A 138,677-nucleotide genomic window follows, 5' to 3' on the forward strand; every position below is an offset into this window, starting at 1 on the left:
ATTTTTTCTGTAAGTCAGAGTTGAGTTGGAGACGACTCGATTACATCCAAACATTTTTCCGCACTCTCAACTGTCATGCTCAAACTATGACCCTAAACCTTCATCGGTGATAGCACTACGCCTCAAAACTTGTTAACGGGTAGCTGGCTCTATTCAATCATGGATTAATTGACCTGGATCCCATCGTTGCCTCCCTGCGGAATATTTTGACACGGTAGGTCACCATTCACTTCTTTACACTTATATCTACAATTGCAGTTGAATAATCCTTCTGCTTACAGTAATTTTTTTTCCGCTTTTTCGTTCTTTTCGCGGCAATAAAATTGAAGTGCAGCACCCAACAGATGACAATGGACAGGTACTTTTTTGAGTCGAAAAGCAAAACAGAAGACCGATTTTTCTTCTTCTTCTAAATCAGCGAGTGCGATGCGATCACATATATCCGGAAAATCCTATCCCCGCGTCACGCCTTTATCCACCCAAAGACGACGATGATGATGATGGCATCAAATTTGTTAATGTCCTTGTTCACTTTATCAGATTATCGACCTTTTGGCTTCCTCATCGCATCTCAGAAAACCCACATGCAAGTCGTCGATTTTCTTCTTATCTTTTCCCGTTTAATTCTTGGAGTGACGTATTTGTTCTGCCAAGCAACTGGAATATTCCTGAAATGTTAATTACCTGGAAATTGCCTGTTCACGTGGAACTTGCACATCGAATTACGTGGAAGACAAAATAGCAACTTTCTTTAGCGAAAACTAGAGCTGCTATATAATTGGAAATTTACATGTTGCTATGGTGATCTCCTAAAAAAAACAAAAACAAAAAAATTGTCCTTTATCATCTTTATCAAATGGCTGTTTGTGGTAATTTTCGTTTCTAATCAGTCAAGCAGCATATTTGTACCTAGTGAAATCATACAAGATACAACTACAACGGGCAGAATCCTGTTTTAACTTTTTTTTTCATTTGTTGGTCTTTAATTCTCAACCCCTGGCCCTGGGCGGAAAAGTCAGGGGACGGAACCTGGAGTTATGCCAAGCTATCACTTCCGGCAACTCCCTTTCGGCTAGTGCTACGCTATCAGCTATCTTTATTGTTGACTCAATAATACGCAATACACAGTAATGTCAACGCGATTGCTTTATCCGCCTGAAAAAGTCCATACGTCTTTTTCACTTTACCAGCTCTTGTTATTATTGATTTATACAAGTGCGATGCCGATGAAAAGTGGCTGCAAAAGGCATACTGGTATAATTTTAGAATGCAGACCGGACTTGACTTTTAGCACATGGTTTTTAATTAGGACTTAATTATACCCCTAAAGCGTTATTAACAGTGGGCGGGAAATGAGCCAGAGTCTTGGGTGGAAACTGGAAAGCCAAGGCCGAGGAGCCTTCGATATAATAAGCAAATTGCAATTGGACGCCATATATATATATATGGAACGAATAATCAACGCTTTAAAGACACCTTTTTGCGACCAGAAAGTATTAGTATAATTATTCTTAGCGCACTTTCAAACAATGGACCAACTCAGGTGGTGTTGAATATTTTGACGACTGTGGATTTTGCAGTAGTGTTTTATACGTATAAACAGAGAAACTTTTTCGGAAGCTTGCAATATTTTATGTGTTTGATTTGATGATGCTTTTGCCTTTTCTTTTATGATTGAAGCACCATCTCGTTCTTATGCAGGGGTGATTTAATTTGCTATTTTTCACGTGCGCCCTTTTCTCAGAAACGTGCCTTTCTCTTCACCTGCGTTGCAGTTTACTGCACAGACTCTATGTCGCTTTTCTTGATTTTTAACCTTGAACATTGCAGATCCCAAATGTGAGCAACATCGGATTCCCCTAGCTGGCTGGCTGGACTCGTGAATCATGATGATGCGACCCAAGATTATTCCTATCAGTCCCCTGGGGAAATCAAAATGGGGACCTTGTCTACCAGAAGGACAGCATAATTCGGGGCAAAGCCAGCTGATTAGTTTAGCTTGCAAGTTGCTATCGCCATTATAGTCTAATCAGTAGTCTAATCAGGACCATCAACATCCTTCCCCACCGCCCCAAAAAAAAAAAAAAGGGCGTTATTAAAATTGATAAGAGAGGCTTTCCGTTGTCATATCAACCATGCATGATAGATTCCGTCAACTTCGTTCACCTTGAAGCAAAAAAAAAGGGAGGCTAGCTAGCTTGCTCCAAATGATCTTTTCAAGATCAGTAAAGTTGAGCATAAAATCATTTAGGATAGTTGTTTCAGATTTCAGTAGGTCGTCAAGCACACGAGGCTTCCTTGAATTGATGTACGGAAAATAAAAAATTCCTTGGGAGCTAGGAACAAAGATTTCTTAGAGCCCGATTGAATTGCTATTTGGAGTTTTTAGAAAAAAAAAAATATACCGTAGTGATTTGATGTGCGTAAAGTAAAAAGATGATTGAAAAATGTATTCATAAAAAATTCAACACTTAAACTTAATGAGTTCAGATTTTAATATATTTAGATGTGCTCGATAATAAAAAAATATATTATTTTAATTAATTAAGTGATACTTAACTTAATTTTCTAGGCAAAACTTTTTTTTTAAATAAATAATAACCTATTCACTTATTATCATTTAATGCAAAACATGCTCAAATATTAGAATTTTAGTACTTAACAATTCAATTATTTAATAGATTCGAGCTTCATATATCAATTTACTTCAAATTTTATGAAATCAATTTACTTCAAATTTTATGAAATGTACCCTTAGTTGGTGGTGTTGGTGTAAATTTGTGTTTGGGCATGGTCGAATACCCAAGATAAGAGATTTGTCATGGTGACGTTATGAAGCGACATGCAGCAACAAACCAAAAATACTTTACAGTTTGGAGTGAGGAGTACGCCTCTTCCATTTATTTAGTTACGACTTATAACCAAAGGGGAAGATTAGGAAGAAAGAAAGAAACAGCGAAGGGTGAAAGGGAAGAGAGACAGTTTGAATTTATTTGCAAACAAGTTCATCCGAGTAAAAGAATATACATTGCAGCGTCGGCCAGGACTTGGTCACTACTTACTACAGTACTGCTGGCAGATCAGGTTCCGATTTCCCGTAGCGTTAAATTATCGATTCTCCTCTTTCCCCCCTTCTCTTAAAAATTCTATAGTACGAGAAACAGAAGAGCAATCCGCAATCATCATGATAATTGCATGTAGTGAGCGTAGTTCAGAGTACTTGGTTGGACGTACGGGACCTTTGGCATCCATAGGAGCAGTTGGTGTATTGGATGATGATGTTTTTGCTATTTATGCATGGGTTTTGTGTCTGCATGAAACGTAACATGGACGCCTACAGCTGTAAAGGCCGAATTCTATGATAAGGCCCCCCCCCCCCCACCCCACCATCGTCAAATGATTCAAATCATCAAAACCAACCTCCTCCCGTCATCCTCGAAGCTGCAACGATTTGGAATATTATTATTAGTCTTAGTCTTAGACGATAACCGCGTAGATGGTCTATTTCGAAGTCCCAATAAATTGAATTACTAACAAATAATACTACTAATAATTGATAGGATTCTATCTCATTTTATTTGTCTCCTCTCATCTGTCGTATTCGATGGAACCAGAGATTCAGCAGCTGTACTGTGTTAGTGATAAACTAGTACGCATCTGAAATCTGAGTAACAGTAAAAGAGCGTCTGTACACGTTTGGAACTTGTCTTCCCATCCCATCGATTATTATTTATTACAACTTGTCCGGCCGGCAATAGGTTAACGCCAAAGCAATAATGCTCCTAGTCCTAAGGATAATTATATGCTCGTTCCGGCAGATTCTCATTTAGGTGGCGTAAGTTGCAAAGCCAAGCATATAGTACTACTGTAATGATGAAAGAGGAAGAAGCCAAGCCACCGGCGTCCGGCAATCTTCATCGCGCGAGTAACGTCTGAAAATAAGGTTGTGTTTGAATTGCATTTTTTATATTTTTTACAGAAAAATTATTGTAACGACTTGATTTGATATATATAAGATAAAAAAATAATTAAAAAATATATTGACAGAAAAATAGACTTTCATTCATTGCTTAACCAAACTAAAAATTTCTAACTAGTGTGCTTAGTAGTATTATATTCTTTAAAGTAATTATTCCGGAGCGAATTCGAACTGTAGATCTGCAGATGTCAAGTGGAGTATTATTATAAGTTGTCATGTACATCCAAGAGCAAAATTGTTTGTAGTTAGTTTTACAACCCGAAGAAGAAAGACACCTACCCTTCTTATTTTTTTCTTTTTTTTTTTGCTTGTTTTGAAATGAACGAAGACAACCTACTACTAAAAAGGCAAAATTCGATTCTAAGTTTCTAATTGCTAACCCCATATCGCCTCGCCTCAACCAAATAAGTATTTACAAAAAAAAAAAAATAATAATAATAAATTGAATATCCTACATTTTCCAAAATACCCCTCTACTCGGGTATCGCACTTAATATCGCCGTGTATTTCCTTCTCCTCCCACCACCGTCGCCTCCTTTCCTCCCTCTTCTCAACCCATCGTCCCCATAATCTCCCACCTTTCTCGACCGATAATCCTGGCAAGACACCTCCAAGGTCCTCTTCTTCCGACATCCGCATTTCTCGCCACCGCTATTGCCCAGCGCAGAGCTGGCCTTGACGGCCAATGCCGCCATCTCTTCCGGGAGAAGCCGGTGCTTCAGCCGGTTCAAAGGCAAGGCAAAATACAGCTGACCCGGTTGAAGCACCTCGTCATCGCTTATGGCGGAAACGACATCGCCAAATTCCATCTCGTCGGAGTTGCATATGAAACAGGCGGGATTCGTCTGTAGCACGTAAGAAACCTTAACCGGGTAGGAGAATTCTTGAAGCCTTCCGTCGTGCAGTATTAACTTGGCAGTAGCCACATTCGTGGACTCGCAAGAACTGCATATGCCCATCACGATTTGAGGAGCTTATTATCACTAAAATATAACGCTGGATTCAAAAATGGTGAATCGCCCTTTTTTCAGCAGAACGTGTTTTACGGGTATTTTGATGGGTGCATGAGAAAAAGTACTAGTATTTTTAGGCGGGCGGAGACAGATGGGGAGGAGAGTACTTTTTGGGGGCCGTATATATAGGTGGTGGGAATTGATGATTGTATCGTGAAATGGACCAGGAGGCCACGTCAGAATTGTCATCTAGCGAGTAGGAGCAAATTGAAAAAGGGTTTCTTTTGTCGGGTTGTGAGATCAGTGGGGTGGGATGCCAACCTGGAAACATAAGGATGACAGCGTTGTATTACTAATCTACTGTGTCCTTCAGCACTGACCCACGTTTTACGATGAAAGCAACCTTTTCAGGAACTCCTTTTGCTTTTAGTGGTTTTTTTTTTTTTTTGGGGGGTTTGGATTTACGGTAGTAGTAATAATTAGCAGTAAAGTAAGAGGCTGGATTTTAACCATATCCCATCCAGGGTTTGTTATTTTTGGAGAAAAGCTCAGTGTCATACTTGATTTAGCTCAGATTATACTTTGATGAGCTGGATTTCGGCTATAAGACCTGTTTAAAGTACGGGTAACATTAGAGAATCGGGCAAGTGCTGGTATTGTCTTGGCAAACTTTGATTACAGCCGTTATAAATGGCGTGTAAACAATTAGACGATACACAAATCCAGGCTAACTTGTGGAATCAAGGCGGCACCCTGTTTGAGCTCGACTCATTCGCAATATATGTCTATATACTTGAGGTCAAGCTCCATTAATCATAATAGTAGGTCAAATTCAAATCCAAATTGAGCTTTTTAACTAAATGTAGATTTTGGGTGGGCTTTTATTACTAATTGATGCAATCTCTTTTTTTTTTTTGAATTAAGTGTACGTGAGAGATATTGAACTCGAAACTTCTCGTTTACACATTCTCTCCCGTATCATCTAATTCATCCCTTCTTTCTGTTGATTGATCCAACGCATCATAGATTTGCAATGAATCCGATTAACAAGGAGTCATTGAATATCTGAACCATGCGATCCAAGCACACACAGGCGCAGAAATTTTCTTGTTTGTCATAGATTTATGGTGTACTATATGCTTGTTTAAGTGCATTATATTCATTCTTCAATCAACAAGACCTGAAGAGAACCGGAATAACTGCTGAATGCATTCGCACAGAAGTGAGGTCAAAATAGTGAAATTAAGACCAAAGCAAAACCAATTTTTGAAAAGGAGATCAACACGATCGAATTTTTTTTCACACTCTTCTAGTTCTACTAATTTGTCTCTGCATTTCTTTATAGGAATTTGATTGCCATTTTTGTATACTTTTTTTTGGTGTAATTTCTCAGTGTTTGATAATCACATTGAACCCTGAGTAATTTAATTCGAGTACTGTCAAACTCTTTTAGGGCAATTCTCCTTCTAGAGATTCGAATCCGAAATCTCTCGTTGAGTAGATATCAATCAACTCCTTGCGACAGTCACACCGTTGGTCAATTTTTTTTTTTTATACTAGTTGCACGGTAACTAGGATTAAAAATTGATTTGTACCCCAAAAATAAATAAATAAATAAATAAATAAATAAATAAATAAATAAATAAAGGGGGTTGAAAGTTGACATCACGTAGGCAGGTCAATGTTTGGGGGTCCGGTGAATAGTTCACGTGAAGTGGAGTGATGGGCGATGGGAGGGTTAATGGTGGGACTGCAACACCTAACAACCACCAGATTTTCTTGAACAGCGTATCCTGCTTTTTACGCACAAACAATCGACTGCCGCTGGTAGCACTAGTGGTTGTGTTTTTCTCGAGGGTTATGTTATTATTGACCGATTGCAAGGCGAACCTTAGGCTGACGGCGATGCTTGTAGCCGTAGGTACAAGGTTCCTTTTGGCGGATAATGGAACTACTACCGTCCGTCCGAGGTACCCAGGAAGAATAAAAAGAAAAAATTGTCGGTCCCCCTGTTTTTATGAACTTGGAATTCTCACAATAGATAGATATGTGGTGCTTGCTTTCTTTGTGCAATAGAGTTCAAGATACGGAAAAGGAAAAAAGAATAAAATACGGTAGGTGTGGAGTGGGGCCTCCTCTTCTGGAGCGCAGGGAGATTAGTCGGGCCCGTAAAGATTGATCCGGACACTCTCTGTGTCGACAAAAAATAAAAATAAAAATCCCGTACAGTATAAGGTATAACAAAAAGAATGAACCGACTGTCATTGAAGGTGCCCGAGTCTCTCAAGGTCAGTAAATGTCGGAGATGCGATTTGATCGAGCTAAACTTGGTGAGTGAATTAGCGGTGATAGAAGGGGAAATTTGATTGGCCATAGCATAGCATGTGACATAATTTTCAATTATCATTTTATCTCATATACATTAAATCATAATTTTCAATTATCATTTTATCTCATATACATTAAATCATTGAATTCTGAATAGTATATTTTTATATAAAAACTAAAAAAAGTAGCAATTCAAACCGAATCAACGGAGTGGTACCATAGGACACCAAATGGTGTTCATAAGGGCCTGTAGCTATCTTTGTTTTCTTTTTTTTTTTTATCGCGAATTTAGCATTTGTATATATTTTTTACTCTAGCATAATCGAAGAGGAGGTTAAAGCGGACGGGATAGTTACGGGCCAAGAGCCCAATAGACTGTTGGCTGTCCACGATGGTAAAACTCGATATTGAGGGGAGGGTTGAAAGAGACGTGGCAAGCTGGTTGAGTCCAAGCGGAGAAACACCTCACCACATGGATCGGATGTGGCGGGTCTGAGACCAGCAACCCGACATTTGCTGAGGTGTTGTGATCTGTTCCTGTTCCTTTCGCCTTTTATATTGTCTACTGATCTCATTCATATTTTATTTCTTTCATTTACAAGTCAAACACATGCCTCGGATTTTTTTAAATTTGCTAATAGAACCGATTATTCAAGTACCTAAATCTTATTTGTTTGTGTCAATTAATTAAAGCGCAAGCGTGCTGCTGGATATGTCTATAGAAGCAACGTTAATTACTTTTGACATACATGCACTCATCTCAGGTCAACCGTAACACAAAATAAACCAGTAAAAGCCGCCTCTCCCACTTGTTATCCGGCCACCTCAATAAACTTCGAATGCCAATGGATATATATACATATATATATATACATATATATATATATAGCTTATACGAGGAACTATTCTTCCTGGTCAGCGTTCGTGAGTAGTGCCAACATAGTAGTAGTATTTCGTTTTCTTTTTGATTCATTAACTGTTCTTTACTGATTGACTTTGTCGTGGATTTCATCATGATAGATACTTTGGTAGTTGTAAATATCGTAAACCACGATGTAATGTTATGCGATGAGACTAACAAAACAAGCGCAAGTAGTTGAAAGAAAACCAGTGGAATGTGTTCTTGTCGGACCAACTGCCATCAGCTTGCATCCATTAACCATGTTCTATTAATCTGCAATGTTATAGAAGAAACTGAAACTGAGACCAAACACAACTTAACGGGCGAAGAGTGAGAGCAATCGGGCTCAACAGCTGTTCATGATACGATACGGCAAAAACAGGCGAAAGCATTTTCTGTACATTTCTAATACGACAGACTGCTTTTCTTAAAAGAGTAGAGCTGTTGTGTGTGTGTGTGTGTATATATACATATATTTGTTATTGCAATCCCGCCACGTATGGCTTTCCTTTTTTTTTTTTTCTTCCTTAGAAATTGGAGCCTTTCGAGGTACCTGTACATTTGGAGAGGTCCATGTTGAATGTATATTTGGTGAAATGTCTAAGCAACAAAATGCCCCTTACTTAGTATAGGACTTCTAATTTCTACGAGATGGCTAAGCCCATCCGTACGTACCAGTATATCATATAGTAGTAATTAAAAGGAAGCCAAAAGCCAAAGATTGAAGAGAGACGAAGCTAACGACAAAAACCAAGACAAAAATGCCATAGCAGCAGATAACTGATACCGGCCACATATTTTTGCGCTGCAGAATGAGCCGCCAGAAACCATCAACAGGTCTGTTACACCAGCGGACGAACAGGATGCAGCTAACGATAAAAAACATAGTACCTGTGGGAAAGAATTCCGCATATCTTCTTCAGTAGCTCAATCAGTGAGTAAAAAAAAAAAAATGAGTAAAGAAATGGAAGAAAGCAACATACCCAATCTCCCATCACAACAATTGACATTATTCCTGGCTGACGAGAAGGCCGTTTAACGAATACAGAGAATGCATCCACCATTGCCAATGTTAGACTCCAAGGAATGACTAAACCCATGATTGTTACCAAGAAACTGAAAATTTAAAAACAACAATGAAACTGAAAGCCCACTCAGTCTTATACGACTTTGATGACTCTGCATTGCAACATTCACACTCAGATACTCTTCAACTTTAGACAATTTTATGCCGCAAACTACCCAAGGAGAGGACAAGTCTAAAACTGGAAATCATCTTTGCAGTCGACTACTAAAAAAGAGCTGCTTTATAGCAATTGCAAATCCAAATAGCAGGAACACAGTAATACTACTTGTTTGCATTTCTAGATCAAATTATGAGTGATTTGTTCAAACAATGCCCAGCAAACAAACTAGAAGCCTTTCTTTTACATTTTTATTTCTGTTCAGGTGCTATTTCTCTAGGAGGAAACTCTGCGTGCTTCAGAAAATTTGAAGTTCAATACTTTTCTGGCATTCAGCCAGACTGCAATCTAAAATTCATGGATTTCAGGGTCAAACTGACTTTGAGCAATGCACTAGCTGAAGGGGGAAAAAAAAAACAGCAGTAAGCAGCATTTTTTCCCATAAACAAGTCAAACCCTAAGAGAAACAATTAAAAAGACGAACAAAGGGAAAGCTGAAGATGACAGGAATGGCCCTCAGTAGTCCTCAATTTAGAATTGTGATAAACAACCAAATTGCACGCCCGTGCACCACTGGAATTCTCAACTTCTCCCTGAAGTAAACACTGGGCGCCTGACACTAACGTCCTAGTAAAATGTATCTTGTCGAGTAATTACTGATAGCCCTGTTCAGTTCAACCTACAGTTCACCTCACCATTGGAAAAGGGATAATGGTATATTAATTCACAATTAAATGACATAGATGCAATCGAACTTCTAAGAACACACTCACGAGATAACCCAGAAACTCCTTCAGATTTTCCACTTCAGATTTTCCAACTTCTACAAACACAATGTGATGAGAATTAATCATCTGGGCCAAAATCATGCAGTAAATATGTTAGAGCACTCAATGGCACCCAACTCTGCGCAGCCACTACTCCCTGATGCACTGATTAGAATAGTCAGATACCCGACTCATTAGACAAGTTAACATTTGTTTCGTCCCCCTAAGATCCCCTAACAAGTTAACAAAAATTTGATTCTATTGATATCATGTAAAGTTTTACCAGCCAATGACATATCTTGCAGCATCTTGAAACAGTGAATTGACTAAAAAATCTTTAATTATGTCGAGCGCAAACAACTGTTAGTCTCAATGTTTGAATAATCAAAGTTAAAGCCTCTGCCTTGAGACTCTTCAACCGGATGTCGAGCTGATGACTTTTGAGTCTAGAGACTATTGCAAATGAATTGCGTGAAAGCCACTAATAACTTCCACGAAAACTTCTTGAAACTAATGGCATTAATTTAATCTCATACAAAAGATGGATCGAAGGAACCAAAATTCTAGCTAACTACTTGTGCCTATTCCAACAGTTTCACCACCAAAGGGTCACCCATGCAATGCATCATTCCACGGTCCTCTCTAGTTCCCCCTCTATTCTTCTTCTTCTTTGGGGCGGTCTTTGAAAGATTAAACAGAGGGTTGGTTGGTGGGGTTGAGTGCTTTGTATTTGGCTAGAATTAGTAGTATTCTGACTTCTCAGGGGAGGGGTCCCCTGAGTTGTCAAACCTGAACTGTCAGACAAAATTCCCTAGTCTACCCAACATAAAACCGAAAAAACAAAAATGCTTAATCATCACCACCAGAATCCAGTCTTTTCCAAAGCTACAAATTGCAATTCACTCTGAATTATGATAATCAAAAGCATAGACATCGACGCAGAGACATCCAAAAAGATCTCCAATTATACATGATCACTGAGAATCCCGAACTTTAATTCATCAAACTACAATTGGCTGGGAAATAAAAGAGAAATGAGGAAAAAATGGTGAGAAAATAACTAAACACTCGATCAAGAGGAAAGGGGAGAAATGAAAAAAAAATTAAACAAGAAGAGAAGATGGGACATGGAAATCCAGTAAAAGAAAGAGTGAGAAATACCAGAAGGCAGTGTAGCTGTAGAACTCGACATCCAAACACATGAAAAGCAGAGAAGCAATAGAGAAGATGGCCTGTCCTAATCTCAAAGCCAAGCTGGCACTCGTCCCTAAAGCCCCCGGCAATTCATCCATATGATCCCCAGCAATATTTGATTTGTCAAAACCATGACTGAATTCTCCGCATGGACATGGGAGCCTTCCACCTTTATGTCGAATACGCAAACCGTAAAAGCACACTACTAGTACAATTTGGCTTCACAAATGAGTTCCGACAACAAACTACTGAAATATTTTCACATGCGGGAGGGAGGGTTTTCGTTTTCTTGAATTGGATATCTTGACGGGACGAATTAGTTGTTCTGTCGGAAAGAAAAGAAAGAAATGGTGGTGATCAGCGTTTACGGAGGAGAAAGGAGATGATGTGGACACAATTGGTGGAAGGACTCTTCTCACTCTCTTCTGAGTCTCTCTCTCTCTCTCTCTCTGGTTTTTCTTTTTCTTTTTAATATATATATATATATATATATATATGTATTGCTTTCCTTTTCATTTATTTTATTGCTGGGAGGCTCTTTTATTTGTATATTTTAAAGATAATTGCACAAATGATTCCTCATCCTCCAAAATTTGAAATGATTTGATTTTGTCCTCAACAAATCCAAAAGCTAACAATTAGGTCGGAAAATCCCATCTTTTTGCACCAAAATAAAATATTGTACTCACATCATTAATAAATTTGTTAATTATTTGATGCGACAAAGGAGGTCAGTACAATAAAGGCAATGTATGCATCATATGCTCTTTCAATTTCCTTCTTTCGACCCTACAAATGGATGCCGCTTTTTCATTCTTACCCCCGTAACTAATTTAGTACAATTGTAATAAAAGAATTTTAATATGCTAAGAACAATAATACTGTGTCAATTTAAATACTCCCAAGAGAGTAAGAAGAGAGAGCAGAATTAGTGAATGTGAGGGCGCCTGGTTGTTGGGGGGTCAAAAAAAAGCCAATTCTTAGGAAAAGGTCAAGAGACAAATTCCTGTAAGGGTAGTTATACTGGGTTTCGTGGGGGGTCGTCACTTCTTAGTAGCAGTGGACCTACTGGCTTGCCCTTGTGGGGTTGTCATCCCACATCGATTCTTGGGGGGGTTTGGGGTTGGATTTATAAGTTCCTGGGAGGACCTCAAAAGTTACCGGCTTTTGAGGTTTCTTTGGGATTAGATTTATTAATCTAACTTTCGTAAAAAAAAAAAAGAAGAGGGCGCCTGGTTGTAATATTTTAATTTTCATAAAGTTTCAAGGGCCGAGCCACGCGCGAAAATTGACATCCAGAGGCTCCGGAGCTTGACAAGTCATAAGTGGGCCCGACGACGTAGCTGGTTACCTTTGGCTTGTGTTGCCAATTCGACTCGACTTTTCTTTTCTTTTCTGTGTGGAAGAATTTGATGCTTTTATTGAGTAGTAGCTCGAAATTAAAACACCCCGGGACTGAGTGGGAGACGGATGGTGGATTATTTCCTTCAAATCAAATCAAATCAAATCAATTTGGCATGCCGATGCGCGTCGTCATGTTTTCTGGTCTAAAAAATTAATTAAAGCCTAAATTAGATTGTTGAAAAGTCCCCGCCCCCACCAACAAATAATCCTCTTTCCTTTTTTTTTTTTTTCTCTTTGTGTCTAATTCTTTATCTATGATGAGAGAGAGAGAGTTACGTGTAATTTGGGGGGTGAGTAGTATTAGTTTTGGCATTCACGACGTTATCTGAATTGTTTAGTATTTTGGAGAACCGAGAGAGAGAGAGACGGAATCCAGTGAGATCCGGCTATCTGCGGTTGCGATCTCGCGGGAGCATTCTTTACTCCTCAACCGAAGCTTTTCTTTTGGGATTAGGGTATTTGTTTGTAGGGTTAATTACAGTTTATCCCCTTTGAACTTGATCCGTTGTAACACTTTGCCTCCCTGAACTTTAAATAAATATACTTTGCCCTCTCTATTGACTAGTCAAATGCTAATGATTAATTATCCATCCAAAAATGTAATAAAATGACGTTAATGCTCTTACATAAAAGTTCTAGAATAATACTATACTTTTAATCGGAATATAAAACATTTTATTAGAAAAAACACAAAGTCATATGATTTAAAAATTTTAAAAAAAATAAAAGATGGTATTAAACCAAAGAATTGAAAAATTGTATTATGGAGAAAAAAAGAATTTAAACTTCCTAAAACATCTGCATAAGTTTTTCATCGCTTATCTCTCTTCCTTTAAATTATAAACGGATTAATTTTGATAATTTTCATTTACTTTGTAGCTATCACAAGATTTTCATGATTCAATAAATGCTATTTGGTAATTTTATATCACATTCATACCTTACTTTGTATTATATTTGCATTCTACATTAAAAAAATTGAAAATTCTCTAATACATTTTTCAATAAATTTTTATTTTTAATCATATTTTTATCTCATATAAAACACATAAAAAAGTGGTACAATAAAAAAATATAAGCAAATAATTTTCATTCCAAATGCACTAAATAACTTTATTTCATTTAAAATAAGTATTGCTATTGGCATTGAGATAAATACATTGAGTTGGTTAGACTTCTTTCTGTGAATTATCTAATTCATTTTAACACTAAAAGATCGAAATACATGGTGTAATTGTGTTTAGATGCATTTAGCAACTATTAAAGAAATATGTATTTATTATGTAATAATTATTATGTGCGTTTAAGGATTAGCCAGAGATATTTTGATCATGAAAAAATATAACTTCATCTTAACCTTGTCAAAAAGTTGACCATAAGGGATAAAGTGTATATATTTGAAGTTGAAGGGGCAAAGTGTTACAAGGGTCCAAGTTTAAGGGAGCAAAGTGTAAATAGTCCAAGGAGACGATACTTTTATCAGCTTCTATTACATTTGGTTTTCTCTATCATATCCAAATAAATACTGGCTCTGTTTCTATTATTCAGTATTTGAAACACAAAGCTTTTATTGCAATTCTTTCTATTCCATGTCCTTATCCTGCATTTGTACCTTAATTTTTACTGAGCTTTACCTGCCTAATTAACGAGTTAATCCCTAACTCTTTGATCATATATGTGACAAATAATTTAGTACTCCATTATATATATCCAAGACTTTTACAAATTGCGGAGGAGAGTTTTATTACAGAAGTTGTCATAGTTATAGAGGTCGTATCTTCAAAATCTCAAGAAATAATTCTTTTTTTCTTCACGAGAGCCGTAAAGTAAGAGTTATGTTTGTAACTTTCGAATTACCGCTAGAATCCGTTTCTAGTTTGAAAACTACACATTACACAACAATCCCCCAAAACTCATTTCGTACCCAAATGTTTACTCAGGTTTTCCTAATTAATGAGTTACTCCCCAGCAGCTTGATCAGTAGTATTATGCAAGACTTTTACAAATTACACGGAGGAGGAGTGTCGTTTGTACAATTGCACTGACAAGCTTGCTATCGCTATTGACATGCTTGTTCTGACGTTTGATTCAGTTTCATTACTGTTCAGTCGAAATTCCATACAAACTTGGTTAAATTTCCTTTACTGTTGTCATCTCCCTAGCATTCTGGAAGTCTATCAATTCTAACATGTAACATCTCGATGCAGAGTTGAATTTGAAACCACCCCCCCCCCCCCTTTTTTTTTTACCGGAAGAAACATCATCATAATATACAAGCAGGATAACTGTCTCCATGTTTCTATGGTGGGTTTTTTGGGGGAATGTTCAGTGGGATATGGATTACCTTAAAAGCGTTACAGCAAAACTCAATACGAAGAAATGAGTACATTAATTGATGCTCAAGACCCTCTCTATCATTCAAGTTGAGCATACCATATTCCTTGGATTTTTACTTCCTTGGGGGCCTTTGATCCCAAGTCAGTGTCAGATGGCTGAACGCTCTCAAATACTCCAATCACTTCTCCAGTTTCAGGCTTGCTCTTGGTTACGCTCAAGGTGATCTTCCCTGATGAAGATGAAACGTTCTTGATGTTTTCCTTCACAAGTTCCTCCTCGTCTCCTCTGCCTCCAGCAGGCAATGCAACTGCACTGTCATAACCGGTAGATCCACCCCTGCCCTTTGGGTCAAGGAAGGATGAACCTCTGTATGATGGCACGAGAAATTCACCGCTGAAGCTCTCTGGTTTGCCTGAAGCAACTAGCTGTTTGATGGTGAAGAGGAATGGCACGCGCTCACCCCCGGGAAGCTGAACTGTAACTGCAGCATAGTCGATTCCATCCTTTTCGACAAATTTTATTGTTCCATCAGTATTTACTTCAAAGGGTCCTTCAATCTCATCAAGGGTGTAGGTTAGGCGGGTCATGAGCTTGGTCTTTTGGAACTCTGGGGGTGCATTCTTGTTAGCACCCTCAGCCTTCACAGTGAAGGAAGTGGGCTCCAAGCACAGCTTTTTGGCATCGTATTTGCCGGGCTTGAAGGCAAATTTGTCAACACCGCCATCAATGGTTGGGCACTGATTTGCAGTTCCAGTCCCCTTTACTTCGAGGTATGTCTTGCTCTGGATTTCATCATAGGTAAGCCTTTTTGGCACTCCCTCAGCGTTTGCTCCCTAATGACCCATCAGTAAGTCACATTTTTCGAGTTAGTCATGCTACTAGAATAGATGGCTCCCAAAATGATTGTAAGAAGAAAAAAGGGATGTCCTCAATCACACACAGTATAGATGACAACATTCCGGAAATGAATTCTGCAAATTTAGAATTTTAAAGACCAATCTTAACGAGATTGCACTCTAAGTGTCAGTTCTTCACGACTTCCTTTTGTTTTATCTTTTGCAGTTTCATTTAAAGCTTTGGTCACTCCAATGCATTCAACAAAATTGTATAAATATATCAAGCTGCAAAAACATCTTGTCACTATCCACCCTATTCTTATAGCTGAGCGAGCCATGTAAGCTGTCCCCTGCAAAACCAGGGACAAGGATTTTCTCTTGCACATCACAAACATACATGCTACATGTCCTACGCTATTTCTTCTTGTTATTTGTGGTTATTAATAGTAGTATCTTCTCATCCAGAGTCAAACGTGGTCGTTGCTTTTCCAGGTAGTATCTGATATAACATCCATTCTTTTCTGAAACTAGTTGTACAAACAATTTCACAAACTTCAAATGCTTATTTCACAAACTAGTTGTACAAACAATTTGTGTGAAAGGCTGAAATTCAGATAGGGAAAAGTGCTTCTGATGTGGATGATATGAATGGTTACATTTGTCCAATTTACAAACTTCAAATGCTTATGAGTGTCTTGACAAAAATAAGGAGCTGGTGGCAGTGATCACTAGTATTAATTTTCAGAATCTTGTCACGCAACATTCTCCAAATCCTCCTTTAGCTAGCCTAATTTCAACTTCTTGTCAGTACATGCATGCTATACTAAGGACATCTGACTCTATTGAACAATTGTTAGCATCTCAATACACTCCTGCTATTGTTAATTCACGATCACAGTCGGTTATACTTACAAATCATGTTACAGATTAAAATGGAATCGTGGTAAATTTATCAAGGCTACCTACCGAGACAACGAGGGCAGAAGTGGCCAGAGCGAAGCCAGCAACCTTAGCTGCATCAGTGCACTTCTGAGCCAAATCCTTGAGATCAGCTTGAAGAGAGCAAGTTAGCCTCGCCGAAGATTGTTCGACTCCGAAAGCCTTGCTAAGGTTTGGAGAAGATCTCAGCTGGACGTTGTTTCGGGATGCAACACCAACCTTGGCAGGTTGCATGAGGGTAGCGGCTGCTTGTAGTGAGGCTGCCATTGTCTTCTTTCTCTGTTCTTGATGATTACGCTGCTCCTATCCTATGCCCCCCTGAATCGCCCTTACAATAGGAAATGATCTGTGTGGGAGAAGAAGTACAAAAATATTTTGGTGGCTTTGCTCTGAGTAAGATAAGAGATAGGATAAGGTCTTCTTTCATTGGTTACTCTGATCTAATGTTACTGGATTTATGACTTGCCACCTGGCAAACATGGTGTATTGGATAAAGATACCAACTCCTGCAATCAGGCTGGACGTTGAATGACAGCCACGTTTTTGTTTGATTTCTATAGCCAAAATCAAAAGGAGAAGAAATGCAACAACCAGAAAACAAAGCGAAAAAACCACTGAAAGCTTGTTTCAATGGCCACCAAAAGGGATTTGATTTAAGTTTTTTTTTGAGTTGTAGGTAGAGGTTCAAACTCCACTTGTAATAAAAAAAAAAATTTAAGAGTGCTGTCAAAATATTCGTTTGATCTAATCAGATTTATATATCTATTAATTTCTAATACATAAGTTTTTATAGCCTCCCCCTCTTTTGTACATTAGGATAGAAAAAGTTATACAATTATTATCCTTGCCGAAAAAAAGGAGAAAAAATTTGTTGGTTTCCCAAAATAAAATTAAGAAAAAAAAAATCTTGTTATTCACTTTTTCGTAGTGGAGGAATTTGGGCTTAGATGCGTGGGAGCCGGAAAGGTGAAGGTCAGATTGTACTCGGCTGGGGATAAAAATCTCATCTAGGTGTTTTCATCTATAAGTTGTGAAAACGGTTTTTATCTGTCATTATGTGAATTCCTATCAATGGGAGTGGTGAACTTATTAAAGAATTATAAATCTTATTGAAAGTCAGAAAATGGACAGGAGAGCAAGCAAGCTGCATAGGGTAAACAACTTATTAAAGAAATGATTACTTATTGAAAATCACAAAATAGTCTGGAGAGAAAGTAAGATATATAGGGCAAAAAAGAGAGGGAGAGAGAGAGGAGAAAAGTAAAATATATGATAGGGTAAACAAAACGGTGACAATGGCCCATGCAGGTCTCGAACCTGCGACCTTCGCGTTATTAGCATGACGCTCTAACCAACTGAGCTAATAGGCCATGCGATGTGGTTAATCAAATTTATTATTCTAGCTTCCGTTTGCCATTATCCATCGCCACACCTCAAAACCAAAACAGAAACATACTGAATAACAAAATTGCAGTTCAGTGTTTTAGTTACATCATAATGTTGAGTTAATTTATAATTTGAGAAACTTTTCTCCTTCTAAGCATCATGATACCAAAAAACACATAATTCCTATATTTTCGAATGTGTTAATGTCCAATATTACTATTACCTATACTTCAAATTTATTACTATAAACGATCAGCAAGCCTCTTTGCCTCATTTAGACAATTCTATAAACATAAGAACATGAAACAATGTTGGGAAGTTCTCTAGTAAATTCATGGCGAATCAAACTACTAAAAAGGAGATTGTAAAATATGAGCAACTTTCCATTTCTTGCTTCGCGTGAACTTCCAATTTATTTGAGTCGATTAATAGCAAGTACTGTGATTTCCCAATACACATAAAGCTTGGAACTTGCACTGCATACATTATATATATATATATGTCCTCTAAACCTAAAAATTTATTTACTGTACTGTATTTCATAGCAAAGTATTGTGATAATTCATGATGTCCAGTGGAATTGATCAACCGCAGTGGTTGACCCCCGTTCTCCAATCCGTAACGTTCTACAATGATTGTAGAATATCAGGCCATTCTCGGAAGGTAATCTACTGCATAACTTGTATGGATGGACCTATTTGCGACAAGTGCTCGTATCTTTCTCACAATGGCCACGAAACCATACGAGTAAGATTCTTCTTTACATTAATATTTTCTTCTTAATGTGATCTGTACCGAGTTACCTTAATGTTATTTACGTTGTTGTTATTATAGGTTTTTAAAGCATCGTATGGAGTGTCTATCCGAGCTAATCATATCAGGAGATATATGGATGTTTCTGGCATACAGCCCTTTTTAATTAACTCCCACCAAATTTTCTTCCTACATTCAAGAGGAAAAAGCATGCTCCAAAACTGCTCCAAGTGTGCGATATGCAAAGGACACGTTAAAGGGTCACAATATAAATTTTGTTCGATTGCCTGCAAAGTAAGGATTATTTTGGAAATATTGATATGCCGTTGTTTTAAATATGCTATACACAAAAATTATTTGTTTCTTTGCAGGTTGGATTTGGAGTTGAACCCATCGACCTTGATCCTGTTGATCAAGCTTCAGAAAAGCCTTCAATTGATCGGCCTTCAAATAGCACCATAAAGCCTTCAATCGGAGTTGAACCCCATTAATCCTGATCCTGTTGCTCAACCTTCAGAAAACATAATAAAGCCTTCAATTGATCAACCTTCAAATGCCACAATAATACCCTCAAATGGTACGAAAGAAGGCGAAGTCTCCACCAGTAGAAGGAAAAGGAGAAGAAAAGGGATACCTCATAGATCTCCCCTGAAGTAGTTGGTTGAATTGTGGTCACTACAGTTAATCCTTTATATTTAGGGAAATTTGCCAAATTGGTCCCTAACATTTACCAAAAACACTTTTTTAGTCCCTGACATATAAAATCAGCCAAAATGCTCCTTCACATTTAAATTGTGAGCCAATTTGGTCCTATTGCTCGTTTTTGCTCATTTCTCCGGCTAAAAATAGCACGTCCCTCTCACGTTGTCATATTTTTAGGGGCAAAACCGGAAACACATTTCATTACCGGTTGAAAGTAAAAGGATAGGGGACCACCACCAAAATACACATTTTACCTTTGGCTCTCAAATTACCCTTTACTCTCTATGGAGCCACCGGAAAACGACGCCGTGGCTATTGCATCAGCTGAGAAAATCATCCTCCGCTGGGACTCCACAGCCTCCGAGGACGCCAGGGACAGAATGATCTTCGATGGCGATCGATATGAGATCGACAAATACTTCCAAGCCGTGGATGAAATCCAACGGTCAATGGAATCCGCCAGCATCTCAGACGACTCTGCTAAGGCCAACAGCGCGATCCAGATCACCATGGCCCGCCTGGAAGACGAGTTTCGCAATATTATCATTGCTCAAACTTCCCCTCTCGAAGCCGACACTCTGACCGATCCCAGCTCTTGTTCCTTCCGCTCCATCGCTTCTATTGGCAGCAGCGACGGCCACTTGAGCTTGCTGCCGCCGCCGCCGCCGTCCCTGCACACCGAGGAAGACGACTTCACCGAGACCAACTTGGCAAGTTTGGTAAAGAAAATGTGATCCTTCCAGGAAACTTAGCCTTTCTTTTCGTGTGATTCCTTTGCCTAAAAGGGGCGGCTCAAGCATCATGTATGGAAGGTGCATAAAGTATTCAGGATGCCACAAAAAACTTCACTCATTCAGCGAAATCTTCTCGCCAGATCAGGGCATAAAGCTTGTGAATTCTCCATTTTCCAATCTAAGGGTGACCATTCACTCTTAAGTTGAATTGTCCAATTTTCAAGATTGATTATAACAAAATTGTCCATTCACTCTCAAATCACCTTTGGCTCCATATGCTTGTTAATTCGGGGATGCAAATAGGGTTTCTTGAAAGGGTAATTTGAGAGCCAAAGGGAAAGGGTAATTTGAGAGCCAAAGGTGAAATGTGTATTTTGGTGGTGGTCCCCTATCCTTTACTTTCAACAGGTAATGAAATGTGTTTCCGGTTTTGCCCCTAAAAATATGACCACATGAGAGGGGCGTGCTATTTTTAGCCGGAGAAATGAGCAAAAACGAGCAATAGGACCAAATTGGCTCACAATTTAAATGTGAAGGAGCATTTTGGCTGATTTTATATGTCAGGGACTAAAAAAGTGTTTTTGGTAAATGTTAGGGTCCAATTTGGCAAATTTCCCTTATATTTACTTGGTTTGTTAATCCTTTATATTTACTTGGTTTGTTAATCCTTTATATTTACTTGGTTTGTTAATCCTTTATATTTACTTGGTTTATCCTTTTATAGTTAACAATCATTTTGTTCTGGTTATTATCTGATGATTTATTTCTTCTAGTGAAGCACTAATTACAAGCTGCCATCTCCTATGTTAAATTGTCCAGCTCTAAATCCATCAGTTGTTTTAAGTGATCATCTCATGCAGCATGTATGTTTTAGCACTTAGAGTTGCCCAATTCTGCATGCACTGTTTAGAATGGGCAGAGAGATTCCCAACTCTTTAAACAAGTCGATAAAATATTTGTTCCCGGAGATACCCAAACAAGTTCAGAAAAATTGTGATACTAGTAAGATTATATTAGGGCCATTGAGTCATTACATGATCAAATTTATTAAGGTAACAAATAAACGTCCTTTTGAGTCCAACCATGCGAGCGAATCTTGTTATAAAATACTATGACTTATATTAACATGTATAAATATGTTCTTGAGAATGCAAAATATTTACAGCAAAGCAAATCGTGCCCACTAACAGTAGTGAAAGCACTCTGTCACACAGCTGCTGTCTTACAAATCACCGACGGAAGCATTGCAATTCATAATGGTAAAACAAAGATCCTCGTTATTTTCCATGCGAAGAATGATATTGATACACTGGTTTTACCCTTTTTCATTTTTCGAAGAGGGTAGCCGGATATTTACTCAGGATCTAATTCACAACCCAAAGTGAGTTGAGTCATTCTCTTTGATCATAAGACACTCTTGTACGCCTGAAATCATTCTTACTATATGATATGAGCTCCAGTAATCATTCATCTCAGCAATAACTGAATTATTTATTAAAAAATCCATAATAATAAGGATAATAATTGCCTGATCGGGCTCCAATTATCACCCACCTATTGGGACTTAAAAAAATATACTCAAAAATGTGGAGAGAATGTGGCTCAAAAGTGCTTGAAAATAATCATGGCTACCACGCTGCTATTCTGTTCGTATGAATGAATAACAGGAAGGGGTTCCTCATTGTTTAACAGAGTTTTTCTCATCATTGCCACATTATTTACCCCATCATTTATCAGAGTTTCCTGTTTCATATGTATTGGAAAAAACCAAAATAGTAGACTAAGACTAGATGGATTTAGAGCAGCGTATCAAATCCAGCAAATTTCCTTCATAGGGAAAAAACACAGCCAGGCACGCCGTGATCATGAGATTGTATGATTTTGAACCATTTACTCTGCCATGAGACATGAACAAGTTTTACCTTTGGGGTAAATTAAGCATAAACATCACAATTAGTTGATTAAACCTCAGCAAAGTTTGTGCAGAGTTGTTCATCGTTTCCAGCTAAGGTCCGAAAAGTGGACAAATTTTCCCAGCTGCAACCGAAGGTCATAAACAGCCTTGGGACAGCATTCCCGCCGTATCTCCATTTGCTAAAGTCAATATTTGAAAAAGGAAGAGAGAAGAAAATTTAACGAGAAAAAAAATTGAAAAAGAAGACTCAATGTGTAGCAGCAAATTAACGAGTGAAGCCAAGAATTGAGGATGAGCAGGAATTCATTCATTCGTTCAATCACTTGAATATTCAGAACAAAATATTGCAATTATCATTCCTGACTTCAAATAGTGCTGCTTAACTAAAGCAGAACAATACTTCGGTATTGGGGGGAAGATATTAAAAATGTTGAGGAGAAAATGAAGAAAAATAGAATAATAAACAAAAAAGGAGTTTCTCTCAGACAAATGCCTCGATTTGTCGTCACGATTGTAAACGAATGGATTTTCGATCAGACTCGTCATCTGAAAAATCTTCATCACTGAGAAACACCCGAAAAAGATCATCGAAAAACGAAAGAAGAAGCAAAATATATATATACACACACTCTTAAAGAATACCGGGCGATGATTGACTCAGTTATTAGTTCGAACTGGAAATGATTGGAAAGAGTACAGCACTTACGAGCTAGTGAGGAACGGCATTAGCAGAACAAAACCTAGGGAATTGGTTGGGGCAACGCAGTTGTATTTATTCACATTGGAGCGGAGACTCGGCAGTCTTCTGATTGCTAGGGTTAGGGTTGAGAAAAGCTCCGCGGATTTCATTGAGCCTTGAAGGATGTTCACTGTGCACAGCACTGGCCTGCTTTTGAGCGGTCACGTAAAATTTCAAAGTTTTGGGCTGTTTTTCTTGCATATGAAGGGCCAAGGCCCACACATCCTGTCTACAAAAACGTTCGTCTCAGCTTGTATGCTCGCCACGTTTTCCTTTTGAGTCTGAGATATTGTTTAAAATTAGAAAAAGCTCTCTAAAATATTTGTTCAAAAGTTTCATACTAGAATTCAGGGAGATGCTGACGTGTTCTCGATTGATTCTGATTTTGTTAAATTGATTCTTAAAAAGCAGATTTTTTTTTTTTTGTTATGTTAACTTATTGTTTTTGTCCTTGACTCAGCTGGGTATATCATATCATGTCAATTACTTGTAGCAAATGCAGCCTCCCTCTAGTGCTCGCTCGGTTGCTGGCATTTTCCGATGATAAGGAAATCTTCAGAAGAGTAATTCTTCTGAAGCTCTGAATCGAGATGGAAATAAAGACGAGGAGTTAATAGGTTTTTTTTCCGCGATTGCACAAGGATATGATAATAATGAATCTCCAGTAATAAATCAAAAAAGTTATGTGGGAGTATTTGCAGAGTCATCTTTCCCTTGCAAACCAAGCAGTACACAGGAAAGCAAAGAATTCCTATTCTACGGGTAACAATTAATACTCGGGTTTGATTGATTTGATTTTTACTTCAATAGCTAATCAATCACTGAACTTGTGGAGCAATGAAAGTTTAAAGAAGCGATGTCCAAAGCATCATCATCATCCACGAAAACGAAATCAGAGGAAGTGAAGTACCAAGGACCAGATTGGGTACACCAGCAAGAGGATGATGCCGACGGTGTTAGAAATACCATGTTTTTGCGTGAAAGAATTACGGAATCCTCCAGATGCCCGGATATGCTCTTGCAGGAGATAGCAACCGATAATGAGGCATATGAAAACGCCAACCAGGTTGTTCCTCAGGGCGTGAGCAAAGAAGCTTGGGGAAACCACCAGCAAAAGTATTAGTGCACCAGGCATCTCCAGCCAGTCTGTAATTCACAAAAACCACTGGTCAAATGTCAAAGCCAGTGGAAGGGAAACATGATCTTGCAGAGACGAAAAATGACACATGCCACTTCCAAAAAATTCTCCATACCTGGGAAATGTCGAGGGTAGAAAAGCCTCAGTACAACAGCAATGAAAGCAACCCACTTCCCGAACTCTCCCCTAAATCGCAAAGCGGATTACATGTTGTGAGGGGAATTTATTTAACTCTCAAATTCAGAGAGAAGGAGAACAAAAAGATGAGGAACTCAAAATGATCACCTCAAGAAGCTGAAAAGAGCTGCAGGCAAACTGAAAAAGATGTATGGTACTAAAAGTGAAGTCAGCATGTTAGTCCTCCAATTTGTCCGATCCAATATCAACAGATAACTACAGCAGAAGCAGAGTGTGGGTTAACATGCAGAGTCTGTTCACAAGGTAATTCTGATGGTCTGAAAAAAATTGACAGCAGATATTCACTACAACATTAACTTTTGTGCATCCAGAAAAATAACTACAAATTAAGAGAAAGAGGAGAAGTCAAAATCTGTCGAGAGAGAAATTAACATACAAGAAAACCATATACATAAATCAGAAAAATGTCGTGGCAATCCCTCCACAGATTGGACAAATGTGTTAGCATTGCTACATATGAGAGCCTCACGAATGTCAGTCCTATTGACATTTTTCTAACTGAAGGCACTGAGTCATTAGCACATAACCTGCCAGAAATTTGCTAAGTTAGTCAATCAAGAAGTTAACCTGCAGGCTTTTCCTGAGACGAGTAGATGACGGAATGCTTATTAGTGGCAACTTTTTTTCTTGGTAAGCTGACATTGCACCAAAATGGTTCTTTGTTTACAATATTGATAAAATTGAGCATATATTTGTCTCCATGTTTTAGGAATTTTGCATAGCAAAGTCATTCATCTGTAGTTACCATGATAATTACCTGGTGACTGTTATCCACCTTCTTTTTTTTTTTTTATAATGAGGGCATAGCTCAGACCACATCCACACACTCTAATCTGGTAGGATGAGAAGGTGCTAACATAGAGGCGGCCTGTAATAGTGACGACTAAAGAGACATTCCCGTCATCAGCCAATCTGCTCACTTTTTAATAGTAATCACTGCTCAACATTAGTTTTCTTGGCATTCCAGCAAGGCACTAAGCAGTAATATTGCACAAAGATGCATGAATGAAATGGTCAGTTTTCTCTAATATGCGATTTGATTGGTGAATTCGGTGGGAGAAAGAGTAGCCACACAACTTCTCTAAGAGGAAGTCTCCACTCAAACTCTATGCATTTGCCTATCAATGGGCAGCACCGGTGTAGATTTATCTATCTTTCCCACCCCATTGGCCCAACAAATGGAAATTCCAATCCGTCTATCATCTCAACAATGTGTGAAATAACCGGCCTTAGTCAACCAACAAACAAATTGGATTTGAGCCACTCATCTGGTAACAGAATTGACAAATTTGAACAAACATATCTGATGGATATACTATCTAGTCAAGATCAAGATTTTATGCATATCCTCTTTTATATGTATATATATATATATATAATCGGCTTTGAAAAAAAAAAAAGACCCTGTTTTGTTGATATAGTCCCTGATCGATAGTTTACCAATACCAATAATGGCACGAGTCAAAGCCGTTCTATAAAGTTGTTTTGACAGAATTCCACCCTTTCACAAACAAGAGTCAACAAAGGAGATAAAGTTGAGAAGAATTGAGAGTCACAACGTTTAACAATCATCATCAAGATCATTGCGTGAAAGGTCCAGAGTTTGTTTATTGATTCTTTAGGTGGAAAGACCCTCAACACTTTGACATCGAAAACAAATTACAGGGTTCTTCCATCATTATTTCATTTTTTGACAAAAAAGAACATCATCATTCAAGGATTAGAGCAAAGCCCACTTCACATGATAATTAAACACGATTATAAAACTCCACCGCCATGATCACACGCAAACTTCAACAAATTGAGTTAAGTTCCGATGATTACATTTGAACAAATTGACGAGAGCTGACGGCTAACTCGAAGAAATAGAGACTAATGAGAGGTGTGGCAGTGGGAAATTAGCTTACATGGCAGCGAAAGATGCGACCCATTTGAGAAAAGATGTTCCAACAGCAAGGCCGCTGAGTCTGGTCGCGTGGTTGAAGAGTTTCTTGGCTGCCATTTTCAATTCATTGATGTCAGAATCAATCAATTCAGCCGTGACTGGATTTTGGTCCGTTTTCATGGCCAAATAATCAACTGGGCTCCTCCCCATTGCTGATTTCTCCTACTCGATTTTTCTTTAGTTTTGTTTGAGAATTTAATATACGAAATGCTTTAAATCTGCAATAACAAATGGGATGGAAATTGAGGTTTTGATTGTTAAAGATAATGACATAAATGATACGTACTCCATCAGTTTTTGAAGCGGGTTTTTCCAGCCTAGAGACACTGGCAGTGCGGATCTAAACTGTTTTTCTTGACCGCGGGGGATACACAACGTGGATGGCGTTGAGAGGCCCAGGGCGGACTTCGATGCTATGTCTCCGAACCCGCGGGCCTCGCCTCGGGTCTCCCAATTGAAATTCACAATACCCAAATAAATGAGCAAGTGATAATTCCAGGGTCCATTAAACTTTGGTGATTCACATAATCCCATGAAAGTTTGGGTGACATTGAAAACAATCATAATTGTTTCACTAAATGTTTCACCAAAATGTTGATTAAACGTTACTTGTATGAGAAAAAATCCAACATTTAATGAAGGGTTAAATCGACATTTTTCTATAACATTAATGAAAACAATTATGATTAAATGTTGGATTTTCTTTCATCAAACAACTTTGGTGAAACATAGCCATATTAAGAATTATTTATCAAAACTAGATCTATAATTTACCCAAAAGCTCAAAATAAATTCAAAATATAATAAATCAAAAAGTTCGTATCTAGAGAGTCTTTTGTAACATGTAACAACAATTGATTTAATAAATTGAAAATATAAATATTCTGTTATCAGGTAAACAATCAATTTTCATTAAAAAAATTTTATATCTAAGTGATCTTATATTTGAGTTAATATAATCACGTGCAAATTATGTGAACTATTACTAGTAACAAGAAAAAAAAACATAAATTAATATGCTGTATTGATGTAAAATGCCTATTCATTTAGTAGATTTTATTAAAGCCTTAAATCAAACCACGGGACATTGATGCACGTTTTCTTGATTTTTCTAAGCAAATTTTGCATTTTTTTTTTGTCTCAAAATGAATGCCCATAATCAAAATTTTGTTTTCTTCCCCTATGGTACTTTCTACGAAACAAACAAGTGCAACCATATCAACTGAAAACCAAATCACTAGAAAGAGAACCATTTTACCAGCTCTGGTTGGTTGGAAGTGCGCGTTTTTTTTTTGGTTGGTGGGATGCTGTTTTCTGAGAGATGGGAAATTGGAAACGGACTGATTGGCAACAACATCGATAACGGGTGAAAAGGCATAATATTCCCATAATACTTTGATTTTGGACTAAATGGATAGGGCTTGCGTTAATGTCGCAACTTGAACTTTATTTTCACATAACTTTGAACGAAATGTCAAGCTCATCATTCTTAATTCTGATGCAATTTAGACTTCAAAGGGCTTATTTTGTTATTTTAGCACAAGCTGCTATAGAAATAAAACTTGAATGGTGATAATAAGTCATTTCAGAGATGTCAGAAAATCTTGTTTTGAATATACAAAAAAGGTCTACAGCACTGGAAGATATCATCATCATTATGCTCAAAGAAATGTTCCAATTATGTTGTTTCCCTTATTGTACAAAGCATGAAAGTCAAGCGGAAACATGATGATGTCGAACGGAAGCATAGATAGATTAAGCCATTATTACGGGTTACACAGTATATGGATTAAGCCATTCGACTTATCTAGGATGTGATTGTAAATAGGGGTTTTCCTTTATAGATTAATGGAAATGAACCGTTTGAGATATCTATATCTATATATAGGCACGCACAAAAAGGTCTACAGTTTAGTTTATGATTATGTGAAATTAGCTCTTAAACACAAACAAAAAGTAGGCCATTAGTAAATCCAATACTTTTCCATCAAGTGGTCAACAGCAAAGTCTTTACTATGTTCAAATCTTTCCATCCCTTCTCCACTTTTTAAATTCTATCCCTCTTCAAGTGGAAAGGTTCAAAAATAAATAATAATCCGATTCAACACGTAAAATTAATAGATTTAGGTTTTAACTGTTCAGATGCATTTGATAACCAAAAATTGAACATCTAAATTCATTAAGTGGCACTAAATTTTCTAACAAAACTTACTCATAAAAATAAGTGATGAGTTACTCACTTATCATTTAGTATGATATACATTCAAATGTATTAGATTTTTAGTACTTAATAATTCAATAACTTGATAAATTCAAATTTCATATTTCAGCTTTCAAATTTTAATTTTATCAAACGCACCCTAAGTTAATCCCGTCTTAGTTTAAAAGCTGGGAAAGTAATACACTCTTTTCTGTCTTAACTTGTTTTTTAGTTTTGAAACTGAAATATGAGAAACTTGATACAAAATGAGAATAAAAAATGTACCACGCCAGGAGGAGATTTGCTTCGCTTTCAAGCACCAAAGAACATTACTGAGTCATCATATCTCACTGTCACTTCGAAAGAAAGACAAAAAACAAAGCAGAAATTAGAACTTGCAATTTGCTTGTAATTTTTGGGGGGGGGCTTCAATCTTTAGATTCTTTACAGCCAGAATCCAGCAAGTGCTAAAGCATAAAATGGTACATTGTGGTGACCACTTCTCAAGTTTCCGGAACAACATGGCATACGCAGTGCAGACAGCTACAAGAAAAGAACTTGCCATCTAAACGACGTGGAGAACCCATCCATGCAGATTGTTCTGAAAGTGTATCAGCTAAGGAACAGACTTCCACTAATGCTTCTGCTTTGTCACTTTGCTGTAATCATTTCTCCCCCTCGTCATCATCATCATCTAAAAGGAATTCACCGTTTGTAAATAAACAAACACCCAAAACTCTTTTCTTTCCTGAGAAAATCGTACCCCGCTAAAGCCCGTAAAACCACACCTTTTATTCAGGCCCTTTTCAGATGCACCGAGGCCGCGTGTCAATAACTTATTCAATCTAAACCATTTTTAGACCGAAATATTCCCAAAACGAAAAAGGAAAAGAAATTTGTGTCTGTAATCTACAAGCAACTTCATCATACACAATGAGAAAATAAACAAATATTACCATTAATTACATTACTGATAGCGAATAAATAAAAACAGAAGAATAGAAATAGGTGAGCAAAAAAGGGGAAAAAAAAAAAAGTAGTCCACATGTTATTTTGGACTACTATGACGGTGGCTCCGCCCTTTTCTTGCCTCCACTACGGCGGCCGATTCGTGTGAATCACAGACCTGAGTCTTGAATTTGCACCCAAACTTGCTCCTCCAGCCACCACCACCTCTCTCGCGACGAGGACCAACCTCATCAATCGTCTCAATAGCCTTCTTCATGGTAGAGCATTCACGCTCCAATTCATGCACCCTAGTCCTCATACTATCCATGTCCAGCCGCAGCACCTGATTCTCCCTCACCGCCGCCCTCCACGTGCTGGTGTTCCCGTTCCCCTCTCCCTCCCCCCCCCGTGCCAACCCTGTCCCAACCACCTCCTCATCCTCCTCCCCAGGCTCCAACTGCCTCCCCGTCTCCAGTGCAGGAGGCACATCCGCCGCCAGCAGCGTCCCCGCAATCGCATGCCGGAGCTGCAGTTGCTCAAAAAATAGCACTTGAACCACCGCCCTCAGCGGCAGCCGCTCGTTCTGTGCCGCGTGGGTGCACGCTTCTAATGTCAACTTCTGGCAATCTAAAATACCACAAATTTTCTCTCTCTCTTGTTCAGACAACCACGGATGAGCCTGCAACCAAAAAAAAAAAAAGAAAAAAAGAGTCCAGAATTTACACTCACACTTTCTTAAATTACTCTTTTTATTTTTCCTGATTAAAAAAAAAAAAAGATGATGAAGCTTTTCACTCTATTAGTATACCAGTACATGATACCTTGAGATAAACATCAACGGCTCTATAAAGGCCGTCGTCGAACAGTCTGGCGTGGTCAGGCAAAGAAATGGCGAGCTGGTAAAACCTATCCGACTTTAAATTAGCATCGGATGCAATTTCCGATAAGTAACCGTCAATTAATTTTCCGACCAACATTAGTGCAGCTGATCTTACGCTGCTGTTCACCCCTTCGCCTTCGATTCTACTCGCGGATCTCTCCTCCAATCCTCGAAGGAAGTATCCTAAAATCCTTTCCACACAATCCACATCGTAGAGCGTTTCGATCAAATACGAATAACTCGGAATCAGTAGATCATCTAGCGTTGCTTGTTCCAGTTGCGATCCAATTTTCTTCTCCAATGTAGCACGACAAGCATCCGAGCAATTCAGTATATTAGCTGTTCGTAATAAGCCGAAGAGAAATCTCGTGGTAGTAGAGGAGCTCGAGCTCTTTTCCGTGGGAAGGTTAGATATTACAGTCTCCAGAAGCTCTCTCTGCTCATTTTCGGAAGGAACTGAAGAGGATGATGAGATTGAAGACGAAGGTTTCCGATTTGCTCGCGAAATTCCTGGAATGTACTTCTTGGCGTAATACATAAGACAGTTCTCAATAATTTCAGCACTTGCATCGCCTTCTCTCACCGCAGAAAGCAACCGCTTGAAAAATTCTAAACTTAATAATGTCAGTTCTTCAAACCAAACTTCCGCTCCGGCGACAGCTGCGCCACCGCCTCTGGCAGCAGCTGCACCTGTGAGTTTCCGACGAGCATTATTACCAGCTCTTTCGGCAATTCCTTCGCTCACCGGCCAACCGAAGAGGGATGGATCTGCGGAGGAAGCTTTACTGGCAATTGCTTCAAGGCATCGCTGAACGATGCCGAGATTCTCGGCCAGAGGCAGGAGCTTCTGGCAAGAGTGGAGCGTTTGAATGGAGTCTTTGATGTTTCTGAGGACAGTTTGGGAGAGGTACCTCTCAGTTTTGGAAATGAGGTTGTCCTCGGAGTACTCTTCAGTCATTTGGAGAAAATCTCCAGCACAGCGGAGAGCAGCCACGTTTGACGGCGACAGCTCGATCTTGACGCCATAACAGAATTTAGCGGCGGTCTCGAGAGCCTCCGAACCTCCCGGAAAATCAGGGAGTGTGATGTGACAGTACTCTGCCTCATCTTCGTCATCGACTAGTTCTTCCTCTGCGATAATCTCTCCTTGGTCATCTTTGTTCTTGGTACTAGTATTATTATCATCAGCATCGTCCTTCTCTGATTCAGAGGGTTTTTGGAATTTAGCGGAGGAGAAGCAGGAGGAGGTTGTTTTTGGAATTTTCTCTTGCTCTGTTATTAGCTTGTGAAGCTTTAGGCTTTTTGACATAAGAGGAAACTGAAAAACAGAAAAAGCACAGAAGAGTTGAAAAATGCAAAGCAATCAGCATAAGTTACTAAAATGAGTGAAAACTGAAAACGAAAACTGACCTTGTGAAGATGGAAAGTCATGTCGTCTACTTCGATTACAATATCGCTTGGCAAACCTGTTGTACAAAACCTACAAGGAAAATAATTCTTACTAAAGGCAAGAATCATCATGTTGATTGGAGAAGGGAAAATGTGTGAAGCAGGGGTTCATTTTACTTACCATGCTTGCCCTTTGGAACTGGGTTTCTCAGCGTCCATTTTTTGAGCTCGATAAAACGATACTGGTACCAAAAAAGAGAAAAAGGCCAAAACTAAACCAGATCCATGAAAACTGAGAGCTACGACTCAATCCAACAGGATAAAAGGGAAAAGGAGAGAGGAAAGAATGGATGTGATGGATGGGACTGAAAAAAGTGGAAAAATCAACCCTCTCTTTTTACGTACTACAATCAGAGGGGTTACTAGGAAGAAGAAGGAGAAACAGAGGGAAATGAATGAGTGCAGTGGAAATGATTGTGTTAGTGGAAAATCAAGCAGAGATAAAAATAAAAAAAGAAAAAAGAGTAGGATGGATGAGAAGTGAGAACAGAGAGGCTGGATCGTGGGGGAGTTGTTATATATATTGGAATCAGGGATCTTGAGAACGGACAAATGGGGTTTCAGCGAATAGGAGAAAAAGCAGAAAAGGGTTGAATCATGCACTAATAATGATGATAATGGATCGTATTCTTTTGGGAAATTTCTTCTTTTCCTGCCGCTTTTTTCCTTTCTTTCTCTTACTTTTAAAACAACAGCAGCAACAAAGAAATCGGAGAATTCATTCAGAATCTTCTCTTGTTGCTTCTTTTTCTCCTTTTCACTTCTGTTTTGGTTGGTCCATGGATGGACACGGACAATAGTCAAGGGCCAAAAGGCAGAGTTTCAAAAGCGCGAGTTCCTATTGCCTGCTTTCTTCTTGTAAGTGGTAAATAAAATACTACTAGTGGTAGAAGTAGGACATAGAATTGCTACTAATTATTGTGATAATTGCCGTCATAATTTGTCTGCGGGTACCTAAAACATGCATTGCTTTGCCAACCGTGTCTTGTGCCCTTTTTACCCTAAACTGAGTGATTTGATGTAATATATATATATATATATATATACTGACTAGTTCGACGTACATAAAATAAAAGGATGATAGAAAAAATATCAGAAAGAGTAGTGTCTAAGACGTTAAACAAAGCCAAGCACCAACTCTTTTCTAGTTTCCAAAGATGCATTCCGTAAAACTAATTGCGTTTGGTTGATTTCCTACCAAAATATATGACTTACCGTATGAAATGTCTCAGCCTACCTTACCTTACCGTGAACTGCAAAGTGATTGAAGATAAGAGTAAATTACCTAAAGTGCAGATCCTTAGTTCCGGTAGAATTAATGGTGGAAAAAAACAAAATGGTCCAAAATTTGTACTTTTGATAATTCAGTGGATAAAAAAAATACTATTATTAATAATTGAGTGACCAAATATTGACTATTAGAAAAATTTAATGTCTAATCGAATAATTTGCTCTTAAAGATAATTTATGCAGACCAAAAAATTTACTTGGTTGAATTGCATGGGCCTGACTTAATCTTTTCACCCCTCATCGTCAACAGTCATACCGCACTTTTGCTTTCGAGTTGAGGCTGTCCTCGCTTGCATTGTGCATCCTACTTCTTTTTTTTTGTGTGATTGAATCCGCTTGTCTTGAGTGTTCACTCTGGTGCTTTGACGCCAGCGGCAACTTTTCCCAGAAAATCTCCAAAACTCGTAATTCAGTTCCGTGTTTGCGTTTCGCTTCGCGTTTTCTTTTTGGTGGGTAATGCTCATTTGCATATTTTTTTGGGTATAATTCACAGGTAAGTATCCGCATCCGTTCTACTATCTACGACTAATCTGTTTTTCATTTACATCTTTTATGCTCGTTTACATTGATTGACTTCAAGATACACAAATTCACGAGCACCGCCATAATATTTTATTGTCTAATTATTCCCCTTCCCCCCTCTCTCTACTGATGTGTTGGATGTGTTAGTGTTGTTTATTTAAATCCCTTTCCACAATAATTTATTAACTAAATTGATAAACCATAAATGGGGTCAAAATGTATGATTATTTGGATCCAGTTTAGAAGATTTAAACGATCCCACAAGCAGATTGGATGTAACTTGATTGCGAGCGACACTAGAAGCCCACATTTCCAGCTATGTTCGACTCGAAGCTCTGAAATCGTGGGCTCCCAATTTCAAAGGTCTTCGGTAGCTTACGCGTTCACCGTGACCCACGAGATCAATGTTTGAATTTCAATATGAATGTGGAACGGAAATTTTAGAAGAGTATTAAATGTCCATAAAAGTACCAATAATAAATATTGAGTCCTGTTTGGATTGATTTTTTGTAGAAAAGTTTTTTAGGTTCTTGTCAGAATATTTCTATTCACATTTTTTGATCACTTTTTTTTTTGCCATACATAGATCACATCCTACCCAAAAAAAAAAAAAAAGTAATCTTTCCCCAAAAACATTTCAGAAAATGCAATCCAAACAGTTAATATACAACATAGGGTTTTTCTAATGGTTAACGCACTTAAATCGCGTCCTACGTACCAGATGCACTATACACACCGACAAGTAAGTATCGCTCTCATTTGCATTTATATATTTTTCTCAACAAGTACCCATTGGGCACAGACCCTACAACACAATCAAACCAACATTTGTAAAAGAATTTTTATTGGGTTTGATTCATCGTCCTTGACAAGGAGGTGACGATGGCCACCCCTTTGAGTCATGCCCGAAAAAGAAACCCAGAGATCAGATCCTATGGTTATCTTGCTATTAGTAACAGCGGACCCGGCAGGCCTAACCAACCCAATCTTGGTACCTTTTGTATGCCTTAATGTCATCTTAATGAATTGACAGGTAGGTGGTCGCAAAACCAGTAGTATTAATTTTGCGGCTCAGGCTTTTCAAATTTCGAAATTGAACGTACATACCCAGGCCTTGAAGGCCGGAAGACGAATCAAAAGAAGTTTAGGAAGGAATGCACCTTTGTGGCAGACAATCTATACTTTAAATGTGATAAAATTAGCTATTGTTACTACAATTCGCAAGGCCAAGATGCATTTTCCATTCCGTAGAGACAGTAGGATATAGCATATAGAAATAAGAAATGGACCATTTATTTGGATTGCTATTTTTATAACTTTTGTCAGGAAAATATACAGAAGTAATTTGATTTATGCGATGATTATAATACAGTGTTTGCAGACAGCTTTTCGTAATTTTTTTTTTTTTTACGGAAAATAACAATCCAAAAATGAGACAAAAAATCTTTTACACCTGCGTTCACGGGCACTAGTAAAGTGGGCATGATTAGACAAAGCTGCTGGTAATAACTAGTAAAAGAGAGAGTACGCAGTTTGAAACTAGTACTTAGCATCATCATTGTTTGTAAGTTTGAAGTCCCCTCGTCTGCAGTTACCAGTTAATACTAATGGACTTTGTCCTAAATTCCACTAGTAGTAGTGAGTTTGTTTGGATAAGAGTTTATTTGGATGATTTATTTGAGATAATTACTGTAGCACTTTTTGTGATGTGATGTATGTGAGATAAAAAGGTGATTGGGAAGATAAAAAAGTGATTGAAATTTGTGAGAATAAATTTTGCAAACCAAATTATCTTTGTCCAAACAAATCTAGTATTGAACAAGGACGGTAGAACGCCGAAGTTAGTGCCCGAAGGCGACAATTATTTTGTTCTCTCTTTTTTAGCTTTTTTAGTTTATTTTTGCTTTTGTCAATATCACTTTTATGTAATTTGCCATCCAAAAATTTGACACTTTCTTTCCCAGTTGATGATGATGATAAAAAAAAAAAAACTGTGGCACAATAATCACGGCCCCGATTGAGTGAACACGTGGGTCATTACTCATAAATGTGGTCAAATTGATTCATGTTTAACAGCTTAAAAGTGGAGTGGAAACTGGAAACCATTACAGTAAATAGAAATTTTTAAGGCACCCTGCACAAGGTTAAAAAAGAAAAGGGATTATTATATTTTTTAATACATTCAAGCTTAGAACTTGGAAACGCAAGCAGGTTTGGTCAATGCTAATTGACCTTGATCAAATTTGCAGAAAGCATCCGCCACAAAACAAAAACACGCTTAAAAAAGACAACACCAGGACCAGGACCACGTAGGGATGGAAAAAACAACAACAAAAGTCGCCGTTGTATCGATAGCCCATCGTTTATTCTTAAGCCCCGCCAGGATAAGTGATGTTGCTGTGTGCTGACCATAGCGTCCTTAAGAAGAATTCATTTTTGCTGCAGAAGAGGAAAACGGAAGAGAAGAACAAAAAAAATATAAAAATAAAATTTTATATATACTAGCAGTGCATAATATATTATCACAATTAGATGATTGTCACGTAAGTAAAATTTAGATTTAAAATTTAAATTCAGCACACATTATAACATTCATCTAAACGTGATAATACGTGCACGGTCACGTCACAGCAGAAGATTGATTAGTCCAATAAATAAATGGCCCTCGCCAATTATCAGGTCTCACTCTATTTTGGTTTTGTCTTAATATAGACAGACTTGGCTTTTTTTGGTCATGCGTCTTACCCTATTATTGTTACTTAATGTAGAACCTACAAAACCGTGAACTAATGCAGCTCTGTCAATCCATGGAATGGTTTCATTCATGTGACTTATCAGTCACGAGCGGAACTCGTTAATTGGACCAAAAAAAAAATTTTTTTTTATCCTTTTCTTTTGTTTTTCCTGTCCTGTCTCTTAAAAATAAAAAGAAAAGACTAAAATGTTTGATGCTCAGCACTCAATGCTAATGTAATCACCATCTCTATCCTAAACTTTGATTAATGCAAAATGGTACTTGTCATATCTCCAATTAACGTCAAAAGCCACCGCATATTATGCGCGAGAACAGAAATTATTGGGTCAACTGCTATTTCTATATGTATTGGGTGCATCGCTAGGTTCCCCATAAAATACTCTGTTCAAATTTACTTTCATATCTAATGCTCGTCAACCCAAGTAAACACAAACCCTGATGGTTATTTATGGACCCGGACCCTCTCCAGGAGTACAGCACATGTTTGATTACTGGTCCAGAACACACTTACTTATAAACCTTGGTTAAGAAGCCAACCCAACAAACTTCGGTTCCGACTCTAATATGTCATGTCCTTCCAAAAAATAAATAAATAAATAAAGACTCTAATATGTCATGCCAAAATTTGAGGGATCCTTATTAGTTTGGATCAGAGGGAGAGCTAATCAAAATTATCTTTTCGTAATTTGTTTAATTATTTATTCAAACCTCATTTATTCTTTCTGTTTTATTTCCTTACCCAAAGAAAAGACGCATTTAACATTTTTTCGACTAAATTAATTAAAGTACCACCCGTACAGATATTTTCTGATATACTATATAAAGGGACTTTCATATCTCATTCAAAGACAAGCCAAATGATGAACAAAATTATACATCTCATAAAAAATGTATTTTATCTATTATATAGAGTAAAAGAAAATTTCCTTTTGTGTAATTTTCTCCATCACCATATAAACCAATAATGGTTATACTCAACAAGTTTTCAAAGAATGAGTTCATCAACAAAAAATCATACAATGTATAAAGTTGTATCTAATTACTCTGTTTTTTTGTGTACTGATGATCGGTGTGGACTATATTATGGATTATATTAGTTAATAACGGTGACTTTTGATGGTACATTTTTTATAGGAAGGAAATTTGGTGTAGATTATTGTAATACGATTGATTGGTGAAAAAAACTTTTGCAATAGCAAAAGATTGATCAAATTACAACTTCTATAAAAGCAAAAATCATGCAAATTTTATATAACAAAAAAATCTCATTGTTGATTATATTAGATTGGTTTTGGTTAATCATGGAGTATAGATTTACTAAAAGAATGGGACAATGGGTTTAGATTATATTAGTCTTGGATTTAAATTAATCATGAGGTAAAGATCTACTAAAAGAATGGGACAATGGATTGTTGGATTATGATTGAAATTACAGGTATTAGGTGATGACTATCGATATTGAACTCTAAACTGACCAAATATATTTAGGTGGCAAATATTTTTTCAGACAGTTTAAGCAGGTCCTAAACTGCCGATTCTAGTTCCGATTCAAAATTTTAGTGAATATGAATCTAAACCTGAACATTTAGTTACAGTTATGATTCTAGTTCCGATTTCCAAAATCCAATTCTGGTTCTGGTTCTGGTTCAACAAACCGTCGAGCCAGTCTCGATTCAATTTGGATTCAAACCTGAACCATGGTTACCCCTAGATAAGATGGTAAGTTTCATTTAATAGATTGTCATTATTCAATGACGTCAAACTTTATCTTCTACCATGGTTAAGTAAATATATAGTTTAAAAAACTAATGTCGGCAATTGGATGATACTTGACACATGTGTCTTTGATCCAAAGATGTATTGAGGGAAATTGGAGAACAATGGTAATGGAGAGCAGCTTGCTCCGATGATTTTTATATACCTGTGGGTGCGGTTGTTGAAGCTGGTACCTTCTCCGGTTTGGAGCCGGATGGAATGGCTACACCTGGCCAAGGTCGACACATACAATGCTTCCCCTTTTCAATGCTGGAGTAGAGAGTCGTCAAATGTCTGCCACAGCCACCCCAGGAGAAGTTCCCGCATTCCTTGCAACTCACTCTGTAACACATGTTTTGGCAGGTGATTTATATTTTATACCCCCTTCAATGCAAGGTTGCTTTATTTTTGGATTCTACTGCTTTTTCACCCCTTATTCTTAGGATGGGGGCTTATATAGATAATCACACCTATCCACTGTGATGTATAATATTTGTCCTCTCTCCTTGAACGCCTCCGAGACACCTTGGTGTTGAAGGTATCGCTTTACATAGGAATTCCCCAAATACTCTTTAGCTGGAGCCTCCGCCCTTTTTTCAGCTGCAACAGTGAGGATGCCACATTGTATTCAGCGTTTGGCATCTTTCCAAAAATGCTTCGGAGAATTGATTTTTTCAAGTGTCCCACGGCTCTCTTCTACTTTGCAATTGTAGATTTCGGCAGAAAAATTGCATCTAATCAAACTGATTTGGGCAACCGAAATGCGTGGACAAAAACAGCTCTATACATCATCGGACAGACCAACCGTTACAAAACATTTATGGACCCATTGTGCCCAATCATATCTAAAGAGAATATCGCAAACATTCACAAAGGACAAATCAGTAGCTACCTGCTACCCATGTTCTGAGGCATCACATGAAAGTTTGTGATTGGCGATATATCCACTGTACCAAGCCAAAATACAAAAAGCTTATGGATTTATGCGTTCGGACCCGCTGGCTTCAACTTCTATGCTTGTTGCCATAAAATATTTGTTCATCGACACAAACAGATGAACTTAGCAAACAGCACCAAAACAAGTAGCTAAGCTTAGTACAAGATAAACACACAATCACGTAGAGACCTAACGAGTATTACATGCGACTATGATGCCATCAACGAGATTCAATCATCACCATGGGCCATACACATTGCCTGAACACTTGCTTTAAAATCGCTGGTAATTGCAGATAGCTGATGATAATTAAACTACATTTACTCAAATACCCGTAGTAATCATCACAAAACATTGAAAATGACAATGTAGTGCAATCATGGGCCGCAAGGATGATCTACAAGCTGCAGGAATAAAGCAGTCAGTTTTTCATTGTCTCACAGCTATTCTCAGACAAGGCCAAAACTACTTTCTTGCATCAAGGACCAAATAACAACATAGAGAACTAACGACATATGTTACCACCAATTTTAAATCTCTACACAGAATATTGTTCCAATACCAAGATTCAAATGTAAGGACCTTCAAGAAGCATTGCCATCAGTGTTATTTTGTGAAGGCTCTACAGAAGGTTTTTTCACAGGATTGGAGTTGGAGGTGCTTGGGTCCATTAGGACTCGCTTGACTCCTCTTCCCACCACTCCAAGATGTGTTACTCCAGCAGAACCATTAGTGTGAGCTGTGGAAACAGTTGAAGAATCAACACCCCCAGTGCTATTAGCAGTTCCCATCTGAGAAGAGCTCATTTGTACAGAAGCAGCAGCAGTAGCTGCAGTTTTTTCAATGTCCTTTGCAGCCATCATATACATGAGATCTGAAAGCAAAGATTTTTTGTTCAAAACAAGCTGGTGTAGATCTTCAAGCTGCATGTCAAAGAAATCACAATAATTAAGCTGAGTAGAAACAATTGCTTTAACAATCACCATAGGCAGATCTAAGTCAAACTCACTTTCTTTTCTAGTTCATCAGAGAGACCAGAGAGTGTTTCAATCTCTGATTCTTTGGCAGTGGCAGATATGACCGACTTGGATGTACTAGAACAGTGTTGAAGAGTTCGGTCTGATTCTGAATCAGCTGCTTTTGAGGTTGAGTCTGCCAACTCCTTTGCCTCTTTAGTAAGCCGCTCCAACCTAGAGATGCAAATGGAGATAGCCTTTTTGCAATAGGGAATTGCTTCCTCAGGTTTAGAACCAATTTCCAAACACAGACATAACCTAAAGTTTCTAAATTATCCAGTTAAGCAAAATGACGTGTCAGATATAAATGACAGGTGAAGCTGAAACACATTTGTTATTTGCTTAAATCAGGAATAATAAGTTGATTACTTGTATGCATGATCCCAGATTTTTTTTTTTTAAAAACTGAAAGTGAACGAGGATACAGTTCAGCTATATGTCGACTGTCTGGTTCAACAAGGCGTTCCAAGATCGAGAGGGCCTTCAGGTAATCACTAAGCGAAGTTTCAACATCCTCTACACAAATAAAATGAAGCTAATCATAGTAACTTATAAACTAAAATAGAGAAGCTGCAGAGTTCTGTATAGTTATAAAAAGGTACTCTTCACTAGTACAGAAAACAGACCTCTTTCCAAAGCAACTTCTGCCAATGCTGACAATATGTCTACCTTCTCCATTGTGTCCTCAGAGTGCTTTTCAACAATTGCCCTGGCAACATCCAACATTTTCCATGCCAAATCCAGGTCAGATTCATCCTCATCAGCTTCAGCTACGTCTTCACTGTCAGTTTCCTCTTCATCTTCTTCCACATCTTTCGCTTCAGTTCTTTCTGGAGAAGGGGAAAAGCCTGCGTAAAAGATCATATGCTTCGCCAAAATGGTGATAATCATTGACAATATTCAACCATTCTTTGAAAACATAAAGAGCTCAATTTGTTTGTATTTATTACCACCAACATACAGACTGTTGAGACTCCTACTCAAGTCTTACAATTTCAGTGCAACCACAGCTCTCACTGTAAGTATTGAGAAAGTGTCTGAACCAGCCATAACATATAAGAACTATTTTGCATTATCTATTACAACCTAGACAAATTTCTAACTGAACGACTAGTAAGACCTCTAATATATCTTTTGAGTGTTGTTTAACAGTAAGAATAAATTTCTTTATGATACAACCGTTTCTAAACCTTTTTTACATGGTTGTTTTCCTAGTACACAAACTTTTCACAATCTTGCGCAATATGGCAACAGAAAAGCAAGGATAAGTTGAAGCATACCAAATGAAAAGTCAATTGGTGACATGAAAAGGCCCAACTATTAACCCTAGCAAGATAGCCTAAAAAATATGCCAACTTACTGAAAAGTGCACCAGCGCATATTTATGTTCTTTCTGAAAGTGTTCATGCTGTGCAGCGTGTAATGATTCAGACGAAACCATGCAGAGTAATAGAATTGCATAAAACACCAAAAAAGGACCCAAATTGCAAAATTTTAATGGCAAACATAGAATTTTCCTTGTTTTCAGCAGCCCCGGGATCAGATGAGGTATGGAACAATTTCTCTGGAGTCTGCAAAGTTTGTGTTAGAAAATTAATACAAATAGAGTGACAGAATATAGAAGAAGTTTCATGCTCTGATATACGGACAGGAGCAAGGTAATCCCAACTAATGCTACTCAAAAAGGATAAATGGGCTACAGCAAAGATGCTTCAACTCAACACAACAATCAATGACTCAAAAAGACTGCCCGATTTATTATGTAAATATAGATTAGTCTAAAGCAGGTCAAAATGATTGACAAAGTACGAGCAAGACAACACTCTAAAGTCATTTTAAACACTGTAACTGTAATGGATGGGAATGGACTAGTAAATCATTGATTACTTATATTTTCTTAATGTGCATCTCTCATCAATAAATCACTTGAAAATAAGCGAAATATCATAGAACAATATAATGCACGGGATGACACACCGTCAGTCTCCAGTTCATTCTCTTTTTCCAGATGAGTGCTTGAAGTAGCAGCTTCTCCCGCCTTACTCGCAGCAGGAGTTGCAGAGGGTTCACCAGTTGCTCCACTCTCAACAGATCCATCCTTGTCGGAATCTGCCTTCACTTCGCTTTCTTTCTTCGGCACAGCGCCAAGAGGATCCGCCTCTTCTTGTGCTTTATAAAGCAACGCACATCCATACTTATAATAAGCATTCACACATTCCGGTGCCAATTCACCAAAATGCGCGACCCTAGAAAAAACATTTCCAAAATTAACTCAAGAAAGATGAAATTCTCGGTAAAGAAATTGGGGTTTCACATATACAACCTTATTTCTAAAGCACGACTGTAGTAATCAGTGGCCTCGGCGTAGTCCCGTTCTTTTGCGGCCTTTGAACCGAGCTCCATCAACTCTTCGGCGTACTCAAGAGACTTCTCCCGTTCGCAGCCGGACGAGATGGTCGAGCTCTCGGCATTGTTGCACGTAGACTCTGTGCCTCCTTGTAACTCCGATTCGATGGTTGCTTCAGCGGAATTCTGATTCTGGACGACGTTTGGACCTTCGATGTCGGAATTCGGGGCTTCCTCCGCCATGAATTTCAAAACCCTACTTTTCTAAATCCTCTTTCTATTTCTCAACTTTAAAAAGAGAATACCTTCGATTTCTGGCGCAAAAACGAAAATGTTCATTTCGGGAGACCAAATATTGCGGGTAATATACCAGACGACGCCGTCTAGTATTAATTGGTTTTGCTGTTGCTAATCTCTCATAGGCAGGCCAAAATTGTGAGATACATTGCGGTAATTACCAGACGACGCCGTCTAGGATTAATTGGTTTTGCTGTTGCTAATCTCTCATACTTAGGCAGCCAAAATTGTGAGAATTCGTAGTACTACCTTTACTGACAAATGTAGTAAATACTTGTACTTCTTTGAAAAAAAAGAAGTGAAAAGAAAAATAAAGCTGCTCGTTACTTGTTAGAAAACTACAGTCCCTTAATCGAGAAAAAATTTAAGGAAATCAAATACCACATTGGGAAATCAAATTCCTCTGTATAAGGAAATTATGCCAACAACCAACTTGATTTTTTTTTTCTTTAAAAAGGGTCTTGTGACTCTTGTCTAACAATGCACCAATGATGTAATTTAGGTGTTAATATTTTGGAAATATAAAATTAATTAGGAAGAGCTTATAAATGCAATATAGAATAATAATTGTTAGTACATGTATTGATATGGTAAGTTATGTGCAATTTAGAACTCTCAACAAATGTCCCTTGAGCATCTTTCAAAAAAATCTTTTTGTAAATGAAGAGTTTTAATGAGTATCCTATTAAAATGTAGTTTAGGTACTAATGTTTCTAAATACGAGACAAAATTTGGACTGTGGTTTTTTTGTCCATTTTTATGTTCTTGCATCATCAACAATTTTTCAATCATATTTTTATCTCACAAATATCACATTAAAATATTATCTCAAATAATCTACCATCCAAACACACTCGTTTATTGTTAGTATATGCATTCATATAGTAAAATATGTATTATTTAGAAGTATTAACGAGTGTCCATTTAAAAAAAAACCTTAAATGAAAGAGAGAATTTATACCACTATGTTAGAATTATGAGTAAGGCAAACCCTTTTGTCACTTATAGCCTAATTCAGAATTGAACTCAATGAAACTAATTTACTTTATCAGTCTCATGATTTTTTTAGAAATATGTATCACTTCATTCAAAAAAAAAAAAAAGTGTATAGAATTGTACCACTTTATTATTAGTTATAAAAATGAGTTACTTAATTAGAAAACGCGTACTATTTCATTTGAAAATCGTACCATAAAGAATTCCTATTGGAATTTGGAAACAAGTGCAACTGTGCAAGGGCTAATTAAGTGGGAACTAAAAAAAAAATTTTTTTGGAGGACGAAATAAACCAACCATTTTCTCAACCAACAATTTTGTGACCAAATTTGTATTTTAAAATGACTAAAAGCCCGAAAGATTTCTCCAGAAGCCTCTTTGAGACGGGTGGGGTTCTTTTGGTCCTTTCATCTGGATGATACCAGTTTTAAACTGGTGGAGGATTAGCTTCAGAGCTCGCCGGTTAGTGAGAGGAAAAGCAATGGCGTCCACAAGCTCAATAGTAGCACGCACACTCACCCTCCACTGTGTGCGCCACGACCACTCTGTTTCGCACAATTCTCGCGTCAATAGGGTTGCGCCGGTTGGCATTCCGGGAAGGAGGGAGTTGCTGTTGCTGATGACCGCGACCACAGCACTGAAGGCTGGGGAGATGCCGTCTAGAGCGCAGGACATAGGGTTGTTCGGGTTGAGGAAGAAGCTGAAGAAAGCGGAGGAAGCAGCTGAGGAGATAGTTAGGGAAGGGTTCGAGGCAGCTGACAAGGGAATTGAAGTGGCGGGAAAGGGAATTGAAGCGGCGGAGAAAGGCCTAAAGACGGCGGAGAAAGACATAGTGTCAGCGGAGAAACAGATCGAAGGGGCGGTGAGTTTCGGAGGATTTGCCCAGGCGGGCGTGGTGGCGGGAGCTGAATTTGTTGGTGTTCTGGTTGCCACGTCAGTTGTGGACGGGATTTTAGGGCCTGAAGCTCAGAAATCTTGAGCCCATTTGTTCGTTTTTCTGCAACGCAGAATGTAATTTGTAATTGGTTGTATCGTGTATGTATAATCCTCCGTCTCATTTGTAGCTTTGACGTTGAATTCCTAGTACTACATGCAATCTGTGAACTTTACTCCATCTCGTTTTTTTTTTTTTTTTAAGTTTTTTGCACCAAAGTTTGTTGGATAAAACTCGAATTTCAGTCATCTGACTCTTTTCGCTGCAGCTTGTTTTACTAGAAAATAAAATGTGGACGGCTGAGACAATCTGGTCCAATAATGTTCACGGGAAGAAGTGAGACTGATATGATAAGTAAACCAACTTCATCAGAATAATGGCTGCAAGAAGGCTTTAATCACCATTCATTGCCTAATAGTATATTTTATCCACAAGACGGCTTTAATGGGAAGTTATGTGCAGACGACACAGTAATTTCATTAGTGAACAATGTTGCTCAACAAACTGTTCGTTGATGGCGAGTCCTGCTCACTTAACCAGGGATCCTGGACTGAGACAGGGGAACTGTCCTTTGTCTCTTCCGTGGTAGATAGCGAATCACCTCCTCCTCGTGAAACGTTTGTTCTCCTACTTCCTACCCCCGTCTTCTTCTTTGTTGTTCTACTGTTAAAAGATTTCTCACTTCCATTAAATGGAGACGAACAAGAGGATGCCGCTGATGATGCCATGCAGATATTCTCGTCTAGCGGTGCCCAGCCACTAAGCCTGATTTGTTCAAGTTCATCTGCCACTTCCATCATGGACGGTCTCATGTCTCGATGAAAAGCAAGGCATCTAAAAGCCAGCTCTGCTACTTTGTGAATAGATGAGAGTGTCCAAGCATCCCTGTGAGGCTCAAGAAATGGATCAATTATCTCATCCAGACAACCTTTCCCTATCCTCTCAATAGCAAGCGCAGCCAAGTTAATCTCACTGTGAGCTCGCGAGAAATCCACCACTTTCAATGCTGTAATAATCTCAACCAGAACAACCCCAAAGCTGTATACATCACTTTTATCTGAAAGATGGAAGTTCTGATGATACTGAGGATCGAGGTAGCCTGGGGTTCCCTGTGGAGCAGTGGATACATGGGAATCATCCATCATGCCAAATCTCGAAAGGCCAAAGTCCGCCACCTTTGACTTGTAGTTATAGTCTAAGAGTATGTTACTAGATTTAATGTCTCTATGGTATATCGGTGGATTAATTGCCGAATGAAGATGAGCAATTGCACGAGCAGTTTCAGTGGCAATGTCAAGGCGAATTGTCCATGGAAGCCCTGAACCTCTTTCTCTTTGTAGATGCTGAGACAAAGTCCCATTCGGCATGAATTCGTAAACAAGGATTTGTTCACCGTCCTCTATACAGCAACCTAAGAGGCGTACCAGATTAGGATGGCTCACAGCAGACAGAAGCTTGATCTCGTTCATGACTTGTTCGATGCTTTCATGATCGCGATGCTTTATTTTTTTAATAGCAACCCACTCATCGTTATGGAGCTTTCCTGCATAAACTGTACCATAGGCCCCTGTTCCCAGCCTTTGTTTATCAGAAAAGGCCAATGTGGCCTTCTCAATATCTTTATAGGGATAAAAAGAAATGCCAGAGCTGCCAGCAGCTTCACCCAGAAGACGCTTTGCACTCATTCGGCTCTTCAACAATTTTGATCGCTTCCGGATGCAGTAGTAGAAAAGAGATAAAACAACCATGAGAGAAGCTCCAGCAATTATCCCTACAAAAAAAGGGCGGCCCACTGTCAAATTTTAGAAGTAATTAGCTTTCCGGTAATAGTAATTTCCTCTGGCAACTTTAGTTAGAACCCTATTACATTAGTTCACAGCCTTGAACCAAGGCGAGACAGTTATAAAAGAAACTACCATTTCCAGTTATAAAAGCCGCATTTTTGTGTGTGGTGGAGTGGTGAAGATTCATTAATGCAATACGTATTACACCAGCTTAGGCAGTTGCAACAAAATGCAGCCTGGATCTGGCAGAGTAAGAGCAGGAGAATAACTTTTTGAATTAAGCGCACAACCCTGGAATTTCTTTAATAGTTCCATTTGAATCTCGAGATTGCAATTCTACATGATAAGTTTACAAGAGGTGTAGATTAATGCAGTTTCCTTAGCAGATGTGATACCTTGACAAAAGAAGTTCCATGCAAGTATCAAACAAGACCGCTATAAATAGAAGCCACCAATAAATGAGATATCAAAGCATTTAATTTATCTGGCAATGGGAGCAAACATTTCTATCGCCATTTGAAGAGTTTAGAAGAGTTTTCCGAATCACAGAGCCAATAAAAATTTACCTCCAACAAGAATGCCAACTTTTGTAGTCCCACCACATCGACCTGGCATGTATCTTGAAGCATTGCAGGTAGAAGCTGTGGAGATTGTAAATGATGAAAGATTAGGGAATTAACGAGCATGAAAAATGAAAGGGAACAGTTAACTGAAGGGCTGTTCTTCTAAAGGTACGGTAGTCTAGCTTAGCAAGAGAAGCCACACTTTTCAGTTCAGAGAGTCTAATTTAATTATGCTTTCTTCTAATTAGCAAACACTTCAGATTCGTAACATTTTTATTGCCCTTTCAAGTCTTTAGGGAAATTTTTTTTTTCTTTATTTTTTTTAACCCTGTTTAAGGATGTAATAAGAGACAATGCATGAGCTGTTTTTGAGTGCTGATTCTAGAATCGTTGCCCTAATAAGAATGAGCATTGGAAAGGCAGGGGGGAAAAAGAATGAATGAGCATCGCAAGGAACAAATACCAGTAACACAAAAGTGGCTCGCTTGACTTCCTCAAGCGCGAGCTCTCGAGGAGAGATCGTTTGTCAAGTTTCTCAACAATTTAAATATCAGTTTACGAGTTGAACCACTAAGAATAAATGAAAAATAAATCAGTGATTGTTGCATCCTCAAGCTTAGGATCGTGTGAACTGCTAGTATAATATTCTACTTCACCAAGTCTCCCCTCTCGATTGACCATGGCGGCGCATTTAAGAATTTAACATCCCAATAATCATGGGGACTACTAGCTCCTCTAGGTCGCATAGTGGTTCAGTCTTTGGCCCCAAAGATTACACGTCGCGTGAATAGCTAGCATGCAGTTGCAGACAACACCAAATACTACATACTAGCTTCCTTCAGGACCTCGTAAGCCATTGCACATGCCACATAGCAATCGGTAACCATCAACGATGCTTAAAGTCAAACCAATAAAATTTCCACACCCTTCATTATTGGGGATGATGACACATGATCATGACTGGCCAATAGGCGTACGCCATAGCGTGGAAGATTCTTCTGAAGGCTCCCTTCGTGACTCAAATGATTTTTTTTTTCCTTTAATCTTTAATTAAATAGAAGGGAAGAAGTGAAATTTTAAAAATACAGAGTTAAATTAATTAAGAATATCTATATATAATCTTCGAAGTTTTCATTTTAGTTGTTAAATAAATCAACCAACAAAGTAAAACCAGAATGTCGTTAGATCTAACTGTTTAATTAAATGAACTATGTTGCCACAATTTGTCCGAGAGTTTGGACAGGTTAAAAACCTTGAAGGTCAAAAGTAATAAATCTATGCCGACGGACAAGGAATTCTTCTGGAGTCCAATGGTTTTCCTCTTTATCTATTTTTTGAACTCCTTCCGTCAAGAATGAGCAGCCTTATCCTGCGTAGACTGACTGACTCCTAATCAGCCCACAAAATATGAAAAATATGGCTCCTTCTCGTTGGTCAAATAAATACAAAAAGACCTTTCACATAGCGCCCGGAGTCAAAACTCAAAAACAATTGGATTAAGCCATCGGGGAGATAATAAAACTAGTGTTGTACGTAGTATAAAAGTACTCCAAACGAATTTCCATCCCAAGCTTGGGCTTGTTTGGTTTGTCGAGTCAAACCGCTTGAGAATTACTTGCTCCTTGATAAAGTTTAATTAGAACCTAAGGGTGATTAAACTATAATTGGATGTAGTGGATTTTCGCAACACGACAAAATGCCGTTCAAAGACGGGGGCTTCAAAATTTTGTTACAGCTACCATACTACTAGTATTTACCATTAAGGAAAATGAATACCACTACTACTACTACTAAGGAGGTAAAATCTACGATCACAAACACCAAGGAAACTAATAAAATGCAAAATCAAAAGGCGTAAGAAAAAGGGAAAAAAAAAAAAAAAAAAAAAAGCCGGCGAGCAACGCACCTCTTTTACAACCACCACCGTCCGCGAAGCCATCTCCGACGAACCCTTCCTTACACCGGCATCGGTACCCCTGGCGACGTCTGGGAGTCGATACGTTAGTACAGGACGCAGACTCGTGACAGTTGCAGGGGCCATCGAGCCACCACCCTAACTCCAAAGTCTGGAAATTCAGCAACAAAGCCGTGCTCACGCTCGACCTATTGTCGTCGTCATTTGTGTCATCCAGAGCAACCGCTATGGACGAATACACGACCGTACAATTGATCTGCTTGAGATGATCAGAGTCGAAAAATTTAGAACTATTTTTGCTTGCACCCGAATAACAACTGGTATTATTATCATGACCGCCGCTACAGCTCTCCTTGACATCCAACGTGGAGTTCAGCAGAGTCATTGGGACGGCACATCCATTCACCGGCACCCTACATCTATCGAACAGAAGCCCATTTCGCCGCGTCATCGCGAAGTTCGGCCCCTCGAGTTGATTCAGGTCGCTAATCTTCCGACTACAATTTGGCGGAAGATGGATCAACAAGCTGTTCCCCGTCACATTTTGGACTTGAAATTGCCCAATTGTGATCTCCCCGCTGTGCCCTGTACAATTCAACTGAATGTCGCAGCCCGGGGAGAATCCGAAAGGATACTGGACCTGGGACTTGTTCCCACAACCGCGATGGCATGTTCCTGGTGCTGATGAAGGTGATAGTGAGGAGGACGAGAAAGAAGCAGCAGATATTCTAGTACTCGAGATTGAGATTAAAAGAAGTGGTAGAAACAATAATATAATTAAGCGGGTAAAGACGAAAACAATAATCATGTTCTGGGTACTCAGAGAAAGGATCCGGAAAAGAAGGTGAAAAATGGTGAAAGAGCGGAGCAATCATCAGAAGTCAGGGGTAGGGTGAGGGATGGAGGAGAAGGGAAAGGAAATTGAACAGCAAGTACTGAGGTTGACTTGAGAGAAGCATGATACACCATTTAATGGTGAGCAGTTGATGTTGGGTGAGAAGTTATACTATCTTAATAAATGCTGTGTTTCATCCATGAACAACATCTAGTTAGTTCACAGGAAGGAAGGAAGAAAGAGTTATTGCTGTTGCATTTCTGGACCGTTTGCTTTCTAGATTTTGAGAAGAGGACCGCCCAACTAATCCAATAGTGCTATCAATCGCGGTTGTGACTTATGATCTGAGCTCTCGCAGCTCCCAACGGTCTGCAGAGTTAAGGAGGCGTTTGGGGGTGTTTTGAAGACTTGAGTTGGGAATTGGGATGGATGGATCAGATTATTAATTAAGGCAGACACAGACCAGACAACACACGGAAACCAGACAGAGACAGAGACAAAGAAAAGAAGGGAAAGGAAAATGGAAGTGAAATTCCCCGGAGCAGAAGAAATTGGAGGAAGGAGCAGAAGTTTTCCACGCTTGGGATTCGCAGAGAGAAAAAGGTGCTACTACCTAGTAGGCCACTGCTTGACGGACGAAAGGCCTGTTTCTTCTTCTTCTGCTTTTTTTTTTTTTTAAACTTCTTTTTATGTGTATGTAAGTTCATGGATATTTTGTCTGATTGACGGGTTATTGAAGCAATAAAATGGATTAATTAAATAAAGACTAAAAAGTGGGCAATGAAGAAATGTTTGACCAGGACAAATTCAACGTCTTAAGAGTTGGACAGCAACCCGTCATCGTGTCCTTGGGCCCACAGAGGCTTCTATGAATGTGGGGTAGGCGTAGAAGAGGGCCCACTTATTTGGGCATATGTGGGTCCACACAATATTCCGTGTCCACGATAGGTGTATTATTTTGACAAAAAAGGAAAAAAAAATATATAATTCGGAATCCAGTGTACAAAGTGTTTTTTTTTTTTTACTTTTCTTGGGTCTTTGCTGAGGAGTTTGTGCACCAGTACCACGTCTATTACTCTTACAAGTTCTGGCTTCATTTGGATTAACTGTTTTTAGAGGTATTTTTTAAAAACTTTACTATAATAATATATATAAAATAATTTTACTGTAAATATTTTTTAGATTATTTTTAGAAGTATTTTTAAAATATATTTTTGAGTATTTTTATAATTTACAATTTTTTGGAATTTTTTAAAAATATATACTGGCTTTGTTTCTATATATTAATATTTATTTATATATATAATTTTTTTATTTCAATTTTATTTTATAATATGTATATTAATATATATAAGATGAATATAATTTATAAATATAATATGTATATTAAATATATATTAATATACATATTATATTTATAAATTATATTCATCTTATATATATTAATATACATATTATAAAAAAATTGAAATAAAAAATAAAAAATATATAAATAAATAAATATTAATATATATATAATATAAAACGAAATTGAAATCGAAAAATCTGATTTCTATTTCCGATTTCAAAAACTCCATTACCGAATTCGAGCCAAATTCGCATAATTTGAAATGAAAATTCTGAATTTTTTTGTATATTTGGAGTTGTTTTTCATATATTGTTTGATATGGTATTTTTTGAGTTATTTTTATTTGTATATTACTGTAGCATTGTAGATGAAAAAATTTTTTTCAAAAAATGCTGAATCCAAACAGTGCCTCTGTTGTTTTCTATTGAATTTAAAAATAATAATAATAACTAGTTTGTTATTTTATTTTAAATTTGCTCCCACTTTTACTTCTAGCAATTTGGAACATCAATTATTTGAAAAAAAAAAAAAAAAAAAGGCACGCACGCACGCACACAAACATACATGGACCTCCCTCTGTATATGCACACGCTTAAGTCAACCAAACTCTCTAGACGGTTTGTTTGGATTGAAAATTATTTGCCAAAATTTATTTGCTTACATCATCATTACAATTTCCAATACACCTTTTTATTTTCCCAATTACTTTTTTATCTCACATACATCACATCATAAAAAGTACTACAGTAAAAATATCTCAAATAATTTACAATCCAAACAGAGTCTGAATATCATTATAGTAATATATATCAAATATGCAACGAAAACCAAATATGTTAATAGCCAAATTTCAAAATTACAAAGAAGTTGATCAGTACTTCCATTGATGAAAATTAAAATATGAGAACTAAATATTATGAGATACATGATAGTGCTGCTAACAACTTTCAATTTTTGTTACTTAAGCTAAATAAAATCTTTTTCCGGTGCGGCTGTCGAGTCCTTTTCAAAATTACACAACAAGTCATAAAGAATTACATTTAAGATGTTGTACAATTAGGTTTATACATATATTAGCAAATACGATTCCGATTTATATTTAGATGAAGGAAAATAGTTGTGACATAATTCTAATGCTGTATTTTCTTCGAAGCAATAAAGCTATCAATGATATTTAATTTTTTTTTCTAGTTGAAGAAAACAAAAGTCCAAACTTGAAAGGTTTAACTAAGAGATCGATGCAAAAACTAGAGATTATATAGAGCAACAGTAATTAGGATTGATTTACTACCAAACGGTAATAATCTCATAAGAGGAAATATTCTAGAAGTACCAAATGAAGTTTTAAGAACACATAGCAAAGCAATTCTTGAATCCCTAGGGTTAATTCAACGGTTAAAAGAAGAGTTCTTAAAACTCTGCTACCATTGTTCGATTCAGGGTTCGAATCATGCAACTGATACTTGGGAGTGAAAGAATGGTAGGAGGGATGGAAAGATTAAAAAAAAAAAACACCGGATCATTTGGGAGGGATCCCAAATATACTTGGGACAGCAACTGGTGCTTAAAGTCTAAAGATAAAATGATGACCAGGTTGAGAAGTGAGATAACATTAGAATGGTTCGATGACAGAGATGCAACAAATCCAATACTTATAAAATGACCCGTTCCTAATGAAGACAAGGATTTGGCGCAAGATACAGCAGTAGTTAGAAGATATATATATATAAAATTTATCCGACTCCTTACGGACTCTCAGGTGTCTGTCGTGATCAAGTTTGATTTTATAGGTCGGAAGAGGTACATTGATTAGCTAAAAGATGTAGTAAATGGTGCTATAAATTGAGTGTTAGATATAGAAATGGCTCGTGCATATGGAGTAAAAAAGCAATCAAGTATAGCAAATTAGAGATGACAAAGCCAGGTGCAACAAAATTAGATGCGTGTCGTGTCTATTTTTGTTTGCTTTACCTAACTTTAATTTGCATACGCAGACTGAATTGCTGAAAGTTTGTAAAAGGGCTTTAGAGGTTTGCAGCTCTTAAGAGTTCTGCTGTTAAACCATTATTTTTTTTTTCTATTTATACTCTATTAAAGTTTCTCTTTGCTTTAAATAAAAAATAAAAAAAAAAGCCACTTCTTTCAATTGCTGTCAAGTTCAGCTTAGTCAAAACAACAGAACGAGGTGATTCAAATTTGAAAAGAGTTCCGTGTATGAGATGGAGAAATCTTACAGAGTATTATCTGGGGTGCCATATTAGATAAACACGCAGATAGTAATGGGATGTTTGGATTGAGGATTATTTGTCAAAATTTATTTGCTTACATCATCATTACAATTTCTAACACACCTTTTTATCTTCCCAATTAACTTTTTATCTCACATACATCACATCACAAAAAGTGCTACAGTAAAAATATCTCAAATAATTTACAATCCAAACAGATTCAAACAGCAAGTTCTTTACAGATTCAAAAAAATAAATGGGATGACTGACCATCACATCCGGTGGAGAAAGAGTGGTTGATAGAGAATCTTGGCGTGTCCTCCACCCCCTTCAAAGTCCTCGCCTTTTCTTTCTCCCATTCGAACGCGTTAAGAGGGCCATGTTTAACCATCTACCTCCACCTTTATCAAAGAGCTTGCAGCTGCTTTCATATCACTACTTTTTTTACATGCATTCTAGCGTCTTCTTGAAGTACTTCAAACTTCAGCTTTTCCGTCTGGTAACTTTTGTAGGTTTGTTTGGATTGGGATTTTCAGTACAACATTTTTTAATTAATTTTTTTTATTTTACATACATCAAATCAAATAGTAATGATATATATTTTTTTAAAAAGATTTCTAAAAATAGCAATTCAAACCGATTCTAAATTCTTGCTTTGTTTTGACCCAATTACAAATGTGTTCAAATGATGTTGAATTTTAGCAAAGAAAAATACCCGAGAAACGACGAAGACAGAATAAGAAACAAAGGCGAGGCGAGGCAACTTCCCAAGAGAGCCTCTCAAGAAAATGTGACATACTTTGTGTTCGGATTGCAACTTTTTTGAAATTTTTGTAAAAAATGTATTATAATGGTAACTATTTGATATATATCTGAAGTAAAAATGTGATTATGAAATATAGTCGCAAGATCGTAGAGATTTTTTTTTTTTTTTATATATATATATAAGAGCGGATGGCGCTATTAAACTGTCAAAAAGCAAAATCAGATCTGACGCCAAATCTGGTGTCCTAATAACTCCCAAAATGTGTGGTGCAGCTGATTCGCGACAACCATAAAATTGCGGCAAATTTGCGTACTTGTTTAACATGTGTGCAACTGTTGGAGAGCACAAAAGTCAACCAATATAATGTATCTTGATCATTAGCTAGGCATATGTAAGCATTGCATGGAGCCTAACTCCAGATTCCTGCTGTATTTTGCAATTAAACAATCCAAAATGATGAGCGGTAAACATTGACGATTCCACACAGGATTAATCTAAAGGCTAAAGACGCAAAGGATGGAATCCAACATTTCAGCTGCTTCAACGACTTTTTAGGAGTTTATGAATTATCGAGCTTGTTTTGCTACGTGCAACTCTTGAAGCTTGGACTAGTCAAACGTCGAACACAACAATAAATTATTAATGAACTGCCACAAGTATTATTACAACAATCGTAATGGATAGACATTTCCAATTGACATTTTGTAGCATGCCAGTCTATATATATAGTTTCTTAAAGACAGGACTCTAATTATTATTATTTTTTCTAAATTTATATTTATGTATTTTTTTTTGAGGGAGAGTGGTTTAATTTAGAGAAACGTGCTATCCAGCAAAATTGAACGATCATAGCTGGCATTGGTCCATCCTCTACGTGTGACGAATAAAAATATTTCCCCCATCTCCAAAACGAGTGCACGAAAAATCAACCTACAAGAAATGCACTGCCACTGCAGTTGGACTCTCTATCTTGAACCTTGTCTGCTTAATTTTTTCTTTTTATCGCTCATGACCCAATTAAACAGTGATTAATGAAATATAGAAAGGGGCTTGCATCTATTAACTTTTTTTTTTTTTTGATAAAACAGTGAAATATATTGAAAGCAATCATGCATTCTTTAACTGCGAGGCTTTGGGTTTGAAACTTGTAAGAATGAAAAGGACAATAATATTAGAAGAAATTTTTTTTGTAAGAGTTTCCCTACAAGAGACTTGATCCAACTTGAACAGAATTAGTCATAAACAGTAAGAAAAAGATACGAATATCTGTGATTTATACTTTAAAAAAAAAGAAAAAGGAAGGGGACCATTTTACGAAAGTGATTCTATCAAGTCCACGTCTCCTCCAATCCCAAATTTACATCTTGCTAGAGCTAGAAGGTTGAAATGCTAGTGAAAATATTTACATCTCAACGTCCTTTGGGATCTAAAATGCGGTCATTGTAGGGTCAATGTCAGAAATTTCCCGCAAGAGAGAGTACGTGAACAGTACAAGAATTGGTCGCAGCATTTCCTTCGAGGGGTAGAGGTGACTTGGACACTTGCCTCTTATAACTGCAAGATTTGATTACCAAAAAGTTATCAAGAACTATTCGTGATTGTTCATACTCGATTATTTTTTCCAACGGTTGAGATTAGTTCACGTACGTAATTATTAACTATGAAAATGGAAAAGGATCGCACTTTTTTTTTATTTTCTTTTTAAAAAAGATGTACATCGAATTCTTACGCTAAGATACAGAGCGAGAATGTAGAAAAATTTGCAATCATTCTTGGATTGTCAGAATTATATTGACAGTGGGAGTAACTCTCTCAGTCGTGGAAAAGGCAGCTGCAATTTTTATTTTTTACCATGGGAGTAACTCCTACAGTTTTGCCAAGTGTCGTAGTATGTATTACATTACAGTGTTCGTTTGTTCCGGACATTTACCCCTCCTAGTTGTTGGGCTGTTGACACATGACCGTTGCAAGTGGGCAAAGGCGGTCATATTGCCCATTGCACAAGTTACTTAAATAACGGATAGAATACCAGCCCATCCATGAGCAATCACCATCGTTTTTGAGAATTGATGCAGAAATAAGAGACTTGGATCTTATTTGGATTGTGATTTTTTCTCAAAATTTTTTTTAAATATTTTCTGTGAATACATTTTTTAATCATCACTCTATCTCAAGTACATCGAATTACTGTAGTATTTTTTTAAATAAAAATTTCAAAAAAAAAAAAAACAATCAAAGCTGGCTCTTGATATTTGATAGAGTAATTTAAGATTGGGTTAATTACATTTACTCCCTTGAGGTATGTCTAAATTACAATATCGACCCTAAGATTTGACCATATTACCAGCACCCCCCTATCAGTAACAGCATCCGAATCCATCTAACAGAAACATTGAAATGACGGAAGCACTGTCTATCTAAGAGAGGAGCAAACAAAATAAAAATACTAATAGAGAGTGAGTATTTGTATTTCTTCTTCTTCTTCTCTCAAACAAAAATAGCATTTTTTTTGTGCAGAAACAAAAGAAATTGAAAAAGAAAAGACATCAATTTGTAGCATACGTTGAGAAATTGAAAAGGAAAGTTTATCATAATAGGAAATGAAGACCAAAAAATGACAAAAAAATAAAAGAAATAAAGAACTGGAAATGAGGAAAGGGTCTCTTGGTTAAAGATTTGATCATTTCAGGGAGTGTTTTATAATTTGTTCAAACGCTAAATACGGGGCTTTCTCTTCTTGAGACCGCTCCGAATCCTGCCTTGATTCCATGTGCTGTAGTGCTTATTCCAAATTTGCAATTTGAAGATAGTGATTGCTTCTCAAATTATTTAAGAAATGAACACTGCAAAAAAAAGAAAAAAGAAAAAAAAAAAAGAAATGAAGATCATTTCCAGCTTGTACACTTCGACTATTTTATTTGGGCTAGACCTTCTCACCCTTGCTCAAACTCGCCTCACTTTGCTTTTGGGCTAACCCGCCTCTCTGCCTTTGGGCTCAAACTCGCCTCATTTTCTCGCAAAAGCTCCCCACCACAAAATCCCGAAGAGACGCAGTAACTGTGGGTGCTGCGGGCTGGCTTTGCATTAAAAATGTGACCCTCAAAAACCCTAACCCTAACCTTAAAGCCTTAAACCCCAGAAGTTGAATTCTTAATGCCTGAAGAAGACCCTTCAAACTTTGATAGTATATAAAGAATTCGGAAGGATGTCGGGAAGGGGAGGAGATAGTGACTCCGACGATGCAGCCCCCGAGGAATTCACCTCTCAACAGGTCCGTATCTCTTCCTTCTTTTAGCTTTCAAATCAATTTTAGTTACTCGATCCATAGCCGTATGATTTTCCTGACTGTTTCTTTTATTTTTTTTCAGGGAATCGAACAAGATGAAGAAATAACTAGACTCCAAAAAGAAAATAAGGCCAGGTAGGAGAGATATTTTATGAGCTTAGTTAGGTAGGTAATAATAATAGTGGTGATTAATGTTGTGCATCATGACTCCCCTAAATTATTGGTCTTGTAATTCTTTTTGAGTAGAAAAAATTTGCCCTTTTGAAGCATTTGGCAATTGCACGATTGTTGGATTAATGTGATCACTATTCTCAGGTGCGAGTGCCTGGTGTAGTGGGTTTTTTTTTTTAATAAATAAATTTTAATTTTAATTTTGGCTGCGAACGTTGAACTTATTTTCGGGATCCGTCTGCTCAATAGACAGCCAGATATAATTTGGAATTTCTGTTTGGATTTATGAGACTTAGAGCTTTGCAACTATAATATCTACGTTGATAAATAAAGGCAAGGTTCTTCTGTCTCTGTTTCTTGGGACGCTAACCATAGTGATTTTTGGTGAATCTCTGTCTGTGGCTTTATCTGAATTTATATAGTACCTTCTCTGTAGAGTTGTTCGCGAGGGAAAAGACCGTCGGAGAAGATGGGCTCAAAAGGTAACTCCACGACCCTTGGGAGAGGAGGAAAGCATTGAAGATGCGAAGGAAATTGAACCAAAACAAGAGTCCCTTGATTACCAGGGAATGCTGCCAGATGAAATTGTGAAACTTCTTGCAGCTAGCGAGAAGTGGGTTATGCAAACTTGCTTTTTTCCTGATTGTGGATTTTGTACTCCTGATACGGTCTCTTGCTGACATTGTAAGCTTATCTGCAGGAAAGTTTTTTCATCGGATTCAGAAGAAGAAAAACCAAAGAAAAAGCCCAGCTCAGCGAAGAAGAAGAGAACGAAAAGACCAGGGTATGCAGCTTTTCCTATCTTTCCTGGTAGATGAATATCCTGTAATTTCATAGCCTGTCAATTGCATTTCTCGGACAGAGTAAGACATGTTCAATGAATGGAAGCCTAAGTGTTTTATGTCTGTTCAACTGACAGAATTCCCTTCTCCTTGTGGTTTATAGGCTAGAACCTATTATTCTAGAGGAGATACCACCGGCTCAATGTTTACAGAGTTCACTGGAGTTTCTGAAGAAACGGAAAATGCAGATTTCAAGATCATCTGCTGTTCTGAACAATTCAGATCAAGCATTGCGGCTCCTTTCTACTTCAGGGTTACTGTCTAAGAAATGATAAGTAACAGCTTCCTTGGTACACATGCTCAGGGGGATCCACATGCTGTTGTAAAAAAAGCGAGGATAGTTTATGTCTCTCATCATGGTACACCTTACATTCTCCATTGAGAAAGTAAAAAGTGGAATTGATAGTAAAGATTGCATTTATGTCAACAGCTGCAGGTATGCATCCTATCATGCGTCACTGTGGCCTCAGATAACATGTTGTACATCTTTTGCAAATCCATCCCTTTGTGCCAAAGCAGTTCCATTTTCATGTTGTGACATTTAGATGAACTAATAATTGCGACTTCAATGGATCTCAAACAATATTTAAGTTATGCTTCCACTTTTTGGTTGCCATCAACTGTAGTTGCTTATTTTTCTGAAAGATATCTTCAGATATGCTCTCCCACTTACGTGTTCAACCACTTTTTCTTGTTTTATACTAACAGAAGATCCATTAATCAAGAAAGTTGCTGATAATTATTCAGTGGAACTAATTGCCAAGTGTATGCGGCATTGGGATGCGGATGTTTTAGTCAGTAGACTGAATTTCCTCCATATCAAAATGACACCAAACACCACAAGGCAGTACTTCTTCAACGAATGATGAAACTAATGGGTGCATTTGTGCTGACTAAAGATTTTGTCATATTCCGTTTTGCTCGTTAAAATGAATATTAAGCTGTTGCAAGCCACTACAAGCTTTGCCTTCTCATGCGAGATTCCAAAGAGGAGCCACCTACCGTGGAAGATTTATGGATTTTTATTCTGCGCTAGAGATTTTAAAATACTTGACTATATTGCGGGTCTCGTTGCTTTTAATCATTATCCATTGTGCTTTCTTTTCCGGAAACTATAAGAAGAAAAAGATATTCGTTCAGAATGTTGCACTGGTTCATAAAAATGACAAGCATATTGCAGCAATGATGAAGCCATCCTTATCATGAGAGAACAAGTAACCCACCTACAGAACAGGGTTTCAACGCTTGCTAGAGAGATCAGACAGTTGAGATAAATTGAAGACATGCAGAGTATGCATGTTAGAACAATATTTACAATTTTACAGCCCACAAGAACTCAAAACAAAGATTGTCTTGGTCTCTCAGCCCGAGCCATAAAACAACTAGCACTGAGATTTAGCAAGACGGCAAAATTTTTACTACCAGGACTAGCCAAAACATTGCAAATAATGCTACCATCACACGGATTACCAAGCTGTTGACTCGATATGCTATTGATGAGCGCCACTTGAGATCATGGGGAGGAAAAAGCGTCACCAAGTTGCAGCCACTTCTGCTCATTATCGGGGAGAGAATGTGCATCTGCATGATCATCAGCAGCCAGGAGAGCCTGGAGAGCATTACGGACCTTGTACATTGACTTATGGTGACGAATGCGTTTGAGGACAACATCTCTATCAAGGGGTTGAGAGCCATCACGAGCTGCAGCTGATGATGATTTCAAGATTAGCTGGCTAGTGACCGAGTTGATGGTCGACTCGTTTCTGGCGCCGTGGGGAAGGCTCAATTCCTGTGGCTCAGAGAAAGATGGTGGTTTGCTCTTAGAGATCATAAATGCCATTTCTTGGCGTGAAACTCCAACTTTGTGATGGTTAGTAAGAGGGACTGAGAAGGTTGCAATTCCATTGTGCTTCTGTCGCTGTGTGTATATATATATATATAGTATCGCCGTCGTTTGTTTGGAAAGGTTTCTGTGGGCATGACTCTGATTGATTTGTTTATTTGGTTGATGAAACTAGGACGGATTACTCACTGACATAACGAGGCACCCCTAGTATTTTATTTACAGCTGGTGGTTTCCACCGAGTGCTGGCTTTGGCATGTAGTGCTGCGCACTGCTTCGCTACGAAACTCTATATAAAATAGGGCAGACAAAGAAATCAAAGAACGGCAGGTTCTAATACGCAAAGCTAAAAGTTAATTTGAAAACTATTGTCTACACTAACACCTCCAACGTAGCTTAAATTGTGAATTATATCCAAATAAAATTCCTGTAGGCGGACTCTCCCAGTCGCGACATTTTTTTTCCCGTAAATTTAGAAAAACCTGTTTGATAATAATTCAATTTAGTGCTTAAATTTAACAAATTCAAATTTTTAAATATGTTTATATGCATTATAACTAAAAATAAAATATTTAAATTAATTAAGTGACACTAAATTTTTTAAACAAAATTTACTTCAAAAATTAAGTGATAATAACTTATCACTTAATATGATATACATTTAAATGTATCAAATTTCAATGTTCCTGTTCACTTGGAATGTTTTCAGTCTTCAGATTTCTTCAATCCCACTAGTTCGACCGTTTTGAGTGACCACACAGCATACCTCCTCGAAAAACAAATACAATTGCCTAAAAAAATTGAATGCTTGAAATTCAGCCACGGTTTATAGCTTAAACATGTCCTGTCTGAGGAAACAATGGGCGAGTCCAGACCCTGACATGTTCTCTTTGTCAATCTCCTCTCACTTTAATCTTACAAAATATTTTTTTCGTCAATAGCCACCTTTGTATATATAGGGTCAAAAGTAGTTGCAAGGACGTACGCCACCTTACAAAAGAGCGGCAGTTGATAATTTTAGCATGCAGCTTCATTTAGCCACACAAAGCAGTCCTTACACTTGATTGATCTCATTCAAGAGGCTAATGGCCAACTTGGCCAAACCATGATGACCAAGTTTCCTTTCCCTATTAATAAAGGAAAATGAGCACTGCCAAAATGATTTACCAAGCAACCTAGTGTCAGTAATAACTACAGCTAAGGGGGTTATGCCAGAAAAACCCTGAATGATTTTTATCAACAACCAATTTACAGTCAGAAAGAAATAAGTAGAACTTAGAAGAATAAAAAGACACGTTTTATTCTTTTTCTTCTTTGTCAAGAAAACTCAATAAAAACCCACTAACCACCCTTCTTGCGATGGGATTTGGAATGGAACGGCATAGGCGTCCATCAATATAAGCCACAATACCTGACAGTACAAACTTCCCGATTCCCCATTGCCAAACAAGCTTCACCTTCTGCTCCACAACAGTCGAAATAGGGACAATGGCTTTCTCAGTATCAGATTCCAACTTCTCTTTCACATTTACCCTGGAAATGACTTTTCCAGCTTGCTTTCGCAGAAAACGAATTGCAAAGCTCACAAAAAGGTGTTCACACAGAGTGAGCACAGTTGGTCCAATTCTCCATTCCTGGTAAGAAACAAAATCAGCTGGTTAAACAAGTAATTCTCAGTAACCAATGAGACTGATTTGTATCTAAAAGTTCCTACCTCCATATCATTTTGCAACCAATAAACCATTGCAAGAATCCATCATATACCACACAACTCTTGCATAACTAGTTTCTGGAATATACCACTTCATAAAAATGAGGCTCTACTCAGGCTTATTCAGGGAGCCTTTTGTCTATCTTTTATAAACTTAAATTGAGTCAGCATATTACCTTCCACACTTGAGTTTCATTTTCATTTCAACTTTCAGCTAAATTCATTTTATCTCAGAGAATCCTGATCTCAACAGTTGAATAGGATTAAAAGTTACAAATTTACTCGCACGTGAAAGGTGGGATACGTGTTTTGCGAATGGGTGTGCATGTATGTATCATTGTTTTGAATCGTGCTCATTGTCTTGAACAATCCTGAGTCTAGCGTGAGTCGTGCTCTATGTGTTCAAGATATGCCCCCACTTTAGAGATAGATCATCTCAATTCTGCTACATTATTGAAAATTTGGCTATGCATATACACGTGAATATGTGCAAGTATGTGTGTCTCTCATTGTTTTGTTGGAAACCATTTCCAGATGAAATGAACAAACTTGGTAATTAAGTCGTGGAATTACAATTTTGGTATTGTAAAGTTATCTAACACAGAAAACTAGCAAGACATACAAAAAATGTGCTTTAGCAATGCACAAAATTCATCAGTCATGCTTAAACAATATTTTTGATCATCTTCCCCATCTGTTCTTCTTTACCTCCATAAAGGTAATCTAGCTCTCCCTGATCCCCACCAAAAAGAAAAGCAGACGCAATTAATTTATTTTTGCAAATACAATAAAGAGCTCTCCAGCATATGTGACTGCAATGAACAGTTAAAAACATGTAACAAAGGCCTACGCAAGCAGGTAAACACTAAGCACATACTCTATTATTAAATGCTTGACGCCCCCTGTAAAATTAGTAATTAGAGTAGGATTGACTTACACTCTCCCCTCGAATATGCCGCAAAGAATGAGAAGTTGTTGAAGAATCTCCCTTCAACAATCCTTTGCTCACAAGAAAGCCTTTCACACGTTCGACAATTTCATTTATAAGAGAACTATTAGGAGGCAGGTTCTTCAGAATGACCTGGAAGCAAAAGCACAAAGAAGGTAAATACTATACATGTCAAATGCACCAACATAAGTAAATTCCCAAATTCCCACTTTTATGTATATATTACCCATCATGCCTACCAAATTGTTCTTTTACAGGTTGATGGAAATGTACGTAGATGATGTATTGCCTGAAGTTACCACAAAATTAACTAAAGAGATAATATGCAATGTAGAAATACCTGATTGTCCGTAACTCTCACTCTGAGGTATTCTTGATTATATAAAGCATCCAACAGAGCTTGCAAGTAGCCTTCAATGTATAACTGTATAATACATCCCAGTTACAAAAGATTACCCACAGAAAATAACAATTGTAAATGAAGATATGAAGCAATCTAAAACCTTTTCTTAATTAAAAATTTTATTTTCCTCCATTAGTCAAAATTGATAATTTGGACTTGAGAGAGGTAGACATGGGACCCTATAGTGCTTCAGTTACCTCGTCAACCCCAGGAGCTCGATCAAGCTTAATTTTCCTATCTGGCCCACCTTCCATAAAAGCAGTCCCTAACAGAGATGGCTCCATTGCCAACTTTAAAATTCCTTGGCGAAACCCACGCATCTGTGGAAAGCCAAGGATATCACAGAGATCATGTTTAAAGCTAAAGAAAATAGTACTCTACTCATAATGAAATAGAGATGAATACTACCATTCCATTGAAACCACTTGTTTCAGCACCCTTCAAAACCGAGTCTGATACTTCTGTCACGGCGGCGAATAGTATATTTGATCCAGCTACTTTTAACTGTAACCAGACATGCTATAAGACTCTTTTTGCAACTAAAAGATGCATCTCAATTAGATAGTCAGAAAAGAAAAAATCTTACTGTTTTCCCTAGATCACCAAAGTAGCGCTTTGTTCCAGAGAACCCTTTTTTATCAATGCACTTACTGATGAGTTTGAATGTACCTATTTCAACAATTTCAAATTGGATGAAAATTATCATTAGGTAGCAATCAAGTTGGTTTCCCAAAAAAACTACTAGGATCGGCCCAATGGCCAGGGGAGGGCTCTTAGAGCCTTCCCCGCTGTTAAGTTCAGGGTTCGAATCTTGTGCCTTGCAGTTGGGGATGGGAAGGGTGTGGGGAGGGGTGTGAGAAGAAAAAAGTTGGTTTCCCAAACTAATACTCTATAGGAACAGGGCACACTCATGCATGACGATTTGCATATTAATGAGAATACTTATTACTAAAATATAATTTCAATATTACATTCTACAGAATCACCATGGATGCTTGCCACTGCCAGTGTGTAATAATCTTCTTGCAGAAATTTATGATTAAGATACATTAATACTCACTGGCTCTTACTTGGAATTCTATTAAGAAATTCACATCAATCATGCTATTCATCTTATTTCAAAGTAGCATTCCGATTGTTCAGAACTACCAAAAAGTTATTTACCCAGTGGCATGCAAGAAAATGTTGCATAAAAAGAACTGTGGGGGCTGCTTAAGATTAAACTATTTCTTTGACTTTGATATATTATAGGCTATCATGTCTACCGTGTAGAAAACTACTATGAATAAAAAGCTAGCGTTAGGGCGCAAAAAAAAAAAAAATTCGACCATCTAGCACAAACTTTAGGACACAAAATGATCCTCCTGAACTTCCCTCCAACAATGAAAATGGAGGAAAATAGAAAATTATCCTGCTGGAGCATAGCAATCACTCTCACTAATCCAGACGTGACTTCCACATTGAGGACAAAAAAAATCAGAATGCAAACATATGGGCTGATTTTTTACAGGATTTAAGAAGACAATAGCCACAAAATCTATACACAGGAAACAAAATTTAAGAAGATAACAGCCACAAGAGAGTAGAGTTCTTTTCCAACAGGTCCAGTTGCTCAAATTTTCTCTTACGAAAGGGCAAGTAAAAGAACTTCAATGTATCTCTTGCTCTTTGTAATAACTCCATCAAAGAGAGAAAGAGAGAGAGAGAGATACCCATGGTAAGACCAGGAAGATTGACCAGGCCATTTGAAGTATCGAAGAATACATCAAGAGAGGAGGATGCAAAGTCATCAAAGATAGATGTAAAAGCAGGTGGAAGCAGAGGGCTTCCCTTTGCAATATATATTGCCCTCAAGGCATACCTAGAAGAACAAAAAAAATTCTCGGTTAAATCAAATATCTCTCAAGACGAAAATATTATAAAAAACAAGACAGGCCTACCATGAGTAATGTTGGGCACATTTAATAGATAATCCACGCAAGGTTATCAAAGCATGTGTGACAAGGATACCATTGAGCTCCACAGTCGTATTCTTAATGGTGGGTATCTGCAGCAACACAGTGATCACTTAGAAAAGTAACAAGAGTGGCTTTTCTTTGTTTTGGAGGATATTCCATTTGGAAGAGAGGTTGAGTGCCATCAAATCATGCATAATAACAGAGTAAAAACCCCTCACTGAATGTCAAACCAAAAACATAGAAAATAAACAAAAGAATTATGAAGTTGGACCTTTATAACACTATGAAGCAGGGATCTCAGCATCTCCTGGGTAGAGGTGTAGCTGGAATACGAGTTATCTGGAAGAAAGCTTGCAACAATCTTTAACAAGAGATACAGAAGTAATATGAGATAATGCCATTGCAAGGAAAAATTTAAGTCGTGGACAAACCATGTGAATGATACACATTTATGCCTAAAGACCTGAAGTGGGCATAAAATCATCAACAAAGTTGAAGATAATTAAAATATCAAACCTTTACTGGGTGAATCTCAAAATGATCAAAATAATACTGCCGACTTGGAGCATTTGGGTCACTAAGCGACGTCCTCCAAAATGGAACAATTCTCATTAGCGTCTCCTCATCAAGGTTTAAATCAAGTGGCTGCAAAAGAAGCCAATTTCAAACAATCAAATCATCTAAGTTACTCATCTGGCTAATAATTATGAAACCTTACATTGTTGACGAGCTGTAGCATTCACAATTGGAAGAGAACATAGAGTGAAAGCAGCAGTCAAAGATAGCATGTGGATTTATTACCTGCAAGACTATGGATAAATATTTGATATATGTAACCCCAGAACTCGATGGAAGTACAAGAAGAACCACTTGGAGCATACTACTATTCATGTCATTGTACTGAGATTGATGCTTACGCAGGACTGCAGCAAAAGGAGCCCCTACCCGCATTTGATCCACAGTGATTGACTACATTACCGAAAATAGCAAGGCATCAGCTGCAAATACAGCTTGCACTAACATATACTGTTCTCCCAAAACAAGCCCATTCCAGATACAGGTGAACAACCATGAGCTATGTAGGGGTATCTAGTTCTCATCACCTGCACAGTCATGCAATTGATTTTATGCTGGTCAGTGAACATCGAATGTAAATCAATATTTTCAAGCCTTGTAACAATAATTGGTGAGTAGCTCAATGCTTCATCCAAGTCTTTGTCCTGCAATAGGCCAAAAATTAAGTTAGTTTCAAGGAAAATGGTTTACCCTCCTTAAAAAGCTGCAAGAAGACCGATAAACAGGAAGCAACAATTTGTGTAGTAGAAGCAGTACGACTGAATGTTTTTTAGTCTAAACCAGCTGGTACAGAGTTCTCAGTGTCACAATTCATTTTGTAAGAAGAGATGTTTTCTTGTGGTTATGATAAATTTCATCAGCATCATTAATAGCATGGCCTATTTACTTACTACCACTAATTAATAATCCTACAAGAGCTATGTTGACAAAAATAATTCTTTATGTTGCTAACAAATTACTTGTTAACCAAAATGATATTTATTCTGCAATCACATTACCTTTATAGTTAATTCTGCCACATGATGCACATCCAAATCGTTATATTCCTTTTCAGGCAAAAGAATTTATCATCCACCTCTGGCAGACAAAATACTGTGATTCACATTTATGAACTAACCGCTTGTTTCTTCATTCTTTAGAAAATAATTATTATCCAGCAAAATATTACTAAAAGAAAAGAAACTAGCACTATCTCTGATGCATCACTTGAATTCCTCTTTCTAGAATGCAGGTTTTCAGTTTCTTTCTCTAATTTTCACTCCCCAACCAACAGGATCTAAAGGACAACTCTTATATCATCCATAGTTATGAAGCCAATAATGTATTAGCCTCTTGAATGGATAATTTCCATGATATGCCAATGAAAAGATAGATAATGCAATAGCATCACCAGGTATTTTGTTCAGAAACATAAAATACAGTATATATCTCCATTCAAGAATGAACAAGTTAAAGATAATTCAACAGCGACAGATTGAATAGCACATGCTTAAAAAGCACTTCATAAAGCGGATTGACCTTATCGGTATACTCCAGCAACTGAAATGCAAAATGAGAGATTCTGAGTCGCATCTTTGAGCTGGAGTAGAACATATTATTGCCCTTGTGCCCATCAGAAAATTCACATATTCTCAGAACTCGGGTAAGGCCTTCTGCATATACTTCATAACCCAACTTCACTGTCCTTGTGTTGATCAATTGACCATCATTGTTCCTGTTCTTCTCTCCAGGCTTCATATCCAGCAGAAAATGAATCCCCATCCTCATTTGTTGTTTCGGTCTGTAAAAGGGTTTCCATGCACGCACTTTATCCATACTGATTTCCTTCAATAGATGCACATCTGCAAGAATTGAGACTAAATGAATACCGATGCAAGGGACGTCTAGGTTAGTATCCACAAGTAATTCACCAGACATTGGATGACTACTGGTTTAAAAACCACAGCAGTGAAGCTACTGAATTACATATTTGACAAACCAAAGCTTGGAAAGAATAAGCCCTAACTTTACCAAAAAGCTTAGGCATCTTGACATCTAGGGTCCAATACTTAATTGGAGAATTGGGATTCTCAAAATGTCTGTTGTTATTAGACTAACAAATGCACTAAGACAAAAGGTAGGCCACAGTAGCATGTTTCTCCGAAGTCATGAAGCAAGCTTAGTCAAAGAACCAGTACACCCCCACAAACCGACAGTCTGTTTATACCTCACAAAAATGAATTAAGTATCCCAAGACAAAGTTCAGATCAGCACTTATGGAGGAGCGTAAAGCAACCAACAACACTACATCTCATTAATCAAAATGATAGAGTCTCTTGTCATGGTACCTATCAAACGATAGATTTACTATTCCATGCTAAAGTTCTAATGAGCACACAAGGAGCATAAAGAAAAAACCACCTGTAATACACCCAAATCAAAAGTGCAATGCACTAATAGCAATCTCACATTTTTTACCAAGTTAGAGGACTTACAAACGATAGGATAAATTTGTACACTAAAGTCAAAATCCACATACAAACCAGATAAGGGGACACAGGTTATATTGTATTCCCTTGAGCAGCTATGAATAAAGTAAATCTTTGAAAAATAAGCATGTGATTGAAGAACAGCTATTGCAACACATATTCAACAAAGCAATGAAGAAAGATCTTCCCCTAATTCAAACATCCAGAAAGACTTAAACCTTCCATAACTCAAAAACTTTTTGCAGGCATAATGGCAAGCAGATTCATCAACCTGCATAGCTACATCAGCTAGTTTAACAAACCAAAAGTTCGATTAACACAGAAACAGCTACCGTCTATTTGGACAACCAGCTTATGAGGAAGAGATAGATCATCCCAGGCATAGTCTACACAGCATCCAGATCTTAAAGTTTCAGGCTCCAATGAACCCTGGAAAATAAACAAATGATTTAAAATGTGCCATACAACACTTGAATTATGCAAGATAAGTGGGAGGCCTCACACTCAACCTTTTGATAGTATGTTATAGAAGTATCATGCAAGCAGTTCTCAATCCTATAAGGAAGGTTTGCATTGGGTGGGCTGTGAAAGTGCAAGACAAGGGCAGAATCTTCTTCTACCACATGAACAGCTGCGAATTTAAATGAGCTGGGTTCGTGTGATGTCATGTAATCTGAATTGCTTGCAGGATATTCTGAGGAGCGCCTGAATTTCAGAAAAAATTGGCCAAGGGAAGCAACACACACTGGTCCCGACCAACCAAAGCTGGCATCATTTGGCCGGAACTGAATAAACAGCAGTGAATCATCAAGAGTTTTTGAATGCTTTCTGAGAAGATTCTCAAATATAGTAGTTTCACCCTTTCTTCTTGGCCTCTTCTGCAATGTTAAGGCTGCTCTGTGTTTACTGTTAATCGTAACTATCCCTTGCATGTCATCCTTGTCAACAAAAAGGGAAAAACTCAGAATATAAGTTCAATTTTTTTTGCACCTGCACAACATGAGAAGGTACACAACAATATAAACATGGCAAACCTCCAGATAACATTGACGAACATGGATGAATTCTTGTGATTCGTTCAACACAATGTGTCGGGGACTCATAGATACCAACTGTGACGGGACTATTTTATTCAAAGATGGGTTTAAAGAGATCCCCAATCTTGTAACATTTTTAATTCCAGAATTTTCTTCAACTTCCAGGTCTATCTCTGTAAGGCCTGACAAAGCATCCAAGTTCAGAAACGCTTCTGATGCTTGCTCGTTGTCCAATTTAATTCGCAGCTTGTGGTGTCTAGAATTAGAATCAAAGATACATCAGGCCAACTGTTGATGCAATTACCTAATGATACCAATTACATCTTCAATTACCTGCAGAATAATTTCATGCATCCCTGACACAAATTTTATTATAGTTTTGCTTGAGTTCAAACGAGCAAATAAATCAACCACCTCATCTTCAAAAACCAAAACTAAAGAAAGAAAGAGGAAAAAGGAGTGGTTACTTCATAAACCATGATCTTCTCGAGTTTGGGGGCAAATATGCTCCTAGCTCTGGAGGAAATCCTGAGCCAAGTTGTTTAACTTCATCTCTGCAGATGCACACACAATTAAGGACAAGCACAAACCCTTCACTGACTGAAAAGGCATAGTAAATACAGTAACAAGTCATATAACTACCTAGTCAGAGGCTTAAGGTTGCCTGCAAAGCAATACAGGGAAAATTGGGTATCATTTCCTAATGTATATGAAGTGTAGACAGCAGCCTGCAAAAAACCATAGGAGATCAAAATTCTAACTGAGTTTCCCAACAAAAACGTTATTGCTGCATAATTACCTCCAATATGCCTCTTTGCCCCCGAGACAATCTTAAGAATGCAAAATATTTTCCACCACCAAAATCCAACTCAACGTCCAATTGATGGGCATTAGTGTTAGACTTTCGTAACTTTTTAACCCACCTGTTACCATTGACTGGTTTGCAGCTTGAACCGAATGAAGTCAAAGTAACAGTAAAGAATATATTAGCAGGGTTGGCATATAAATTTACAGCTGATCCACATGGTATAGTAGCCTGAGAGCATATGTTGTCATAATTGACCTTCGCCCGTATGTCTGAAAAAGAGTCTGTTGAGAAAAAAGAAATTGTGGACTAACTAAGCTAGAAATTAGTTATGCTAGTACCTGCATCAGTCAGATGTACGTGTATCTCTGTCTCTAACAAATTAGAGACATGAACAGTAGGAAGGAGAAAGATTTCCTTCTGCTCTTGCAAAGCAATAGGCACATTCCTATTGCCTGGAGCATATCCTAAATTGTCAGGCTGGATAATGGGTACATCTCTTGCAACGCTTTGGATCAAAAAATAGATATTAGCAACACGTCCACCCTCTGATCTAAAAGCACAACGTGCGGTTCCTAAAGTACTTTTCACTGATTCGACAGCAAATGCTGTCCGGACTTGGTAACTTAATTTCTCAAATAGCCCAGACAAAGGCACAGGCTTCCCACCGCTAAGATCATTAGACCACTCCACTGAAGATAACTTGAAATTCAGCAAGTCATCTGTTACTTGAGGTCTAAAAGAGAATAAAAAATTTCCTGCAAATGGAGGTGCAATCATGTGAGTTTCTTCCAAGTCTCATTCTCAAAAATATAAGTTTCCTATCTTTATTTCTTAAAGTGTAACCTTTGCCCTTCATCCTTTTTTTTTTTAACTTGGTTTCTTAGCACGAAGACTACATGAGTAAATACACAAAAAAATTGGGAAAAGTACAAAGACCTAGTTTGCCCCTTATCAAGTATATGCAAAAGTACCAACATCTGAAGGCGATTTTAACTGGATAAACTGCCTAGTGGTTATTTTACCAAAGAACAACAATAAAAGCACAGCATATCCATATGCTGAAGTACATTCATGGAAAATAGCTTTTCACCTGACAGCAGAAAAAATGCAGATTACCACTGAAGAAGGAAAAGTGTGGCAACACACTCTAATATAGCTGATAGATGATAGCCATTTCATCATAAATTCAAAGAGGAAAGATGATGTTCCTTCTTTTAGATATCTTATGCATACAAGAATAATACGGCTACCGGAAGCATGTAGAATTCTATGAGATAATAATTCTCATATTTGGCAATTTTTCAACATCCCACAGCTATTCACTATGATTCACAGTTCACCCTATATGGTTGTCATTTCACAGGAAAATAGTTAAACTGAGCCTAAATGTAAAAAACACTCCCAAACTAATTATAGTATATTTATGTTTTGAATCTTCCCTAATCAGTTACCCAGTTATTTACTTGTAATCAGGAAATTTTCCTTAACTAAATATTTTGTTATTTTGACCAGAACAAAAAATCCAAGAGAAGGATGGGCAAAAGAGCATAATTCATACCAACAGTTAAGGACATCAATGCCTTCTTCGCACCACCTGACAAACTAACTCCACTGAAAGTAGCCATAGAATCATCAACAGAATCCCCAGCATCTAGAATTAAAGAAACAAACTCATTTTCCTCTTCTTTTGGTCGTCGAAAACGGAGCTCCATTGAGAAATCAGTTTCATTGTGTATCCTCAATAAAGGAGAAACGATGATTGACAAACCATCCTAAAACACCCGAGGAAACACTATGAACAAAATACGCACATGTTCTCAAACATGCAGTAGCTTCACCACTAGCACAATGGTCTAGAATAGTACCTCAGTCGTTTGTGAAACTTCAACAACGATAAATGGACCTGGAGAAGTCTTTGATTCTGATAGACAATGATGAAGAAAGAAAAGCAGTCAATTTGTTCTACTTTACCAAACTCAAAATTTCCGCAGCCAAGGAGAATGGAATCTTGAACCAAACACCCCCTCCAAAGAAAAAAATGGAAAAGAAAAGAAAAATAAAAATAAATCACCCAGCTATCACTGTTTGATTTATGGCAACCAGCGATACAATATTATCATCACTACATCTAAGCTAGCAAAATCAAGCTTCGCCACACCGCATATTCTTTACAGGCTGACTCCAAATTAAGGACAATAATAGCAATACAAAAGATCAAGCGACGAAACAGCAATATTAATAAACTCTGTTCAACTTTCTACAACCTGTGGTGATCTTATTGCATAAAAATGTAATCAAAAGCTTAAACAAGTACAAACTTATCAAAAAATCCTGGTTTTAGTTGCTGCTTATTTTTTAATTTTCCACAGAAGTTTAGAGCACACAATTGTCCCAATGCAATGCAAATAAACTTTAAAAGCATCTTTCCCTCATTCTGAACCTATCTTCAACAAAGAAATGAAAAATGGGAATGGAGCCATTGACCATATGCTTCCAACAAATTATACTTCATATACCAGCCTCTACTGAACATTGCGTGCAATGAAATACATATAATTTAAAAACCTCAATCTGTCAAGGACAGAGCTGATGCTAAGTTTAGACCAACTTTGCATAACATCACATTAAGATTGTGTCTCAATTCCAGAGAGGCCAACTTTGGTTTGAACCTATTCCTTGTCCTACCTCCAAAATCTTCCGTGATAACAGTTACTGGCTGGTCTAGATACATTCCATCAAACATCAATTCAACAGATATATTGACATGTACAGAACCAGAATCATCACAAAATTCACGTAATGTTTTACCCGAACAAGTCCTTTCAATAAAATTAACAGCAATATTCTTCTCCTTCTGATTTCTATGGTGCATGTGTTGCACTACAAGACATTTGCATCAAAAATCTTTTTATACCTGATTTACCAGGGCAGCACTGGCAAACAAAGTGAACATCAACACAGCCATAGGCCCATAGCATCTTTCATAAAATCTCTGTGGTACCAAATGTTCCCTTTTTTGGCATAGAAAAATTCTAATCTTAATGCAGACATCCACAAGGGCTTCAAATTCAGAAATCTAGAGCTTTTCCTCAAAAAGCAATTAATGCAGCTACTCGGAAAAAAGTCCTACATAATGCAGTAGTTTTAACAATTTACTCCAGTATGCAGCAGAAAAAGGGTCACTTTTACTCCAACAATTTCACGTTCCATTTCAGCAGAAATATGTGCCCATACTCCAACAGTTTACTCTAGTATGCAGCAGAAAAAGGGTTACTTTTACCATGAGATGACACTATGCGTGTTCTCCAAGCAAAAGCCCTAGCTTCTGAAAGTGAAAGATGCATCAAAGAAGTAGCAAAGGTTCCTTTGTCTGCAAGCTGGATTGAGAAGAAAGATGCCTCAGGAGGTCGATTTGCTAAAGCTAAGTGCCTGCAAAGCATATTTTTATGGGTTCATATTTATTGAATCTAATAGAGAAGCATTTGACTGGATAAGACCACTCGAAGAATTCAGATAAACAAGACATCTGCCAAAAGCTAGTAGAAATACTTAATATGTGTAGTCATCATAACATAAATCCGGCTAAGTGGATAGGCTGACAGATAATTAGCAATAAAAGCACTCAAAAGAGACAGAATTGATCTCAGAATAATGCATCTCCATACTAATCAAAGTCAATAACGCATGTCATCATTTACAAACTACAAGCATCTCATTCCATCAATCATCTCAACTAATTTTAAAGTATACAACTAATTGCACTCAGATATGTGCGATTCTCTTAGTCCAACAAAGCCAATTAAATCCTCTAGATTAAGTTTTTATGGTTGAAATGTTCACACTACTCATTGTGAAAGTATACTTAGAAACCACTGACCAAATGTCTCCATGACAATTTAGGGTTGGTAATTATAGTATATACTCTCTAACTTAAATAGATTCACCCACTGCTGAGCTAAGGCTTCACATGGGAAAGTGATTCATGAGAATGACTGTCATATCAGATGCACAAACTGTCTAGAATTTTCAATTACAGGAAGAGAAGTTCCGGTGGAAGTACCTAAGAAAAACGGTGCTGGATTGTCTTCCAGCTACTAAAACATTCTGGTTATCAAAGAACTGACATAGAAGGGTCAAGCCCGACTTGTTCTCAACCTGCATACGGACAACACCAAACTCACATATTTGACAGAACCAGCCTTGGAAAAGGATGTCGAGAACTCCTTGCATTGTGATACAGTTTGAATGACAGTCTCATAATCCGGCAACGAAATGGACCACAAACAGATTTATTCAAAATGCAGAATGACATGATAATTACAGTGATAACATCAAACCAATAGTATGCATTCATACGTCAAGCACTTGCTGCATCATTTGTGGTACCTTTTTTGTATGTTATCTGTGACTTTGGAGTTATAAATGGACCATTAGAAAAATATACACCAATGAGATGCAAATTGCACTCAAATGAATTTAGACCATTATTTATCAAGAATGTGATATTTGCCTCATAAAAACTAAGCAACAAATTCACACTGTTCTAATATTCTAGAACGATGAGCACTAATAACCTAAAGAAACAACACTACTATAGAAAGGTGGGGCAGCGAATCTTGATAACAAAAGATTTGACTATAGACAATCGAACCCACAACCAAATTATGCTAGGAGTGGAGAATATGAGAAAACTTCATAGCCTATATCTTGTTTAGCTTGCAATAAAGAACTTCTGGTCCCTTACTTGGTTCATGCCAAAATCTAATGTATAGAAGCCAAGCTAGCAGCAATATTTCAGGTTTGATTCCAAAGGTGCTAACAAACCATGAACAGTCAAGGTCTGGGTAGTGTTCTATTCAATGAGATAACAACTTTTTAACATTATGCCCAAATAACTTCACACTGCATCCAGTTCTAGAAAAGCTCATTATCAGCTTAATTACCAAGAGAAATGAATCTGACCCTTTTTTCTTTCCCCTAATGAAAAGTCCTCTTTATCATATCTTAAAAGCTGCGTGATCAGTTGTTAAGATTTCTTTTGCTTTGCTGCTCTGCCTAGGATAATTGTGGCCATTATCTTTTTTTTTTTTATCAACTAACTTACTTTTGGAAGGAATGAATTAAAACCAGACTGTTACAGAATTTACTCCAGAGTAACCAAACTATTATACAAAGTGCCAACCCCCTTCCCCACCCCCACCCCCCTTCTTTCTCTTTCCAGCAAAAGGAAAAAAAGGCATGCATTAGGCAAAGACATGCTAGTCCAGAAAAAATGTTAACATTGTTAAAAGATGATAGGCGCAATAATGAAAACCAAAAGCAATAACTTCAAAAAGAAGAAGTTCAGCAATACAAGTGAGATGCCTTTTTGTTCTTTTTCGAATTTTTTAAGTAGATATCTATATCTATACCATATATAAAGGGAGAGGGGGCTTTTGGTGTAAACAAAATTCTGTCACTATATTTTTTTCCCAAACTACCCTTGATAACTACCCACTATCAATATGTCTTTCTACCAAGCAACATGTATTTCTAATTATTCTATTTTTCAACTTATTTAGTAAACCTTAATTTTTATTGCAACTAGCAATTATGGTTTATGGATTACTACCAAATGCCTATCTATTTATACATTTTATTTTAGTGAATTTTCTACATATCTATTGTCAAAATATAAAACCAATTCTACTGAAAATGATTTCAACAAATATACTCTAAAAATTTTACAGATATTTTTTCTATTAGTTGCAGCCACATTGTTGTGTTCAAGGCACACTAGTGTCATATAAAGTACGGGTAGGGAAAGGATCCAGACCTTGCAGCAATTGGCTAAAATCATGGAACTTCTTACAGCAAAAGGACCAGCCAGCTTTAGATTTCCAATGACAAACAGAAGGACGTCCAGTGAAAGCTCACTTATTGATATATTTAACTACCAAAGCCACAATTAAATCATTAAAACAAGATAAGAAAAATAGGAGGACACCAAATGAACAATCAAAAAACTCACTTCTTTAATTCTGATATACAAATGACCAGGCACCCCAGACAAAACATTTTCTGAACCCTGAATTAGAAACCGATAACGGAAGAAGAGGCAAATTTCAAGTGGATTCACTAGTTCTCTCCTGCAACAAAAGTCGGTGTCATAAGAAGATTTTTGCAAGTACTGGGAAAGCTAAATGATCATGTTGCCTTGCAACAGAATCCTCACCATATGTTTCTCTGGGCATCAAAGTGATGCAGCATAATCTCTAGGCTGCTCATAAACCTAACTTTGGTGTTTGACATCTGTACAATGATTTCAGTGGGACTTAAAGATCCTTGGAGGAGTGGAAACTTTTCCATTGTATCTGAGAGTTCATGAACTACTGTCAATGTAGCCTTGTCTATTACAATTGTAATCTCCTGCAACTTTCCAGCACTCTTCAACTCTCTGTCATCATTTATTTTTGAACCATATTCAAGAACAGTACCAGGCACACCCACTGAACAGTTTTCCTGGAACAGATTATTACCAAATGGAAGCAAGTCCGAAAACACTTTGCACTTAAAGGGATTCCCAGGCTTGCTGACAAATTCAAGAACTCCATCAATGAAAGCTACTGATCGATTATTCTTATTGTTCACAAGGTAAAATGTGTTTTTAGCAGGAATGCTGTAATGTTCCCACTCAAAATTGCCATCATCAGACTGAGATCCATAAGGAAGCATAGTCCAAAGGGCCCATGAACTATCAGTAGTCCCCGAAACATCAACAAAATCAGATCTTGGCCGACCGTTCAATCTCAATGGCTCCCCAGAGGCATTTTTAGCATACAATGAAATCAAGGAAAATGATTGAGCTCGTGGCTTCCATCTCCCAGGATTCTGATGCTTCACCTAGCAAAAATTTGACAAGCAACATTGCAACACGATTCAGAGAAACTTCTTGACAAACGTACTGAATCTATGCTGGCCATTTGAGACACAATAAGACATAACAATAGTTAAGCCCATTGGTAGATTGTTTTCAACCTCACTGATCACAAGAAAGTTTAGTGACCAGCAGGAGAATGTCTAAAATACGTTTTAGCATATGATTCTAAGTGCTGTAGAAAAGCTTAACTTCTTAGGAAGCTTCAGAAAAAGAAAAGAATACATTTCTACTGAAAATAAAGGAGGAGACGCATTTATTGGTGCACAATAGAGATTAAAAATCTAGAGGCAATAACTAGAGATTCTCTAGAAAGCCAGCAACACTACTGAAAATCACACTACCATCCAAGTTCAGAGAGCTGGAAGACAAGATCTAAAGTTCTGAAATGCTGATCTAATCATAATCAAACTGTGCCAAGTTTTTAACTGCTAAAGATCGTTCCTTAGGTACACTCCACACTTGACAATATGTGTGCAAAAGCAAAGAAATAAAAAAACTAAAGGTCTTATTGAACAACTACACTTAGCTTTTAGCTTATAGAAAAAATATACTCAGCTTCAAAGTAGAAGAGAACAGGCCCATAATGCATCGCATACAAGCTTTTAGTATGGTTGAAGTCAATTGAATATCAAAATCCATAATATACCATATCAGAGGTGGCTATGAATTTTCACACGGCAGAAAAAAAAAAGCCATCATGGATTTTGCAGTTGCTCAATATAGCAAACCATGAATTTAACATTTTATAAAAGATGCCGGACACTGACAAACTAATGCAGCAAGAAAAGTAAGTGCCAAAATTTTGGATTCAGTACAGTGTCTATAACAAATTGAAAAGCTAAGTAAGAAACTGGAAAATAGCCAACTTCTGCACTATATAATACAAAAAATTTAGAAATCACTTACCCTGAAAAGAGCCCTCTCTCCCACAAGCGAATAATGAATTGTTCCAACTAAGTTGTATCCACTTTCTGCATCCTCAACCGCAATAAATGTGTGTTGATAGACATCCTCAATTGCGACTATTGATCCTATACACATGGTAACAACCATTATAGCCAATACCAATCAAGAAGACAACAAGGAGACATTCTGCAACAGCTAAATAAATACCATCAGGAATTTTTTCTCGGAAACTTCCTTCAGATTCTTGTTTCAGGGACCAACGTTTTTGTGTCGAATTACTACTTTTCTCTTCACTATAAACTCCAGACAAAGATTCAACAACAGAGAGTATCATCTGATGCATGTGGCAAAAGCTAAAATAAGTGAATGATCATAACCAATAGTTATACAGGCATAAAGGAGGATACTTACACCTAAAATCTCAAAGTAACACGCTAATTAGCAAAAGCAGAATTGTCCCTCAGTGCCATACTAAGTCGCCATTTCCTTTTTCTTACTTATACTTAGGGACTAAGGAAGAAAAGCTCTAAGAAATTTTTCGAAAAGAACAATAAAAGATTGGCAGATACTTAAAGGTCAAGGACCTCACTGTCCCATTATCTTATCTGATTCTATATAGAGTGTAATTAACTCAACCAGGGGTATTTTGAAGCATATGCATCCTTTCTAAAGATGTTTTCAGGTCATTTGATGGGTGATCTTTTTAGGATAATTCCTACTTGAATGATACTTCTATTCAAAAATAGCCATTCTACAATGCTTCTAGCAACAATAGTTGAACAAAAGCAAGTTTGAATGTAATGGGAAAAGGAGGCATTTATTGAAGATCGGGAAATGTCAGTTGTAATATGGCCATCTTAGTAAAAAGCAAAATGAAGCTATGTGATTCCTCACCCGTAACTGACTTAGAGAGAGGACCATATCAAAACCTGAAATAGAACCCTTGCCAACCCAAAGCTGATTTATGTCCAGCGGACCAGTCCCATCTCTTTTGACAGGCCACTCAACTGCAATGACTGCACATAACTCTTTCAGTATGTAGCTTTGAGGACTTGAATGCAAATTTTTGGATCCTGTATTATCACATAAATCTGGCAAAGTATCAGCATAAGGTTCATGTTGAAAAGCAGAAGTACTCATGAAACTTGAATCATGAGTGACAGATTGTCCTGTATTCTCATGCTCTTCGATAACTGAAGGATCTCCAAGCATAATGGATGATGAAATATCATCACATGCAACAGCAGAAAAATGAGGAACTTGAATTTCCGTAGCTTGGTGTTCTGCAGCTTCATGAAGGAACTGAGAAAGGATGGAAAACTTGGAAATCTCAAAAGAAACTTTATTTAGTGTTTTTGGCCCTTCAGCACTCAAATTGACATTAGTTTCAAATAGAAGTTCCTGGAATCTCCCTGCACATGATTAAACAAGTCAATAACATGTCTATAACATCAGAAAAAATAAAACGACAAGGATATATGTTACCAAATTCATCTCTAGCGAGAAGTGCGAGAGTAAAATCTGATATACTAATGCTGAATGCTTCCAATTTGTCCCACTTGGTTTTCTGAAGTTGCTGAGAATCTTGTGCAGGCTTATCATCAGAGGCCACCATAGGCTCGCCATATTGAGCAGCAATGACTCTGTCAGGAGATGGCACATAATGCCAAATTTCTCCTATCAGATGACAATATAGAGTCAAGCAATGAACAAACATCAATGCTGCTTCCATTTGAAGGAAAGTAGATCCCCCCTGCCATGCATTATTTCTCATCTATCAAATATTTCATCCATATACAAATGTGATGCAATAGATAAGTGAAGAGTGATAACACTATGTGGATGACAAAGTGCCAAAGAAATACATGGAAGATTGACGAGGTTAATATGAGAGACTAATAGTTAAATACACCTTAGACTGGCACCAGATTGTCTGAAATTGATCCCCAACAGAGAAAGATGCATTGAGTTTATCGGATTTGTGTGTCTTGAGTAGCATATTCTTTACTGCACAATCAGCCAAATTGATTTCACCAAGGGAAACATTTGCAGATAACCAATGATAAGAATGATCTCTGGATCTTTTAGTATTCATTTCCATAATGGGATTCTCCAACACGTATGAAGTAGAAGCTTCAAGTCCATATCTCTGACGAGCTGCAGATAAAGATTTCTCTGAAGTTCTCAAACATAAAGCCAATTTGCAATGAGACAATGATGCTTCAGACAGGCATTGTACAGAAAGCAGGAGATTTCTGACTTCAGATAGATCAGAGCACTCTGCAATCTGTGTGGGATATCTGACTATAGTACATTGAAATCCAGACAAGTCAATAACAAGTTCTGGAATCCCATCTTCAAAAGAAAATTTTCCACATGTCAGCTGAATAGATATGTGGATACCACAATCAAGTGCGGAGGCCATAGTCAGCATTCTTCTCGTTATTTCATCAGATTCTATAATGTGGTCCTCGGTGTTATGGCTCTTCCTGGAATTATATACAACTACATCCATGAACTCCAGTTCACAAATGCTTCTAAAACCAAAGATGGTATCCATACAAGCAGAAGGAATCTGATCTTTTCTATTCACTAAAGTCTCCTCATTTTCATCAGAGGCACATGCAACCTGTGGCCTTAGTAGTTCTTGACAACTTCTGTGATGACTTGAACCAAAGAAGGTTAATGCATGTGACACATCATAATATAAACTGGAAACTACCTGCCACAAAAGTAAGTGGAAAAGTAAGAGAATCAAATAGCTGTCTGTAGCGAAAAGTTAGAGAAAGATGCAGCACCACATAAACAACTTGGACATTGACCAAAACAAAATGTAGAATCTCCAGCTACACTCGATCTGACCATAATCAGACAACAATGAAGTCCACAATTCCAATTTCTAAGACAAGTTTTTGCACCTTAAAACAAAGAAACATCAAATCTCGGTCCTGAACTACTTGTCAGATGGATAAGGTATTAGTAGCTGTTTTCTACCAATCTCATTTTTCCTTTTTAATATGAGCCAATACGAGTCATTTAAGCCATTTCAAGCAAACCACCAGGAGACTTTGAGTCAGATTGGTCATTTGAACAAATGGGCATACAGTCCGCCATGATCACAAATCTCTGATAGGCTCTGCTACAATTCTTGTTCGAGTTTCCATGTGGACTAAATAGGTTCTTTGTACTGCTTACTATTAAAACAGTAAAAGATAAATGCAGCATTAGGAACAGTTAAGAAAACCAGGTAGCATGAATAATGCGATAAAGAGATCAAAATGAGAATTAAACCACCTTAACCAAAACAGATAACTCATCCAGAAACACTACAGCAGTGATCCCAGGAGCTATCCAATGCAAAGCCGTAGAGAGAGCAACAATTGTTGAACCAAGTGAACAAGATTCCTTCCTGCTACATTACAATCAATTTTTCACCATCAGGATAAAATGGGATGATAATGGTAGGCCTCTTGCAGAATGTGCAATTCAAAGCATCTTTCATACAGAACTCAAGAAAGATGCTTTGTTACTTAAAAAACTTTTCCAATTACCAACATGCCTTGCAAAAAACTAAATTAAACCTTCAACAAAAATGAAAAGAACACAGATATGCATGTAGCAAAAAATCAGCATTCTGCAAATTTATCAATACCACACACCATAAAGAAATAAGTACATTACCATACCATATGAGGGTGAATAAAAAAAGGTATACATACATATATATATATATAGTACGTATATATATATATAAATCAATTATAGTCCACTTGACTATTCGATATGGGGGTGAAAGAAGAAAAAAGATATAAAACTCAAGATATAAAACCATATAAGAAAGATATGGAGTCCTGTCTGCAGAACCTGGCCACTACAATAGTCTCAGAGAATACATATCCAGAAATATGCTCCCAGATCCATAAAAAGAACAATACACGCAGAAGCATGATAAGCGAGTAAAATTTTTATGCTTAATGCACCAACCAAAAGATGAGATACTAAGCCCACAGATCAATTCCTAACAAGCATTCCAACAACATGCAGAAAAGAGATCACAGATTTTCATTTTATTTGGAAACTTAGCAAGCATCATTCACTTGTTTTGTACTCCTGTGACTGAACGAAGTTGTAAGAAGATTTAATATTGGTATTTTCATGCTTAAATCACATCCACGTGATTTTGAACCACTATAGTACCAAGTCTCACTCAACTTGAGCGAAAAAAATCTCGAGTCCTTCCTTGTTTTCCAAAAATAATGTCAAAGTAAGATGAGCAATCTCCAAAAAAAAAAAAAAGAGTGAAAAATAGTCATGCCACCACACATAGCATTAGTTCCATGAAAAATTAGCCAAGGTACAAAACAGGCTATAGAATTTGAAATAAAATTACTGATGATCAATTGTCTGAGATATGTAGAAATCAGCCAAAAGCATTTTCAACCAGCAAGGTCCCATGTAATTCCATTGCAAAATTTTACAGCACTAAAAACAAACCCTATCTTCAAGGTGGCACCAAGCAGAAAATGGAAGTGAACAAAAGGAGAGGGATGATAAAGTACCTTGATGAGGACGCCTGAACAGCTGTTGAACTCAATGTGACAATTTGTTGGAGTCGATTATTACATAATTCACCAAAGTAAGCTTTCAATCCATTGACTTTCAAATAAGCACTATGTGAAACACGCTCTTGACAGCAATAAATTTGATTAGTTGAATTAGGAATGTCAATGTTTAGAGGCTCCTCTAATTTAAGACCACTGGGTGCCCCATCAAAAATGACTGTCAACCCAGTTGATACCGTAGAATTAGATGCAAGATTTGGTGAAACCACAAGTTTAATGTCGTCAACATCAAATACAAGTGTTAATTCATCTTTCTTGCTTATAGAATATAAATCTGCATTTTCACCAAGAAACCCCTGTGTTTCAAATGAAAGCCTAATTCTGGGCCCAGCAATCATCATACCAACTTGAAATTTTTTTTGTGGAACCAGTTTAACCATTGCTGTTTCAATTTGGCACAAAACAGACTTGTATCTAGGACTTAAATCAACCACAGGTAAATGCTCGCAGGTTGCTTTAAGATGTAGATCGCCATCTGTCCCATTTCTGCAACTCATCCTCCTAAGAGCCTGCTGAATCTGTAGATAGATCACAGCTGATGACAAAAATGATGAGGTTTTCAATACAAAGTTTGATCTTCCAACCACCATCAACACTTCACAACTCCCATACGTAGGATTCTTGGCACTTTGATCAATCAAAGAACAGTTATTCTCAAAAAGAAAGCATGGAGCTTCTGGAATTTTACACTCATCACCTTCAAAGCTAGAGCAAGCAATTTTCCAATTCAACCACAATTTTCTCACAAGAAATTCTAGAAGTGGGATAGAAGCTCCTTCAGTATCATCAGCATGATTATTAATCATCTCAATGCTTTGTACAGGTTCACACCATAAAAGTTCCTGTGGCTCAATAATCTTGTTATTTCGATGTTCTGTCAACCTAGTACTACTATGACCTGACTGATCTTCCTTAAGAGATTCAGCAACAACCTTTACACATCCACAAGCAAACATCAAGTGCTGGTCAGAAATATTCTTAAGGTATGTCAAGATGATAGCATCAGAAGAAATGAGAAATGAACTTAAATCATCAAAGGAGAATCTAAGGGCTGAGAGTGGTAACCCACTGACGGAAGACAGAACATTCTTTTCAGGAGAGACTGAAATGGAGAATTTCCCAACATTTAGACTGAAGCAAGTTTTTGGAAAAGAATCATCAGGAACACTCTTGGAACGTTGATCAGATTCTGGCTGATTAGCCAAATGGCTAAGAACTCTCAGTATGTAGAGCAATCGTCCAACTGAGTGTAAGACATGGGAAGTGATAGCCCAGATAAGGGCTAGAAGTTGATAAATCTTCCACAAAAGTCTCTTGACTTGTGGCTTATCACATTTTTGCTTCACCATTTGAGAACTTTCCGATGCTCTGTATCGGCTTATATGTCGTGCTTGTGCAATCACCTCTGCAGGCAGCTTCTCCTCGCATTCAGAAATTACATCCCAATGGTTCTTAACAGATCTTGAATATGTTTTATCAGACAACATCATAGTAGAAGATTTTTTTACTATATCACCGACAGGATATCCAATCAGTAAAAGCATGTCCTCATAAATGCGTAAATAGTACAACCAGAGTTTTACAAAGTTAACAACTCTATACCAAGAAAGCTTAGGGATAGGAATCAGAGAGCTAATTCTGCTCGCTGCTATTCTCCATAGTTGCCTACCAGTTCTAACATAGTGGGGCTCTTTGCATGATAATGAAGAGAATAATGATATAACATAAATATCTGCTGGAGAAAAGGAAAATTTTAACGCTGGAAGACAGAGAGCAGAATCTGTGATCTGAAGATCTTTTAGCTTAAAAGAAATAAACATATCCGTCGGAGAAATAACACAGCTGATACTACTTTCACTCTGTAGACCAAGCTCAACATCTCTAAGGTCAAGGCCAAAAGAACACTTTCTAGAAGCGATAAAAAGTGAACTAATGAGCCCTCCAAAAAAACATGTCTGTCTATTACATTTAGACTGTGCACCAACCTCCTTTATCTTCAACAAGCATGATACTGGATCATAACAACTAGGAGGCAACAGGAGAAGATGAATTTCATTTATCTGCAACTGACAATGTCTAAGGAAGGCAGTCAATAGATTATCTTTCCGACTTCCGACAATAATCTGGGAAATCTGTGCAATGGCATCATGCAAAGCACTGCCCTGAAATGCCAATTCCCCTTTATCAGGATTTGAAATACAAAATTAACTAACATGCACACCAAAGAAAGCTTAGGATGTGATGAGTTTGTATTCGGCAGAAAATGCATTCAAAATATATATGCAGCACCGTGGAACTTATTGATGATCCAACAAACAAAATAGGAATTATAGATCAATAGAAGAAATTCATGCTATGATAACGTGTGAAAATGGAGCTACACTAGAGCTTCTCATCTGAAGGAGGTCATTGCCTCCCAAGAAAATAAGAACTCTCATGTGTTATTTTCTAATTCCAGGAGGCTTGAAGCTCCTTTTGTTGTTTTCTGGCTATCCATCCAATGGTATTTACTCGTTTCAAAAACTTTACGAGTGTATAGACTAAATAGAGTAGAGTGAGGAAGAAAATACATGAAGACTGGTCCAAAACAAATTTCCAGTTGCAGGTAAGGGACAATGAAGTAGCAAAAACATATTCATTAGACAAAAAAGAAAAAGACATGAATCCGGAGAACAATGCAATTCAATCAAGAAAACACAAAACGAAAATCAGAAGTACCACGGGATCAATCTCAGCAAGAACTTTCTTCTTATCCTCCACTGATGTATCTCTCGGCTTCTTTCTCCTTCTCTCGTTTCCTCCTTCCTCCTCCTCTTCCCTGCAAAGTTCAAACCAAACACAAGTCTACATATCCGAAGCACGACGACGACAACAACGAGAAAACAGCATAAATATACAACCACTAGTGGCGTAAGAATATGGAGCATACCCTACTGATAGAGTTATGCGGAGGCCACGGACTCGGAGGATGAAGGCAGGGAAAGACCAGTAGGAAACTCCAAGGCTTAATTCATCGACGGCAACTTCCTTGAAACGGTAGCAAGTGGACTCGTCGAGTAATTGATTGAGAACTGAGGTGTTAAAGTTGAGATTCTTCACCGTACCGGTGGAACGGAGAAACCCTAGCTTAAGGCCGAGGTCCGGTTCGTCACTCAACCACGGCTGCAGTAGAGAAGCGAGTCTCCGTCGAATGAAGTCGTTAAAAACCATTATCCTGAATTTCTTTTGGTTTCATGACATTGTTAGAATACCTCAATGGGCGAGAGCTTGAACAAGAGTGGAATTTTGGTGAAATTGATAATTGGAGTTATTTAGGATGGTAAGGAAGACAGGGAGAGGAGGATGAAACTTGAAAGATGGAAGGGACGTTTCGCGGGGTTTCGAGCATAGTGAAGCAAACTAGCAAAGCAGTTTTTTTTTTTTTTTGTCAAAAACTAGCATAGCAGTTGAGGGAGGAGAAAGATAAGAATTGATGCTTTATTCTGTCAGTTGGGGAGTCTTAAACGGCGCCGCTTCGTCGTCTTCTTTCACTGTGTCTTTCTTTGACTTGTTGGGGCTAATTAGGGCATTGAACGTATATAAGATCTTGAACAATTACAGAATTACATCAATGCCCCTGATATATCTAATTATGCTCTGCCACGGGTCTTTCGAATTAAGTTCCGTTTGATAAAACTGAATCTGCATTTTGAAGTCTGAATTCTGAAATCTGAATATTGAAACAATTAATTTGCTGAATTTTAAGCATTGAAAAGAAATATATGAATGTCTGAATTTTAATATTAAACCTGTTTATGACTGAATGCTTAATAAGTTAAATTTGACAATTTCGCCCTTATATCTTTTCATTCAAAAAAGATATAGAACCTATGATTTAATTAACTTAAAATTGTTAGGTATAAAAATGACAATATTTATTTTTAAATCAAATTAATATAAAAGATGAAATATATTTTATGAGAAGTATGAAAAAGATATGAAAGTCATTAAAAAGGGAGAAAATAGAAATAGAAATCATTAGATAGAGAATATTAGGTTATTTAATTAGATAAGAATTTTAAACATAATTAACAAATAAGGGTAGATTTGGTAGATAAGATAAGGTAGTTGAAATAATTCTATTGATTCTTATCAGAATTAAGCATTCAGTTAAGATTTTTGTGCTGAAAAAAATACACACAAGTTCAGCACTATTTAACAAGTTCAGTAAATGGATTTTCATTTATCAAACACTCAAAACATTTGAATGTCTAAAAAAAGTTCAGACTTAGTACTTTTTTATGTTATCAAACAGACCCTTAAACTTGTAGCCAACGATGAGGGAAAGTTTTCTTTTAAAAAAAAAAATTAATTTATCATTATATATATATTAACACTTAAAAATATAAAAGTTAATTACAAAAAGGGGTGTATTCACCCTCTCATTCTTCCTAACTGCTTCAATTAGCCAAGTTAGAAAATTATTTACTCATTCTATGTCATTAATTAGTTTTGTTGTAAAATGTGCTAACTTATGACTGGCTACATTAGCTGTTCTAGATACAAAAGAAATTGTGCATTACTCAAAGGCCTAACATATGCAATCAAATTTTTTCTTTAAAACTCCTAGTTGATGGAATATAGCTTTTAGTCAGCGATGGCGGTACCGGCATTAAAAGGGCTTGTGAATTTTTTAGCTCAAGGAAGGAAGGATACATACCAAGCATTGAACTTCATGTAGAAGACATAAAAGAAAATTATGAAACACAATAACACGTTAGATGATCAAAAGTAAACGTAATTTGAGATCTAAGGATCGACAAAATGTATTTGTTAATCTATATATATACTTTCAATGCATACATCTGTAGAAAATAAGTAAACTTTGGTAATTGAATATCCATCCCTTATGGCCTATATATTGTAATGAATTTATATTATCTACTTTTGACAGGAAATTCAGTATCACCATTGTTTAATAGTAAAAGCTTTTGGGGAAAAAATTGCAAAAAGCATTGAAACGATGTTTCCACAAAAACCTTGATATTATTAAAAGTGGTAAGGACATTTCTAAAGAAGAGCCAGCATACCAAAAACTGGGAAAACAAAAAAAAAATTCGAAAGTGCTACTATTTTAAGTGTTACTTACGAGGTCAGTTATCATTTGTACAGACAACAGACTACTCAGCATGGAGATATATATATATATATATATATATATATCTATTTTAATGTTCTTTGTTATTGGATGTGTTTGACGATTGATTTCTAGTCTGGACAGTGTTAATGGTTTTTTTGCTGAAACCAATCATTTTCCAACGCCGCCCTTGAAAGTAGGAGCATACTCCTAGCAATGAGGTCAAGCTAAATGCTATGGTAATTTTCTATTTTTCTTCCCCCTCTATGCACATTTTGCCTATCCAGTCTCTCGCGCATTGTGTGATAAATAGAGCACGAAAGCAGCCTTTTCAGAATCCAGATACCTTAGCCCCTTTTCCGCGAAAATAACTGCTGCTTTAGTTGGTTGGCTCAAATATTTCAATCTTGTTTGACAAACTGTACTTTGCTTTGATTGTAAGATGTATCAATTAGTATATCAATCAATCTACATCTGTCCCGTGGAAATGTGTTCGGTTCCCCATATCTTCATGGCCGTAGCTTCTTTTGCTCTTTCTGTTTCCGTATAGTTAACTTTCCTCTCTTCATCTCTTCTTTCGGTTAGCTTAGGAACCAATTTTCCTCTTTATTCCACAAGTCTGATTTTGTTTTCTCATACTCGATCAAGACATATACATACACATACACATATATATTTTCTTGATTCTTAGTTTCAACGGATCATTACATCATGAGAAGCTCAAGAGGCGGCCAAATGGTAACGGAAAGCAGTAAAAACCAACGGAGACAAAAATTCGGAAACATTTTGCACCAGTCTGATCATGCCGCCGATGAAGAAGAATACCATACCCGCATCAGCAGCACATCTGACGCTACGCCAGCAAATCACGACCAAAATTCTCGACTGAGTTCCGAGATCAATACCTCCCTGTACAGCACGCCTTCTTATGACCAATCATCTCCATGTTCAGCACCCTCATGGGATCAATTAGCATCTCAAATTCCAACCGACCTAGTATCTCCTTTGTCAGGGTCCCCATGGTCCTCCCATGTTGAGATGGCAAGTGATAGTTATTCTTATACTGGTCTAATGGGGTCCCTGGTTCGTGAAGAAGGTCACATTTATTCGTTAGCAGCTACGCGAGACATGTTGTACACGGGATCAGATAGCAAGAGCATAAGGGTGTGGAAGAATCAGAAGGAATTTTCAGGATTCAAATCAAACAGTGGGTTGGTTAAAGCAATTAGTATTGCTGGTGAAAGAATATTTACGGGTCATCAAGATGGAAAAATAAGAATGTGGAAAGTATCTGCCAAGGACCCTAGCATTCACAAGCGCATTGGCACATTGCCGACCATGAAAGCCTGTATTAAAAGTTCAATCAAACCGAGCAATTACGTTGAGGTGAGGAGAAACCGTAATGTGGTCTGGATCAGGCATTTTGATGCCATCTCATCTCTCAGCCTCAGCGAGGATAAGAGCCTTTTGTATTCAGCATCATGGGATAAAACCATTAAGGTTTGGAGAATATCAGATTCAAAATGTTTGGAATCTATACAAGCCCACGACGATGCAGTAAACACTGTCGTTGCAGGATTTGATGGGTTAGTCTTCTCTGGATCAGCTGATGGAAGCGTCAAAGTATGGCGAAGAGAGTTGCAAGGAAAGGGAACAAAACATTTCTTTTCGCAAACTCTGTTAAAGCAAGAATGTGCAGTAACAGCATTGGCTGTCGATCCTTCTGCTACTATTCTCTACTGTGGTTCGTCAGACGGGCTAGTGAATTTTTGGGACCGTGAAAAGCTAAGTCACTGTGGAATTTTGAGGGGTCATAAGCTGGCTGTTCTATGCTTGGCTACAGCAGGGAACTTAGTCTTTACTGGATCAGCTGACACAAATATTTGTGTCTGGAAAAGGGAGGAGGGTGATCATATTTGTTTGTCAGTATTGAATGGCCATTCTGGCCCGGTGAAATGCTTGGCTGTTGAAGAGGACAAGGTTGCAATGGGGGCTGATGGGTATTGTATTCTGTATAGTGGTAGCCTGGATAAGTCGGTCAAGATATGGAGGGTGTCCCCGCAGCCGGCACATGTGCAGCAGCAGCAGCAGCAGATCACCCAAGAGGCCGAGCGTTGTGCTCAACCCAGAAATTTTCCATCAATCCATAGCTTCTCGTCACAAAATAGTAGGGTAAGTCAAAGGAGGCATTTCTAGGGGAATTATGCTGGGAGACAACGTAACCTTCAATTTTCTCGGATTTTTGCATATTAGAATTTTGCACTGGCATATCAATTGCGCTAGGAATTTGGTTTGGAAGTTTGAACTGCGTGTATGACAGACGGAGCTAATTAACTAACGTAAAGCTTCTCATTGTAATTATAGCTAGCCCTATATATAGCTAGCTGTCATGGGTTCCCATTCATTAATCAACTGCAAATTACAAAATTGAATATGTATATACGATTACAAGCTCTATACAAGGGGCCTGATGGGTCTCTTTGAAGTTTGAACAAAGCAAGCAATAGAACAGTTTGGCTCGCAATCAAGATGTTAATACATGCATATGATGAGATGACCTCTCGATTGATGAGATCAGTCGTTCGAAGCCTGATCTTCAGCTTTCTTTTAGTTTTTGTTTCTACTTAATATCATGATTCTGGAGTTTAAACTGATCAGGAACAGTAGATGTTGGCAGAAAATAAAAATTGGCAGATCTAGATAATTGGGTCAAACCTGCATCTTCTCCCTCCCGTGGAATGTACTGAGGGTAATCATATCTAGTTGACAGGCAATTCTGCATCCATGGTTGGTTAATGTGAAAACTATCGATCGTGAGAAGTTTGGGCATCGATCACCGAAAGAAAGTCGTCTCCGACGATCGGAGAATCTTCTGAATATTTGACTCTTGGTTGCATTACATTGTTCCTCTCGTTTTCGCATTGCGCTGTGGACTTTCTATGCAATCTCGTGAGCTCATGATCAGCCGCACAGCTAACGTACGTAATTTCTAGTAGTCGAAGGACCAGAACGCTATAGCTGAGGAAAGGTTCCAGACTCTATTATGACTGGTTAACGAATCAGCAAACAAGTAGAAGAAAAAAAAAACGTTTGGAAAATGGAAGGGACCAAAAAAAAAAAAAGAGATCAGGAATCTAAGAAGACCCTGAGGAGACCAGATACTTGTACTGGCCTCGTGCAAGTGCAATTCTATGGTATCAGTCAATTATCTGCAATTGCAACGAGCATATGTTATGGTTGCCTTGTGCAGGTGGCCTAACTTGTTTGGCAGTCATTATCTTCTTTGGAGAAAAAAATGAGAATTTGTTAGGTATACGTCCCATTTTAATATCCTCGTCATAGGTTATTTGATCCTCGTACTCCTTCTGTCAAGAGTGGAACTGAAGTCCTGACCAACTTGGGAGATTCATGATCAATAGGTCAACTGTGTCACTTACTTAGAGTTGCATTTGATACTTGTATGATTGAAGCATCTGGGACATTGAAACTGGGTGCTAAGAACGTCATGCATGGCAGTGATTCGTGAAAGAACTTGTTTGGACTGCCATTTTTATTCCCTTTCAAAAAATGTTTATATTATTAATTAATATATTTTTTAATCACCTTTATATCATATGTACATCAAATCGCTACAATATTTTATTTTTATATAAAAACTCCATAAAATAACAATTCAAACGATCTGTGAGATGGGAATTTGTTGGCGTGGTATGCTGTATAACATTATAACTAGCGCATTTTCGTTGAGAGGACTAATTTGATATGTTTTTCTGCTTGGTGATGTATTTAGAATTTGAAATTCATGCTCTATGCTTGAGAGTGTGAATTTCAATTTGCTTGCAAGAATTTGGTATAAGGTGGATGGCAGTGATCCTTAGTTTGGATTGTCATTTTTTTTAAAAAAAATATTTTTACGTTTTTTATGAATATATTTTTTAATCACCTTTTTACCTTATATATATTAAATTACTACAATCTATTTTTAAATAAAAACTCTAGAAAATAAAATCCCAAACAGCGTGAGAGCTTGAAGGCATGATATGCTGCAACATTATAACTAAACACGTTTTCATAGAGAGGATTGATTGGATATATTTTTCTGCATGGTGATGGACCACGCCTTTATTCGGGATTTGAAATTCATGCTCCGTGCTTGAGAGCGTGAATTTCAATAGGGAAATTTGTCAAATTGGTCCCTAACATTTATCAAAAATACTTTTTTAGTCCCTAACATATAAAATCAGCCAAAATTGTCCCTCATATTTAAATTGTGATCCAATTTGGTCATAATACTCGTTTTTGCTCCTTTCTCCGGCTAAAAATAGCACGCCCCTCTCACGTGGTCATATTTTCAAGGACAAAATTGAAAAACAAAAGCTTTCTTCTTCTTTCTTCTTTTCCCCTGTTTCTTCTTCTCCATCGCGACCGAGAGCCCTCATCACCGCTACCACATCCTCCGCCCCTCCAACCTCACTTGTCCACCATCTCTCTCCACTGCCACGCGATCTCTGCTCCGCTGCCCTACGCACTGCCCGCGTGATCCTTCCACCAGCTCACCCGCGACCCCAGCGCACGCCGCCCGCTGCTCAGCGCGCCGCCACTGCAAGGCTCTATTTCATCCTCCGCCTGCCCCGACGCCGCAACCCGCATCCACGAGAAGCAGCCGCCGCCGCTGCTCGACGCCACTGGCGCGCGTCGCGTACCTCACCTCACCTCACTTCACTCCCTCTTCTCTCTCCTCGCGCCTCCACCAGCGACACGCGGCACCTCTTCTGATCACCTCCAAATATGCTTCTGTTCAGGTGAACTTAGTCACTGTTGTGGTGAACCTGTGCTTAGAGAGTCGAAGCAAGATAAAGATCGTGAGGTCAGGGATCGTCCCCAGTGGATCTGGGATTTGTGTTTTCCAATTTTGCCCTTGAAAATATGACCACGTGAGAGGAGCGTGCTATTTTTAGCCGGAGAAAGGAGCAAAAACGAGCATTAGGACCAAATTGGATCACAATTTAAATGTGAAGGACAATTTTGGCTGATTTTATATGTTAGGGACTAAAAAAGTGTTTTTGGTAAATGTTAGGGACCAATTTGGCAAATTTCCCATTTCAATATGCTTTGCACAAAGAATTTTATCCTCTTTCTGGTCCAATTAAATTCCTTTACAGTGAATTTTTTTTCTTCTAAAAATGACATAAGTTTATAGTCGATTGGGCTCATCACATCCTATTTATCTCGCTATAATATCCTATATATGTGTTATTCTGTTGCTTAAATTGGTTTCGCAATAGCTTTTTTTTTTTTAAAGAAGAATGACAAAAATGTCAACCACAAAAGTCGATGCATAAATAAAATCCAGGGGTTGATTTAAAAAAAAAATGGAAACTTGTACGTGTCATTGGAAATTGGATTTTTGTGGTAATACTTGCTTAAAACCAAATTTTCCGCTTAGTTTCTTATCCAATTCTTTGAGTTGAGTTCGACAAAAAAAAAAAAGAAAAGAAAAATCCAACGCAGACCAAGAAAAGATCTCGTGAGCCGTAAAATAACTTCACATAAACATGTGCTTCTTTTTCCATTTTTTTTTTTGGAATTTCCTTTGACAAATGAAAACATTCACTTGCCTGATAACTATTCTTGTTTTAGATTTTTAACTAAGTTGAGTTTGATTTATTTTTGTGTTTCCATTTATTTAGAAAAAGTAGCAATTTTCAAAAAAAAAAAAATTTTGCAACTCAAGCAAACTAAAGCTGGAGTCTCGTGACCGAGGTTCCACTGAAAAACATTCCACGCGCATCTGCCGCCGATCAAAACAAAAAGTAGAATAAGGGGTGAAATTTCCGAAAAATATTTAATCTAAAAAAGATAAAGCAACTCAAAATCCCAGGAGGACGCCGGGACCATGGTCGTCATAAAGCAACTGTTTCGATACCAATCACGAGGTAAAAGACAAATCCCTCTCCTCACTCACTCGATTGAGCCCTCCGCGACGCCCTCCACAAGTCTACCCACCACCACGAACAATTTTTCTCTATTTGACTACCTCCATTTTCTGTCTGTCTCTCTCAATCACACAAAGCATTAGTGTATTTCTTCAAGAAGTTAAAATACTAAACAAGATCAAATTAGATACTTTAAATATACTCTATTACCTGTTTGGATTACTATTTTTTGAATTTTTTTTTGCAAAAATTATATTGTAACAATTTGATATATAAAGTAAATATAATTAAAAAATATATTAATTAACCCATAATTTTTTTCTTAAAAAAAATGACAATTCAAACAAAATTGAGAACACTTTATATTTTTTTCCAGATATTATTGAGCTCACATAATTGAAGATTCAAAACTTGAATAGACTACCGCATTTGATAGTTGTAACATCTTGTACTTAAACTAACAACTAAAAGATTCACTTCTACGAGTATTATGTAAGTGTATCACACGTCTTTAGAAATGTTGAAAGTCATCTGATATTATTTTAACATAAGGAGCATTATGATTATGAGTCTCAACTTATCAAAATATTAATTAAAATTATATCAATTTGGTTAACCAATGTCAAATAGGCACTTATTAAGAGAAAAAATATAATTAATTTTAAAAATTTTTAAATGTAAGGGTGCAATAATTATATAATCATGTGTATCCTTATACCATATAAGAATGAGTTTGGATCAAAAAATGGTTTTGAATTTCAACCGTAAGAGTAGGGATATTTTGGGATTGTGAGATTGTTTTGAGTGTAGTTATAGTATTGGGTACTACTTTAGATAGCATGTGTATTATTGTGTTTACTGAAATGTCCTTGTATTCTAAAATATGCAGTGATGATTTGTTCAAAGGTTTGGGTAGTTTGGGAATGTGAGATTATTTGATCATCTTTTCTACAATGGGTACAACCCATAATAGCTTCTTTATTGGTGTAATTACTTAAATGTCCTTGCAGAGACATTCATTTTGGTTTGTATCAATTATTACTGTTACTTTGCTATTATAACTTGAAGAACTTCAAACGTCATTTTCATCTCAATTAAAGCAAGGACAATGTGGTTTATTAAGGAATTTATGATTGAACTTTAGTTTCAACTTCAATTCTTCAAATGTCTGTCCCTTCACATTCTTCCGTTATGTTCCTTTCGTCTTCCGATAAATACTTATTTGTATTGCCATTGTACTCTGGATTTCAATATGGTTATCTGGTGAAGTTATTCTTGGTGGTTCAACTTGAGGTGAGGTTTATTCTTTTTTTTAATGGTATGATTTGCTTTGTAAAATCGTAATTTCTATTGTTAGCTAAATGCTTTCATTCCAAAATTGGATACTCTGTTAGTGCAATTTAATGTTGATATTATTGTTTCCCCACAAAGTTGGTTGTTCTATACAATTTAAATGATGTGGTTTTGTTGGAATAGATTTGGAGATACAAAACTTCCTCTTTTGATCTACTTACACAGTGGAGGCTTTTTGATCAAATCTGCCTTCTCTCTTACATATCACGCGCACCTTAATGTAGTAATTGTAGAAGCTGGTGTTGTAGCAGTTTCAATTAACTATCGGCTTGCCCCTGAGCATCCTTTGTCTATTGCTTATGAAGATTTTTAGATTGTAGTCAAATGGGTTGCTCCTCGTTCAAATGGCGATGGTCCTGAGGTATGGCTTAGAGATTATGCTAGCTTTGATAGGGTGTTTTTTGGTGGGGATAGTGCCGGTGGCAATTTAGCACATAACATGGCATTAAGGGTTTGGCTGGAGATACTAGACGGTTTCGATCTTGATGTGATTTTTCTCAATTGTCCTTATTTTTTGGGAAAAGATCTAATTAGTATTGAATTAATGAAATTACAGGTAAATGCCTATGTTAAGGGCATTTGGCATTATGTTCACCCAAAATCTATGGGGGGTTGATGATCCATTGCTGAATTCTTGGATGGAACCAAACCTTTTGAGATTAGGCTTTGTCGTTGCTAAAAAAGTTGGCTATTTTCATCAACAGGAATATTGTGTAGATGCATTTTTAAGTGGATAATCACTTTGTTTATTGCCATTAATCATTTAGATATTTGTTTAAAGTTTATTTAGTCTTGTTAATAAAAAATTCATATACAAGTGTTTGTTTCAAAATATATGAACTGAGCAAGATAGCATGCATAATTTTCTTCTCCATCTTCCAATATACATTAGATATTTTGTTACTTCATATTGTTACTCAATGCGCGTGAGTTTTTTGATATTCACTTGAATTATCGTAAAATCTTCTTTAACCACAGGCACCAAACACATGCGCGCATCGCGCTAGTTTAAGAAAAAAAAGGAGTTTACGGTAAAACAAAATGGGAAACGGGTTAGAAAAAAGAAAAAGGGAGGAAAAAAGAGTGCCACTCCTTCTCCTCTCACACAGAACAACAGTGGGAAGCACCCACCAGTCACCACAAGTGTTTCCTTCTTCTGCCGTCTTTTTCCCCCACTCTCCCTACTCGAAAGCAACAGAGGCCTAACTCCTCGTCACTTTCCCGATACACTCTTTCCTCCATTGCAACCCAACCAGAAGTCTGTCTCTGTGGTCCCTAGCTTAGGATTTTACCTTCAGCATTTGATCTTGTCCGCTCTACCTCCGGTTCCTATTCCTTAATCCCAGTTCAATTAAGACATATGCTTGTAGCTCCCTGAATTCCTCTTTCACTTTTATTCTTTTCCACTTCTCCCAGGAATCCCTTCTTTTCTAGTAGCTGCAGGCCAAGATAAGCACTTCTCTTTATGCTCCCAAAAAATCCATCCCTTATTTCGTGTTATTTTTTTCTGTAATTTTCGTTTGGACATTTTGTCTTTTTTTGGGTTTCGGGTCTGTGTATATCTTGATTTAGCTCCACTTGGGATAAACTTTTCGACATCGCGAATGGTACTTTTAGCGAAAAGCTGTTAAGGGGTAAATCCGGAGGAGGGAAAATGTCGCCGGAAGTGGGGAACATAGTGGTGGAGGAGAGGTTGGAGTTTGCTTTTGCCATGGAATATCACGGCCCACCAATTACTAGCGAGCTTCCGCGGGCGGTGCCCATCAATGTCGATCGGATTCCGGTGGCCGCGGTGGTTTCACAGATGCCTTTGCCTGATAAGTTGTCCTTACCAGTAGTTCAGCCAATATTAGCGAATAATTTAACTAAAAAGTTTTCCAAAGAGTTGAAATTCCTAGGGTCTGAATCCAATGTTTCGCCAACTTCTGTTATTGCGTTTGAATCGCCAAATGGTGCTGTTATTAGGGATGAGTCTCTGAGTAAAGAACTAGCTTCAGGGTCTGAAATTACTGTTTCTCCTAGCTCGGTATATGCATTTGAGGAAAGACGGCCTGGTAATGATGGCTGCGATTTATCAGGAGAGTTAAGTAGTTCTCTTGATACGCACTATCCCTGCGGTCAATATGAATCAGGAGAGTTGTCTGGTATGGTTGATAGGTCAAATGGTTTGGGATCTTCCTCCATTAGCCATGATCACTCACGCGAGTTGTTGAACGGGGTGGGGAGTTCCGGGCCATTGGGATTCTCTGGCAGCTTTGAGAAGTCAAGGGAATTATCAGAAAGCTCCCGTAAAATGATGATTTCTAGAGACTATAAAGGGAGTTTGGACTATAATAATGATTTGAACAAGCCTGATTGGGCCTCAAATGAGTCGGTAATTAGTGTGGATTACCCGTCTTCTCGGGTATCCTCTCTTAAGGTTGCAGATGGCTGTAATGAACCTGGTTGTGATGTGAAACGAGCCCCAGTTGTGACTTTCTGTGATATTGAGTCTGAGGATGAGGACTCTAATGACCGCTTTAGTCGAGCTGGTCCTGAGGTAGTTCGTGCAAAGAAGGAACCTGCAGTCAGGGTGAGGAAAGGGGCATGTTATAGATGCTTGAAAGGAAATAGGTTTACTGAGAAGGAGGTCTGTACAGTTTGTGATGCTAAATTTTGCAGTAATTGTGTGCTGAGAGCAATGGGGTCTATGCCAGAAGGAAGAAAGTGCCTTAGTTGCATTGGTTTTCAGATTGATGAGTCAAAGCGAGGTAATTTGGGAAAGTGCTCTAGAATGCTCAAGCGGTTGCTCAATGACTTGGAGATCCGTCAGATTATGAAAGCTGAGAAACTATGTGAAGTAAATCAGCTGCCACCAGAGTATGTCTGTGTAAATGGAAGACCTCTTTGTTATGAGGAGCTAATTCTTTTGCAAAGCTGCCCAGCCCCTCCAAAAAAATTAAAACCAGGAAATTATTGGTACGACAAAGTATCTGGTCTTTGGGGAAAGGTGATGAAAATTTTTTTAAAGGGAATTTACTGTAGATATTGTTCTTCCCAATTTTGGGCAACTTCATTGAGTTTTCTGCTGATTTTAACAGGAAGGGCAGAAGCCTTCTCAAATTATTAGTCCCCATCTGAATGTTGGTGGTCCTATCAAGCCAGATGCTAGCAATGGAAACACTCAGGTTTATATTAATGGCCGTGAAATCACAAAAGTAGAACTAAGAATGTTGCAGGTGCTTATTCACATCAATTGCTTAAGTCAGTAATGAAAATTCTTACAAAATAGCTATTAACTGCCTTGTCTCTGTTGCTACAGTTGGCCGGTGTACAATGTGCAGGAAACCCACATTTTTGGGTGAACGAGGATGGTTCTTACCAAGAAGAAGGACAGAAGAATACCAAAGGGTATATCTGGGGCAAGGTGGGAAAAATAGGAAAAGATATGCTTGATTTTGTAAAATTTCTCTCCAATTGCCTTTCTTCTCTAACTTGTCATGCATTCTCTCACTTGCAAATACACCTGTTCAGCACACAAATCGATTTTGGATATTAAGTCAACACATTTTTTCCCCTCAACTTTCTTCTTCTGCGTCCTCTTTATTCAGGCTGGAACAAAGCTGGTTTGTGCTGTTCTCTCTCTTCCAGTTCCTTCAAAATCCTCTTGTGCTTCTGGAGATCAATTCAGTAATATTGTCAGTCATACAGCACCTGACTACCTTGAGCAGAGGGCACTCCAAAAGTTTCTTTTAATTGGATATAGCGGATCTGGAACAAGCACCATATTTAAGCAGGTGATTTTGCTATCCACTGCACTAGTTCGTGAACGTTTTGCTCTTATGTCTGTAATCAATTCTGTTGCTTAGGCAAGAGTTTAACTGATTCCTTTCTTTGTGGTGCGTTATATCTATTTCTTGCAGTCTTTTGCTTTGACAGACAAATTAGCTGTCCTTTTGTTGAGGAATAACCATCATCCTGCTTTTGACAATTTCAATATTTTGTGTATGGAATAATGATTTTGAAATATCAAATAGTTTGTTGAGTAGCAATGGCTCCTTTTTGGTCCATGGTGATGGAGAACTTTATATATTTATATGGCCTTGTAACATTACCGGAGCTAAATTCTGTCTGCTTCTAAAGACACAAAGAACTCAAAGCTTCATAGACTTTGAAGTAGATAATTATGTCCTGCTTTTCTAGTCATGCTTTAAATACGTATTTCAAGTATAGAATTCTTCTGTAGGGTAAAAGATAACAAACTGTTAATAACTTCATGTGATAAAACACTATAACATGCCTATATAATTGTGGTGGTTCCACTAAGGAATTTCTAACAAGCTATATGATAGTTGTCTTGCTGATGCTGGTTCAGACTATAGGAGTTCCGTCTTTATTCTGCAGCCATAGCCTATTGCCTCTTTTCTTTTGCTTTTATTTTTTGCTTTCTTTTTTCTCTTTTAAGCAGATATGAGACAACTCTGCAAATTATGTATGTACATAATGCTTATAACCTTTTTCTTGTTGGTGCTGTTTGTGTGTGTCTCAACATTTTGTTGTTTATTCTTTAGGTGTCTCTTTCTTGTGCTATTGGATATGTCTAAAAAATTCTTGTAAATTGCTGTATTAGGCCAAAATACTTTACAAAGACGTCCCTTTCTCAGAGGATGAGCGTGAGAACATTAAACTATTGATCCAGAGCAATGTGTATAGATACCTTGGTATACTTCTCGAGGGGCGCGAGCGTTTTGAAGAGGAGAATTTGAACGATTTAAGGGTAAATCAGCCTTCGAGTGAAGATGAGCTCATAGGTATGATATAGTTGTTTTATATTGTAGATTTCCTTTGACTTGAGTACAGCCATGCACCATGACGTTCTTAGTATGGCTGGAATGGATCAACAATTTGTTCAAGTTATTCAATTATGCATCAAAATTTATTATTTGAGTGAAAGGATGCATGGTACCTATCAAAGAAATGATTAACAGTAAGAAAAAGATTAGTGGATGCTCTAGTTTTTTCTATTTAGATGGCTGCATTTATTTCCAATGGGGCACTAAGCATCCAGGTGGTTCTTTCATTTGCCTCCCTGATTATTTCACTCTGAAGTTATGAGTGTAGCTTATTCTCTTTTGTAATATTAGCTATGTCAGAAAGGATCTTCCACAAGGCCACTTCATGAAGTTTATAGGGCTTAAAATAGCTGCCCTGTGTTTCAATTTGAAAGTTTTGGAGTACCAGAGGACAAAGAAGTCTAAAGATTTAACAAGTGACAGTCTGGCGGGTCCCATTTGTCCTCCTTTGACCATATCCTACACATAGTGCTGCATGGAAACTGTATTTGTATTTCTGTGTTAATGAGACAGTCATTTAATTGTTTGGAACTTTTTTTACCATATCATAGGTATAATAAACCAGTCATTGACAATTCAAAAAAGAAGTTGAGGTTTAAACTTGCATAACAATGGAGTCCTGCAATGAAGACCAGTTTAAACACTTTAAAAACCTTTAAAGGAGATATACCTTCATTCTTCTGATACTTGGATTGGTTTTGAAGGATTGCTGTATTGTTGCATGCTTGCAACACCATTGAATTGACCAATTCTGATTTTCGGTATGAGTAATATCTTAAGTTGGAATTCTTCTGGCTAATTACAGGGCGTACTGATGGTGGAGAGGAACAAACCATCTATTCCATTTGTCGAAGGCTGAAAGCTTTCTCTGATTGGCTTCTCAAAGTTATGGTGTCAGGTAATCTTGAAGCTGTTTTCCCTGCTTCTATTCGGGAATATGCCCCTCTGATTGAGGAAATGTGGAGCAGCTCAGCCATTCAGGCAGCCTATAAGCGGAGGTCTGAGCTGGAAATGCTACCAAGTGTTGCTGGTTATTTTTTAGAGCGGGTAAGATGGTGCCTCCCTAGGTGTTTAATTTTTGTCAGGAAAGACTTCTTTCTCAGTTTTGACTAGATATACGCGTGGAGTTTACTTTTGATTGAAACATAATGATTAGCAAACCTTTTTCCCATAGTCTTGATCCAGACTTGGATTGCATCTTCTGAAGAAGTTTATGTTATGCTACTTCAGATTGGTTGATGAGATTGCATAGTCTTTTAGTGATTGCATGTTTGGGCTTTTGGGTTTGCTTGATTTATTCTGAAGTACCTAAACAAGCATTTACCATCACTTGTCTTAGACTAATGTGTGATTAGGGAAGTTCTAAGTGTTATAGCTTTAATGGTTTCAGTATTTGGACTAAGTAACATATGGATTAATGGATGTGTCTCTTTACATGTCGGTCTAATTTGATTGTTCCTGTCTGCTTTAGATGGTTGACATACTGAGATTCGATTATGAACCAACTGACGTGGATATCCTTTATGCCGAGGGTGTTACTTCATCCAATGGGGTTGCTTGTGTGGATTTCTTATTCCCCGAACCAGCATATGAAGAAAACTTTAACAGCAGTGATCAACATGATTCTCTGCTCAGGTAACTCTTCATGCTTCTTCATTTTAATTTACTTTTAACTGCTCAGAGTTATGTCTGATAAAATTGCTCTTTCGTGTCTTGGTCCATATCCAATATTTCTTGTTCATGCAATTGGTGAAAGTCATAGGCTTAGTTTGCAAAATGTTTATTCTTTTAGTGAATTGCAACAATTGACTCTTAGTGTTAATATGATTTAGGAGGGAAAAAGACCAAAACAAATAGAGAGTTTTATAATGTATAGCAGAATTGCTCGAGCAATCATCATTCCTTGGATGATCACAGAAAAAGCATTGTTGGCATGTATTCCATTAGGAACCTTTGCTTGTCTTGTGGTCCCATTTCATTATTTGTCAGCAAAAAAAAAAAAATGTTTTGCATAGGGCAGTTATTGTATCAGATTATCAATGTTCCAATTCTAATACAGGACATGATGTGTTGTTAATCTATCCCTGGTGATGGTGCAAAAAGAATGGGTATTCAATCAAAGATCCAAAAGTCTGGAAGACAATGCTGCAGTCTAAATTGATGATTCCTGCTGCATTATTTTCGGGCTTGTTATTAATTTTGAACTTCATCATTGTTCTGGTAATCAAAGGGTGACATTCTTCTTTTGCAGGTTCCAGCTTATCAGAGTGCAGTCAAGAGGATTTGGAGAAAACTGCAAGTGGCTGGAGATGTTTGAAGATGTTCGAATTGTCATATTCGCTGTGGCCTTAAGTGACTATGATCAGTTTGCCGTTGATGAAAAAAGAAGCTTGGTGAACAAGATGATGTTGAGCAGAAAGTTCTTTGAGAGCATTGTTTCTCATCCAACTTTTGATCAGATGGACTTTCTTCTATTGCTTAACAAATATGATTTGTTCGAGGAAAAGATAGAACGGATTTCTCTAACCAAATGTGAATGGTTTGATGATTTTCATCCAGTAACGAGTCGTAATCGTGCCAACAGTTCTAACAGCAGTGTCAACCATGCACCCTCCTTGGGACAGCTGGGTTTCCATTACATTGCTGTCAAATTCAAGAGGTTGTTTTCTTCTCTCACCGATCGAAAGTTGTATGTTTCATTGGTGAATGGTTTGGAGCCAAATAGCGTAGATCAATCACTCAGGTTTGCAAGGGAGATTGTCAAGTGGGATGACGAGAGGCCAAATTTTAGCGCCAGTGAGTATTCAGTTTATAGCACTGAGGCAAGTTCTTTCTCTCATTGATACCAGGTGAGGCTTTAGATGGCTTTTGTAGCCGAGATACGTCAATATACAGCACCACTGTACAGAAACAGCACCACTGTATAAAACAAGATAATCATAGTTCTAATGGTCAGACGTCTGGAATTTGGTAGTGTTGTGAGTTGTTGCCGCCGGCTACTGGGCTGGCATGACATTATTGTGGACTGAATCACACCGAGTTGGATGCCAATACACTGCTGGTTATGCTTTAACACGTTCTCGAAGTGATTTGGTTTTCTTCTGATATCACTGCTACTTTGACATAGTTGCTGCGAGCTTTGACACGAATGGAAGAAAGAAAAATACCAGTTCTCGTCCTTGCAAATTCATTCAACAGTTCGAAATGAAGATCTATGATGATGGTGATATTTGTAAAATGTAATTTTTCCAATGTTTATGCTCTACTTTCCATCCAGCCAGAGCGTGTAAATTGTACATTAAAAGTGTGGAAGGAATCACTCTAATCTATCTTTGAGTAGTATTTAGTAAGAGGAAATATTAGGCCTTGCTTGGATTGCTTGTTTCCGTCGGAAAATATTGTCGTTTTCTGTGATCACATTTTCCTATCATCTTTTTCTCTCACATATATCAAATCGTTACAGTAATTTTTTCATGAAAAATGACGAAAAATGCAATCCAAACACAATCTTAGATTTGCACTTTCATCGTTGCTTTTATTTCATTGCATGGTCTAACAAATGAAAATTATATGATTAAAATGACAGTGAGAGCATGAATAATAAAATATTATTGCAAATAGCACTTCTCATTAGTAATAAGTAATAAGTAATAACTAATAAAGGTGCTTATTAAACACTAAGTCGATCTCGGCGGAAATAGGAAAATTCTCTACCTGATGCTTGGGCCCCTGTTATCACATCTAGAAAGAACTGAGAATGAAACTTATAGAGCAACAGAAATGCACGTTACAGCGGCGGCTGGGTGTATGTTTAGTGGGACATCCCATTCCCAGTCCGCCTGCCTTCTTCGTCGTACAGTAAATTCCCCGCAATTAGGCCAAGGCGAAGGCAGAAAAGCTCCATCTTCAGCTACTAGAGAAATCAGAACGCGCACGAGAATCCAGTTCTTCCTATCTCCCTTTCTATTGTTTTCATTTTAGAGGTTTTCTCATGCAATCCAGTTTATGTGCAACTTCTATCAACTCTACTCATTGCCACCATTCGTGGGCTTCTTCTCCCAATGCCAAAATTTCCTTAATCGAACCGGCCAAAACAGTTAAACCCATAACCCTCGTTAAACCCTTAAGAGTTGTAAGCTCCCTGAAATCCTCGTTCAACTTTCACAAGGACTTTGACTTTGAAAAAGAAGACCACCAAAACCACAAAAATCAACAAGAACAAGAACAACCCACAAATTCTTATCACCTTCCCATTGTTATTCGAAGTTCCGGCAGTGCTTCAAGGTACTTCTGGGATGGTAACGGACTGAAATTGGTATCTATTCACGAGAATTCTTTTTCTTTATGGGACTTTTGTCTTGATTTTGATGATGCGGTTCGGAGGCTGGTTAGAATCTGCAATTCTGCTTTGAGAAACTTCTTCCTCCCAAGGGAAGTGAGTGGAAATTATCTGGAATATGTTAAATGGAAGTTGTTGCACAGAGTTTTCAGCTCAGCTCTTCAGGTTCTTGCTACCCAGGTAATGTTTTTGAGAGTATTTTCATCAGCTTAATTTTGTCGGTCCATGGACCAGACTTGCATGGTTTCTTGTTGCAGTATCCTGGATTAAACGTTAAAAAGCTACTTAATTTGCGTTGCAAATGTAAAGGAAGCTAATAGGCCAAACTTCAAGGCGTGTGTAGGCAATGTTCAGGGCAATTGGAATAGGCTACAAAAGGTCGCTTCCCTCGGCCGCCGCTTTGAATTGGGTGTTGAAGGATGGGCTTGGACGGCTGAGCAGGTGTATCTACACTGCTAGCCTAGCATCTGCTTTTGATACCAACCTTAAGGTATAGACTTTATTTAAGAAGAATATTGGTGCAGCATTTTGCGTATTTAGGAATGTGAGGTGAAGTTTATGATATCGTTTTCACTTTTCTCTTCCCAAATGAAGAGAGTCAGGTTCTCAACGTCTGTTCTCTTCAGTTTGAGCATTGGAGTTGAGCTGCTGACTCCGCTTTTTCCCAGCTACTTCTTGCTGCTTGCTTCGGTTGCCAATATTGCAAAGCAAATAAGCCTAGCATGCTACTTGGCCACTGGTGTAAGTTTCTGTATGACGTTAGCTTACTAGTTTTTCGTGTTTTCGGCTTTTGTACAACTACTTATTCTTCATTGAATTAATTCCTTTCCCTCATGATAAGACTTCAAATTTGCAAAATATAATATCTGGCATGTAATTAACACCACAATAATGGTGCATTTCATTGTCATGAGCCAATTGAAACTACAAGTGCCATAGAGCTTCATCTCTCTCACGTCTTCAGGCTGGATAAAGGGGATCTAGGTGACACATGGTTTTCTAATATATGATTATTTCACTTGCGTTTCGTGTAGTTTTCCCCTATAGCATACTTCACAAGTTAACTTTTTTAAAGTCACAGATGGAATACCATGTGCTTTTCTTATATTTATTTTAAGAATATATTTGATACCATATCTTCACTATTGCCCCATTGTTACCAGACAGCTGTGCATAGAAGCTTTGCAGTTGCCGATAACCTTGGTGAAGTTTCTGCGAAGGCACAGGTTAACTATAAGTTTTGCAGCTTGTTAGTTGTTTATTCTTCATGGTCTTTTATGTCATGACATCTGATTTTTTATTGGTTTGCAGATTCAAACAGTTTGTTTTGATAACCTTGGTCTTGTGCTAGCAGTGCTCTTAAATATCATGCTTAGAAATAACCAAAGGTTTGAACTTTCATTTTTGCTGTTATTATTAGATTATATCTGTGCATGATCCTCAAAGCAGGGGTTACAATCATTTCATGTACTCGACAGACTAATTTGCTGTAAGAGTTAGTGAGATGTGTGTACTTGAGATTAGACCCTTTTAACTGCATATCAGGTTCTGATAGAAATGAAAATGTACGAAAATAAAGATCAGTTTAGATTACTTTGGTAGATTGTGGCTTTTCCTTTATGATGCTTAGTTATATTGTAATTAATAGTTGAAGATGTGTACTGAAGTGATTTGAGACTTGCTATATGCCTTTCTTTGCAATTATGTGAAAGAGTGCAGGCAGCTCTACCATTTGTGGTATACCCAATCTTCTCGGCAATTGATCTTTTTGGAATTTATCAAGGGCTGAAGCATGTGCATCTGCAAACACTGACCAAGGTTGGTATTTTTCCTGCTTCCAGTGTGTCCAGCTCCTCAGTTTCGCATTAAATTTTTTGAAAATCAAGCCTACAGGTAATTATATGTGTCTATTTATGCTCCTCTTGCTTCAAATTCGACCAATTAAACAATATATATCTTTTTCCTTTCTTTCCCATTGACAATTGTAGTTTTCAAGCCAGCACTCACAAAAATGGTCCTTACCTAGTACTGATATAGCCTAGCCTGCTATCTAAATGCAAGAATCATTCCCACTGAATCCAACTTAGGAAGTGTTATTGTGGTCATTTTGCAAAACTAGTTTGATTCGCACTTGATGCTGCAAGTTTGCTGATTGCCTATTTATTTGAATCTGATTCCGTTCTAAAGCTACTTTTTGCTGCCTATATTTCCTGTCCTATTGACCAATTAAAGGTATGATGAGATCTCCTCTTGTATACTTGTTTGAAATGCAGATTCATCTTTTCATTATAGACTCTATTCCCTCTGTTCTCATACCTTTTTAACGAGGAAGAAGATTCAGAGTCTATTTAATTGTGGTGTTGAATGAGTTTCTTATTTTCTAATTTACTCGTCCAGGATAGGCTTGAGATTATTATTAATGCATGGATTCATCAAAAATACATTCCATCACCTGCTGACATAAGTAGAGAGGAAGGTATCAATTGCTCGTGGAGAAAAGGTGAGGCCCCCAGTTTGCATTTTTCCATATTGAAGCTTCAATGTCATGAATTCTTAGATAGTTTTTCATTAGGCAGGGAACTTTGGCCAATTAGAATTGGTTGCTTAAATGTGAGAGGTCAACTACCTCAGCTAGCAATGCTGACAATGCAAGCTTTGAAGGACGAGGATTTCTATTTCATATGCATGGAGAGATTCAGCAAAGGATTGTCGAGAATTGATCGAGTATGCCCCAGTGTGAAACCATAATTGGGATTTTTTGTGTTTAATGACTTTTGCTTTTTCCTGACTCTTTGTTGTACTTTATTGTTGGAAAAAAATTTACAGCATGGGATTGTTCTTTCTATACGGGAAGGAGCATGCTATTCAGATGTTATGACAGGTTTACTGCAGGTAAGCAGGAATCTCGCTCTCCATAATATTTCTTGTAATGTGGCTAGAATGGTTCCTTCGGCAGGCTCGACTTATGCTTCTTCCTTAAAATTTCTGTGTTTTACTTAAATTTAGAATTTGAGGATATGACTACTGGATTAAGTTGTATCATTCCAGACACTAGTAAAGTTAAAGAAATCTTCTTCTCTGTGTAGGCATGTTACATCCGCAAACATCTTGTAAGTGGCAGGAACAGTGTTGAATCCGCTGAGTGCCCCTATCCACATTCTCAAGAATGGTTCAAATTGATCGACGACAGCAAGAAGTTAGCGAAATTGAATGTGAACATTTTGAATGAAGAGATGTTGGCTGTGGGGTGGGCTTGTAAGAACATTCTATTGACTGCGCAGGAGCAAGCTCGATATAGTTTTGTGGCTGACTGAAGAGATTAAGCATCCACAGAAACCCATTCTCCTGCTTCAAATTGTTTTTCAGAAAGCCAAGGTAGGGGGGCAGGATGGTGACAAGGGAGGATGGTGACAAGGGAGAAGTCCAACTCGAAACAGAATCAGAAGATAAAAAAGCCACAAGGACAACCAATTTACCAGAAGAGAAGAAAAGCATTTAATCCAGTAACCGGAAGAAAAGGAAGTCAGTTTAATTTCCATGCTAGAGGACGGCTTCGTGTGGCAATATTCTTTTGGACAGATAGGAACTTAAAAGCAGAATTTGTAGTTGTTGAGGGCAGTTTAGAAGCAAAATGCGGAATTAAAAGGTCCACTTTCAGAGGGCGAACTTTAGCATCCTGTCACTTTGTCAACCTCGTGTAGATTTTTGCCAGGTTGTGTCATGCTTCAATTTCAGAAAAGTTACTGCTATTATTCCATTGATATGTGAATGAGACGAAACTGGGTAATTTAGGTAAACCGTGTAATGGTAAAGCCTCCACTCAACACATAATTTCCAGGAGGAGCAAAAAGGATAACAGAAAGAGAAGAACACCACAGCAGCTTTTAAGCAAACTAATCATCAAAAAGACAAAAGCCATGCTAAGTTCAGGAGCCAGAAATGTTGCAATCTGATACCAGAACAATACTCGGTCTTTCATTCAATAATCCTACAAACTATTACCAAAAGGCATATCGGATGATGCCATGCATGCGAGCAAAACTAAAGTACTTCAAAAAAAATGCCAAGAGCAAACTAACATCATACAAAAGACTTCGCAAGTCAACCGCTAAAGCTCCGTATAAACATGGCAGGATCAGGATGCAGTGGACATAACTTTGCTGAACGTTCTTCAACATCTTCTGTATACAGTAACGTTGAAGATTTTAGCTCCCATGACCAGTTCGAAGACACAAACATCACCAGTTACTAAGTTGTTTTCGACCACGAACTCCTTCCAACCACGATAAATTTTGGCATTCCGCGAATGAAAGGTACACCTCACAGACCATTTCTTTTTCCCCTCCGAGAGACGAAGCTCCCAATCCATGTGAGAATGTGTAGTAGTAAGGTAGTCCCTGACGAAGGTCAATGGGATATTCTGCAAAGAAAAAAAAAAGAGAGATAATGATCTGTTACACATCGTCAGAGAAGAAAATCAACCAGGAATAGTAACATAAATAAGTTGAAAAGGTGAATACTAGTAGTACTACGATTAGCTTACCACCGTGAATGAACGGGAAACATAACTTGGCTGCATGAAAACAATAAAGAATGGGCATTTCGATTTGAAAGCTTTTGCTCTTTGATAAGCTATAGAAGTACTTTTCTTTAACGCAGAGCGGCCTCTGGCTGTAAAAAATTGAAAGATATATTCACCCGAATCAGAAAAATGTACTGTGTTAATTAACAAAACAAAAAGTATTTAATTGATCGAGGGAAAAACTTCTAGCTACTCACCTTTTATCCTCCCTCCAAATTGAAGACCATGCACAAATCCATCATCCCTTCCAATCTGATGGGTGTTTTCTGACTTTCTTCCCCACTTTTTACCCTTGCATGGTGCAGAAATCTCCTCCACAATTTCAATAGATTCATCATCATCATCATCATCCGAATAAATCTCTTCCAGCTTCCGCACCAGGCTTGTCCTCCTTGGCAGCTGGCCCTGACGATCATGCATACCGTGGTGGGCGGATTCCATTGGATACTCTATTTCCGAAGCTGCTGTATTAAAAATTACGACATGGAACCGGGAACTTCCATCATATCGGAAAACCAAGAAATGGAATCTTTCAATGGAATAGTATTCTGCAAATTCCAGCCAGCCTTTATGTAGCCAAGTTCCCTCGTCACCGTGAAGCAATTCTACAGGCCATGAAGCTCCAGTTGGAACCTTCAACCACACCATTTTCTTCAAATTATCCCCATATCTCCTCATAAACGCTGTTGGAATTTTCTGTGAGGATTAGCAAGAAGAAGAAGCTAGCATTAGAATTCAACAGTAACATACATGCAGGTGACTAGAATGAAAAACCATAATGTTACTAATAGTAGTACTTACCATGCCTCTGTTGATGGGGAAAAAGACAACTTTGAAAAAGTGCGGTGCATCGCTGATTACAAGATTGCGGCGTCTGGAATGGGTGGTGTTGGCCATCCCGCTGCTTCCTTGACAGTAAAGGAGCAATGTGATAGCAGAAGGTAGAAACAAATTAAAGGGCTTGGTAACTGCTACTCCTAAGAGCTCTTTCTCACACAACAAAGGTGAATTGTGGGCTGACGGAGAAATCTAAGAGCAAGCATCGTACTACAATGCCAAATTGCCAAGGCGTAATATAATGCTAATAGTTGAACACTTTTCTGATTCCTCGGGGAAAGGAAACTCAGTGGGAAATGAACTGAAATGGCAATACGTATTGATTAGTCAAATTAATGGATGGGATTGATTTGTCTGTGCTAATAGACATACCGCCATGTGTTTACTATATGCCCCGGTTCTGTTCTATCGACTTTTACAAAATCAGAATCACGGAAATTGCTTTATACTTACTGAACAGGGATTTAAACAGTCTTACAAAATGTGAATTAGATCATGTTTCTTCGCGTACTTACCTTATTTTTCTGGATTAATTAACAGTTATTCATAACCCAAATCTTCTTTTTCCGTAAATTAAAAATAAGAAAAAGAACACTAGTCATTACTGTTATTAGTCTTATGACATACATAGTAAGGATAACAACTCGAATGTGAACATAGATTTTTGTTTCTCAGGAAGGGTAAGTTACATATGCCTGCTGGAATAGCCAATGCAGGACCAAGTACACTCAGAAATCTAACAAGGGGGACAAAAAAAGGAACCTTGACGAAACAAAAAGCTGAAATAAAGATAACTTGATCAATGAATATGAATACAATATGAATAAGTAGAAAGAGTGCCCTACCAAAACAAAAAAAAAAAAACAAAGTAAAGTTAATTATCAGAATGATTAAATTAGTAACATTATAGGATGGCTGCAACAAAGGAATGAAGAAGGGATTCTTGGATGTGAAAGGTTTTGCTCTTTGTTAAGCAATAAAATTGTCTTTTAGCGATCATATTATTTTGTTACTGGCGTTGGAAAGATGCTTCTGCTGACAAATAAATATTAACATCAATATTGTGAATCAAACTCATTTTTGGTACTTATATATATATATATATGATTCGAAAATTACAACTAAAGGGACTGATTAGAGAAATTTCTTTGCTTTATAAAAACTTAAATACTCTCCTTTTTTGCGCGAATAGAACGCCTGTTCCCATCAACTTGAGGTGATTTTCTTCGGTTATGGGCATGGGATGATGATGCAGCGGCCGGAATCTCCTCCAAGATTTCAATAGAATCATCATCAGATTCAATTTCATCAAATATCTGCACTGGGTTCGTCCTCCTCCTAGGCAGCTGGTCCAAATCATTAACATGGACACCCTGCTCCTTCCCGGCTTCGACGGGATATTCAATTTCTGAAGCAGTTGGATCGAATATTATGACATAGAACTGGGAGTTCCCTTCGTATCTGAACACCAAGAAATAACTTCTGTCAATTGTATAGTATTCAGCAAATTCCCGCCACCCTTTCCGCAGCCAGGTTCCAACATCGGTCTGGAGCAATGCTACTGGCCATGAAGCTCCCGTCGGAACCTTTAACCACACCACTTTCTTCAAACTCTCTCCGTGTTCTCTCATAAACGCGGTCGGAATTCTCTGAATGTTTATATAATTAGGAAACAGAAAAATCACCATGTACAGAGCTTACAGTAGCGGAAGAGCATGACATGCTAATAACAGAGCTCAGTAGTATTACTAATTTAGATTATTACTGCTACTTACCATGCCTTGGCCGACAGAAGAAAGCACAACTTTGAAGAAGTGTGGTGGGTTCTTGGCCGGATTATTGGTTGTCTGGTGTGATCTCTTTTTTCCTCTTTGACCGGTGGCCATGGATGGCTTCTGATTACTTGGTGGAGGAAGGGGCAAAGGGGGACGGAATTGGAAGATGGATGGGAGGGAGATTAGCTGAGGAAGTAATCAAAGAGCAAGTAATGTAGTTATTGTTCTTGAAGTGTAGCTCCTGGCATCTCGAGCAGAGGAACTGACCAGCCAACGAATTTGAATGGAAGCTAAATACAGCATCAGGGTGCAGCTAATAAGTAATTAGTAAAAAACAGAAATAGTTCGCTAACAAGAGGTATTTAAAACTCCACGGTAAAGAGATTAAATCCTCTTGTCTATATTTTAAAAAATTTAGATTTTTTTGAAAATAGGAGTGTCGTTGGACCGTGGTATTTAGTCTCCTCTGAAATGCTCCTTCGAAATACCCTTAAACCTCTTTAGATTTCCCTCTTTTCAATATAGATTTCACTCTTTTCAATATAGAGTGGTGTAAATCTATTGTAATCAGTAATATATAAAATATATATATATAAAAGTAATTAGTAAAGGCACAAGGTAAACAGTCGTACACTGGAAAAGCATTTACTGTCATTTTATAGTATAGTACGATTTAAGTGTAATTACATTCATGACTTTCTTTTTTTTTTCAACTCCCTTAGTTCAAGAATCAAAATTGAATTGTCATATAATAGCTTTACGGGACTTTAGCCATAAGCTGTGCCATTTATTAATTCAAGAAAAAAAAAAAAAAAAAAAAAGGTTGCAGACTGACGTGTAACAATTGCATGAGTAGCCAATTCTATTGCCAGTGTACCACATGCATCCAACAAAAAGAGAATTAGAGAACTGACAATATACATAGTTAGAAAGGAAGAGACCTGATTTGCCAAAAAAAAAAAAAAAAAAACTGGAATAGTTTCCACAAACAACGGCACCCCATTTATCTTCATTCTTGAAGTCAACAGTCTGGCTGGCTTTTTCATGTGAAGTCGTTATCCTTGAAGATTTTGATATTGGCTATCAGTTTTAGGAATCAACTTGAACGCATCCCCTAATTGTTCTTTGTGCGGAATTCAGTCCATCCGGATCCGCAAATGTCGACCCTCCCAACATTTCTGGCTGAACTTGAGTCCGACGGTGGTTGACCACCCACGCAGACACCGCACCATCACTTCCTTCCTGGCTATTACGCCCAGCCTCCTCCGCAAATGCATTTGGAACAGTCCAGTATTAACACAAAGACGGGATCTCTTACTCCGCCGTTTGGGGCCAGGGCTTGTGGTTTGTTGCCGAACTTAAATCCTTCTCGCACCCACTGATGCCACCATATGTTGCAACTCTACATGAAGATGGAATTTACGGGGAAGCACAAGCCAGAACACCAGAAAATCATCCTTTTTCAGCTCGAGATCCTTCACAAATTTTGGCCAGCCAGCCATCCGTAAAGCAGTAGCTATCATCAACATGCTCTATCTTTACAGACCATCATGTTTCTCCATATTTGGTCTCTATCACTAGCAGGGCACGCTCGGGCAGAATTTGTTCAAACGTATTCGCAAATACTGAACGTATACGCTGCAAGAAGACATATAACACAGCATGATGGATTTACGAGTATGGATTTGAAGTCGTGGAACCTTGAAGAACGAGGGTAAACCCATATTTGCCATCTGGAGTGTGGGTTTGTACTACTATCTACTATCTTTCGTCCGGTAAATTCTCTTTCTTCGCGAAAACGTCAAATACTTACTTATAAGGATAACCATCGAGATTATGATGGGAGTGCATAACCCAATTGACTTTTTGCTCAGACTTCTGACCGATGCCACCAAATTGTCAATTAGTACTTCATTTGCTTCCCACATGGGCCTAGGCCCTAGTAGCATGACATTTCATTTTTGACTAAGGACTGCCCGGTGCTGTCTATGGAACATTTGGTTGATCATGCTACGGACTGCCTAGTGCAGTGTAATACATAAAGGCGGGTAAATGCCTACTTTGGTATTATTTGTATTCCTCTTTTTTCGTGAAACTTTAAAGGCATCAAAAGTTAATTTTAATTTTTTGTGTGATGTCATGTGTCATAAATTATAGTTAATGATTATTAATTAGTCACAAAATTCATCTTGTGATTTTTTTTTTTAAGAATAAAATGAGAAATCGGAATGGAAAGAAAAGAAAGCAAAAGAATCAAAATGTTAAAAAATGATCGGTTGTGTTTGGATTGCATTTTCCATGATTTTTCATGGAAAAATTACTGTAACGATTTGATGTATGTGAGGAAAAAAGATAATAGGAAAATGTGATCACGGAAAACGACATAATTTTTCGATGAAAAATCGCAATCCAAACAAGGCCTTTGATTTTTGGAGAAGTGATTTAAATATTTTGGAGAAGTGATTTAAATATTTTGTAATCATTTAAAGAGAAGATTAGATCTTTGATTTTTGCAATTTTTATTTTTTAATTTCAATCACTAAGACGGAGTTTCTTGTGAAAAAAGAGGAGGAATTAAAGAAAGAAGTAAGAGATAGAGAAAACAAAGGAGGAAAAAAGACAAAAGACAAAAAACAAAAGATAGGAAAAATAAGAATAGGATAATATAGAGGTAATTTTGTCCAATAGGAAATAAAATGAGACAAAAAAATGTTAGGAGGTAAAATGATAAATGGGATATGCTTGAATGGAATTTTAATAATTATTAACTCGATTGGGAAAAAAAATCCAAACTGTTCTCCAAGCTTGTTTGGGTTGTGTATCAAGATTTTGAGGAAATATCTAGGTGAAATATAAAAAGATAACTTCGGAATATGTTTATAGAAGGTTTTCAAAATGCTCATATATACTCCCTCCCTTTTTTTATAACTGACGTTTAAGATTTTGCACACCAATTAAGAAAAGTTTTTCATTGTTTAAATCTATACACTACTTTCCTTTTGTACCCTTATTAATTGTCCAATTCACCCATGTTTTCTCTCACTAGAGTATTAAATGGTGCTGTTTTACTAGGCCAAAAGCAATGCAAACTAACTCCCACCAATTATGAAAAGAGAGATAAAAGGGTAAAATTGTGAAAAAATAATTAATGCTGCATGGGGATAATAAAACGACAGATAAAAGTACTTAAGAGCAAATTTCTTAAACGTCAGTTATAAAAAAAGGGAGGGAGTACATGTAATTGTAACACATGTAGAAAAGGTTGTCAGATTTGGCACCCGTGGAATGGACAAGGGGCACCTGCAACCGTCCCGACGGTTTTGCCCATTTTTAACTGCGCGTAATTTTTTTTGTACATCGGGTAACTATTTTTACACATCGTGTAATTTTAGAGCAAATTTTTGTGAATCTCACACATGACATGAAAATCAAGTTACAACTTGTGATCTCAATCGCATAAATTTTTAAGGCTAGATCATGACCATTAACCGTTCAGAGACGGTCATACTGATGACCGTCCTGTCCCATTTCCCCGTGGAATGATTTGGCTTTATTGGCTGCGTGGCTTGTGGCTAGACTTAGAATCAGGCCCCTCGAAAAGTATTTTCGACTTTCGAGTGCGGCCGAGATGCACGCAAGCACATAGCTGATAGCTCTAGACGCCAGAACTGCTGAACCGCAACTTGTACTAAAGGCCTGTATACAGGTCAGGCTTGCTTTTCTGCTGGACAACATCAGGTAAAACCGCACGAGATTTGTACATGCGTAGGACCAGGTTTGCTTTGTCAATTATCAACTTTTATTCGTACTTTTACTCTAACCTATCTAACCTATTTTAGAGAATGCTCAATTGGACCAAAAGGAGTCAGAAAGTATCCCAACTCTAGATCAAAAGATTCTAATCTAAATCAAAGGGGAATATAAAAATGAGTAGCCACCTTTAGATCGAAGGAGTGTTTTACTAGGTTTTGTTTGGATTATAAATTATTTGAGATATTTTTACTGTAGCATTTTTTGTGATGTGATGTATGTGAGATAAAAAGATAATTAAGAAGATAAAAAGATAATTGAGAAGATAAAAAGATGGGTTAGAAATTGTAATGATGATATAAACAAATAAATTTTGACATGCTTTTCGTGATGGGGAATGCTCAGGACTTTATCCACAAAGCCACCCATGGCTGGCCGAAACACATTGATAACGACGTTTGGGATGTGGCCATGGAAAGACAGGACAAGAAGCTCATGGAGATGCTATCCTCTTCTTCTACTCCTAATTAACAATCTAACTCAGGAAGCACTTTGGGCTATCGGTGAATTTTTGAATCTCTTCATGTTTTGCAAGCATTGAGGTTGTAAGCAGACAAGTTGAATTGTTGTCTTCCTTTTGCAGCTCACTTTAAGCTTTTGAACTCAAAAAAAAAATGGAACAAGCTATTGATGTTGATTGTCTGGATTTGGTGGATGATCAAATAACTATAGATGTTTGAGTAATAATAATAATAAAAAATCCAGCTTCTGCTACTTCAACTATTACTTAAACTTGTAGATGAAATCATTAGCTGGAGAGAGAGAGATATATTCTTTTCTTGATATTTCAAATATGATTGGACAATAATGCCATTTGCTTCCGGCTTGACTCACACATAAAATAATCAGAAGCATTTAAACTATGCATTTTTTATTGTTTAGGGACTCATCGGAGACAAAAATTAGATCGAGGGTCAAAACTTGCATTTAAACTATGCATTTTTTATTGTTTAGGGACTCATCGGAGACAAAAATTAGATCGAGGGTCAAAACTTGACAACGGTGATAATTTAATGGCTCCCCAGGTCATTTACTCTCAAAGAAATGCACTGCTGCAACTTTTGAATTTTATTGGAGGTACAAATGTCTAAATTCCCAACCTACAATGAGACTTGCAATTTATGCTTCACCTAATGGCTGACTTGGTTCAGGAGGCTTGCTAGCGCAGGTAATCGCTGTTGAATTTATTTTCGGCCAGTCATTTAGATATGACTCCAAACCGGCTTTGTAGTTGATTCCATTCCACGAGGTGCATGCGGCTGCAAAACATCCTGTCTTGATCAGACCAATTTGTTTTTTTTTTATCTTTTTTGAAAGGTCGATCAGACCAAAATTACAAGGAAGAGTTGACAGATTTAATTAGCACAAACTCGGAGTAACTACCGAGCCACTAACCACTGGCAAAGGCTTTAGCCTTTAATATCAGAAAGAACAACAAAAGCTACTTTATCAACTTCCAAATACAAGCACACAACTCTACTGCGGTTAGGGAGAGGAAGCTGTTGGGGAATGGGGAGTGGGGTATTGGACTAACGTTTCTTGAACGGCTGAACCCGGATGCTATCAGTTTCAGGAATGAACTCAAAGGCATACTCCTGTCCCAACTCTAGTGCATTATTTTCCAGGAAATCAGTCCACCCTTTACACATGTATAGCATATCGTTATCGTAGAGCCGCAGTTCAACACGCCAAGATGCTCCATTCATATTTTGCAGCATCACTTCTGACTTGTTTACGAGTCCATGCTTCTTAGCAAATGGCATCTTTACGTTCTAATAATAAATATTACGATAAAATTTCAGACAAAACTACAACCTTAAGCAAAATATAGTAACTAATATTCAGGCAAAACTGGTTTACCGCCTTGTGAATTTTATTCTTTTTTTTTTTATTGCTGCTTTTTATTTGGATAGAAAAATTAATTTACCATTCTATATCGGTGATAATTCGCCAAAACCTTGGTATAGTACTTGCCAGCATCCAGAGATCGCTTGTCATACCGAATCTTCTTTGATTTTCTCTTTCTTGAACCTGCATGGTGCATTATAGAGTAATTAAGTTGGAATGAACGGTGCAAGATTTCCATCTTCTAGTGGGAAAAAAAAAAAAGCAATTGTAGATTTTAATATTTTGCATTTAAATGGCTTTAAACCCTTGAGAGGGGGAGCATTCTTTTAGCACTCTCATAACACACAGTACCAAAATTGACCAGTCTGTCTTAATGTATACTAGCATTCTTTACTCCTCTTTTTTTTTTTTGTTTCTTTTGGTGGGGTTGTTGGAGAATATCAATTGCAACCGAAAGAGGGTGAAAAAAAAAACCCAAAATTCAAGCTTATCAGTAAAGGACCCTAAAAGGAAAAGGGCAAGAATAGGTGAAGGGTGGGTGAAAGAACCCATTTTTTAGAATTAAAAAGAAGCTAATTACCTTGGACTGCACTTTTGGATGGCTGAGTAAGTGGATTGCGATTGATCTCCGGGTTCAGTTGATCAACCAATTGAGGCACAAAATGACGTGGATCGTGGATCGGGGCTGATGGATTCAAATCTTTATCGCACCCAGTGGTTCCATACATTGCAACTTCGAAGATAGTAGTATTGTTTTTGCCAAGCACAAGCCAAAACACAAGAAACTCGCCCATTTTCAGGCCATGATCTTTCACGAACTTTGGCCAGCCATCAGTGAAAAGGTATTGCTCACCAATTCGCTCAATCTTTACGGACCATGTTTCTCCAGATTTAATCTGAAGCAGGGCACTTTCAGCCAACAGATGCTCAAAGGTCTTCCAGAAAAGTGGCGGTATACTCTGCAGCACAATAATACTCGATGCATCATACTCCCAACGGATAGCAAATAGTTACTAGACTTAAATGTACGAAAATTGGAGTCAACAATCTCCATTGAGCAACAGTATTTAATGGCAAGTGAAGTTGACAGATGCAATCTGCCAGGTGTTAGTCATGCAGATACACTCATAAATGCCCGACCAAAAGAGATAAGAGTAGATATGCAGTTATAGCAGCATTTTTACTTACGAGCTTGGAGTAAAAGCCAGGGACGAGGACTTTAAAGAAGGAAGGCGATGCCTTAGCCTTACTTGTCATGATCACTTCTCTTCACACTTCGCACTCTGTCTTCTCAGGTTTTGTCCTTGACGAAAATGGCATTCTAGTTTGTGGAATGGGGAACCAAAGCTAGATGGGTTTAGCCTCACGAGCATGAAAAAGCTTTGGCCGGTCTATCACCGCTGCGCTCCATTTGCTGGGGACTCGTGCCCTTGTCAGTTTTACGGTAGAGTGCGTATAGCCGTGGACGTAAGGTCAGCTCGCAAAACCAAGTTGGTCACGAAAAGAGCTCTAAAGCTCTACTTGCGTTAAGGATCAAATTTTCTTACCTAATGTCATGTTTGGCTTTCATTTTTTTAGATTCTTTTACAAAAAAAATTATTGTAATGATTTGATATATGTAAAATAAAAAAATGATTAGAAAATGTGTTCACAAAAAAGGTAACAATTTTTCTTTGAAAAATGGCTTTCCAAACAATTCGGACTTTCCTGAAAAGTTAGCATATGTGTAAGTACTTATCTGGACCGGTGGTGATTTAGTCTCCTCTACATTCTCCTCCCCAGGTTATCGAGATTTGTGATTGATTTCTTTTACTCTTTTTTTTGGAATAACTTTTTACACGTAAGCAACTTCTTAGTACTACGGTCGCTCTTGGGTTGACTTTGATTTGACAGTTGTTTCCTTTGTGTAAAATGCTACATTGTACGGTCACCTTTTTATTAATTTATTTTATTTTTTGGAAAGTATGCCATACCAATCTAACAATTAATTTTCTTATAAAGGTATATTACTAGTACCTATTTTATCATACGATTAATACTATTTTTAACAACAATTACGAAAACGTTAAATTTCTTTTAATCAAATTTCTTATAACAAACCACCTTTTTTTCTTTGATTACTATAACTTTAAAATAGCAAACAAAATAACACTATATATATATATTACATAGAAAATCAAAGACAAAAAAAAATCAACTGTCATACAAGTGGAAGAAATTTCAACCACGATTATAAATGTGATAATAAATAAAACCATATAAGTCTAATTTTCACAATTTTCTTTATACTTTATCTTTATTTTTAAAATTTTCTTATTCCCAATTATAATCTATTAAACTTTCATTTTGCATTTAGTATGCTTTACTCTAATATCATGGATCATTTGCAACACCCCCCCAAAAACACCCCTCCCAAAACTAAGATCCTGGATCTCCAAGTCCCCCAACCTCTGAGTTGGTCGAGTACTTTTGCCTTGAAAACTTCTAAGTACAAAAAATTATACAAATTTATTTGCTAAAATCAGATTTTTCAGTTTGAAATGGACAATGACACAATTAATGGTCATATCCTTTCTGCTTAAGAAAAACCAGAATCAATGGGAGTACTTCAGATAAAGGTGGAACGAGAGGGAGATAGGGAGGAGGATTTGGACCCTGTCCTTGTTAGCCTGCGTGCAGAGATTTATCAGTGTTCACTGGACAAGTCCCATGGGTGAAATCAGTTTCTTTACACGGTGTTTGCTTTAAGCAGGACCAAAAACTAATCCGACCTTCAAGATCAGTTCTCCTTCTACATAAACGGGTTAGACGATAATTGCATATGTATTATTACAAGCAAAAGACCTGGACAGAAATTTGCCAAGAGCACTGAGCCATGGTAATTAAGACCTGTCCTTGGATGTTCAAAACTACAAAACCTGCATGGCGTTAGCCGTGAACTGTCATAAAACAGTGAAAAACTTGCTATGCCACCTTATGAAGATTGCTAACCACATATGAATTATAATACAATAGATGCATTGAACAGGCTGCTGGCTAATTTTGTTCCTCAAGCAGCTGAACTTGGATGCTATCAGTCTCAGGAACGTACTCAAATGCACACTTTTTCCCACACAGTAGCCTATTCTTTTTTCGGAATTCAGGCCAGCCTGCACACATGTCCAGCATGTGAGGTTTCGTAGACTGTTTTAGTACCACATTGGTTGACCACCCGTTCTGATATCGCAGCTCCACCTGTGTCTTGCCCATTAGTCCAGTTTTCTCAGCAAACAGCAGCGGAACATGCTTAAATTCACACAAGAAATTAAACCATTCAAATTAACAAGGCAAGCCCACCAATGCCCATGTCAAAAATCTTCTTCAGTTTAATTTCCCTTTTGGGTTCAAGGCGCTCTTACTTACCAATCTGTAACGATGATGCTTAGCCATAACCTTGGTGAAGCGTCTATCTTCCACTGAATTAAAAGATTTCTGAGCACCACGGCTAGTATTCTCATTCCTCTTTAGTTTTCTTCTTTTTGCATCTATTCAAAAGAAAAGCACTTTATTGGGATTCAGCAATACTGCTTTACTTGCCTTTACTTTTCCCACTTGATGGAGAAACTAGAAATGACCAAACTCAATAGCTAGTACTGTTACTGGGAGTGTACCAAGCACTCGTATGCTATGCATTCAAAATAGTAAACAAGTGCAGCAGGATATATAGTTCCAGAAGATCGATGAAATTGGGACTTAGTTAACTGAATCAGGACGCAATTCCTTTGTAACGGCATCCTATATATACTTGCCTGACAAGGGATAGATAATTCACAAACTCGACCTGCAGACTGCAGACTCAGAAAAACAGAAAATGCAAAACAAAAGTTAAAAGAGCAAACCGTAGGTGGTGGTACCGGTATCAGACGGCTTAGGTTGTAAAATGCGAATAGTTTTCAGGTCCAATTCAGTAGATTCAGCTTGTTCAACTTTGATGGGACAATGGTTTGTAGCTGCTGAATTAAACTCTTTTTCGCACCCTCTGATTCCATAAATTGCAACTTTGAAGCTGGATCTTGCCTCGATGATGAGCCAAAACACCAGAAGATCGCCGATTTCCAGCTTAAGATCATTCACAAATTTCGGCCAGCCATCTGTGAAGCAGTAGCGCTCATCAATGCGCACAATCTTTACGGGCTACGTTTCTCCAGATTTGGTCTTAAGCAGGGCATGTTGAGGCAATATTTCTTCGAATCTACTCACAAATAGAGTCGGTATACGCTGCAAGGAGGACATATCATACACAGCATGCAATGCATTATATATTACATCTCAGACAGTTAGTCAGTGCATGCAGCTCAAATAAGAAATTAATCAGAACCGGAAAAAAAAAACATAAAATGCAAGTCACATTCATTGATGAGTCATCAATCCTTTCTTCCCCCTCTCATAGACATATACATGAAATGGAACTTATTACTTACGAGTATGGACTTGGAATCATGGACTAGGACTTTGAAGAATGAAGGGAAGTCCATGGCAGCCAGAGGCGGTGCTCCTTTCTTTTGCCCTTCCTTCCTTCCACGCAATTGCGGTCTAAAACTCATTTAAGTACAGGGCCGTTGCATGCAGGACATTTGGCTACAGAATGCAAAAGTCCGTGCCACCGTGGACTCGGTGTCAAGACAAAAAAGGTGCCGAGATGGATTCCCCAATTTTATTAATTTTTTTTTTAAAAAAATGTATACTGTTTTTTCTTTTTTTAAAGCTCTGTACTGATTTTACTGATAATTTAGCTCTTAACAAATATATTAGCAGACTAACGTTTAAAAACAGTAAACAACCACAACCGTGCTCTAATATATCCTACACCACAAAAATGGGTTTATAAGGTTTTCTCATCGGTTCGTTTTATGTTGTTTTGAAATCATTTTCGAAATGCTTTATAAGTAATATTTTTTTAATGTTTTTTAAGGCTTAACATTCATTCATCCTCGAACTCAAGATCATGTTGCTTTCCATTTGGATTGCGTTTTAGATTTTTTTTGTTGTAATTTGTAGCACTTTCCATAATATGATTTATATAAAATAAAAAGAACACCATATCTTATGTATACTATTCATTGACTTAATTTTGCGTTAGTTTGAGTAACGGTATAAAATGAATACTAAAAATAACTACACTTTGCATATTAAATTCTAGAATAACCTAATCAAAGTAACACTAACTGTTAGGTTTGAGTTTTATCCCATCAACCGATTCTATAGGAGGAACACGTATGACACCAACAATTATTGTTCTTGAATCAAAAGCTGCTACAATTTGTCCGTCGAAAACACTGTTTAAATTGAAAGATTTATTGGTTTAATAATTTTGAAAACAAGTGTACATGAAAATTTAATATGCTTTTCGGTTAAAAACAATTAAACTAAATGCCAAAAGAAAACAAAGCACAACAACACTGATGATTAATTTCGAGCTTAAAACATTAGAATCACAACACTGATTATTAATTTCTAGCTTAAAAAATTAGAATCAGTATTTCCTTTTTTTTCTTATTATTATTATTTTTTTGTGCTGATGAACTTAATTAGGCTTATCTTCAGTCTAGGCCCAGCTCTAGTTTTTGTGATTTTAGCGGGCCAAGATCCGTCTTTCCCGACCCAATTGATGGTTCTCCCAAATTACTAACAAAGGACAAAGCATGAACGGGATATCTAACGCTCGATGCACGACTTAAATGTGACGCTTTTCCTGACTAAGTCGTGAGGCTATGTCTGCGAGTTCAAGTCCGAGTGTTCGACTAGAACCCTGAACCCTGTCAGAAAAGTCCCGCTGCAGCACCGTGCCATGCGACACCTCCTGGTCACCCTCCGCCGGCGCTACTGCTACCATCCTAAACCCCTCATCCAACGTGCACACTACAAACCCCAGAACCCTCAGCCACCACCTGCCCCACCTTCACCACCAAAACCTCCCAAAAAACCAGCAAAATTTAGCCTCCATGGGGAGTCATGGGAGGACCCGTATAGCTGGATGTCGCAGTTGAATGATAAGGTAGCCATGCGCCACATGGACGTCTACATGGAGCAAGAAGAGAAGTATATTGAGGCCGTCATGTCCGATACTGAACGCCTCCAGTCCAAACTCCAGTCTGAAATGGCCTCTCGCTTTTCATTTGACCTCTCCACTCCTCCCCTCCGCTGGGGACCCTGGTAAAATTTCAACTTTTTCCTTAATTTTTTCTATTTCCAGAATTTCAAGAAAAGAATGTTCATAGTGGTTTTGATTTTCTTCCCCCAATTTGGTTTAGCAATTAAGAAAACTGAGAGAATTTAGCAGGCTTTAGGTCCTGATGCATGTTTCTTGCAAATTCGTTCATATGATGGTTTTTTCCTCAAAGCGAAATCCCACGAGAGAAGAGGGGGGGGGGGGGGGGGCTGGGAAGAAAGTTGATTCAAATAGTGGAGTCTTTTAGGTGTGACTTAGGATTATAGTCTAAAGATTTTTCCATTTACATTATGGATTGGAGGGAATTTTGGTTAATGCAGGTTGTACTACAGACGAGCAGAAGAAGGGAAGCAGTATCCAGTGTTATGTCGAAGATTAGCTAGCTTAAATGAAGAGTTTATTTCTCATAAATCTCCATCAGCCGGCTTTGATTTCACCTCTGGGCAGAGAATTGAGCAGAAGTTGCTTGATTATAACCAGGAAGCTGAAAGATTCGGGGGTTTGTTTTTTTGCCTGCTTGCTTTTGATATTATTCGATTGTTTTGTTCAGCCTGTCTTTGACTCTGATGATATGTTAATAGGTTATGCTTATGAGGAATTGTCAGAAGTTTCACCTGACCATCGCTATCTGGCATACACTATGTATGACAAGGACAATGACTACTTTAAATTATCTGTGAGGGACTTGAATTTTGGTACACTTTGTAGCAAGCCTCAGGCTGATCGAGTTTCAAATATAGCTTGGGCCAAAAATGGACAAGCATTGCTATATGTTGTAACCAATCATGATAAGAGGCCTTACAGGTTGGTAATTCATATGTGTGTGTGCGTGCGTGTGTATGTTGGATGTGTAGCATGAAGTCACCTTTGTTTTGGATTTCTTGACAGGCTATATTGTAGCATGGTTGGATCGGATGAAGATGACATTCTGCTTTTAGAGGATCCTCAAGAAAATGTTTATGTAAATATAAGACATACCAAGGATTTTCAGTTTGTGACTGTGAATACATTCTCAACCACATCTTCAAAGGTATTGTCTTATATGCTCGGTTATCATTTATTTCCTGCTCAACCAGTTTCTGTATCTGTGACCGATTTTTAGATCTTTCTAATAAATGCAGCTGATCCCTTATCTGGCATGACTCTAGTTTGGGAGTGTGAGACACGAGTCCACTGCATAGTTGAGCACCATCAAGGTTTTCTTTACCTCTTTACTGATGCTGCCAAAGAGGGCCAGCCTGTTGATAACCACTATCTCCTGCGTAGTCCTGTTGATCCTTCACCAAGTCTCAGAAAATGGGAGGTTGAAATGTCTTATGTCATAAACATGCTTTTGTTATGCATCTATAGACACTTTTTGAAGCATTGTCTTCTTTTTTACTTTATGATGTTGCTCTGCTATATCGAGTACTACTTTCTTTTTGAGCGGTTCTAAAATTATCTTTGAATTCCTACTCGTCCTTATCTTCATAAATCAAGGCCATTTTTTTTTATGTTTGATCTGATGCAGAATGTCTTTGCTGATGACGATGAGTTGATTGTTGAAGATGTTGACTTTAGTAACTCACATTTGGCACTAATTGTAAGAGAAAATAGGCTGTTTAAGCTCTGTTCAGTTTCTCTTCCTCTGCCTAGTGGCAAGGTAATATACTAGTTAAGGTTGAAATTTGACAAATTGACCATGTTGTGGAAAAACTCTTTCACCCATGCTTTGAGTTTCTTGGTATCATGTGTAGATTCTACTTGTTTGTCATGAATAAGCATGCTTTCTTATCAATTCATTGTTCATGTGACAGGGATCTTTTCATCTCAAAGAGCTTTATCCACAATTTTTGCCACTTCCAAGTAATGTTACTCAAATATCGCCTGGACCAAATTATGATTACCTTTCGTCAACCATGCGCTTTACGATATCCTCACCCGTGGTATGTGGTCATTTGTTAATTAGTGGTAATGCTGGTTTTCATTTGAAAACAAGTCATGTACCTGGCAATAAATGGGTCACTGGCACTGATTTATTGCTGTTAATCTCCAAACAATAGGAGGGAAGAGTTCTATGCCTAAAAGTGCCAAGTCAATCAAATCAACTTTGTACCGCTGCTTTTCTCTATACTGAATATTGATAACTTGGTTTGGAATTTCTTCTTGTAGATGCCCGATGCTGTAGTTGATTATGATTTGTCAAATGGGAAATGGAATATTGTTCAACAGCAGAATTTGCTGCATGAAAGAACACGTGTTTTGTATGGGTCAGCATCATCTGGTAGCAGGGGTGAGAAGTCACCTTTGTCCAGGGTAGATGAAGTCAATATTGCAAATGATAATCCATGGAATGACCTTGTTGAATATTATGGTTGTGATCAGTACAGTGTTCCATCTGATGGAGTTGTTGTTCCTTTAACCATAGTGTATTCACGTCATAGAAGGAAAGAGGATCAGAGTCCTGGCCTGCTCCATGGCCATGGAGCTTATGGAGAGATACTTGATAAAAGATGGCGCAATGAGTTAAAAAGCCTTCTTGATCGTGGTTGGGTGATTGCATATGCTGATGTTAGGTGTGTGCATCAAATCATTTGAAAGTTTATATCCATTTTTAACTTGTGTTTACATGCAGTTAGGTAATTTTGGCTGTCTATTCTTAAAAATATCCTTGTAAAATTACAAATATTTGGGGTGTAAGGATTGGAATTCAATTCTGTTTCCTAATTAGCCATAAATCCCTAGTTTGATTCTCTGTTTATTGCCTTTATGTCCAGAGGTGGCGGTGGCTTTGGTAAAAAATGGCATCATGATGGCCAGCGCTCAAACAAGATAAATTCCATTCGCGATTATATCTGCTGTGCGAAATTTCTGGTTGACAACAAGATTGTGCAAGAAAATAAGCTTTCTGGTTGGGGATATAGTGCTGGAGGATTGTTGGTTGCTGCTGCAATTAATTCTTGTCCTGATTTATTTCGTGCTGCAGTTTTGAAGGTGATCCTAGAGCTCTTAATGCCTTTATTACTTCCTTGTCCTTTCCTTTTAGTTGATGCCTTGAGTTGTCTTTTGACTATGTTCTACCAAGAGGCGCCTTAAGTGATTTTCAAATTAGACCAATTTTCTGTCAAATATGCTGTGCACTTCTTCTTTAAAGAACTAATCATTTTGCTAAAAAGATTCAGCACATCCTTCTCTTTATTTAGCTGTTCTGCTTTCTCCACAATGAATTAGAAAGCGTAAAGAGGTGCTTATTCTCCTTTCTGAAGAAATTTGTCCTCTTGTCTTTCTTGATTAGGTTCCATTTTTGGATCCAACCAATACCCTTCTCTATCCCATTTTACCACTTACACCCGTTGATTATGAAGAATTTGGGTACCCGGGAGATGTTGAAGATTTTCAGGCTATGCGTGCTTATTCTCCTTATGATAACATACAGAAAGGTGTTCACTACCCATCTGTTTTAGTGACCTCTTCATTCAATACCCGGTAACTCCAACTCCTGTCGTTTTCTGGCTATCTGTATAACTATTATTCTCACATTGGGATAACGAGTCCAGTGTGTTGAAAACTTCATGCTAAAAAACTGCCGATCTGGGGGACTGAAAACATTTTGAAATAATATATAAGTAAAAGCAGTTCATGAGAGGTTAACCGTTTGCTAAGTGTCCATCCCAATTAAACATGCCAGTTTCCATATTTTTTCTCTGGTTATATTAGAAGTAGGAAATCACAGCTTTGTGACTTTGGTAAGGGTGCTGTTACATGTGGATAGAATTGTCTTCAAGGATATTTATTGAGTATTGAATTGTCGACTATAGCGGGGAAATTATCCAAAGCCAGTACATTTTTATTGCATGAGTTCTACAAGTTTTGATAGCATGGTCATGGTAATGTGAAGAAATCAGATGAACAGAAAAATAAATAGTTTTGAGTCTAGTTATATCAGATGGAGTATTTTGGTGACTAAGTTGAGTTAATTATTCTGAAATGGACACATTGAACAATTGGCACTCGTGATAGGCTGCACCACGGCAGCTTGGACATGGGGTAATTTTGTGTCCTGCTAACAAATTGCCTAGGACGGAAGTTCTTCATCTTTTGGTGTCATGGTTATAGACGTGATAAAAAAAAAAAATTTTCCCCCCTTTCCAGGTTTGGAGTTTGGGAAGCAGCAAAATGGGTTGCACTGGTGCGTGAAAACTCTATTTATGATCCCAAACGCCCAATACTGCTCAACTTGACAACGGATATAGTCGAGGAAAATAGATACTTGCATTGCAAGGAGTCTGCTTTAGAGACTGCTTTTCTTATCAAAATGATGGATCTTTAGGGATGCTTCTTTAACACAGCACCTCTGTTCCTTGACCTGTGCAATCAGAAGCAAGGTCGAGTCAATGGGGGCATGCATAGCAAGTGGATGCATGCAAACCGTCGGGGTATTCTATTATTATGACGACTACATTCGAACACACAAAGTTCAGGCTGTGTCCAATCTGTGCTCTTCGTTCCAGGTGGTCGTTAGCCTTTCTGATGCTGCCGAGATCCAGTCGAGCTTCTTGGTTCATATGAACGATGAATTAGTTTAACATCAGTTGCTGGCTGCTTTGCTTTTCTGTTTGGCATAGCTGGTTCTTGACCGCTATTGATATGTTGATGACCCGGGCGGGTAAATCGGTAAATCTAAGAAATCTTGAGCCTGGTTGCTACTTTTTCCATTGGTAGAAATCTTCTACCATGCAAAGTTACTTTTTGGGTTTGCTAATCCGATAAAGGCTTCGCAGACTTTTTGTCAAAATGTTGCTCCTTGAGCACTGAGCACGGCACTACTTTATTGTGCTAAAACTTGATCCGAGAAAGGCTTTTTGGAATTGCTCCTCCAGCACTTTATGGGGCTACATACCTTTTGCAGAAGCTTAGCGAACATGGGTCTGATATACGATCAAGATTCCGTATTGCGCCGAATAAATTTCTCCAAAAAAAAAAAAAACAAAAGATTTTAAAAGCTGTGTCTTCTTCAACACCAACTTTGTGGGGATGGCATAATCTACAAAATCTCGAAATCGGAAACAGTTTTCAACCCAAAAGGATGAGCAATGAGCGATTACACACACGCACAGATGTGTGTATATTTATCTGCATTAGTTGAGCGTTCATGGCAAACAAAACCCCATGGGTGTGGCCCAACAACAATAATTGCTAGTACTAAAACCGAAGGAAAAGAGCAAATGTCCAATCGCCTTAAATTATCAGTTCCCCTGAGTTTTTATTCTCTAATTCTTCCATGTCTTGGGACTTATTCCTCCGAAGACGCGGGAACAATGAATCGCAGCATCCATGCATAGTTTGTTTACTTTGTGCCCAACGTTATTCTGCAACATGTTGTCAGACTAATGACCGAGCTACGGATAGAGTTAAAAAGCGTGCAGTTGATGGGGCACAAGGCCCTTTTCTTTTCTTTTTTTTTTTCAATCTCTCTTCTCATATCCTTTTCACTCTTAACTATTAAGCACACAAGATTCGAATATTAAGTCTCATAGTAAAATTTGATAAAGGTCTTTCGAGTCCTCTGTCGACCAGTAGATGGGCACAAGATTTTTAAATTAACGTGAATAGATTATCTTGAATTAATATAAAAAATTCATGTGTCCTTGTTCCTTGGACACAGCAGAAACTACTACTCCTCATTTTTCAAGGAATAAAATTTGATGAAGCTTTTTGCCCGCAAGTCCGGGAAAATAAAGTGTCATTTTACCGAAAGTGATAGAAGCTCATTAAGAACGAAAACAAGATTGAATCAGGACAAAAGCTAAGACCAGGGAAGCTAATCTAAGTCCTGTTGAGGATGAGTTTGACATTAGCAACCGATCAAATTTATGAGATGATAAGCTTGGATAACCACCATCGTAAACTTAAATGGTTCGTAAACAACTTCTTGTCCTGTTTTGACGAATTCCACCGTTGAAATTGGACTGGATATATTACAACACATTGGACCGAAGTATGGCTGGTTTTATTGTAACAATCCTCCATACGTAAAATAAAAATAATAAGTAAACCAAAAGGAACGAAGTGTGCCGCTTCTTCATCTTAGCTACTGAAAAAAGCTAAGAAACTAGTACATCCGAACAGGACATTGAAGAGCCAAACAAGCAAAAATATAATCTCAATAACATACAATAGAGAACAATTTGGTCACGAGCCAAATGTCAGTTGGTATATCTGCTTTAGGTCATCACTACTACCTCAGATGATACAAATTTCTAATGCTAACTCTACAAGAAACTCAACGAGGTAAAATATGACAGTTTTAACCAAGAAAAACCACGAATGAACAAATATACCCAGATTGCAGCATAATGGCGCAAAGGGGGGAAAAAATCCAGCAAAATCTCTCAGTTCTCTTCCTCGCTCTTGCATCTGGATATTTGCAGTCTCAGAGATTTAGCCCAGTTTAGGCAATCACATCTCTTAGATCTCGCCCACCCCCAAGGCAAGGTCAGCAAAAGCTCATTTCTAGCATTCAGCCTTGTGCTTCTGCATCTTCCATCACAGTTGGAAGGCCACCTTCTTTAATAAATGTGGGGTTGAGAAACTTAGCCACAAAAGCCCACAACTTGTAAACATCATCAAAATTAGTTAGAAAGCCAAGAGAGGCAGTGACAACTTCAACCCTGATGAACCCGCTTCTAACATCATGCCTGCCATTCTCCATTGGCTTGCAGAGTGTGGTATCTTCCAGGTTGAAAGCACCACGTTGCTGCTTTGGGCTATCTAATATCCGAATATGACTAAGAATACCCACACCAAGAGAGATGCCATGTGACTCTGCGAGCTTCTGTACAACTTCAGGACTGATTAAGCCCCTGTTCCGATCTTTTACATTAAATGCAACAGCTGCACCTCTTTCATATTTGATTTTTGGCCCATAAATGTGGACAAGGGGAAGATTATCCTCCCCATTTGGACCAGGTACTCTTAGTTGGAGCAATGATGTTACCAACCAATTGATGAGAAACCGTAGTCTAAGGGTGGTCTTATTGAGTCCCAACATATTTATGTGATCAAGATGCCGGCATATTATCTCAGGTTCTCTTCTATCGGACTCTTGGCCATCACCATACTCCCCATCGCTAACGTACTCCTCATCATCCAGGCTTGTGGCAGATAGCTCTCCTGCCTCCGTAGTATGGCTGAGACGTGATTTATGGGCGTCTTCCATGCTAAAGGATACTCTTCTTCCCCTGCTTCCAGGCTGCTCAATCTCCTCGATGCCAAAAAATCTGCCGCCAGCGTATCTGTTTCCTTCTCTCCTTTCAAGTAATCTGAATTCACCTTCTGTCTCCCTCCTTATAGCACTCTCTTTTGGCTCGGGACACAGTGCAGCAGCTGAACCATTCTCAAGGATTCGTGACTGAGAAAGAGAATCTGAGTTTCTAAGATTAGATCCCTTGACAGCAGAATTTAACATCCGAACTGCTTCCAAGGTTTCAGGTTCTTCTTCAATTTCCTGAATATGGCGATTACCAGGAGCTTTTCTGCTTTCTCTAAGATTAACATTTCTTTCGTTTGACTGCTCTTCACCAGAATTCTCCTGTACATGGTCAAATTCCTGAGACACAGATCGAACAGCAGCATCAAATGACAGCATGTGGTCCTCAGTGTGCCCTGGGGTTGCCTCTTTATCATACATGGGGCTGTTCAGTGTCTTTGCCAGTTTTGGTGACAGCCTCTTATTATTCTTCCAGCCAGCAAACCAAAATGGTGGTGCTGGAGAGGCCACCTTTTGTTTGTTCAATTGACCAGCACTATCTGAACCCAAAGGACTCTGACCCAGATCAATCCAGAGGGAATTATCAGAGGATTCATCTTCACTAAAAACTGGACTTTTCATTACCTCCCCAATGGAAATACTCTCAGTTTCTTCAAATATGGTGCTCGCGCCATCCCTGTCAGAACTGTTATCATGTTCCATCTCAGTCTCAAATACATCCCTTACCTGGGCAGAAGTGAATGCACCCGAAAAAGCAGGCAACTGAGATCCTGGACGAGTTTCAGTTTTAGTTTCACCATTCTCACCAACTTCATCATCCTCAATCAATCCAGGAAAACCATCAATTGAATCACTCAGATATAGAGGGAAAATGGGAGTAATTTTCACTATGCCAGACCCAGCATGGCCTGACTGATTCTGTAGGCTTCCCATCACAGATTTCTTGATCAGGAGGCATCCAAATCCAGTTGGGTCGTACCCAAATACCCGGTAAAAGGATGTTATGATGAAATCAGGCCGAAATAGAGATAGTCCAAGAGAATCCATGTCTTTTGGACCCAAAGCTCCAGCATCGAGTAAGACATGCCAGTTGTTCTGCTGAGCCAGTGCCATCCACTGGTAAGAGTACTTTGCGCCAGTAACTCGAGACTGGACAGGGAAGACAAAAAGACCAACTGCTGAATCTTTCTTCCTCCTCTTTTTATTAGAAATTTGCTTTCTTAGATCAGTTGAGCAGAGTTTAAGGGTTGGCCATTTAAACCAAGCACTATGAACTTTAGCACCTTTCTCTCTGGCACTTTGAGCCATCCAATTCACTGACTGACTTTCATGATCAAACATCGTCAACAACCTTTTGTTTGTATGAAAAGGATAGGACTCAGCTAGCAGTTTAAAAGCTGACCCTCGGCTAACAGTAAAAACAAGACCATATTCATGCTCAGGAATGTTCAAATAATCCATTATTCTGGCCTTTATATCATATTCAACAGTACCCTTTTCAGCACCACCATACAAAGCATGATTGCTCAGATTAGCAGTAATCTCAGACAGGCTAAATGTAGATGACTCCCAATAATGCACAGTTTGAAGGAATGAAAATAACCCAAATCCACAGTAATCAAGACACACTTTAGGAATAGAGCCAGAAAGGTGAGAGTACTCATCTGACCTCAGCTCATCAATCCTCCCTGACGACTGGTACTTGGGATACATGGTGACAAACTTTGAATATGTTTCCTCAAGGTCTGGAATGGTGTCCTCCGCTTCAAAGATACGCTCGGCAGCAAGAGCAGTGGCTCTCAGAAATTCTTTCTGAGCATGTAGCCTTGCAAGGGACCGCGATCGGCCCAAGCCCTCGTCTTGATTTGCCATCGACTCTGAGTCCATATCCTGAGATTTAACAAGAGACCCATCCTCGGAAGCTTCCTCAAGAGCCTCCCTAAGCTTGTGCTCTTGCAATTTCCTCAAAATTGATGGATTTCTCTTAATTTCCTCCGTTGAGTGACTAGACCCCTCTTTTCTTCTGCTCTTCTTATCCAAAATCAGAGCAGCACAGTGAGATATTGGCTTCCATAGTGAAAGATGCATCAAAGCTTCTTCTTTTTTTTTTTCCCTCTCTGAAGGTTAGGAGAAAACCAGAAAACAGTAATCAAATAAATGAGTCACCAGAATAAAAGGGTATGTTTAGCCCATCAACCAGCAAACTCCAAAGAAAAAGGCTCAAGTTCAAACCTAATTTCAAGAAAAAGCAAAAGTCATCAAGCTAAAAAGCTTCCAGGAATCAAAACCTTTGCTTTCCGAAATCAAATTCCCTGTCTTAAGGAGGGAAAGAAGCTGAGCATTGGCTTTAGCAAATAATTCAAACGAGAAGACCAGACTTTGCAGAAAAGAATTGAGGAAAATGAGAAAAGTATCAGATCAAGAAACCCTAGATTTGACCTCCGCCGAAAATCGTTCAGACAATACAATTGGAAACAAAGATATACAAGGAAAGAGGATAAGTGATACCCACAGAATTTAAGGTTTAATCAGTGAATCCAGTGAAGATAGTAGACTATTTTAAAAGTACTGACTTTCCAAGAATGGCTAGAAAAGACGAGAAAAGGAAAGAAAATTGAACAACCAGAGTAAAAATTCAAGACCGAAGATTCAAAGATTCAGTCTTTATGAAAAAACCCACATCTAAAAATAGTCAAACAATTAAAATCAAACTAAAACTAGCCATGGAGTAGAGGAAAACCAAAGAAGCCCAGAGCCTTAAATCCAGATCCCACAAGAAATGGTAAAGAAAAGACACCAGAAAAGACACTGCTAGTGAATATTGCAGAAAACTACTAGTACTGCTAATATTGCACCGGCACAGCAGAACTAGACAATTTAAGAAGATAATACCATCCCCCCTTAAAGCTCAAGGTTGCTTGAACCCCCTGAAAGCAGCTCCAAGCTATCTCGCTCGCTCTCTCTCTCTCCCCCCTTAGCTTTCTCTCTCTTTATTTCTTTCCCGGAAGCCAATTACTAAGAGCAGACCTTTCTCCCAGCAAATGCACATTTACTTCCTCTGTGATTTGTGAATCAAAAAACATACCCCTATTGATTACCTCCCCCCACTGTGCACTTATCTCTCTTTGTCATTGACCCTATCTGGCTTTAGACTTGGGCATCCCAAAGTGCATAATGCACAATAAAACACTCGCCTTTCCTCGTTTATTTGTAAAGCTGGGACAATTCACATTTTGACTTTCAATGCACCACCAAGTGCTCCTCTGTTACTGCCAGACAATAATATTTTTGTTTTACTAATTAATTGAAATTTTTAATCAACTGGAAGCAATAAACAAGTTTTCTGTGCTTGGTGGGACCTAGTATGACCCCTCTTCTCTAACGCACAGTTTTAGCTGAAAGTCAAACGCCAATCAGCTGGCTTTTTGCTTAGCTTGTAAAAGCTGTTTTATGCAGTTTTCTCCAAGGTCCGTCCAACCGATTGTACTATAATACTACTCTTTCTTTCCGTTTTGTTGCAAATTCCATTGAGAATAAATTTAATAGGAAAATAAGACATAGATAAATTAAATCAAAATTGCCTGTACTGTTTGTTTTTCCTTTGTTATAACGGGGGGATGGGGGAAGTAAATTAAGTCAAAATCATTTGGATTAAGTTAAAATTTTACAATCTCGAGTTCCTTCTTTTTTTTTGTTTCTATATGATGTTACATGTAACTCATAATTGTGAGATACATACAACACATCACAATTTTGATCAAAGTAGATTATAAAGTCTTAGCAACGTCATGTTCCATTAGTTATCTTACCCCAATTTTTTTTTTTTTTAAAAAGAAACCCATGTATTAAGCCTTTTTTTAAAAAAAATTTTGGGTCTCCATTAGGACCATCCAATAAAGCATTTGCCTCAAGTTGACTTCTAGTGATTACCAAAAATATATATATATATATAAAATTTTGTATAATTGTAATTCATATAACGCTGATAATATATGCACTGTCAGTGTATGAAAGATTAATCCTATATAATAAATATATATATATATTGTTTTCTCATTAACAATTCAGGTGATCTGTTAAGACATAGACAATAAATTTTCAAGAGTATCCGGAAAGCAATACCTGTAGAATTTTTTTATAGCTTTGAGAAATTGGAAGGTTTAATAAATACTAATAAACAATGGGGCTTGGGAAAAAAAGAATCGAAGGTTTAACTAAACCATGTCAACTAGACTGCTTTATTTGCACAATGCACATATCTCGCCAAGAAAACAAGAGGCTCCTGGACCACCCGAACCGGGGAAAAAAAGAAAAAACAGTTAAAAAGAAAAAAAAAAAGGGGAAGCAATAATTGATTCAATGCAATAAATGCATGCATTGTTGGATACAGAACACTTGTATGTAAGTAGTAGTAGTATTCATAACTTTATATGGCCCCTTTTTCTTTCTCATTGCCTTTTTTTCCGAAATCATTACCGGTTTACCGATTTATCAAAATCCTTTTATGTGTGCATATGCTTATCAAGTGCAGCACTGGGTAAGGCAGGTGGGGTGACAATTCATCATGGCTCGGTTTTAGAAGGGGCGGTACTGTATCACTAAAACTTTGCCAATTCCATCTTAGAAATTCAGGATAAACTCCACGTTGCACTGTCGGACTTAATTCACTCTTTTTTTTTTTTTTTTTTTTGCTTTGCGCTCTAAATTTTAATTTTAACCACTTTGCATCATGAACTTTCAATTTTAAACACTCCACACTCTCAAATTTAAGTTGATACCAAATTTCATTAACTTGAATTTGTAAGAAATGTAAAGTAGACGTTTTAAGAGATCTCATTTGTAGTTAAACAAATTACCTTATTCGGATTCGTTTTCCTTAAAAACATAAAGATTTGATCCATTTTATATTCATCTTTGTCACTAAAAAGCAAGATCTTATCTTTTTTTGTACATAAAAAAAATGACTGCATATGGATCATTTTGTGATTTCAAGCTAAAAAGTGATTAGAAATTTAGGTTGATACCAAATTTTGTTAACTTGAATTCGTAAGAGATCTAAAGTTAATATTTTAAAAAATCAAAGACAAAAAATTCATTTCAATAAAATATGAGGGAGGTTTTTGAACGATTTTAAAAGAAATATAACCCCAAAAAAAATCCTAATTATTCTTTCCTGTTTAAGTTTCGGTTCAGGATAATGACAATTTGGTTAGCGAGGAACTGCAATGCAACAATCAGCTCGTACCGTCGATTGGCTCTAACCCTAAGAGTCCCATCACCAAATCCCCATATTAGACATTAGACTAGGTCAATTCTCGGAAGGAAAGATAATTATGGAAACACAGTTGAGAGTATGACCAAGCTGGTCCCACACAGCCACCAAGCACAATTTTATGATCATTAGCGGCCTTTCTTATTTCTTTTCTTTTTTTTCTTCAAATTTTTCCTTTTTCGTTGAGGGATCATATTAATTTATAGTACTATTAGCAAAGAAAAGTAACCACCTTAATCCTTTGTTGAAACACTCGTTTATTACTTGATTGTATTTAACGCACTAGCTACTTGTCCTCTTAGTTGCAAGCATAAAGATCATTTTTCTACTGCTCCGTTCCAACACATCCTTTGGATTCCTTGCCCTGATATCAGTTGGTGGTGAATTGGTGGACTATGGCACAAAACCCCAAAAATTGTTGGCAGGAGGAAGTAAGAGAAAGGGCTAATTGACTGCAATTGTTTACTTTTGATTGTTAATAGGCCTTCTGTTATTGACTTTAATTAAAGGTTGGGAATGCAATCTTTCTACATACCCTCTTTTCCTTTTTGTCCTTTTTTCCCTCCATTGTAGCTTGTATTGCCAGGAAAATATTCACTACTACCAGTGCTTTACTTGATTATCTTATTTGTTCTTGATTATCATCCAAATTTATTTAGACTTGGTCACAATTTAAAATCTGTGAGTTTGTTTGGATAAGAGTTTATTTGAGATATTTACTGTAGCACTTTTGTGATATGATGTATGTAAGATAAAAAGGTGATTGGGAAGATAAAAAGGTGATTGGGATTTGTGAGGCAAAATTTTTTTTTTCAAATTTCCTTTGTCCAAACAAACTCTGTGTTTTTTGAATGCAAGTTAAGGGATTCGATCGCTTGACTTGCACGTACGGAACTCTCTAATGGCCAATTATTTTAAAGATATTTTTTTGTGGCCCATTGGCCACATCAATTAGGATATGCATTTATTTTGTAGTAGTAGATTAGCAGTAGTTGAAGCTGTTTATGAAGACTGCTGATCAGCTATTTCATACTATATATATATATATATAGTTATACATATCTTCTAAGTAGTGATAATTTCTAAAATTCAATTGAATCTGCAAAATCAATTACTAAAAGTGAAGGACAGTAGGTCAAACTCAACGACCTTTAGTCAGCACCAATTACTAGACCAGGTAGGTATAAACTTTGGACCCAATACCAAAATAATAATAATAATAATAAATAACAGCCATATTTAATGCTGCGGCCTCAAAACTTTTTCCCATGTTGTCCTTATTATGGGCTCTTGGCCTCATCGATGCATGTGACGGTGAATATACATCTATTTTTTTTAACCTAACAAGAAATCATGAATTATCTTCGTAAGTTGAGTTCCCAAGTCAACCAACTTGGCCTTGTTTAAAAAGAGCAGTGAACTGTCCAGCGGTAGCGCCTCTCACCGGTGACCCTTGAGGTCCCAAGTTCGAGTCACCGCTCCGCTGGATTCCTCCGCGCACTTAACGTGTTCGGGCCGGATTAGGGCGCCGGGCCTGGGCCTCAGGGGATTAGTCGGGCCCCGTAAGGATTGACTCGGACACTCCTGTGTCGACCAAAAAAAATAAATAAATAAATAAATAAAAAGAGTAGTGAACTGTGAAACTCTAAAAAGCCAAGTTGTTATTTTTCTTTTCTTTTCCCTTTTGTTTAAAAAAAAATTTACTTGAAGTAAAAAATGAATAAGTTCTTTTCCGGTACTGCATCATGCATTAAAATATATTTTTATCGTATGCATCCTTTGAAGATGCAGACGCTCTACTGAATGAAGAGATGACCATTTTGTTTCCACAAGAAGTTCCACGGCCGTAGCTTCCAATTCCAACATCTCGAATGGAATCTGTCTTGTCTTGACAAATCATATGTAGTAGTATTAATTTTGGGTGGAATTTTGCGGGTTTGAAGATGCATGCAAATGCAATCTCTTTCGTGGCAATAGCATCCTATGACGGTTGGAAAGCAACGCATTCACCCAGAAAGCAAAGATCATGAAAAGGCCAAACCCATCGTTTTTCATATGGAGAAATGAGAGATGATAAAAAGCTACCCCGTACATAAACTAGATAGCATATAACGTCCATTCAATACTGGCCATTATCGATCTGATTTCTTCATCATTTGTACTATTTGGCTGGAGATAGATTAATCTCTGCAAGTATGAACTTGATCAAACATTAAACATCATCATCGTGCCGGCCGCCATTCCCTAATTAATTTGCTCACCACAGTTAACTTTCTCCTAGTGGAGGTACATAATTATCTCGCTTTTTTTTTTGTGTTTTTGTTTTGGGGTTCTCTTTAAAAGGTTTAGTTTTATTTCAACATACCCATACAGGTGGAAGAGCATAATAAAATAAATGATGGAAGAGCTTCCACATCTTAAACAATAACAGTAGTAGTATTTCAGGAAGCCTAGGCTTACACATTAAGTAGATATATGACTCTTCTCGTCTCGAAGAATAAAAGTGCAACAGATCTGAGCTATTTAAACATAAATATTTCTAATTTTTTTGTGTAACTTTTATTGGTAACAAAATTGTAGCTTTGCAAGAGAAAAGAGGAACTCAAATGCGCTCAGCTATTTCCAGTTACTCATTTTAATCTGAAATTGATTGATTGCATGTCCGACTTGTTTGTCTGCTGGAATGATATTATTCAAAGTTAATGGGCTTTTACTTTTCCCTTGGGAGGTGAACCCATAATGTCCCTTTTTACTTCTGGAAAAAAAAAAAAAAAAAAAAGCTCATCGAAATGCTTTTCTTGATTGAAATACCCCGCCCCCAATGTTCGGTCTGCCCCAGGAAATACGCTAACGAAAATAATATGATGGTTCTTCACAACTCAATAAAAACAATAACGAAACAAATAAATCAAACAAAGAAACACA

The 138,677-nt window shown here is 37.6% G+C and overlaps 18 protein-coding genes, 1 long non-coding RNA gene and 2 other non-coding genes across 24 annotated transcripts; 6 read left to right on the forward strand and 15 right to left on the reverse strand.

The window, feature by feature from the left end:
- Window positions 1-4,191: 4,191 nt before the first annotated feature.
- Window positions 4,192-5,042, reverse strand: LOC113754345. The gene has a single exon (XM_027298735.1). The coding sequence runs from the start codon at window positions 4,936-4,938 to the stop codon at window positions 4,453-4,455; it is 486 nt and encodes a 161-aa protein (XP_027154536.1). The 5' UTR covers window positions 4,939-5,042; the 3' UTR covers window positions 4,192-4,452.
- A 3,718-nt stretch (window positions 5,043-8,760) lies between these two features.
- Window positions 8,761-11,730, reverse strand: LOC113753289 (CASP-like protein 5C1). Its single transcript, XM_027297402.1, has 3 exons — window positions 11,274-11,730; window positions 9,145-9,277; window positions 8,761-9,052 (listed from the first exon to the last, which is right to left on the reverse strand). Exons 1-3 carry the CDS (start codon window positions 11,402-11,404, stop codon window positions 8,858-8,860), a joined length of 459 nt encoding a protein of 152 aa, XP_027153203.1. The 5' UTR covers window positions 11,405-11,730; the 3' UTR covers window positions 8,761-8,857.
- A 3,246-nt stretch (window positions 11,731-14,976) lies between these two features.
- Window positions 14,977-17,174, reverse strand: LOC113753368 (oxygen-evolving enhancer protein 1, chloroplastic). Its single transcript, XM_027297502.1, has 2 exons — window positions 16,850-17,174; window positions 14,977-15,880 (listed from the first exon to the last, which is right to left on the reverse strand). Exons 1-2 carry the CDS (start codon window positions 17,087-17,089, stop codon window positions 15,125-15,127), a joined length of 996 nt encoding a protein of 331 aa, XP_027153303.1. The 5' UTR covers window positions 17,090-17,174; the 3' UTR covers window positions 14,977-15,124.
- A 944-nt stretch (window positions 17,175-18,118) lies between these two features.
- TRNAI-AAU lies at window positions 18,119-18,192 on the reverse strand. Its single transcript has one exon. It is a non-coding gene; the product is annotated as a tRNA-Ile (tRNA).
- Window positions 18,193-22,050: 3,858 nt separating this feature from the next.
- Window positions 22,051-23,182, reverse strand: LOC113753669. Its single transcript, XR_003465058.1, has 2 exons — window positions 23,019-23,182; window positions 22,051-22,875 (listed from the first exon to the last, which is right to left on the reverse strand). It is a non-coding gene; the product is annotated as an uncharacterized LOC113753669 (long non-coding RNA).
- On the reverse strand, window positions 22,789-22,881 carry LOC113754633. Its single transcript, XR_003465312.1, has one exon. It is a non-coding gene; the product is annotated as a small nucleolar RNA SNOR75 (small nucleolar RNA).
- Window positions 23,183-23,716: 534 nt separating the features above from the next.
- Window positions 23,717-26,603, reverse strand: LOC113754024 (cold-regulated 413 plasma membrane protein 2-like). The gene is made up of 4 exons (XM_027298337.1): window positions 26,295-26,603; window positions 24,475-24,582; window positions 24,305-24,375; window positions 23,717-24,197 (listed from the first exon to the last, which is right to left on the reverse strand). Exons 1-4 carry the CDS (start codon window positions 26,480-26,482, stop codon window positions 23,944-23,946), a joined length of 621 nt encoding a protein of 206 aa, XP_027154138.1. The 5' UTR covers window positions 26,483-26,603; the 3' UTR covers window positions 23,717-23,943.
- A 2,330-nt stretch (window positions 26,604-28,933) lies between these two features.
- On the reverse strand, window positions 28,934-32,493 carry LOC113753363 (BTB/POZ domain-containing protein At5g66560). 2 transcript variants are annotated; one of them, XM_027297497.1, is made up of 4 exons: window positions 31,931-32,493; window positions 31,771-31,840; window positions 30,302-31,632; window positions 28,934-30,159 (listed from the first exon to the last, which is right to left on the reverse strand). In XM_027297497.1, the coding sequence occupies exons 1-4, from the start codon at window positions 31,931-31,933 to the stop codon at window positions 29,581-29,583; spliced, it is 1,983 nt and encodes a 660-aa protein (XP_027153298.1). In that variant the 5' UTR covers window positions 31,934-32,493; the 3' UTR covers window positions 28,934-29,580. The 2 variants fall into 2 exon arrangements, with proteins under 2 accessions (XP_027153298.1, XP_027153297.1); XM_027297496.1 differs by having other exon boundaries at window positions 30,302-31,678; window positions 31,931-32,492.
- Window positions 32,494-39,374: 6,881 nt separating this feature from the next.
- LOC113751679 (NASP-related protein sim3) lies at window positions 39,375-42,774 on the reverse strand. 2 transcript variants are annotated; one of them, XM_027295768.1, is made up of 6 exons: window positions 42,408-42,774; window positions 42,062-42,330; window positions 40,711-40,932; window positions 40,510-40,600; window positions 40,078-40,351; window positions 39,375-39,991 (listed from the first exon to the last, which is right to left on the reverse strand). In XM_027295768.1, the coding sequence occupies exons 1-6, from the start codon at window positions 42,671-42,673 to the stop codon at window positions 39,653-39,655; spliced, it is 1,461 nt and encodes a 486-aa protein (XP_027151569.1). In that variant the 5' UTR covers window positions 42,674-42,774; the 3' UTR covers window positions 39,375-39,652. The 2 variants fall into 2 exon arrangements, with proteins under 2 accessions (XP_027151569.1, XP_027151570.1); XM_027295769.1 differs by having other exon boundaries at window positions 40,711-40,914; window positions 42,408-42,773.
- Window positions 42,775-44,103: 1,329 nt separating this feature from the next.
- On the forward strand, window positions 44,104-44,837 carry LOC113753540. The gene has a single exon (XM_027297719.1). It carries the CDS (start codon window positions 44,139-44,141, stop codon window positions 44,700-44,702), a length of 564 nt encoding a protein of 187 aa, XP_027153520.1. The 5' UTR covers window positions 44,104-44,138; the 3' UTR covers window positions 44,703-44,837.
- A 166-nt stretch (window positions 44,838-45,003) lies between these two features.
- Window positions 45,004-50,376, reverse strand: LOC113753539 (wall-associated receptor kinase-like 14). The gene is made up of 3 exons (XM_027297718.1): window positions 48,911-50,376; window positions 47,008-47,082; window positions 45,004-46,428 (listed from the first exon to the last, which is right to left on the reverse strand). Exons 1-3 carry the CDS (start codon window positions 49,725-49,727, stop codon window positions 45,137-45,139), a joined length of 2,184 nt encoding a protein of 727 aa, XP_027153519.1. The 5' UTR covers window positions 49,728-50,376; the 3' UTR covers window positions 45,004-45,136.
- Window positions 50,377-57,155: 6,779 nt separating this feature from the next.
- Window positions 57,156-59,063, forward strand: LOC113754526. Its single transcript, XM_027298971.1, has 5 exons — window positions 57,156-57,367; window positions 57,465-57,517; window positions 57,990-58,166; window positions 58,254-58,337; window positions 58,499-59,063. Exons 1-5 carry the CDS (start codon window positions 57,302-57,304, stop codon window positions 58,665-58,667), a joined length of 549 nt encoding a protein of 182 aa, XP_027154772.1. The 5' UTR covers window positions 57,156-57,301; the 3' UTR covers window positions 58,668-59,063.
- A 603-nt stretch (window positions 59,064-59,666) lies between these two features.
- On the reverse strand, window positions 59,667-60,328 carry LOC113754527. Its single transcript, XM_027298972.1, has one exon. The coding sequence runs from the start codon at window positions 60,233-60,235 to the stop codon at window positions 59,909-59,911; it is 327 nt and encodes a 108-aa protein (XP_027154773.1). The 5' UTR covers window positions 60,236-60,328; the 3' UTR covers window positions 59,667-59,908.
- Window positions 60,329-61,043: 715 nt separating this feature from the next.
- Window positions 61,044-85,993, reverse strand: LOC113752818. Its single transcript, XM_027296872.1, has 36 exons — window positions 85,525-85,993; window positions 85,314-85,413; window positions 82,533-84,757; window positions 81,268-81,382; window positions 79,886-80,695; window positions 79,459-79,726; window positions 78,868-79,385; window positions 78,181-78,307; window positions 77,974-78,098; window positions 76,363-77,030; window positions 76,159-76,276; window positions 75,964-76,080; window positions 74,209-74,303; window positions 73,429-73,577; window positions 72,014-72,069; window positions 71,707-71,920; window positions 70,487-70,903; window positions 70,140-70,417; window positions 69,983-70,068; window positions 69,808-69,894; window positions 69,338-69,596; window positions 68,813-69,241; window positions 68,636-68,732; window positions 67,354-67,676; window positions 66,363-66,479; window positions 66,061-66,228; window positions 65,776-65,904; window positions 65,531-65,620; window positions 65,242-65,348; window positions 65,014-65,162; window positions 63,888-63,970; window positions 63,710-63,805; window positions 63,499-63,621; window positions 63,239-63,322; window positions 62,887-63,030; window positions 61,044-61,872 (listed from the first exon to the last, which is right to left on the reverse strand). The coding sequence occupies exons 1-36, from the start codon at window positions 85,803-85,805 to the stop codon at window positions 61,537-61,539; spliced, it is 9,588 nt and encodes a 3,195-aa protein (XP_027152673.1). The 5' UTR covers window positions 85,806-85,993; the 3' UTR covers window positions 61,044-61,536.
- Window positions 85,994-88,446: 2,453 nt separating this feature from the next.
- Window positions 88,447-89,907, forward strand: LOC113752819 (protein JINGUBANG-like). The gene has a single exon (XM_027296873.1). The coding sequence runs from the start codon at window positions 88,447-88,449 to the stop codon at window positions 89,905-89,907; it is 1,461 nt and encodes a 486-aa protein (XP_027152674.1).
- A 6,237-nt stretch (window positions 89,908-96,144) lies between these two features.
- LOC113753337 (extra-large guanine nucleotide-binding protein 1) lies at window positions 96,145-103,228 on the forward strand. The gene is made up of 8 exons (XM_027297463.1): window positions 96,145-97,989; window positions 98,081-98,218; window positions 98,302-98,406; window positions 98,591-98,776; window positions 99,610-99,790; window positions 100,638-100,879; window positions 101,304-101,467; window positions 102,084-103,228. Exons 1-8 carry the CDS (start codon window positions 96,655-96,657, stop codon window positions 102,673-102,675), a joined length of 2,943 nt encoding a protein of 980 aa, XP_027153264.1. The 5' UTR covers window positions 96,145-96,654; the 3' UTR covers window positions 102,676-103,228.
- A 419-nt stretch (window positions 103,229-103,647) lies between these two features.
- Window positions 103,648-107,932, forward strand: LOC113751146 (protein root UVB sensitive 4). Its single transcript, XM_027295028.1, has 10 exons — window positions 103,648-104,351; window positions 104,515-104,661; window positions 104,766-104,912; window positions 105,335-105,397; window positions 105,483-105,559; window positions 105,884-105,989; window positions 106,569-106,671; window positions 106,744-106,895; window positions 106,998-107,063; window positions 107,258-107,932. Exons 1-10 carry the CDS (start codon window positions 103,824-103,826, stop codon window positions 107,483-107,485), a joined length of 1,617 nt encoding a protein of 538 aa, XP_027150829.1. The 5' UTR covers window positions 103,648-103,823; the 3' UTR covers window positions 107,486-107,932.
- A 410-nt stretch (window positions 107,933-108,342) lies between these two features.
- On the reverse strand, window positions 108,343-111,159 carry LOC113752820 (B3 domain-containing transcription factor VRN1-like). Its single transcript, XM_027296874.1, has 6 exons — window positions 111,153-111,159; window positions 110,762-111,109; window positions 109,555-109,661; window positions 108,951-109,449; window positions 108,715-108,842; window positions 108,343-108,591 (listed from the first exon to the last, which is right to left on the reverse strand). The coding sequence occupies exons 1-6, from the start codon at window positions 111,157-111,159 to the stop codon at window positions 108,343-108,345; spliced, it is 1,338 nt and encodes a 445-aa protein (XP_027152675.1).
- Window positions 111,160-116,576: 5,417 nt separating this feature from the next.
- On the reverse strand, window positions 116,577-118,348 carry LOC113754432 (B3 domain-containing protein REM5-like). Its single transcript, XM_027298839.1, has 4 exons — window positions 118,212-118,348; window positions 117,604-117,982; window positions 117,103-117,206; window positions 116,577-116,947 (listed from the first exon to the last, which is right to left on the reverse strand). The coding sequence occupies exons 1-4, from the start codon at window positions 118,278-118,280 to the stop codon at window positions 116,705-116,707; spliced, it is 795 nt and encodes a 264-aa protein (XP_027154640.1). The 5' UTR covers window positions 118,281-118,348; the 3' UTR covers window positions 116,577-116,704.
- A 4,463-nt stretch (window positions 118,349-122,811) lies between these two features.
- Window positions 122,812-128,057, forward strand: LOC113751440 (protease 2). 2 transcript variants are annotated; one of them, XM_027295453.1, is made up of 11 exons: window positions 122,812-123,215; window positions 123,552-123,730; window positions 123,813-124,035; window positions 124,120-124,261; window positions 124,334-124,534; window positions 124,742-124,873; window positions 125,028-125,156; window positions 125,383-125,786; window positions 125,988-126,204; window positions 126,506-126,696; window positions 127,363-128,057. In XM_027295453.1, the coding sequence occupies exons 1-11, from the start codon at window positions 122,851-122,853 to the stop codon at window positions 127,538-127,540; spliced, it is 2,361 nt and encodes a 786-aa protein (XP_027151254.1). In that variant the 5' UTR covers window positions 122,812-122,850; the 3' UTR covers window positions 127,541-128,057. The 2 variants fall into 2 exon arrangements, with proteins under 2 accessions (XP_027151254.1, XP_027151255.1); XM_027295454.1 differs by lacking the exon at window positions 126,506-126,696 and having other exon boundaries at window positions 127,363-127,488.
- Window positions 128,058-129,339: 1,282 nt separating this feature from the next.
- On the reverse strand, window positions 129,340-133,615 carry LOC113751160. The gene has a single exon (XM_027295057.1). The coding sequence runs from the start codon at window positions 132,566-132,568 to the stop codon at window positions 129,731-129,733; it is 2,838 nt and encodes a 945-aa protein (XP_027150858.1). The 5' UTR covers window positions 132,569-133,615; the 3' UTR covers window positions 129,340-129,730.
- Window positions 133,616-138,677: the final 5,062 nt, after the last annotated feature.

Source organism: Coffea eugenioides, chromosome 11 (assembly GCF_003713205.1).
Source record: "Coffea eugenioides isolate CCC68of chromosome 11, Ceug_1.0, whole genome shotgun sequence".
Lineage (NCBI taxonomy): Eukaryota > Viridiplantae > Streptophyta > Magnoliopsida > Gentianales > Rubiaceae > Coffea > Coffea eugenioides.

Bases quoted from the DNA above. Each gene is read 5' to 3' on its own strand.
- LOC113754345 (XM_027298735.1), bottom strand. From the start codon at position 4,938: ATGGGCATATGCAGTTCTTGCGAGTCCACGAATGTGGCTACTGCCAAG.
- LOC113753289 (XM_027297402.1), bottom strand. From the start codon at position 11,404: ATGGATGAATTGCCGGGGGCTTTAGGGACGAGTGCCAGCTTGGCTTTG. The intron at 9,278-11,273 runs GTATTTCTCACT...TTAAATTTTCAG, and splicing joins TACAGCTACACTGCCTTCTG to TTTCTTGGTAACAATCATGG. The intron at 9,053-9,144 runs GTATGTTGCTTT...TCTTTCCCACAG, and splicing joins TTGTTGTGATGGGAGATTGG to GTACTATGTTTTTTATCGTT.
- LOC113753368 (XM_027297502.1), bottom strand. From the start codon at position 17,089: ATGGCAGCCTCACTACAAGCAGCCGCTACCCTCATGCAACCTGCCAAG. The intron at 15,881-16,849 runs GTAGGTAGCCTT...ATGGGTCATTAG, and splicing joins CTTCTGCCCTCGTTGTCTCG to GGAGCAAACGCTGAGGGAGT.
- LOC113754024 (XM_027298337.1), bottom strand. From the start codon at position 26,482: ATGGGGAGGAGCCCAGTTGATTATTTGGCCATGAAAACGGACCAAAAT. The intron at 24,583-26,294 runs GTAAGCTAATTT...CTTCTGCTGTAG, and splicing joins GTCGCATCTTTCGCTGCCAT to TTATCTGTTGATATTGGATC. The intron at 24,376-24,474 runs GTGATCATTTTG...TTTGCGATTTAG, and splicing joins GCTCTTTTCAGCTTCTTGAG to GGGAGAGTTCGGGAAGTGGG.
- LOC113753363 (XM_027297496.1), bottom strand. From the start codon at position 31,968: ATGGACGCTGAGAAACCCAGTTCCAAAGGGCAAGCATG. The intron at 31,841-31,930 runs GTAAGTAAAATG...TTTTCCTTGTAG, and splicing joins AGTTCCAAAGGGCAAGCATG to GTTTTGTACAACAGGTTTGC. The intron at 30,160-30,301 runs GTATCATGTACT...TTTTGGTTGCAG, and splicing joins CCGTTGATGTTTATCTCAAG to GCTCATCCGTGGTTGTCTGA.
- LOC113751679 (XM_027295768.1), bottom strand. From the start codon at position 42,673: ATGGCGGAGGAAGCCCCGAATTCCGACATCGAAGGTCCAAACGTCGTC. The intron at 42,331-42,407 runs GTTGTATATGTG...TGTTTTTTCTAG, and splicing joins AGTCGTGCTTTAGAAATAAG to GGTCGCGCATTTTGGTGAAT. The intron at 40,352-40,509 runs GTATCCTCGTTC...TGGATAATTTAG, and splicing joins AGTCGACATATAGCTGAACT to AAACTTTAGGTTATGTCTGT.
- LOC113753540 (XM_027297719.1), top strand. From the start codon at position 44,139: ATGATACCAGTTTTAAACTGGTGGAGGATTAGCTTCAGAGCTCGCCGG.
- LOC113753539 (XM_027297718.1), bottom strand. From the start codon at position 49,727: ATGATTATTGTTTTCGTCTTTACCCGCTTAATTATATTATTGTTTCTA. The intron at 47,083-48,910 runs GTGCGTTGCTCG...CAATCTCCACAG, and splicing joins CGGTGGTGGTTGTAAAAGAG to CTTCTACCTGCAATGCTTCA. The intron at 46,429-47,007 runs GTAAATTTTTAT...CTTTTTTTGTAG, and splicing joins AGTTGGCATTCTTGTTGGAG to GGATAATTGCTGGAGCTTCT.
- LOC113754526 (XM_027298971.1), top strand. From the start codon at position 57,302: ATGTCGGGAAGGGGAGGAGATAGTGACTCCGACGATGCAGCCCCCGAG. The intron at 57,368-57,464 runs GTCCGTATCTCT...ATTTTTTTTCAG, and splicing joins AGGAATTCACCTCTCAACAG to GGAATCGAACAAGATGAAGA. The intron at 58,167-58,253 runs GTGGGTTATGCA...GCTTATCTGCAG, and splicing joins CTTCTTGCAGCTAGCGAGAA to GAAAGTTTTTTCATCGGATT.
- LOC113754527 (XM_027298972.1), bottom strand. From the start codon at position 60,235: ATGGCATTTATGATCTCTAAGAGCAAACCACCATCTTTCTCTGAGCCA.
- LOC113752818 (XM_027296872.1), bottom strand. From the start codon at position 85,805: ATGGTTTTTAACGACTTCATTCGACGGAGACTCGCTTCTCTACTGCAG. The intron at 68,733-68,812 runs GTTGAGTGTGAG...TTTATTTTCCAG, and splicing joins CTATAACATACTATCAAAAG to GGTTCATTGGAGCCTGAAAC. The intron at 63,031-63,238 runs GTATTTCTACAT...TTTTGCTTCCAG, and splicing joins TGAGAGTTACGGACAATCAG to GTCATTCTGAAGAACCTGCC.
- LOC113752819 (XM_027296873.1), top strand. From the start codon at position 88,447: ATGGTAACGGAAAGCAGTAAAAACCAACGGAGACAAAAATTCGGAAAC.
- LOC113753337 (XM_027297463.1), top strand. From the start codon at position 96,655: ATGTCGCCGGAAGTGGGGAACATAGTGGTGGAGGAGAGGTTGGAGTTT. The intron at 98,777-99,609 runs GTGATTTTGCTA...TTGCTGTATTAG, and splicing joins CAAGCACCATATTTAAGCAG to GCCAAAATACTTTACAAAGA. The intron at 101,468-102,083 runs GTAACTCTTCAT...CTTCTTTTGCAG, and splicing joins CAACATGATTCTCTGCTCAG to GTTCCAGCTTATCAGAGTGC.
- LOC113751146 (XM_027295028.1), top strand. From the start codon at position 103,824: ATGCAATCCAGTTTATGTGCAACTTCTATCAACTCTACTCATTGCCAC. The intron at 104,662-104,765 runs GTATAGACTTTA...TCCCAAATGAAG, and splicing joins CTTTTGATACCAACCTTAAG to AGAGTCAGGTTCTCAACGTC. The intron at 106,672-106,743 runs GTGAGGCCCCCA...GTTTTTCATTAG, and splicing joins CAATTGCTCGTGGAGAAAAG to GCAGGGAACTTTGGCCAATT.
- LOC113752820 (XM_027296874.1), bottom strand. The intron at 109,450-109,554 runs GTAAGTACTACT...TAATCCTCACAG, and splicing joins TCCCCATCAACAGAGGCATG to AAAATTCCAACAGCGTTTAT. The intron at 108,592-108,714 runs GTAAGCTAATCG...TTTTCTTTGCAG, and splicing joins TTTCCCGTTCATTCACGGTG to AATATCCCATTGACCTTCGT.
- LOC113754432 (XM_027298839.1), bottom strand. From the start codon at position 118,280: ATGACAAGTAAGGCTAAGGCATCGCCTTCCTTCTTTAAAGTCCTCGTC. The intron at 117,207-117,603 runs GTAATTAGCTTC...TGCACCATGCAG, and splicing joins ATCCAAAAGTGCAGTCCAAG to GTTCAAGAAAGAGAAAATCA. The intron at 116,948-117,102 runs GTAAATTAATTT...ATTTATTATTAG, and splicing joins ATTATCACCGATATAGAATG to AACGTAAAGATGCCATTTGC.
- LOC113751440 (XM_027295453.1), top strand. From the start codon at position 122,851: ATGCGACACCTCCTGGTCACCCTCCGCCGGCGCTACTGCTACCATCCT. The intron at 125,787-125,987 runs GTGTGTGCATCA...CTTTATGTCCAG, and splicing joins ATTGCATATGCTGATGTTAG to AGGTGGCGGTGGCTTTGGTA. The intron at 126,205-126,505 runs GTGATCCTAGAG...TTTCTTGATTAG, and splicing joins TTCGTGCTGCAGTTTTGAAG to GTTCCATTTTTGGATCCAAC.
- LOC113751160 (XM_027295057.1), bottom strand. From the start codon at position 132,568: ATGCATCTTTCACTATGGAAGCCAATATCTCACTGTGCTGCTCTGATT.